The 131,154-nt window shown below is 41.7% G+C and overlaps 1 protein-coding gene and 1 pseudogene across 1 annotated transcript; one reads left to right on the forward strand and one right to left on the reverse strand.

The window, feature by feature from the left end:
• Positions 1 to 1,198: 1,198 nt before the first annotated feature.
• On the reverse strand, positions 1,199 to 79,387 carry htr7c (5-hydroxytryptamine (serotonin) receptor 7c). The gene is made up of 2 exons (XM_020488795.2): positions 78,516 to 79,387; positions 1,199 to 5,058 (listed from the first exon to the last, which is right to left on the reverse strand). The coding sequence occupies exons 1-2, from the start codon at positions 78,974 to 78,976 to the stop codon at positions 4,320 to 4,322; spliced, it is 1,200 nt and encodes a 399-aa protein (XP_020344384.1). The 5' UTR covers positions 78,977 to 79,387; the 3' UTR covers positions 1,199 to 4,319.
• Positions 79,388 to 87,013: 7,626 nt separating this feature from the next.
• On the forward strand, positions 87,014 to 121,373 carry LOC109894922 (piwi-like protein 2; annotated as a pseudogene).
• Positions 121,374 to 131,154: the final 9,781 nt, after the last annotated feature.

The raw sequence follows: 131,154 nt of genomic DNA on the forward strand, positions 1-131,154 counted from the left end.
CTGGAACACTAGTCACTGTTAATAATGTTTACATATTTTTGCTTTACTCATCTTATATGTATATACCATATTCTATTCTACCATATTTTAGTATATGCCACTCCGACATTCTTCATCCTAATATTTATATATTCCTTAATTCCATTCTATTACTTTTAGGTTTTGTGTGTATTGTTGTGAATTGTTAATATATTACTGCACTGTTGAAGCTAGAAACACAAGCATTTATCTACACCCACAATAATATCTGCTAAACATGTGTATATGAACAATACCATTTGATTTGATTTGAACAAAATGTGGAAAAAGTCAAGGGCTGTGAATACTTTCTGAAGGCACTGTACGTTCTGATTGACATTAAAGGGAATGTTCTCTTAACTTTAACACCAAAACATGCTAAAAAGGTTCTCAGTAGGTTTTTTGCTAACATAGATAGAATATTCCCCTTACTAATGGAAAACTGGACACTCAAACATTAGGGGAACATTACGAGTAACATTACAAAACCATTCTCTCTCTCTAGAATAGACTCCACTAGCACGTTGGATTAAATGCAGTAGACACATTTCAGTGGAATGCATTCAGTTGTACAACTGACTAGGTATTCCCCTTTCCCAAGTCGTTCATTATTTTCCATAGAACACATAGCCCCTTGTTGATTATCGCTTACATATGACTCTCGGGATATGAAGCAGACAGCTGCCATACTAATGCTGAATAAAATATTTCGCTGGGAGCAGGTTGATAATAATGAGGAGTTTTTGGGTCACTGTCCTCATTCACTCCTCCAGACACCTCGGTCATATTTCAGAAGCAAATCTTTTTGGATTATTTTGAGTTCATCTGAAAATGTATGAATGTTTCAGGACTAGACCTACAGTATACAAAGCCTTAAGGTCTATCATGATTCCCTCTATGAAAGGTCTATAAATCTAGCCAGCTTTGTTGATATATTTTGCATTATTTAGGTTTTGCTCTTTGGTGAGGAGATCTTTTATGTAACAATGAAGGAGCATTTTAAAGGCCTCTTGACGGTTTCTTGTTTCAAAGTGCAATATGACAGGGCATGTTTTCAGTGTGAAACAGCTGGCAGAGATATAACATCTGTGGGTATTAAATAGTTCATGACCATATGAATGTCTGAGTGACTGGGGAATATATGTGCATACTGGAAGAAACCACTGTGAGATTTTAAACCAAGTGCTGCTTTATTTACAAAGTGATGAAATAAATATGCTTCCATTTCTCCAGGTAAATTTGAGAGAATAATGTCGGCAAAGCAATTGTAGACGGTATGTGAATGAATTTTGTCGACACTAGACACTTTAAATAACATGGAATCATATGACAAAATATAGTGCAAGCCAGGAATAGATATCTGTTTGCAATAATAATGAACAAGTACTTTACAAAAATCGAGGTAGAGAAAGCACACGCTGCTTCAATGATTACATTTTACACAGATCAATACAGAGAATGTCAACAGAACAGAGCAGTTGTTGTGATCAACTGAAGTTGAGGCAGAGTTCCTAGAAGTTTTGACCACATCCTGCTATGAAGTAGAGACAGCAGAAGTAGCCATACCTGATGCTTCAGGTGTTAGAGATGAAGATGCTGATGGGTGGACTTATTCCTTGTTGGGTGAACCTCATCAGCATAATTAGTGTCTTTTCCATAATGGTCATGTTGAATAGTTTGATCAGCTTTTGTTACAACACAAACAAAACGGTAGGGAAAATCAGTCTGTTTCAAGCAGCCAACTCTAACTGTTTGTGTATGTGGTAAAAACTCAACTCAGCAAAAACATCCCCATAGAGCTCCATAGTTTAATAAGATCACTTCTACATGTTTTACCCTTATGTGCTTAAGTATGCTTGGGTGACGTAGTTTAAACCACTGTGCTGCTGAACTACAGATGTAGGATCTTAATTTCAGCCAGTTTGCTACAGCAAGAAAATAATCCAGCAACAGGCAATGTGAATTATTATGTTGATTATAATGAATTAAAAGATTTTAGGGGTTGATATGCTTTTCGTAAGGGGAAACCAAGTCTGGAAATTACAAACTCCAGAAGCCTATTAAACCTCAAATACACTGCAAGTTTTAAATGTCCTGGAAAGCTCTCATGCAACAGTGATCAAAGTAGCCCTTTCCTGCAGTCAAATGACCTAGTTGCCTCATGGGTGGAATGTTATTAATAGTTTTCAAAATATTTTTTTTTAAACAACGTGTGTTTCTATGTCAAAGCTTTTGTTATATTTCACTCTTCTGTGATGTTATAAAGTGTACATTTAAAACATGATCTATATCTGACATGGTACAGGTATCTTCTTTGTTAAGCCCATAACCATGTGTGTGAGGTGTATACTTTTGTTTCAAAGTAGATTTGTTTAAGACTACCAAGAAAAACTCTGTGTGACCCTGTTTTAGTCCACTGCAGTAAAAGGTTTTAAGATCCTACATATGTACTGTATGTCAGATTTACTATGCACAACATTCTGCTCCTCCATGGATAATGCATAGCATGTTAGACAGATGCAAGTTTCAATGCAGACTCCACTGAACAATGAATGCCAAATGAAGAGTTTTGTTTTCTGAAATAGTGAGGGTTCCTGTGGATTTTGTAAATGGGCATTTCTCAGAGATAATATGTTTCTAGTTACAGTACATTCTCAGAGATAATATGTTTCTAGTTACAGTACATTCTCAGGCGCTAACCATTAGGCCTACTTGTTGTACCATCTCTTTTTTCTCTTACCCATTAAATCACTTCAAATCACAGGCTTGTCATATTTCCTACCCTCAGGTGCTTTGTGGTAACATTGAAAGATTAACTTTGTTTGTTGGCTTTAATTTGCATTACGATTTATATTCAAAAGTAATATACTATCTTGGCCATGTACTGTGTGTGTGTCCCTTGGGTCTCTGTGTGTGTCCCTTGGGTCTGTGTGTGTGTCCCTTGGGTCTGTGTGTGTGTCCCTTGGGTCTGTGTGTGTGTCCCTTGGGTCTGTGTGTGTGTCCCTTGGGTCTGTGTGTGTGTGTGTCCCTTGGGTCTGTGTGTGTGTGTCCCTTGGGTCTGTGTGTGTGTGTCCCTTGGGTCTGTGTGTGTGTGTCCCTTGGGTCTGTGTGTGTGTGTCCCTTGGGTCTGTGTGTGTGTGTCCCTTGGGTCTGTGTGTGTCCCTTGCGTCTGTGTGTGTGTGTCCCTTGCATCTGTGTGTGTGTGTCCCTTGTATCTGTGTGTGTCACTTGGGTTGACTTTGTAGTTAACTCTTTAATAGCTAAGTGATGTTGGCCAGCATAGATCAATGTATTCTATTCAATGATTGAATAGAGAAACTGACAGTCAAAGGCATGTCTGGAAATAAAATGACAACGCAAAGGTGCCTTCTGAGGTGTATACTACAAAGCAGATTCAGTGAGTTAGCCAGCTAACTTTGATAAACAACTACAAATAACAGATGATTTTCTGGTTCATTAAAAAAGCTAAACATAGGTACATGTATGTGTTTTTGGTTGTTGAGTCAATGAGACAATGGCAATTTCAAAATAATCTTTCTGAAAACGTTCAACATTTTCAGAATATTCAGGCTCCTTGATGCTGCTTTGTTGTATACCCCTCTGTTCTGCAGTGTTTTTGTTGGTAAACAGAAAACACTTAACTGCCTCCACAAAGTAATAGATTCACATATACCTATACAGACCACTTTCAATTGTTCACCATCATCACCTACTGTACCACAGACAAGATGAACTGGAAACAGTTATGTAGATACCGATTCCGTGACCTTCATTGGTTTAAATCAATAGCCACTGGCACCCACTTGCTCAAGCATCAATTTGGCAAATATCCTCATGCAGAAATCTATTCGCAGCCCATGCTTTGAATGACCCAGAATTATCGCCTGGGTCCGCATGTCATTTCCCGTCAATGCACCATCCACCAGACATGAATATGAAGTCAGGACTGTGTAGCATATGCACAAAGCCAGTGTCAACTTGATTAGCCCGTCAAATACGGTCCATGGTTTTGGGTCCCAAAATAGAATGACTGAGCGAGTCACACAGACACAGACCTAAGGAATGGCCTTATCTCTGTGCCTCTGCAGTGGGTTAGAGAGGAAGTAACAGTCAGCCTCTGTCTTTATCTGTCTTTATGTACAATACTACTGCCAGGTCACAGGTCATCCCTCTAAGCTTCCATTATACAACCACAGAAACTGCACTTCCCAGTAGTTTTTGCAATAAGGACGGCATTTAAAATTCCTTGGACGCTTCTGGGGCCCCAAACTCTCCTCCTCCTCATCCTTGTCTTCTTCCTCCTACACCTTGAGGGCCTCATGCACACCCACGGCGGACAGGCGTCGGTTGATGTTGCGGTAGCGGCATCGTAGCAGGTCCTTGTATGTGGAGCGCAGATCCCGGTTGAAGAAGGCATAGATGAAGGGGTTCATGAGGGAGTTGGCATAACCCAGCCAGAGGAGGAACCTTTCCAGCCAGATGGGCACGCAGCTGCACTCCACCCCGCAGATGAAGGGCCTAGCTGTGGACAGGATGAAGAAGGGCAGCCAGCAGACAGAGAACACACCGACGATCACCCCCAGCGTAGTGGCTGCCTTCTGCTCCCTTTTGAAGATGGAGATGTTGCGGCGCTCACGGGACAGCAGACGGGATAGCGCCGCACACTCCTCGGCCACACCTTGCGGCTTCAGGCCCTGCATCCTCAGCGCCTCACTGGCCACTGTCTCCAGCCGCTCCCGCCGGGCAAAGTCGGTGAAGCGGTGCTTCAGACCGCTCTTGCGGGCGGCCCTGAAGATCTTGTAGTACATAAAGAGCATGACGAGCATGGGGATGTAGAAGGCCACTGCCGTGGAGTAGATGGTGTAGCCAAAGTCCTGGCTGATGAGGCACACGCCGCCCGTGTGGACATTCTTGGCCCAGCCACAGAAGGGGGGCAGGGTGATGGAGGCGGACACCAACCACACCCCCAGGATCATCTTGGCCATCAGCTGACCGTTCTGCCTGGCTGGGTATGTGAGGGGCCGGGTGATTCCCAGATACCTGAGAGAGAAGAAACAAAAATAATTTAGCAAGGAAAACTTTATTATCCCATATGGAAATGCAAGCAGGATAAACATACAAGGCTACATGCCCCCCTTCTGCGGCTGGGTCAAGAATGTCCAAACGGGCGGTGTGTGCCTCATCAGCCAGGACTTTGGCTACACCATCTACTCCAATGTAAAGATGGCGCTGGAGAACAAGGCTGATGTTTTACGTATTCCTAACCAATTGAGTTGTTTTGTTTGTTTCTCTGCTTTGTTTGTAACTTATTAACTTATTTTGTACATCATGTTGCTGCTACTGTCTCTTTTGACCGGAAATAACTTCTTCACATCAGAACTTCGATTACTCACCACGGACTGGCAGAATCCTTTTTTAATTTAACAAGTTCGACATGAATGATATATCACTTTCCCGGAAACAGGCCCAGATCCCCGTCATTTGCGTGAAGAGAAGGTGGAGAAAAAGGGGCCATAGGGTGGGCTGCCTTCTGAGAATTTGTAGTCAATCGAATAAACCCCCACTTCCTTCCATTCTGCTAGCACACAGCAATCTTTGGAAAATAAATTTGATGACCTACGCAGAAGATTAAATTACCAACGGGACATTAAAAACTGTAGTATCTTATGCTTCACGGGGTCGTGGCTGAACGACAACATTATCAACATTCAGCTGGCTGGTTAAATGCTGTATCAGCAGGATAGAACAGGGGCATCTGGTAAGGCAAGTGGTGGCGGACTATGTATTTTTGTAAATAACAGCTGGTGCACGATATCTAAGGAAGTCTCAAGGTTTTGCTCGCCTGAGGTAGAGTACAGTGCCTTGCGAAAGTATTCGGCCCCCTTGAACTTTGCGACCGTTTGCCACATTTCAGGCTTCAAACATAAAGATATAAAACTGTATTTTTTTGTGAAGAATCAACAACAAGTGGGACACAATCATGAAGTGGAACGACATTTATTGGATATTTCAAACTTTTTTAACAAATCAAAAACTGAAAAATTGGGGCGTGCAAAATTATTCAGCCCCTTTACTTTCAGTGCAGCAAACTCTCTCCAGAAGTTCAGTGAGGATCTCTGAATGATCCAATGTTGACCTAAATGACTAATGATGATAAATACAATCCACCTGTGTGTAATCAAGTCTCCGTATAAATGCACCTGCACTGTGATAGTCTCAGAGGTCTGTTAAAAGCGCAGAGAGCATCATGAAGAACTGGCACTAAGAAAGCACTGAATGAGCTGTATTCTGCCATAAGCAAACAGGGAAACGCTCACCCAGAGACGGCGCTCCTAGTAGCCGGGGACTTTAATGCAGGGAAACTTAAATCTGTCTTACCAAATTTCTAGCAGCATTTTAAATGTGCAACCAGAGGGAAAAAACTCTGGACCACCTTTACTCATTTTCTCTACTGTGTCATTGACTTGTTTATTGTTTACTCCATGTGTAACTCTGTGTTGTTGTCTGTGTCACACTGCTTTGCTTTATCTTGGCCAGGTCGCAGTTGCAAATGAGAACTTGTTCTCAACTAGCTGTCGTGTCTTTACTATCATTAAACTGAAGACTTATGGTTTTTATCAAAGATTCTCTGTAATTAGTATTACGCGAACTGATCGAACTGATTAATCATGTAACTGTAATTAACTAGGAAGTCGGGGTACCAAGGAAAATATTCAGATTACAAAGTTATAATTTCCTAATATAACCTTGCAGATATTTTCATATCTGATCAATAGTCTTCAGATTAATTAAATCATGGTGGCTTGTTAGACAAAAGGGGGAGTAGGGTTCACCTGAGAAGTCACTACAGATTTGATCATTGTAGCAATTGAAATACTAATCCTTTGCATATGAACGCTCACTCATTCGGGAACAATTGCAATCAATATATTTACGCTCAGTGTGTCGTCTTGATCACTGTTGAAAAGTTTGTTCCTTTTGTAGAATTGTCCGTCTCTCTCTCTCTCTCTCTGTCTGTCGTGGTTAGAGGGGATAGTTCTGAGCGACATTCATTCATGTTGTTGTAGAATGGATGTTTCGGCGGTTGTCGTTCTTCGCGTTCAATGATTCCCAGCTGCAGACTAGTAATTACTATCAAAGACTTGTTCTTATTCTGTCGGTATCGATAGTCTAAGAGTTTAACCACGTGTTATGGTTAAAAGATTCAGCAATGGTCTGCAACCTTTGTACACTCGTAATAGAGAAAAACATGGTCTACTGAGAATTTCTCAAAGTTGGGGTTTTATTCGGAATTGCAGAAAAGGGCTGTCCCGGGATGCATGGCCCTAACTGGGCTCATGGGCAGTCCTCTGATTTAGTTAAACTCAAAAGGGAATTGGAGTTTCCTTCATTAAACAGTCCAAAATCACATTACACAATTTTACAAACAGTATCATCCTCACTCATTCATCTTATACAACAATTAGATGTAAACCTCATATCTGAGGCTATTATACAGTATAAACAGTGTTATGGTAATGTGGCCGCACCGTCTCCCATGAGCCTCACCACAATGTAACAAACGGACCAGTTCGTAGCTGGATTCTTCACTGATCTTTTATACCTTCTCCGGAACATAAATGTTGTTCGGACCTCAAGTTCTGTGAGGTGGAAGAAATTCCTTTGTTCTCTGTGAAAATTCACTCTGTCGTACTGTGTGGCCATGAGGAGATCCTCTCTCTGAATTTACGACCTCAGCAGTCTGGTTGTAGGAGCAGAGAGCGGGGGATGGTGCTCGATGTACCCAAAGAGGGCAACATCATGACATAGCCTACCTGGTTAAATAAAGGTGAAATTTCAAAAAAATAAAACTCCACACAGAGACGTATACAAAGCTCACCCTCGCCTTCCATTTAGCAAATCTGACCATAATGCTATCCTCCTGATTCCTGCTTACAAGCAAAAATGAAAGCAGGAAGCACCAGTGACTCGATCAATTAAAAAAGTGGTCAGATGAAGCACATGCTAAGCTACAGGACTGTTTTGCTAGCATAGACTGGAATGTTCCAAGATTCCTCTGATGGAATTGAGGAGTACACCACATCAGTCATTGGCTTCATCAATAAGTGTGTCGATGATGTCGTCCCCACAGTGACCGTACATACATACCCCAACCAGAAGCCATGGATTACAGGCAACATCCGCACTGAGCAAAAGGCTAGAGCTGCCGGGACTCTAACCTGGACGCTTATAAGAAATCCCGCTATGCCCTCCGACAAACCATCAAACAGGCAAAGCATCAATACACGACTAAGATCGAATCGTACTACACCGGCTCTGACACCCGTCAGATGTGGCAGGGCTTGCAAACCATTACAGACTACAAAGGGAAGCACAGCCAAGATCTGCCCAGTGACACGAGCCTACCAGACGAGCTAAACTACTTCTATGCTCGCTTCGATGCAAATGACACTGAAACATGCATGTAAGACCTTTAAACAGGTCAACATTCACAAGGCCGCAGCGCCAGACGGATTACCAGGATGTGTACTGCGAGCATGCGTTGACAAACTGGAAAGTGACTTCACTGACATTTTCAACCTCTCCCTGTCCGCGTCTGCAATACCAATATGTTTTAAGCAGACCACCATAGTCCCTGTGTCCAATAACACTAAGGTAACCTGCCTAAAAGACTACCGACTCATAGCACTCACATATGTAGCCATGAAGTGCTTTGAAGGGCTGGTCATGGTTCACATCAACATCATTATCCCAGAAACCCTAGATCCACTCCAATTTGCATACCGCCCAAACAGATCCACAGATGATGCCATCTCTATTGTACTCTACACTGCCCTTTCCCACCTGGACAAAAGGAACACCTATGTGAGACTGCTATTCATTGACTACAGCTCAGCGTTCAACACCACAGTGCCCTCGAAGCTCATCAATAAGCTAAGGACCCTGGGACTAAACACATCCCTCTGCAACTGGATCCTGGACTTCCTGATGGGCCGCCCCCAGGTGGCAAGGGTAGGTAACAACACATCCGCCAAGTTAATTCTCAACACAGGGGCCCCTCAGGCGTGCGTGCTCAGTCCCCTCCTGTACTTCCTGTTCACGCATGACTGCACGGCCAGGCACGACTCCAACACCATTTAAGTTTGCCGATGACACAACAGTGGTAGGCCTGATCACCGACAACGACGAGACAGCCTATAGGGAGGAGGTCAGAGACCTGTCCGTGTGGTTCCAGGACAACAACCTCTCCCTCAACGTGATCAAGACAATGGAGATGATTGTGGACTACAGGAAAAAGAGGACTGAGCACGCCCCCATTCTCATCGAAGTGGCTGTAGCGGAGCAGGTTGAGAGCTTCAAGTTCCTTGGTGTCCACATCACCAACAAACTATCATGGTCCAAGCACACCAAGAGAGTCGTGACGAGGGCACGACAAAACTATTTCCCCTCAGGAGACTGAAAAGATTTGGCATGTGTCCTCAGATCCTCAAAAGGTTCTACAGCTGCACCATCGAGAGCCCAAACTGGTTGCCTCACTGCCTGGTATTGCAACTGTTCGACCTCCGACCGCAAGGTACTACAGAGGCTAGTGCGAACGGCCCAGTCCATCACTGGGGCCAAACTTTCTGCCATCCAGGACCACTATACCAGGCGTTGTCAGAGGAAGGCCCTAAAAATTGTCAAAGACTCTAGCCACCCTAGTCATAGACTGTTCTCTCTGCTTCCGCACAGCAAGCAGTAGTGGAGAGCCAAGTCTAGGTCCAAGAGGCTTCTAAACCGTTCCTACCCCCAAGCCATAAGAATCCTGAACATCTAATAAAATGGCCACCCAGACTATTTGCATTGCCACTCCCCCCTATTTTACATCACTGTTACTCTCTGTTGTTATCATCTATGTGTAGTCACTTTAATAACTTTACCTACATGTACGTATTACCTCAACTAACCGGTGCCCCCGCACATTGACGCTGTACCGGTACTCCCCGTATATTGTTTCGCTATTGTTATTTTACTGCTGCTCTTTAAATGACTTGTTACTTTTATTTCTTAGGACCACTTTAAGCCGTAAACTCCACAGAGCTGGGCTTTACGGAAGAGTGGCCAGTAAAAAGCCATTGCTTAAAGAAAAAAATAAGCAAACAGGTTTGATGTTCGCCAAAAGGCATGTGAGAGATTCCCCAAATGTATGAAAGAAGGTACTCTGGTCAGATGAGACTAAAATGTAGCTTTTTGGCCATCAAGGAAAACGTTATGTCTGGCACAAACCCAACACCTCTCATTACCCCGAGAACACAATCCCCACAGTGAAGCATGGTGGTGACAGCATCATGCTGTGGGGATGTTTTTCATCGGCAGGGACTGGGAAACTGGTCAGAATTGAATATAGGGAAATTCTTGAGGGAAACCTATATCAGTCTTCCAGAGATTTGAGACTGGGACGGAGGTTCGCCTTCCAACAGGACAATGGCCTTAAGCATACTGCTAAAGCAACACTCAAGTGGTTTAAGGGGAAACATTTAAATGTATTGTAATGGCCTAGTCAAAGCCCAGACCTCAATCCAACTGAGAATATGTGGTATGACTTAAAGATTGCTGTACACCAGCAGAACCGATCCAACTTGAAGGAGCTGGAGCAGTTTTGCCTTGAAGAATGGGCAAAAATCCCAGTGGCTAGATGTGCCAAGCTTATAGATTCATACCCCAACAGACTTGCAGCTGTAAGTGCTGGTGGCTCTACAAAGTATTGACTTTAGGGGGGGGGGACTTAAATAGTTATGAACGTTCAAGTCTTCTGTTTTTTTGTCTTATTTCTTGTTTGTTTCACAAGAAAAAATGTTTTGCATCTTCAAAGTGGTAAGCATGTTGTATAAAAAAAATGATACAAATCCCCCCAAAATCTATTTTAATTCCAGGTTGTAATGAAAACAAAATAGGACAAATGCAAAGGGGGTGAATCCTTTCGCCAGCCACTATCTTGCATCTAATCAAATATGTAAGCATTTCACTGTAATGTTCACCTGTTGTATTCCGCGCATGTGACTAATAACATTTGATTTGATTTGACAATACAAAACATAGAGACACTGGGGCAGCAGGATCAGGAAAACACGACAGCACTCCGAGCTAGAACATAACGTTCTGAGAACCATATGTTGTATAGAGCTTGAGAACGTTCAGTAGATGTCCTATGGTTATTTTGCATACAACGTTCCCACAACTTTCTGGGAATGGTGCAAGATAGGTATTAAAGAAACTTGACAAAGCATTTGTATTTTCTTTATTTTTATTACTTTATCTGAATGTTTTCTAAAAGTTCTAACATGGTTACATTTAATATTTTTTGGGCAATAGACATTTCAACTGGTTTGACATTGGGAACAACATTGGGAAAAACGTTCTTCTGTGGAAATTTCAGTACTTCAGCATAACATTTCCCACAGGTTTCCTCATGGTTCTATTGAAAGTAATGTTCTCAAATAGTTCAGAGAACGTTAAGAAATAACATTCTTCTACAGAATATTCCACACGTGTTCCCATGTGATAATATTTAATGTCATATTTTTATAACATTCTGGGAGCATTAAAAAATGGTATGACTTAAGAGATGTTCTCAGAACATTCAAAGAATGTATGTATCTGTTATGTCAGTCCTTGGCAATATTCCGGGAATGTAAAAAATAACCTACACATTAACATCAATTAGCTCTAAATTCCATTCTCAGAACATGAACTTTAAATACAAAAATAGAAGAAAATGTAAGTAACTTTCACAGAATGTTCTAAGAATGTTTTTAAAAAACATATACATTCCGTTCTCTTATCAACTGGGTGATAGCAATCTGAGAGTTTTTCCAGGATCAGACTGGTAGGTTGGTGTATGTGTCTTGCCTTGGTTACACAACAACAGAGTCATGCCACCACTCCACTCCACTCACTCCCCCATCCCAACTCTTACTAATGCATTAATAAGCATCTCAGTCTCAAACACTCTTTCTCTGTCAGTCCCAGTGCACTTACATCACGGTGTAAGACTGTGAATGGGTAATTAAATACAGTGCATTCGGAAAGTATTCAGTCCTTGACTTTCTCCACATTTTATTCTAAAATTCATTGAATTTTTCTCTCTCTCATCAATCTACACACAATACCCCATAATGACAAAGCGAAAAAGGTTGTTTATTTTTTTGATGAAAATGTATTAAAAATTAAAAACAAAAAAAACTATTTACATAAGTATTCAGACCCTTTGCTATGAGACTCGAAATTGAACATATTTCCATTGATCATCATTGAGATGTTTCTTCAACTTGATTAGAGTCCACCTGCGGCAAATTGAATTGATTGGACATGACTTGGAAAGGCACACACCGGTCTATATAAGGTCCAACAGTTGATAGTGCATGTCAGAGCAAAAACTAAGCCATGAAGTCGAAAGAATTGTCCGTAGAGCTCTGAGACAGGATTGTGTCGAGGCACAGATCTGGGCAAGGGTACCAAAAAATGTCTGCAGCATTGAAGGTCCCCAAGAACACAGTGGCCTCCATCATTCCTACTTACTGGTGCTCTTTCATGCCCCCCCCCCCCCCCCCCCCCCCCCCCCCCCCCCCCCTTGGGTTGGGCCGTGGTGTCTTTGTGGGCTATACTCGGCCTTGTCTCAGGATGGTGGTTGAAGATATCCCTCTAGTGGTGTGGGGGCTGTGCTTTGGCAACGTGGGTGGGGTTATATCCTTCCTGTTTGGCCCTGTCCGGGGGGTATCATCGGATGGGGCTACAGTGTCTTCTGACCCCTCCTGTCTCAGCCTCCAGTATTCATGCTGCAGTAGTTTATGTGTCGGGGGGCTAGGGTCAGTTTGTTATATCTGGAGTACTTCTCCTGTCTTATCCGGTGTCCTGTGTGAATTTAAGTATGCTTTCTCTAATTCTCTCTTTCTTTCTCTCTCGGAGGACCTGAGCCCTAGGACCATGCCTCAGGACTACCTGGCATGATGACTCCTTGCTGTCCCCAGTCCACCTGGCCGTGCTGCTGCTCCAGTTTCAACTGTTCTGCCTGCGGCTATGGAATCCTGACCTGTTCACCGGACGTGCTACCTTTCCCAGAACTCCTGTTTTCAACTCTCCAGAGACAACAGGAGTGGTCGAGATACTCTTAATGATCGGCTATAAAAGGCCAACTGACAATTATTCCTGAGGTGCGGACTTGCTGAACCCTCGACAACTACTGTGATTATTATTATTTGACCATGCTGGTCATTTATGAACATTTGAACATCTTGGCCATGTTCTGTTATAATCTCCACCCGGCACAGCCAGAAGAGGACTGGCCACCCCTCATAGCCTGGTTCCTCTCTAGGTTTCTTACTAGATTTTGGCCTTTCTAGGGAGTTTTTCCTAGCCACCGTGCTTCTACACCTCCATTGCTTGCTGTTTGGGGTTTTAGGCTGGGTTTCTGTACAGCATTTTGAGATATCAGCTGATGTACGAAGGGCTATATAAATACATTTGATTTGATTTGATTCTTAAATGGAAGTAGTAGGAACCACCAATACTCTTCCTAGAGCTGGCTGCCCAGTCAAACTGAAGAATCGGGGGATAAGAGCCTTGGTCAAGGAGGTGACCAAGAACCTTCCAGAAGGACAACCATCTCTGCAGCACTCCACCAATCACTCCACGGAAGCTACTCCTCAGTAAAAGGCACAACAGCCCGCCAGCTTGGTGTTTGCCAAAAGGCATCTGGTCTGAAACATCTGTGCTAGCTGGGTAGTATATCTATCCAGTAATACTCTGGCCTTCAACATGTATCCATTTGACATGGCCTACCCACACATGTACAGTGCATTCAAAAAGTATTCAGACCCCTTGACTTCTTCAACATTTTATTACAGGACAGCCTTAGTCTAAAGTGGATTCAATGTTTTTCCCCTCATCAATCTACATACAATACCTCATGATGACAGAGCAAAAACTAGTTTTTACACATTTTTTAAAATGTATTCAAAGTCACAAATGGAAAAATCACATTTACCAACCTAGAATTCAGTACTTTGTTGAAGCAACATTGGCAGCAATTACAGCCTCGAGTCTTCTTGGGTATGACGCTACAAGCTTGGAACACCTGTATTTGAGGAGTTTCTCCCATTCTTCTCTGCAGATCCTCTCAAGCTCTGTCAGCTTGGATGGGAGTGCCGCTGCAAAACTTATTTTCAGGTCTCTTCAAAGATGTTAGATCAGGTTCAAGTCCAGGCTCTGACTTGGACACTCAAGGACATTGAGACTTGTCCTGAAGCCACTCCTGCGTTGTCTTGGTTTTGCGCATAGGGTCATTGTCCTGTTGGAAGGTCCTGAGCGCTCCGGAGCAGGTTTTCATCAAGAATCTCTCTGACATTTGCTCCGTTAATCCATCCTTCAATCCTGACTTGTCTCCCAGTCCCTGCTGTTGAAAAATATCCTCAAAGCATGATGCTGCCTCTACCATGCTTCACCATAGGGAAGGTGCAAGGTTTGCTCCAGACATGATGCTTGGCATTCAGGCCAAAAAGTTATCTTGGTTTCATCACACCAGATAATCTTGTTTCTCATGGTCTGAGAGTCTTTAGGTGTCTTTTGGGAGACTCCAAGAAGGCTGTCATGTGCCTTTTACTGAGGATTGGCTTCCGTCTGGCCACTCTACCATAAAGGCCTGATTGGTGGAGTGCTGCAGAGATGGTTATCTTTCTGGAAGGTTCTCCCATCTCCATGGAGGCCACTGAGTCTCAATTCCTTCAACCTCGTGGCTTGGTTTTTGCTCTGTGGGACCTTATATAGAGGGGCATGTGGCTTTCCAAAACATGTCCAATCAATTGATTTTACCGCAGGTGCATTCCAATTCCAATCAAGTTGTAGAAACAACTTTATTTTACTAGGCAAGTCAGTTAAGAACAAATTCTTATTTTCAATGACAGTGGGTTAACTGCCTGTTCAGGGGCAGAACAACAGATTTGTACCTTGTCAGCTTGGGGATTTGAACTTGCAACCTTTCGGTTACTAGTCCAACGCTCTAACCACTAGGCTACCATGCCGCCTTCTATCTGTAGTGCCACCTTCTGTCTGTAGTGTTCGAACAGTTTGGGCCACCCCATTGTGGAAGGGTGAGACTGTCACGTACATGTTGTTTTGCTCTAGGACGCCCACAGGCTTCTAAAGACATGATGGTTCCTGGTACCAGTTGAAAAACATGGGGCTTCACAAGCAAGGATATTGATGCCAGTAAGATTGCACCGAAATCAACCATTTATCGGATCATCAAATACTTCCAGGAGAGTGGTTCAATTGTTGTGAAGAAGGCTTCAGGGCGCACAAGAAAGTCCAGCAAGCTCCAGGACCATCTCCGAAAGTTGATTCAGCTGTGGGATCGGGGCAGCACAAGTACAGAGCTTGCTCAGGAATGGCAGCAGGCAGGTGTGAGTGAATCTGCATGCACAGTGAGGCGAATACTTTCGAGGATGGCCTGATGTCAAGAAGCGCAGAAAAGCAACCACTTCTCTCCAGGAAAAACATCAGGGACAGACTGATATTTTGTAAAAGGTACAGGAATTGGACTGCTGAGGACTGGGGTAAAATCATTTTCTCTGATGAATCCCCTTTCCGAATGTTTGGGGCATCCGGAAAAAAGCTTGTCCAGAGAAGACAAAGTAAGCGCTACCATCAGTCCTGTGTCACGCCAACTGTAAAGCATCCTGAGACCATTCATGTGTGGTGTTGCTTCTCAGCCAAGGGAGTGGGCTCACTCACAATTTTGCCTAAGAACACAGCCATGAATAAAGAATGGTACCAACACATCCTCCGAGAGCAACTTCTCCCAACCATCCAGGAACAGTTTGGTGATGAACAATGCCTTTTCCAGCATGATGGAGCACCTTGCCATAAGGCAAAAGAGATAACTAAGTGGCTCAGGGAACAAAACATCGATATTTTGGGTCCATGGCCAGGAAACTCCCCAGACCTTAATTCCATTGAGAACTTGGGGTCAACCCTCAAGAGGCGGGTGGACAAACAAAAACCCACAAATTCTGACAAACTCCAAGCATTGACTATGCAAGAATGGGCTGCCATCAGTCAGGATGTGGCCCAGAAGTTAATTAACAGCAATGCAGGGGCAGATTGCAGAGGTCTTGAAAAAGAAGGGTCAACACTGCAAATATTGACTCTTTGGATCAACTTCATGTAATTGTCAATAAAAGCCTTTGACATTTATGAAATTATTGTAATTATACTTCAGTATTCCATAGTAACATCTGACAAAAAATACCTAAAGACACTGAAGCAGCAAACTTTGAAAATGTATATTTGTGTCATTCTCAAAACTTTTGGCCACGACGGTACACTACATGTCAAACGTTTTAGAACACCTACTCATTCAAGGGTTTTTCTTTATTTTCACTATTTTCTACATTGTAGAAAATAGTGATGACATCAAAACTATGAAATAACTCATGTAAGTAACCAAAAAAGTGTGAAACAAATGAAAATATATTTTATATTTGAGATTCTTCAAATAGCCTCCCTTTGCCTTGATGACAGACAGCTTTGCACACTCTTGGCATTCTCTCAACCAGCTTCGTGAGGTAGTCACCTAAAAGATAATACATTTTTTGTGTACCATCATCTTTGAAATGCAAGTGAAAGGCCACTAGATGATTTAGAAAGATTTTGGCCACTAGATGGCAGCAGTGTATGGGCAAAGTTTTAGACTGATCCAATGAACCATTGCATGTCTGTTTAAAATGTTGTATCAAGACTGCCCAAATATGCCTAATTGATTTTTTAAAATACATTTTCAAGTTCATATCTGTGCAATCTCCTCAAACAATAGCATGGTATTCTTTCACTGTAGTAGATAGTGTAAATTGGACAGTGCAGTTAGATTAACAAGAAATTAAGCTTTCGGTTCATATCAGATAAACTCAGCAAAAAAAGATACGTCCTCTCACTCTCAAGTGCATTTATTTTCAGCAAACTTAACGTGTAAATTTTTGTATGAACATAACAAGATGCAACAACTGAGATATAAACTGAACAATGAAGATCTGTGAAGTTATTTGGATTTTTTCTAATTATCTTTGAAAGACGGTCCTGAAAAAGGGATGTTTCTTTTTTTGCTGGGTTTATGTCTATATACTGGGAATTTTTCGTGTTATTTACAACCTCATACTAATCACATTAGCCTACGTTAGCTCAACAGTCCAGCGGGGGTGACACCGATCCTGTAGACGTTTTAAGACATGAATGTCAGTCAATATTGAACATTTTAAGAACTTTGAAAGTCTCTTCAAGTGCAGTTGCAAAAACCATCAAGCACTATGATGAAACTGGCTCTCACGAGGACCGCTACAGGAATGGAAGACCCAGAGTTACCTCTGCTGCAGAGGATATGTTCATTAGCGTTACCAGCCTCAGAAATTGCAGCCCAAATAAATGCTTCAAAGGGTTCAAGTAACAGACACATCTCAACATCAACTGTTCGGAGGAGACTGTGTGAATCAGACCTTCATGGTCGAATTGCTGCAAAGAAACCATTACTAAAGCACTCCAATAATAAGAAGAGACTTGATTGGGCCAAGAAACACGAGCAATGGACATTAGACCGGTGGAAATGTGTCCTTTGGTCTGGAGTCCAAATTTGAGATTTTTGGTTCAAATCGGTGTGTCTTTGAGAGACACGGTGTGGGTGAACGGATGATCTCCGCATGTGCATTTCCCACCGTAAAGCATGGAGGAGGTGGTGTTATGGTGTGGGGGTGCTTTGCTGGTGACATTGTATGTGGTTTATTTAGAATTAACTTAACTGTGGTAACCAGTATGGCTACCACAGCTTTCTGCAGCGATACGCCATCCCATCTGGTGTGGGCATAGAGTGGCACTATCATTTGTTTTTCAACAGGACAATGACCCAAAACACCTCCAGGCTGTTGGAATGCCATGAGTGTGCAAAGCTGTCATCAAGGCAAAGGGTGGCTATTTGAAGAATATCAAATATCAAATATATTTTCATTTGTTTAACACTTTTTTGGTTACTTCATGATGTCTTCACTATTATTCTACAATGTAGAAAATAGTAAAAATAAAGAAAAACCCTTGAATGAGTAGCTGTTCTAAAACTTTTGACCTGTAGTGTATATATGGAGATTGTTTAGTGCCACAAAGAAGGGGTTAAATACATGTAAAAAATTATAATGTTTCCTGATCTTTCTTATGTCTCTCAGATATAGGACAGACACTTCAGAACAAACTTCCTTTACATATTTTGTTGTTGTTGGGGGGATATCTGTTGTTCCATGTAGTGAATATGTTATTCAGTGTGTTTGTATGGGCAAATAGCAGTGAGGAAAAATAAAAATTTTCTGCAAATAATTAGAAAATAATTTGGGGGGATACTTCAATGGGTCTTAAAATTCTAAATCAAATAGCAAAACGATCCTTGGTAAGACCCTCTTAAAACAATTCCACTTAGCTTAGTAGAACACCCCCCCCCCCTGGCTTAGACTCGTATGGCCCCTTTAAACATCCTGTGGTCAACATCCCTAGTGTTCACATTTCTCTCAAGTAAATGTTGTATTTGTATAAAATATTAAATATCCTGTCTTTGCGCTTTGTTTCATTTCCATGCTGATGATTTCAACTTGTATTGGATTTACCTGCATTTGTTGAGACATTGAATACATGTAGTTTAGTATATTTAGTACATTTATTATGTTTAGTTTGTTTTCTCTGTGAGAAGCAAGTTCATTTAAAGTTATATGTGATTTGGTTTATGTAGATAAACACACAGTAACCAACAACCTGATCTAATTTGCATATTCATACTCCGTTTGCAAATTGCCTTGAGAAAGTATTCATACCCCTTGACTTCAGTGGCGGTCGGTGCCGTTTAAGATGCTCATTTTTTTTAATGAGCATGGCCTTATTTCTATTACAGGATATTGGATGACTGTCATTCATATTCCATTCACCCAGCTCAATGTAACATTGATAGGTTTAGGCTACTACATGATACTAAAAATGTTTCCTATACCCACCATGAGGGTGCTACAACCTAGATCTATGAATTAATGTTTAAAACATAGGTTGAGAGAAAAAAAATCTTGTAATCAAGGTGACAGACAGTGACACATTCAATACCACCTAGCACACTCTTGGCTGCATCTAACTGATCTAGGGTGTAATCATTAGTCCAACAGTTGCAAATGAGAGTTTCTTTTGGACAAATTCATGTATGTTTATCTTTGTTTCGTTCCTTTTAAGAAACTTTGCCAACAGAATTTACTAAATGAATACACCCCTGATCACACGCACAGTTCACTTTCATAGCAGCCACATACAGACAGCATGATCACTTTGCTCATTTTATAATATCTCCTTCTCGCATCTACGCACTCTCCTTCTCTCACCTTTCACTTCACTTGTGAACACAACAGAAAGCTGTCTGTGAACAGGCGAAAAAAAAAATCCAAGCCAGACCTTCATACCATAACTGCTAACCGTTACACACAGCCTACATCATTGTCACCATATTAGCTAACGTCATAGTCAACATAGCTACTAGAACTAGCTCGTTAGAAAATCTGCTACAATCATGCAGTACAGAGTACAGCAAGCAGTTTAGCAGTTACACCGGTGGGCCCTGGTGACAATACATTTATAAAACCAAAAGCTTACCTTGACTTGGAAGGGTTCCAGTGTTGGATAGTCATGGCCAGCTAGCTAACATAGCATTCCTCTCAGTTTGAGCAGGGTGTTTGAGTAGGCTAAACTAGCTACCTGCATTTGCTAGCTAAGTAAGTGAAAGTGAAAAAAAATCCTACAGAATATAATGTTAGCTAGCTCTCTCACTCTCTCTCTCTTACCTATCCTTCATTTTTGAATAAATGTATTTGTTCAAAACTGTTACACTATTATCTTTCTCTTTGAGCCAACTACTCATGACATGTCATGCACTGCAGCGCTAACCAGCTGAAGCTTTTGCTTTCAGTAGTAGATTCATTCTCTGATCCTTTGATTGGGTGGACAACATGTCAGTTCATGCTGCAAGAGCTCTGATACGTTGGAGAACGGCATAATTACTGTGTAAGTCTATGGAAGGGCATAATCATGAGCCTCCTGGGTTTTGTATTGAAATCAATGTACCCAGAGGAGGACGGAAACTAGCTGTCCTCCGGCTATACCATGGCGCTACTTCAGAGAGTGCTGACTTCAAAATTGATTTGAAAACAAAAATGTCTCACCCATCTACACACAATACCGCCAAAAGGACAACTTTAAAAAAACATTTTTTGTCAATACATGTTAGAATCATCTTTGGCAGCAATTACAGCCATGAGTCTTTTTGAAGTAAGTATCTAAAAGCTTGGAGACACCTGGATTGTACAATATTTGCATTTTAATTTTTATTCTTCAAGCTCTGTCAAGTTGGTTGTTGATCATTGCTAGACAGCCATTTTCAAGTCTTGCCATAGATGTTCAAGCAACTCCAGTGTATATCTAGCCTTGTGTTTTAGTTTATTGTCCTGCTGAAAGGTGGCTTTGTCTCGCAGTGACTGTTGGAAAGCTGACTGAACCATATTTCCTCTAGAATTTTGCTTGTGCTTAGCTCTACACCATTTATTTTTTATCCCCCCCAAAACACTCCCTAGTCCTTGCCGATGACACGCATACCCATAGCATGATGCAGTCACCACCATGCTTGAAAATATAAAGAGTGGTACTCAGTGATGTGTTGGATTTGCCCCAATCATAACACTTTGTAATCAGGACATGAAGTTCATTTCTTTGCCACATTTTAGTGCCTTATTTATTCCGTACGGGCTTCCTGCTTTTCACTCTGTAATTTAGGTTAGTTTTGTAAAGTAACTACAATGTTGTTGATCCATCCTCAGTTTTCTCCAATCACAGCCATTAAACTCTGTAACTGTTTGAAAGTCACCATTGGCCTCATGGTGAAATCCCTGAGTGGTTTCCTTCTTCTCCAGCAACTGAGTTAGGAAGGATGCCTGTATCTTGGTAGTGACTGGGTGCATTGATAAATCATCCAAAGTGTAATTAATAACTTCACCATGCTCAATGCGATATTTAATGTCTGCTTTTGTTTTTACCCATCTACCAATAGGGGCCCTTCTTTGAATCTGTGTTTGAAATTCAGTGCTCAACTGAAGGACCTTACAGATAATTGTATGTGTGGGGTACAGAGATGAGGCATCAACAACCATTGTAACCACTACTATTGCACACAGAGTGAGTCAATGCAACGTATTGTGACTTAAGAAAATGTTTACTCCTGAACTTATTTAGGCTTACCATAAAAAAGGGGTTGAATATTTATTGACTCAAGATATTTCAGCTTTACATTTTTTATTAATTTGTAAAAATGTCTCAAAACAGAATTCCAATTGACATTACGGAGTATTGTGTGTATTGAGACCAATTACACCCAATCTCAATTTAATCAATTTTAAATTCAGGCTGTAACACAACAAAATGTTAAAAAGGTCAAGGGTTGTGAATACTTTCTGAAGACACTGTAGCTAGCTCCCAAAGACTGAAATAAGATAAATATCTGTTTTCAAGTGCACTTTAAATATGCAGCATGCAATATGAATTGTTTTGATCGTATGAATAGGGAACACTGTTGACCATTTAGCCAATTTATTGAAAGCTAGCCAATGTTACAGTTTGAGTAGCCTAAGCCAGCTACTGTAAATGTCAGTTTGTGTTTCATTAGCTATCTCTGTCAGTGAATTACATTTTGTAATCATGCTTATGCATGATTATATGCCTCATTTCAAGTAACTAGCTGCAGGCTTAAAGAAACATTCAATCATAAACGTTGCACTGAAACTGAAACAAAAGCATGTTGATCGAAGGTGTGTGTGTTTGAGTGTGTCATGTATGCTAGAATGGAGGTTTAAAAACAACAGCTGCATATCCATATTAGCCAATATATATGGCATAGCCTACACATATAGCATACGTTGCAATAAAATCTTCTCTAAAAAAAACTGTTGTATAATGTGCTCTGCAATAAGATAAACAAAGTTGGATTTCAAAACCAGATGAGTTTTCAAATAGCAGCTTCCCAATATCATGATAGGCGTGCATAATGTTGGATGCATTGGAATATAAGGTATGGAGAATGGTAGAGAGGCTGTAGGATTATAGAAAAAGTTGGGAAATTAATGTTTGAGTTTAAAATGCTAAATGTTCAGTGAATGTGAGTATTTGTGGTGGTTTAAATGATTCGCTTTCCTACTAACCTTCTAAAAGTTGACGGTACCAAAATCTTGCCAATCCATTCATTAATCTACTAACTGTGACAGAGTGTGAGACATGTTACCCATAATGTACGTTTCATGCATATACATTTGAACAAAGAACACCATCACAAATAGTGTTTCACAATTATTGAGTATGGAGACAAAAGGCAAAGGTGTCTCAGGCAGTATTTGAAGTATCTAAATATAGTGTAACCTACTAATCAATGTATATCAAGTGCTGTGGAGGGCACAATCTTACAATGTTGCAGTCCAGAAATGAGAGCTTTACCATCTATGCCAAAAGCCTGGGCCTCTGATGGACACTGTAGAACTGTCAGTATTCCCCCTTTCTCTCTCGGAGCATTTGTGTGCCCAGGCCCCATAGGCATATCAAAAGGATCCCACCATGGTCACCAAAGTAGCTGACCGATGTAGAGAGAGAAGTGCCTTAGCAAAATGAAATCTAAAACTAGTGTGGTCCAGAGACGAGAAATGTACCATCTATGGCAAAAGCCTGGGCTCCTGAAGCGGTAGAAGTCTCCCCACTGAATGTTACAATAGTAAAATAATCTGTTTGTCACCTGTTAAACTGATTCTACATTGAATTTAGATTTGAGTTGCTCAAACAAGTACGTGTCTCTGTAGTTGCCGTTCTTCAACCCAAAAAAATGCACTTGACTGTGTATGACAAAATCCCCAAAGAAAAGACCACGGGTGAATGCATACATATGTGGTCCCAAAGTCTAAATAGTGAATGCTTTTCCAACAGTCTTGAAGAAGTTCCCACATATTCTGAGCACTTGTTGGCTGCTTTTCCTTCACTCTGCGGTCCAACTCATCCCAAACCATCTCGATTGGCTTGAGATAGGGTGATTGTGGAGGCCAGGTCATCTGATGCAGCACTCCATCACACTCCTTCTTTGTTAAAAAGCCCTTTGGTTAAAAAGCCCTTACACAGCCTGGAGGTGTGTTGGGTCATTGTACTGTTGAAAAATGAATTATAGTCCCACTAAGTGCAAACCAGATGGGATGGTGTATTGCTGCAGAATGATGTGGTAACCATGCTGGTTAACTGTGCTTTGAATTCTAAATAAATCACTGACAGTGTTGCCAGCAAAGCACGCCCACACCATCACACCTCCTCCATGCTTCACGGTGGCAACCACACATGCAGAGATCATCCGTTCATCTACTCCACGTCTCACAAAGACACAGCAGTTGGAACCAAAAATCTCAAATTTGGACTCATCAAACCAAAGGAGAGATTTCCACCAGCCTAATGTCCATTGCTTGTGTTTCTTGGTGCTTCTTTGGTGTCCTTTAGTAGTGGTTTCTTTCCAGCAATTTGACCATGAAGGCCTGATTCACACAGTCTCCTCTGAACAGTTGATGTTGAGATGTGTCTGTTACTTGAACTCTGTGAAGCATTTATTTGGGCTGCAGTCTGAGGTGCAGTTAACTCTAATGAACTTATCCTCTGCAGCAGAGGTAACTCTGGGTCTTCCTTTTCTCTGGCGGTCCTTATGAGCGCCAGTTTCATCATAGCGCTTGATGATTTTTGCTACTGCATTTGAAGATACTTTCAAAGTTCTTGAAATGTTCAGGGTTGACTAAGCTTCATGTCTTAAAGAAATTATATACTGTCATTTCTCTTTGCTTATTTGAGCTGTTCTTTCCATGATATAGCCAAGTCGATCTTCACTCCGAACTTGTCACAACACAACTGTTTGGCTCAAACGCATTAAGGAAAGAAATTCCACAGAATAACTTTTTACAAGGCACATCTGTTAATTGAAACGCATTCCAGGTGACTATCTCATGAAGCTCCCTTGAGAGAATGCCAAGAGTGTGCAAAGCTGTCATAAAGCCAAGGGGTGGCTATTTGAAGAATCTCAAATATAAAATATATTTAGATTTGTTTAACATGTTTTTGGTGACTACACGATTCCAGATGTGTCATTTCATAGTTTTGATGTCTTCACTATTATTCTACAATGTAGAACATTGTAAAAATAAAGAAAGCCCCTGGAATGAGTAGGTGAGTCCAAACTTTGAATCGGTACTATATACAGTGGGGAGAACAAGTATTTGATACACTGCCGATTTTACAGGTTTTCCTACTTACAAAGCATGTAGAGGTCTGTCATTTTTTTTTCATAGGATACACTTCAACTGTGAGAGACGGAATCTAAAACAAAAATCCCAAAAATCCCATTGTATGATTTTTAAGTAATTCATTTGCATTATATTGCATGACATAAGTATTTGACCACCTACCAACCAGTAAGAATTCCGGCTCTCACAGACCTGCTAGTTTCTCTTTAAGAAGCCCTCCTGTCCTCCACTCATTACCTGTATTAACTGCACCTGTTTAAACTCGTTACCTGTATAAAAGACACCTGTCCACACACTCAATCAAACAGACTCCAACCTCTCCACAATGGCCAAGACCAGAGAGCTGTGTAAGGACATCAGCGATAAAATTGTAGACCTGCACAAGGCTGGGATGGGCTACATGACAATAGGCAAGCAGCTTGGTGAGAAGGCAACAACTGTTGGCGCATTATTAGAAAATGGAAGAAGTTCAAGATGACGGTCAATCACCCTCCGTCTGGGGCTCCATGCAAGATCTCACCTCGTGGGGCATCAATGATCATGAGGAAGGTGAGGGATCAGCCCAGAACTACACGGCAGGACCTGGTCAATGACCTGAAGAGAGCTGGGACCACAGTCTCAAAGAAAACCATTAGTAACACACTACGCCGTCATGGAATAAAATCCTGCAGCGCACGCAAGGTCCCCCTGCTCAAGCCAGGGCATGTCCAGGCCCGTCTGAAGTTTGCCAATGACCATCTGGATGATCCAGAGGAGGAATGGGAGAAGGTCATGTGGCCTGATGAGACAAAAATAGAGCTTTTTGGTCTAAACTCCACTCGCCGTGTTTGGAGGAAGAAGAAGGATGAGTACAACCCCAAGAACACTATCCCAACCGTGAAGCATGGAGGTGGAAACATCATTCTTTGGGGATGCTTTTCTGCAAAGGGGACAGGATGACTGCACCGTATTGAGGGGAGGATGGATGGGGCCATGTATCGCGAGACCTTGGCCAACAACCTCCTTCCCTCAGTAAGAGCATTGAAGATGGGTCGTGGCTGGGTCTTCCAGCATGACAACGACCCGAAACACACAGCCAGGGCAACTAAGGAGTGGCTCCGTAAGAAGCATCTCAAGGTCCTGGAGTGGCCTAGCCAGTCTCCAGACCTGAACCCAATAGAAAATCTTTGGAGGGAGCTGAAAGTCCGTATTGTCCAGCGACAGCCCTGAAACCTGAAGGATCTGGAGAAGGTCTGTATGGAGGAGTGGGCTAAAATTCCTGCTGCAGTGTGTGCAAACCTGGTCAAGAACTACAGGAAACGTATGATCTCTGTAATTGCAAACAAAGGTTTCTGTACCAAATATTAAGTTATTCTTTTCTGATGTATCAAATACTTATTTTATTTTATTTATTTTTTATTTTACCTTTATTTAACCAGGTAGGCAAGTTGAGAACAAGTTCTCATTTACAATTGCGACCTGGCTAAGATAAAGCAAAGCAGTTCGACAGATACAACGACACAGGGTTACACATGGAGTAAAACAAACATACAGTCAATAATACAGTATAAACAAGTCTATATACAATGTGAGCAAATGAGGTGAGAAGGGAGGTAAAGGCAAAAAAGGCCATGGTGGCAAAGTAAATACAATATAGCAAGTAAAACACTGGAATGGTAGTTTTGCAATGGAAGAATGTGCAAAGTAGAAATAAAAATAATGGGGTGCAAAGGAGCAAAATAAATAAATAAATAAAATACAGTTGGGAAAGAGGTAGTTGTTTGGGCTAAATTATAGGTGGGCTATGTACAGGTGCAGTAATCTGTGAGCTGCTCTGACAGTTGGTGCTTAAAGCTAGTGAGGGAGATAAGTGTTTCCAATTTCAGAGATTTTTGTAGTTCGTTCCAGTCATTGGCAGCAGAGAACTGGAAGGAGAGGCGGCCAAAGAAAGAATTGGTTTTGGGGGTGACTAGAGAGATATACCTGCTGGAGCGTGTGCTACAAGTGGGAGATGCTATGGTGACCAGCGAGCTGAGATAAGGGGGGACTTTACCTAGCAGGGTCTTGTAGATGACATGGAGCCAGTGGGTTTGGCGACGAGTATGAAGCGAGGGCCAGCCAACGAGAGCGTACAGGTCGCAATGGTGGGTAGTATATGGGGCTTTGGTGACAAAACGGATTGCACCACGATAGACTGCATCCAATTTGTTGAGTAGGGTATTGGAGGCTATTTTGTAAATGACATCGCAGAAGTCGAGGATTGGTAGGATGGTCAGTTTTACAAGGGTATGTTTGGCAGCATGAGTGAAGGATGCTTTGTTGCGAAATAGGAAGCCAATTCTAGATTTAACTATGTCATGCAATAAAATGTAAATTAATTACTTAAAAATCATACAATGTGATTTTCTGGATTTTTGTTTTAGATTCCGTCTCTCACAGTTGAAGTGTACCTATGATATTGTAAGTAGGAAAACCTGCAAAATCGGCAGTGTATCAAATACTTGTTCTCCCCACTGTATATACAGTTGAAGTCGGAAGTTTACATACACTTAGGTTGGAATCATTAAAACTTTCCACAAATTTCTTGTTAACAAACTATAGTTTTGGCAAGACGGTTAGGACATCTACTTTGTGCATGACACAAGTCATTTTTCCAACAATTGTTTACAGACAGATTATTTAACTTACAATTCACTGTATCACAATTCCAGTGGGTCAGAAGTTTACATACACTAAGTTAAGTAACTTTAAACAGCTTGGAAAATTCCAGAAAATGATGTCATGGCTTTAGAAGTGCCTGTCACCAAGGCTCGATCCTAGGCCCCACGCTCTTTCCAATTTACATCAACAACATAGCTCAGGCAGTAGGAAGCTCTTTCATCAATTTATATGCAGCTAATTGTCTTATACTCAGCAAGCCCCTCCCTGGATCTGGTGTTAAATTCTCTACAACAAAGCTTTCTTAGTGTCCAACAAGCTTTCTCTACCCTTAACCTTGATCTGAACACCTCCAAAACAAAGGTCATGTGGTTTGGTAAGAATAATGACCCTCCTCCCACCGGTGTTATTATCTCTGAGAGTTTAGAACTTGAGGTAGTCACCTCATACAACTACTTGGGAGTATGGCTAGACGGTGCACTGTCGTTCTCTCAGCACAGCTGAGGCTAAAGTTAAAGCTGTAGGCTAAAGTTAAATCTAGACTTGGTTTCCTCTATTGTAATTGCTCCTCTTTCACCCCAGCTGCCAAACTAACCCTGATTCGGATGACCATCCTACCCATGCTAGATTACGGAGACATAATTTATAGATTGGCAGGTAAGGGTGCTCTCGAGCGGCTAGATGTTCTTTACCATTTGGCCATCAGATTTGCCACCAATGCTCCTTATAGGTCACATCACTGCACTCTATATTCTTCTGTAAACTGGTCATCTCTGAATACCCGTCGCAAGACCCACTGGCTGATGCTTATTTATAAAACTCTCTTAGGCCTCACTCCCCCCTATCTGAGATATATACTGCAGCCCTCATCCTCCACATACAACACCCGTTCTGCCAGTCACATTTGGTTAAAGGTCCCCAAGGCACACACATCGCTGGGTCGCTCGTCTTTTCAGTTCGCTGCAGCTAGCGACTGGAATGAGCTGCAACAAACACTCAAACTGGACAGTTTTATCTCAATCTCAAAGACTCTATCATGGACACTCTTACTGACAATTGTGGCTGCTTTATGTGATGTATTGTTGTCTCTACCTTCTTGCGCTTTGTGCTGTTTTCTGTGCCCAATCATGTTTGTACCATGTTTTGTGCTGCTACCATGTTGTGTTACTACCATGTTGTTGTTATGTTGTGTTACTACCATGTTGTGTTGTCATGGTAGCTTTGCTATGTTGTTGTCTTAGGTCTTTCTTTATGTAGTGTTGTCTCTCTTGTTGTGATGTGTGTTTTGTCATATATTTATATTGTATTTACTTTTTATTTCTAATCGCAGGCCCCCGTCCCCGCAGGAGGCCTTCTGCCTTTTGGTAGGCTGTCATTGTAAATATAATTTGTTCTTAACTGACTTGCCTAGTTAAATAAAGGTTAAATAAATACAAATTTAAAAAAGAACACATTGGCCTCCATCATTCTTAAATGGAATTAGTTTGGAACCACCAAGACATTACCTAGAGCTGGCCGCCCAGCCAAACTGAGCAATCACCGGAGAAGGGCCTTTGTCAGAGAGGTGACCAAGACCCGATGGTCACTCTGACAGAGCTCTAGAGTTCCTCTGTGGAGATGGGAGAAAAGGCACCTGACAGCCCGCTTGGAGTTTGCCAAAAGGCACTTAAAGTACTCTCAGACCATGAGAAACAAGATTCTCTGGTCTGATGAAACCAAGATTGAACTCCTTGGCCTGACGTCACGTCTGGAGGAAACCAGGCCGCGCTCATTACCTGGCCAATACCATCCCTATGGGGAAATCTGGTGGTGGCAGAATCATGCTGTGGGGATGTTTTTCAGCGGCAATGATTGGAAGACTAGTCAGGATCGAGAGAAAGATGAACAGAGCAAAGTACAGAGAGATCCTTGTTGAAAACCTGCTCCAGACCACTCAGGACCTCAGACTGAGGTGAAGGTTCACATTCTAACAGGACAACAACCATAAGCACACAGCCAAGACAATACAGGAGTGGCTTCGGGACAAGTCCCTGAATGTCCTTGAGTGGCCCAGCCAGAGCCCGGACTTGAACCTGATCAAACATCTCTGCAGAGACCTGAAAATAGCTGTGCAGCGACACTTCCCATCCAACCTGACAGAGCTTGAGAGGATTTGCAGAGAAGAATGGGAGAAACTCCCCAAATACAAGTGTGCCAAGCTTATAGTGTCATAGAAGACTCAATGCTGTAATCGCTGCCAAAGGTGCTTCAACAAAGTATTGAGTATAGGATCTGAATACTTATGTAAATGTGAATATATTGGGGCCCCTTAGAGTTGTTTTATGACATATTTTCAAGGTATTAAGGTATTAATTAACAGAAAACACATACCTTGTACACTAAGGACCTGGGGAATAGCTGCAGGATAGAGAAGAGGAGAAGAGAAGAATGTGCCTATTTGAAAGCTATAAAATAAATGAATAGCTCCTGACATGTTTAATTTTTAAAAAGTAGCTTTCCTGCTGGAAAAGGTTGGAAACCCCTGCCCTAGTCAAACAGTGTGGCTGAGTTAATGGAGACTTCTGTTACTTCCACTAGGCTGGCGAAGCACAGTAAAGTGGAACTATTTTCTGCACACATGCATAATGGAAGGACCTGGATCCGCATCATGGTTGCAGTGGCTGTTATTCACCTTCAGGAGCAGGAGCACCACTCAAGCGTTCTATGTCTGAGATGGGAAACATGGTGAAATATTTAACTGGGCTGGAGCTGCTAATTTGGAATGGCTTCCAGCAACAACATAAAAAGCAACACACTAAAAAAGGAAAACAGTCTGCTGGGTAGCTTTTAGGCCAAGTGTCTCTAAGAATAAGAGTACAATTCTGTCATTTTCAAACAAATTGTGTTTATTATCTTAAAGGGAGATTTTCTATGTCAACAAAACAATCGGATTGAGTTTTACAAATGTAGATCGCTCTCTGCTTTAGTAAAAATATCAGAGGTTCTGTGCATGTCATGTGCATTTGCAATAACGCTGTACAATGTATTTGCACAGATGAGAGAACAGTGGATTTGAATGAGATGCACAGGGCTGATGCTAATCTGAAATGAAGTTGACTTTTTTCAGAACGTGAGAACTGTCAAGTTGCTGTTTTTCCTTAAACGTTCAGTACATTTGCTGCTCGCTTCATGGTTCATTTCCTTAATATAAAGAAAATGTTAGTGCCATGGAGAAACTTGAATGCACAGAAAGACAGCAACTTCAGCACATCTTCAAACTGAATAGCTCTGTATTACTGAAGTATGCTGCAGTTGCCTTACCAGTCCTCCTGCTGATAATGGACTAACACAAATGTGTCTGTATAATGATGTCATTATACAATGATGTCTAGCCCATCTGTGGCCAGGTCAAGGTTAAAACGAATGAGCGTAGAGGTCAGTTAGGAGCTGGAAGTGCCAATATAAAATGGCATTGTCTCTTACATAAACCCTGGCTGAGTCATCCCTGGGCGGTTTAATCTGTGCACTGGGGTTTGTCTTCCCACCAGCCCACCAGCCCTTCCCCACATGCCATCCCTCTGTGCTGCCCGCTCCCCTTTCTCTGCAGCTCAAAATACCTGGGTTTAAATAGTATTACATTTGAGAGTTTGATTAAGCGTGCCAGTCCAGATCGAAAGCCTGATTGAGTGCCAGATGGGTGGGTTTGGGGCCCTTCTCGGTCGATTCCATTAGTTCCATTTGGAAATGCTCAAATCAAGCACAGCTGAAGTATTTGGAAAAAAAATATACAATGTGCTTGCATAAAATTGCTCCCTAGCCTGTGACACTATTTGAATCTTTGAAAAACTCCCTAATGGAACATTAATATGGATGTCTGTAATGTGCTCTGTCTGGCCCCACCCTTGACAACCATGATTTGTAAACGGTGACCAGGCCCACATTTATTTTTGGTTGCCGACGTGAGTAAAACATTTAAATGTGTTAACCCTCGCAAGGCTGCAGGCCCAGATGGCATCCCCAGCCATGTCCTTAGAGCATGCGGAGACCAGCTGGCTGGTGTGTTTACGGACATATTCAATCAATCCTTATCCCAGTCTGCTGTTCCCACATGCTTCAAGAGGGCCACCATTGTTCCTGTTCCCAAGAAAGCTAAGGTAACTGAGCTAAACGACTACCGCCCCGTAGCACTCACTTCCATCATCATGAAGTGCTTTGAGAGACTAGTGAAGGACCATATCACCTCCACCCTACCTGACACCCTAGATCCACTCCAATTTGCTTACCGCCCAAATAGGTCCACAGACGACGCAATCTCAACCACACTGCCCTAACCCATCTGGACAAGAGGAATACCTACAGTGGGGAGAACAAGAATTTGATACACTGCCAATTTTGCAGTTTTTTTTATCATAGGTACACTTCAACTGTGAGAGACGGAATCTAAAACAAAAATCCAGAAAATCACATCGAATGATTTTTAAGTAATTCATTTGCAAAATCGGCAGTGTATCAAATACTTGTTCTCCCCACTGTATGTGAGAATGGTGTTCATCGACTACAGCTCACCATTTAACACCATAGTACCCTCCAAACACGTCATCAAGCTCGAGACCCTGGATCTCGACCCCGCCCTGTGTAACTGGGTACTGGACTTCCTGACGGGCCGCCCCCAGGTGGTGAGGGTAGGTAACAACATCTCCACCCCGCTGATCCTCAACACTGGGGCCCCACAAGGGTGCGTTCTGAGAACCTCTCCTGTACTCCCTGTTCACCCAAGACTGCGTGGCCATGCACGCCTCCAACTCAATCATCAAGTTTGCGGATGACACTACAGTGGTAGGCTTGATTACCAACAACAACGAGACGGCCTACAGGTAGGAGGTGAGGGCCCTCGGAGTGTGGTGTCAGGAAAATAACCTCACACTCAACGTCAACAAAACAAAGGAGATTATTGTGGACTTCAGGAAACAGCAGAGGGAGCACCCCCCTATCCACATCAGTTTTAAGTTCCTCGGCGTACACATCACGGACAAACTGAATTGGTCCACCCACACAGACAGCATCGTGAAGAAGTAACCTCAGGAGGCTGAAGAAATTAGGCTTGTCACCAAAAGCACTCACAAACTTCTACAGATGCACAATCGAGAGCATCCTGTCGGGCTGTATCACCGCCTGGTACGGCAACTGCTCCACCCACAACCGTAAGGCTCTCCAGAGGGTAGTGAGGTCTGCACAACACATCACCGGGGGCAAACTACCTGCCCTCCAGGACACCTACACCACCCGATCTCACAGGAAGGCCATAAAGATCATCAAGGACAACAACCACCCGAACCACTGCCTGTTCATCCCGCTATCATCCAGAAGGCGAGGTCAGTACAGGTGCATCAAAGCAGGGACCGAGAGACTGAAAAACAGCTTCTATCTCAAGGCCATCAGACTGTTAAACAGCCACCACTAACATTGAGTGGCTGCTGCCAACACACTGACTCAACTCCAGCCACTTTAATAATGGAAATTGATGTAAAATATCTCACTAGCCACTTTAAACAATGCTACTTAATATAATGTTTACATACCCTACATGACTCATCTCATATGTATATACTGTACTCTATATCATCTACTGCATCTTTATGTAATACATGTATCACTAGCTACTTTAAACTATGCCACTTTGTTTACATACCCTACATTACTCATCTCATATGTATATACTGTACTCGATACCATCTACTGCATCTTGCCTATGCCGTTCTGTACCATCACTCATTCATATATCTTTATGTACATATTCTTTATCCCTTTACACTTGTGTGTATAAGGTAGTAGTTTTGGAATTGTTAGGTTAGATTACTCGTTGGTTATTACTGCATTGTCGGAACTAGAAGCACAAGCATTTCGCTACACTCGCATTAACATCTGCTAACCATGTGTATGTGACAAATAAATTGGATTTGACTTGATTTGATTTGGATAGCACTGCATTGATGACAGCCTATTTACCATTGAAGCTCATAAAGCTTACCGTATGCTTCCCAGTTGAAACAGTTCGCACATATATTATGACATTTTTTGAGCGCAAACATTTTTTTCTTGAGGCTTGTTTTAATTAGGTAACCGAAGTCTACGCCCTTTCGTCTGTGATTGGCCAACAGTAGGGATTTTTCACCTCTAGTGTTTGTTGTCATTCAACAACAGGCGACTAGTTTTCATGCTAATTACTTTACCAAACATCTTAGATGTCAAATTACGAAACTTAAGGCCTCCTCTGCAAAAAACATCAATTAATTACAAATTTCTTGTTAACAAACTATAGTTTTGGCACATCAGTTAGGACTTCTACTTTGTGCATGACACAAGTATTTTTTACAGACGTATTATTTTGCTTCTTTTTTATTTTATTTAACCTTTATTTGACGAGACAAGTCAGTTAAGAACAAATTCTTATTTTCAATGACGGCCTAGAAACAGTGGTATACCTGCCTTGTTCAGGGGCAGAACGACAGATTTTTACCTAGTCAGCTCGGGGATTCGATCTTGCAACCTTCCGGTTACTAGTCCAGCGCTCCAACCACTAGGCTACCTGCCGCCCCATATAATTCACTGTATCACAATTCCAGAGGGTCAGAAGTTTACATACACTAAGTTGACTGTGCCTTTAAACAGCTTGGAAAATTCCAGAAAATGTCATGGCTTTAGAAGCTTCTGATAGGCTAATTGACATCATTTGAGTAAATTGGAGGTGTACCTGTGGATGTATGTCAAGGTATACCTTCAAATTTAGTGCCTCTTTGCTTGACATCATATGAAAATCAAAAGAAATCAGCCAAGACCTAAAAAGAAAATTTAGACCTCCAGAAGTCTGGTTAATCCTTGGAAGCAATTTCCAAACGCCTGAAGGTACCACGTTCATCTGTACAAACAGTAGTACGCAAGTATAAACACCATGGGACCACGCAGCCGTCATACCGCTCAGGAAGAAGACGCATTCATTCTGTCTCTTAGAGATGAAAGTACTTTGGTGCGAAAAGTGCAAATCAATCCCAGAACAACAGCAAAGGACCTTGTGAAGATGCTGGAGGAAACAGCTACAAAAATATCTATATCCACAGTGAACGAGTCTTATATCAACATAACCTGAAAGGCTGCTCAGCCAGGAAGAAGCCACTGCTCCAAAACCGCCATAAAAAAAAGCCAGACTACGGTTTGTAACTGCACATGGGGACAAAGAACGTTCTTTTTGGAGAAATGTCCTCTGGTCTGAGGAAAAAAAATAGAACTGTTTGGCCATAATGACCATCATTATGTTTGTAGGAAAAAGCGGGAGGCTTGCAAGCTGAAAAACACCATCCCAACCGTGAAGCATGGTGGTGGCAGCATCATGTTGTGGGGGTGCTTTGCTGCAGGAGAGACTGGTGCACTTCACAAAATAGATGGCTCATGAGGAAGGACAATTGAAAAAACATCTCAAGACATCAGTCAGGAAGTTAAAGCTTGGTCGCAAATGGGTCTTCCAAATGGACAATTACCCCAAGCATACTTCCAAAGTTGTGGCAAAATGGCTTAAGGACAACAAATTCAAGGTATTGGAGTGGCCATCACAAAGCCCTGACCTCAATCCTATAGAACATTTGTTTGCAGAACTGAAAAAGCATGTATGAGCAACGAGGCCTAAATTCACCCAACTTATTGTGGGAAGCTTGTGGAAGGCTACCCAAAATGTTTGACCCAAGTTAAACAAGTTAAAGGCAATGCTACCAAGTACCAATTGAGTGTATGTAAACTTCTGACCCACTTGGAATGTGATGAAAGAAATAAAAGCGGAAATAAATCATTCTCTCTACTATTATTCTGATATTTCACATTCTTAAAATAAAGTGGTGATCCTGACTTACCTAAGACAGGGAATTTTTACTAGGATTAAATGTCAGGAATTGTGAAACTGAGATTAAATGTATTTGGCTAAGGTGTATGTAAATTTCCGACTTCAACTGACTTCAACTGTATATATACAGCCATGTATCGTGAGATTTTGAGTGAAAACCTCCTTCCATCAGCAAGGGCATTGAAGATGAAACGTGGCTGAGTCTTTCAGCATGACAATGATCCCAAACACACCGCCCGGGCAATGAAGGAGTGGCTTCGTAAGAAGCATTTCAAGGTCCTGGAGTGGCCTAGCCAGTCTCCAGATCTCAACCCCATAGAAAATCTTTGGAGCGAGTTGAAAGTCCGTGTTGCCCAGCAACAGCCCCAAAACATCACTGCTCTAGAGGAGATCTGCATGGAGGAATGGGCCAAAATACCAGCAACAGTGTGTGAAAACCTTGTGAAGACCTACAGAAAACGTTTGACCTCTGTCATTGCCCTTGCTGATGGAAGGAGATTTTCACTCAAAATCTCACGATACATGGCCCCATTCATTCTTTCCTCTACACGGATCAGTCGTCCTGGTCCCTTTGCAGAAAAACAGCCCCAAAGCATGATGTTTCCACCCCCATGCTTCACAGTAGGTATGGTGTTCTTTGGATGCAACTCAGCATTCTTTGTCCTCCAAACACGACGAGTTGAGTTTTTACCAAAAAGTTATATTTTGGTTTAATCTGACCATATGACATTCTCTCAATCTTCTTCTGGATCATCCAAATGCTCTCTAGCCAACTTCAGACGGGCCTGGACATAGTGTGTTACTGATGGTAGGCTTTGTTACTTTGGTCCCAGCTCTCTGCAGGACATTCACTAGGTCCCCCCGTGTGGTTCTGGGATTTTTGCTCACCATTCTTGTGATCATTTTGACCCCACAGGGTGAGATCTTGCATGGAGCCCCAGATCGAGGGAGATTATCAGTGGTCTTGTATGACTTCCATTTCCTAATAATTGCTCCCACAGTTGATTTCTTCAGACCAAGCTGCTTACCTATTGCAGATTCAGTCTTCCAAGCCTGCTGCAGGTCTACAATTTTGTTTCTGGTGTCCTTTGACAGCTCGTTGGTCTTGGCCATAGTGGAGTTTGGAGTGTGACTGTTTGAGGTTGTGGACAGGTGTCTTTTATACTGATAACAAGTTCAAACAGGTGCCGTTAATACAGGTAACGAGTGGAGGACAGAGGAGCCTCTTAAAGAAGAAGTTACAGGTCTGTGAGAGACAGAAATCTTGCTTGTTTGTAGGTGACCAAATACTTATTTTCCACCATAATTTGCAAATAAATTCATAAAAAATCCTACAATGTGATTTTCTGGATTTTTTTTCTGATTTTGTCTGTCATAATTGAAGTGTACCTATGATGAAAATTACAGGCCTCTCATCTTTTTAAGTGGGAGAACTTGCACAATTGGTGGCTGACTAAATACTTTTTTGCCCCACTGTATATATTGTGGCAGACCAGGTGGTTTAGTCAAGACGTTTACACAGATCAGACACGGACAGAGTAGGATTAGCTCGGTTTCAAGGGTGTTTATTTAAATAATAGATCTAAATAAAAGGATACTCTCCGGGATACCGTCTTCTGGGCTTCGGGTCTTGCTGTATCTTGTCGGGCACAAAAACTGAACTCCCTCCTTTTAGCTCGGGCACCGTCTTCAACTATACGGAAGTCACCTTTCTTCCCCCAGTCCCTCCCCTTGTGTGCTGCCCTTCTGGCAGCTTTATGGGATTCGTACAGCTGGTGAGCTTGATTACCCACCAACCACAATCAGCCCCAATTAGTCCTGGCCGGAGAGCCCGTCAAGACCTGGCACGTCCAGCAGAGGGAGCCATCGCCTCGTGATGTAGACCCGTGTGCCACCAGGCCTTGACAAGTCTCCCCCTGGTGGCTGACCTGCTGTACGCCACAATACATATATGTGTACACACACACACACACATATATATATACACATATATATACATACACATATATACATATATACATACATACATATACACACAAATGTATCTATCTATATACTAGAGGTCCACCGTTTAATCGGAATGGATAATCAATTAGGGCCGTTTTCAAGTTTTCATAACAATCGGAAATCTGTATTTTTGGACACCGATTTTGCCGATTTTGTTTTTTTACACCTTTATTTAATCTTTATTTAACTAGGCAAGTCAGTTAAGTTAAATTAAGTGTTCATTCAGTAATGTTGTAATTGTCATTATTACAAATAATACAATGAAAAAAATTGGCAGATTAATCGGTATCAGCTTTTTTGGTCCTCCAATAATCCGTATCGGTATCAGCGTTGAAAAATCATAATCGGTTGACCTCTAATATATACACACACGTATGTATGTATATGTACGTACACACACACACACACATCAGGACATGTACATAGTGAACTCGTATACATTGTAAAATTGAATACAATGTTTCAAAACGTGATCTACCGCTTGCATGTCTATATCAGACTGGGAAGAATTTGCATTTGCGATCTCCCCCTATCTGCAAGCATGACCAACGACATAACACATTATTGACATCTGACTTGAACCAAACAATTAGAATACATACAAATCAAATACATATTTCTGCAGTGTCAGTGGAAACATAACCATATCTGTTACACTGTTACACTGAAACGTGAGAATCCCACCAAAAGCAAGCATAGACCAAGCATAGACCTATTTGTCTGGCCTGTGCCTCATCGACTGGAAACCATAACTCTTTCCACTTTAGAAGAAAGAGGAGGATGTTTGAGCAGTAACCCTGTGATAAAGTTTGCAAGTTCGTGAGCACATAATATCCCAAAGTTAGATTCTCTCTCTTCTGTTAAGTCTCTTCATTCCTCTCTCCAACCAGCCTGTTCAGCGGCTGGTACTGTGTGTTAGTCAATAAAACATTCATGTTTTATAGCCTTATTTACAGTGGATCATTGCAGGCCTCAGAAACCACCTGCACCACGAGTTTATAGAGTTTCCCACAGATAAAGATAATAGCCGGCTATTAGAGTCAAAACAATAAACGGTTAATGGGAACACTAATATAGTGCACAGCTGGTCTGTCACTTTATATATAAGAGTGGGTGTGTATGTCAAGTTTAATTTGAGTGTGTATGAGTCTGTGATTAGATAATAAGCTCTATCATTTCCTCTGGATATTGTGGGTAATTATACCTAAAAACAAATTATAGATAAATATGTTGAAGTTTTAAGAGTGAAGAGAGGATATAAATTGAGATAAGATTGTGATGAACCAGCATACACACACAGTTGTGCTATACAACATGTAATATTACCATGTAGAGTATATTTATGAGCCAGCCAGTCCCAGAACCAAACTCATTTACTAGGGGTCCTAAAATGGTCACAAAAATATTTATTTAAAACTATTTTCTCATTATTATGCAACGACAAATATATTGGTAGATGCTGAATATGTATGTCTATTGGTAGAAGCTGAATATTTATGCTTTACCTAGTCCATTGTTTCTATCCAAATCATGGTGATCCATGTTTACTTACCCATCATTCTGTGTAATCTATATCAAACTGGTAGCCCTTTCCTGCAGTCAAATGACTTAGTGGCCTCATGAGTGGAATGTTATTCATATTTTTCATAATTAATAAACATAACTTTTTTTAAATTCCGAAAGTCCGGTTTTGTTATATTTCAGTCTTCTGTGATTTACATAAAGTATAATATTGGGACGCAAACTCAAAATTTAATCAATTTAAACTCTATATCTGATATGGTACAGGTTTAAATAATTTTGTATGTTAAATATGTTTTTTTGCTCTTGACCTCTGGGACCAAGGTAACCAATACCATAATGAGCAGGTTTTATTTTATCCGTCTCACCTACATTTCACAATCTAAGTTCCCTAGTTGAAGCCTCCGCTTGTAACCTAAACATCTCTAGATGTAGACAACTGGATAGAACAGGAATGTGGGGGAAAGGTCAATATATATAATATAATATTATAATATGATGCAACCTTAATAGCACTTTGCAGGTCAACATTGTAAAAAAAACACCCTGAGACGGAGAGAGCGTGTGAGCGAGAGAGAAAGAGAGACCATCTTCCTTCGAAGATCTTCAAGATGGGGGAGCTCCATCAGCTTTTCAAAAGAGCACACGGGATAATATGTTTTATATAACAGCATATATCTCATGTTACAGTGAAAAGTCATGCTTTTCTCCTCCATGTGTCCTTCACACAGCATTGTAAATATCTGTTCAGATATGAGCTAACGCTACAGAGTAGAGCAAACATTAGGAACACCTAAAAGCAATGTTCCCTCTAAGCTGCACACCTGCGCGGGCCCGCAGTAGCCCCGAGACTGCAGCAGCAGAAATATAGTATCAGCCCACGTAGAGAAGCACAAGATTGAACTTCACTCAACTTTCTAGAGTTTTTTCTGTTAGTTAACACTATCAACGTTTCCCTTTACTGTGACAATTGTGATCGAATCAATGCAATATCAGCCACTCTCAACGCAACATAACCAAACAAAGGAACTATGCAAGACTTAGTATGCAAATTTAACTACAATAGATTTTGTTGTAGGCAGAACTCATTGGAGTAGGACTCTATTGCATTATTAAGCACGACTCAGCCCGTACTCTAGGCAGACCAGTGCGGAATAAGCATTCAGAGCTGCAATAGGCCTATATCTGTGGAGGCTGCTGAGGGGAGGTTGGCTCATAATAATGGCTGGAACAGAGCAAATGGAATGGCATCAAACACATGGAACCATGTGTTTGATGTATTTGATACCATTCCACCTCTTCTGCTCGAGCCATGACCACGAGCCCGTCCTCCCCAATTAAGGTGCCACCAACCTCCTGTGGCCTGCAGTGCATTCGCAAAGTATTCAGCCCCTTCCACTTTTGCAAATTTTGTAACATTATAGTCTTATTCTAAAATTGATCAAATTATATTTTTTCCTCACCAATCTACACACAATACTAGAAATACCTTATTTGCATAAGTATTCAGACCCTTTGTTATGAGACTCGAAATTGAGCTTAGGTGCATGCGGTTTCCATTGATCATCCTTGAGATGTTTCTCCAACTTCATTGGAGTCCACCTGTGGTAAATTCTATTGATTGTACATGATTTTTGGAAAGGCACACACCTGTCTACAGTATATAAGGTCCCACAGTTGACAGTGATGTCAGAGCAAAAACCAAGCCATGAGGTCGAAGGAATTGTCCGTAGAGCTCCGAGACAGATCTGGGAAAGGGTACCAAGAAATGTCTGCAGCATTGAAGGTTCCCAAGAACATAGTGGAGATTCTTGATGAAAACCTGCTCCAGAGCGCTCAAGAGCTCTGACTGGGGCGAAGGTTCACCTTCCAACAGGACAACGACCCTAAGCACACAGCCAAGACAACGCAGGAGTGTATTCGGGAGAAGTCTCTGAATGTCCTTGAGTGGCCCAGCCTGAGCCCAGACTTGAACCCGATCGAACATCTCTGGAGAGACTTGAAAATAGCTGTGTAGCAACGCTCCCCATCCAACCTCACAGAGGTTGAGAGGATCTGCAGAGAAGATCTATCATCGCCTGAAGTAGAGTATATTATGATAAATTGCAGGCCACACTACTTGCCTAGAGAGTTCTCAGAAATACTTTTCGTGGCTGTTTATTTACCACCACAGACAGATGCCGGCACTAAGACCGCACTCAGCCAGCTGTATAAGGAAATAAGCAAACAGGAAACAACTCACCCAGAGGCGGCGCTCCTAGTGGTCGGAGACTTTAAAAACTCTATCCTCCTGATTCCTGCTTACAAGCAAAAATTAAAGCAGGAAGAACCAGTGAATCGGTCTATAAAGAAAATGGTCAGATGAGGCAGATGCTAAACGACAGTTTTGCTATCACAGACTGGAACATGTTCCGGGATTCCTCCGATGACATTGAGGAATACACCACATCAGTCACTGGCTTTATCAATAAGTGCATTGAGGACGTCGTCCCCACAGTGACTGTACGTACATACCCCAACCAGAAGCCATGGATTACAGGCAACATTCGCACTGAGCTAAAGGATAGAGCTGCCGCTTTCAAGGTGCGGGACTCTAACCCGGAAGCTTACAAGAAATCCGGAACCATCAAACAGGCAAAGCGTCAATACAGGGCTAAGATTGAATCATACTACACCGGCTCCGACGCTCGTCGGATGTGGCAGGGCTTGCAAACTATTACAGACTACAAAGGGAAGCATAGCCGCGAGCTGCCCAGTGACACGAGCCTACCAGACGAGCTAAATCACTTATATGCTCGCTTCAAGGCAAGCAACACTGAGGCATGCATGAGAGCATCAGCTGTTCCGGATGACTGTATGATCACGCTCACCGTAGCCGACGTGAGTAAGACATTTAAACAGGTCAACATACACAAGGCTGCGGGGCCAGATGGATTACCAGGACGTGTGCTCCGGGCATGTGCTGACCAACTGGCAGGTGTCTTCACTGACATTTTCAACATGTCTCTGATTGAGTCTGTAATACCAACATGCTTCAAGCAGACCACCATAGTCCCTGTGCCCAAGAACACAAAGGCAACCTGCTTAAATGACTACAGACCTGTGGCACTCATGTCCGTAGCCATGAAGTGCTTTGAAAGGCTGGTAATGGCTCACATCAACATCATTATCCCAGAAACCCGAGACACACTCCAATTTGCATACCGCCCAAACAGATCCACAGATGATGCAATCTCTATTGCACTCCACACTGCCCTTTCCCACCTGGACAAAAGGAACACCTATGTGTGAATGCTATTCATTGACTACAGCTCAGCGTTCAACACCATAGTACCCTCAAAGCTCATCACTAAGCTAAGGAACCTGGGACTAAACACCTCCCTCTGCAACTGGATCCTGGATTTCCTGACGGTCCGCCCCCAGGTGGTGAGGGTAGGTAGCAACACATCTGCCACGCTGATCCTCAACACTGGAGCTCCCAAGGGGTGCGTGCTCAGTCCCCTCCGGTACTCCCTGTTCACCCACGACTGCATGGCCAGGCATGACTCCAACACCATCATTAAGTTTGCTGATGACACAACAGTGGTATGCCTGATCACTGACAACGACGAGACAGCCTAGGAGGTCAGAGACCTGGCCAGGTGGTGCCAGAATAACAACCTATCCTTCAACGTAACCAAGACTAAGGCGATGATTGTGGACTACAGGAAAAGGAGCACCGAACACGTCCCCATTCTCATCGACGGGGCTGTAGTGGAGCAGGTTGAGCGCTTCAAATTCCTTGGTGTCCACATCAACAACAAACTAGAATGGTCCAAACACACCAAGACAGTCGTGAAGAGGGCACGACAAAGCCTATTCCCCCCAGGAAACAAAAAGATTTGGCAGGGGTCCTGAGATCCTCAAAAGGTTCGACAGCTACAACATCGAGAGCATCCTGATCGGTTGCATCACTGCCTGGTACGGCAATTGCTCGGACTCCGACCGCAAGGCACTTCAGAGGGTAGTGCGTACAGTCCAGTACATCACTGGGGCAAAGCTGCCTGCCATCCAGGACTTCTACACCAGTCGGTGTCATAGGATGGCCCTGAAAATTGTCAAAGACTCCAGCCACCCCAGTCATAGACTGTTCTCTCTACTACCACATGGCAAGCGGTACCGGAGTGCCAAGTCTAGGACAAAAAGCTTCTCAACAGTTTTTACCCCCAAGCCATAAGACTCCTGAACGGTTACCCGGACTATTTGCATTGTGTGCCCCCCCAACCCCTCTTTTACGCTGCTGCTACTCTCTGTTTATCTTATATGCATAGTCACTTTAGCTATACATTCATGTACATACTACCTCAATTGGCCCGACCAACCAGTGCTCCCGCACATTGGCTAACCGTGCTATGTGCATTGTGTCCCACCACCCGCCAACCCCTCTTTTTACACTATTCCTACTCTCTGTTCATCATATATGCATAGTCACTTTAACCATACCCACATGTACATACTACCTCAATAAGCCTGACTAACCGGTGTCTGTATTTTGCCTTGCTGCTCTTATTTTCAAATGTCTTTTTACTGTTGTTTTATTTCTTTACTTACCTACACACACACACTTTTTTTCCTCCGCACTATTGGTTAGAGCCTGTAAGTAAGCATTTCACTGTAAGGTCTACACCTGATAAATTCGGTGCACGTGACAAATAAACTTTGATTTGATTTGATTTACACATACTAAGACTGAGGGTGTTGTTTGCCTAGCTCGGATGCTTTCTTCAGTGAGATTGCGTCTTGGTCAAAATTATCAATATATTCAGAGACAACCTTTCAGTTCTCAGAGTTTCTTGAGGGGCCACTGGTGTGGCCAATCAGATTTCAGGGTGGGGGGTGGACACGCCACTGCCTACAAGTAAATAAACCCTTACTGGCTTGTACAGTGTGTGTAGTTTGACCTTTGTTGCTGCAAACACCAAACATTACTGAGAGACTAGGGCAAAAAAGTACAGATAAAAGATGGTAATATCTTAACATGGAAATTCATGACTAATTCATTTTATCAAGAAGGAAAGGCAATGGTCTTACCCTATTGCTTACATCAGCAATGAATACACCTCCAAAAGAGAGAGCAAGGAAGCAACATGTAATGTAATCTAATTTGAATGCAAGCGCTAACCACATTTCCATCTACAGTTTTAATGCGAGTAAAGTCATACCATATATAAAAAATCATAACAGCTGTGATGAAAACAGTAAGTTTCGGTACAATTTATTGAAAGCCGACAGATCATTTGCTCGTTCGACATGGTGGGATCCTTTTGTGTCTGTAAAATGAATTATGCGAGAAATTACAGTGGAAACGCCTTTATGCACAAATATTGACGTAACAACCATATCTAAGTAAACTTAAGAGTCACGCGATGACATGGTGTGTAGTCCTCCCTCTACGACTCAGGAAAGCATGCAGTTTATTAGGCTACAGATTAAATAAGTTATGATGAACTACACAGCCTGCCCGCACTGTATCTACAAGCTGTTGGCTAGAGCACACGTGCCAAGATCATTTAACAGGAGGTTTGGTGTCAAAACTATTGGTAGAATTGAAAATGAGATGGCAACACATTGAACTTAAGATTTTTATTTGGTACATGAAACTTTAAGCAGATTAGTACATTTTGTGTGCACTACATCATCACGCTCTGATTTTTATCTGCTGTAAGTCCTTTAGGTGGAAACACACCGCTGGTGGGAAACATATTTTCTTTACGAATATTCACATGAAAATCTATCTCCAATTGGATGGAAACCTAGCTACTGACATGCATCAGAAATGACAGATTTTGGGGAGAGTATGTTTCTGTTTGTCTGTTCAATGCACATACAGAATAATATAGTAGGAAACTATAGCATAACTCTCCACTTTATCTCAATATATCCCATTACCAGGGAAACTTTACAGTGAAGCACAATATTGTTTATCTCTTTAAACACATTCAGTGCTATGAGCAAAAAAGTAAGCATGGAATAGCTTATGTTCATACCCTCTATCTATTTCATCATCTTCACTTACAAGTTTGAATATTGCTAGGACGTGTTATCTCTACGCTATATATATATATTATATATCTCCTCTTAGATACCTGAAGTGTACCTTTACAGGTGAGCAAACAAAGTGTACACTCACACAGTAAACATGGATTGTACCAGGCATCTACAGTATAAACAACAAATGACAGAAGTGTTATAGGAGAATCTAAAGTAGCATTGATGGACTTAAGAATTCCTAAAAAATAAACATAGCTAGGTTGTTCTACATTAAGTGAAAGGGTTTAAAAATGATATAAGTCTCCACTCTGCTATAACCTATTGTAAATTACTAAGTGGGTGTCAAAGTCATGACAGTTAATTCCAGCATGAAATAAGTAGGATATTTGTTCCCTGAGAGAAGATTACCTTTGAAAGATTGCTGACTTAGCTTTCTAATGTGAGTAAAGGCCAAAAGAAAAAACGAATCTGTGATTCACAGATAATCGTACTTCGTGTTCTCTCCCTGTGTCAGTTGTGGTGTTATAGGAAGCAGGAAAATGCCGGCCATATTGCCACAGCATCATAATTCTAAATGATGAATTTTGGAATTGAGAGTGAAAACTCTTCCCGGATATGTAGATGCATGCCTACACACATGCACACACATGCACACACCAGCACACACACACACACAAAATTCACTACCAATCATCATTTGAGTGGAAGACTTTACCAACATGATATATCTTCATATCGACAGGGATGTACAGTATATCTGTGTCTCATTAGTACCCTTGGTTGGAGAGCATTATAACAACGCGCGTGCATGCACACACAGCACACAATCTACAGTATATAATCTGTTCCATCAATGGGATTCCCATTATCCTGCTCTGTGTAAAACGTTCAGTTTTTGTCTATCCCAGATGAATAATGCAACCTGTAACATTATTTATGCAATGTGATTTATGCCAAACTCCCTGCGCCATTTAAAAGCTTGCAAACAGTTGGCCTTTCCCCCCCAGCATGCTCTCTCCCTTGCTCTGAGATTATACATGCAAGTCACTGCCACATTATATGCATATTAAAAGAAGCAGGTCTCAATCTCCTGGAGGTTTATAGCTAATCCATCATACTTTAACCTCTTTTTTTTCTTACTTGCGTTGCTCTGTATTGAACCCACAGTGCAAAATGTGCAAATTATTCACAACCCAATTATCCCTGATCCTTACATTAACACCTTGCCTGAGGAAGTTTATTCTGGGAAGTTTTCAAGGTCCCTGTTCCATCACTGTGCCTACTCTCTCTAAGTATGATGCATACGAGTCTTATTCCAAAATGCTTTATATCCATTTTCAGAATTGTTGGTAAATGAGCTTTCATTGTTTAAAGAAATTATGAAAGCGATTGGTGTGTTCTTTCACTTTCTATTCATGGCATGGGTTTGTTCAATGACAGGCATGTACAGTATTTGTTTAAAGTCCATCACTTGATAGGTGGGAGGTGGGGGGTGGGGTAGTAAAGTTCCTTGCTCAAGGATAGGATTTAGGATTTGATACCTACAGCCCTCCGGTTGCCAGCTCACTTCCCACCAAATGTTCCCATCGGAACAAGGATTCGAACTGGCAACTCTCAGGTTGGCGGCTCACCTCTCTAACTGCTTGGCTACATGCTGCACAATGAGAGTTGGCCAGACAGCTTATCAGAGTTCTGTGACAGCTGAGAACCAAGTAAACGACCAAGACACTTTCTAACTTCACAGAGTCAATATACATTTATAAAGTAAGACCACAAACAATGTAGCCTAGCCACCAAGGCGGTGTTATTATCCTTCCTGCCATCCTCTCCTCCCAGTCCCAGGGACCTCTTCTCTCACAGATCATTATGAAGCGTTGGTACTGTAGCTCTATAACAATGTGCTTTGGTAATTAATGCTTATGGAATTCAAAGAGCCAGTACTTTGCCCTCAATGGTGACATTATAGGCCTATCACATTGATCAGACATTTTTTTGTCTTTTCTATTTTAGTCAAATGCCAAACAAGGGGGAGGGCAGTTCTGAGGCAAAACTAGTATTGTGAATGCATGCTTTTCACAAATAAAGTTCCAAGCAAACATACATTTTAAATTTATGTTTTCACAAATTCCAGTATGTCGGACGAACTCCAACTTCCCATTGTTTAGAAAACACTGTTTGCAGCTTGCATTGCATAACTTCCAACTGGGAAACGGGTATAGAGACGACTGAATACATCACTGCTATTATATGGACAGTGCATTGGAAAAATATTCAGACCCCTTGACATTTTCCACATTTTGTTACGTTACAGCCTTATTCTAAAATTGATTAAATCGTTTTTTCCCCCTAATCAATCTATACACCATCATCACAAAGAAAATTATTTTTGCTAATCTTTAAAAATAAAAAAAACTCTAATATCACATTTACATAAGTATTCAGACCCTTTACTCAGCACTTTGTTGAATCACCTGTATTTGGGGAGTTTCTCCCATTCTTCTCTGCAGATCTTCTCAAGCTCTATCAGGTTGGTACCATCCTGGTGCCAGAGGAGGAAACATGGCACCATCCCTACGGTGAAGCATGGTGGTGGCAGCATCATGCTGTGGGAGCTTGGCATTCATTCCAAAGACTTCAGTTTTGGTTTCATCAGACCAGAGAATCTTGTTTCTGGTCTGTGCCTTTTTTTAAAGCGGGCTGTCATGTGCCTTTTTCCTGAGGAGTGGCTTCCGTCTTGCCACTCTACCATAAAGACCTGATTGGTGGAGTACTGCAGAGACTGTTGTCCTTCTGAATGTTCTCCCATCTCCACAGAAGAACTCAGGAGCTCTATCAGAGTGGCCATCGGGTTCTTCACTTCCCTGACCAAGGCCGTTCTCTCCAGATTGCTAGGAAGAGTCTTGCTGGTTCCAAACTCCTTCCATTTAAGAATGATGGAAGCCACGTGTTCTTGGGGACCAGAAATGTTTTGATACCCTTGCCCAGATCTGTACCTCGACACAATCCTGTCTCTGAGCTCTACGGACAATTCCTTCGACCTCATGGCTTGGTTTTTGCTCTGACATGCACTGTCAACTGTGGGACCTTATATAGACAAGTGTGTGCCTTTCCAAATCATGTCCAATCAATTGAATTTACCACAGTTGGACTCCAATCAAGTTGGAGAAACATCTCAAGGATGATCAATGGAAACAGGATGCACCTAAGCTAAATTTCTAGTCTCATAGCAAAGGGTCTGAATACTTGTGTAAATAAGGTATTTATTTATTTTAATACATTCGCTAAAATTACAAAAAAAACTGTTTTCACTTCATCATTATGGGGTATTGTGTGTAGATTGATGAGGAAAAAAATATTTTATCCTTTTTAGAATAAGGCTGTAACGTAAGAAAAAGTGGACAAAGTCAAGGGGTCTGAATACTTTCCAAAGGCACTGTATATCATTGGATAATATACTGATGGACTTCTGCAGAAAATCTATACATTTTGGGGGGTGTATATTAAAGGATTACATGAGAAGAAGCATGCCTCTCCAAGCACGCATTCCCTTTGATATGACTGCACTACTATTGCTTACAGGAGACCTCCTCTGTCCTCTCTCCTCAGCCACATTCCTCCTCTCCTACATATTTGAGATTAGGCAGGGGACTGCATCTTTGGAGATGTGGAGGAGGGAGGGAAAATGCCACTGAGTGTGTATCATCCTCTGTGTCACTCTGTATTACCTGTGCAACCGTCATCCAGGTCGTGTGCTGTTGTGCTGTGCTGTGGTGGGTGGATGTTCATTTTGCACCAAACAACTACACACACACAGGCCTACCCTTGTTTGAACTTATTCACTGGCTCACAAACAACAATACATGGTAGAGGAAGACTATATACTGTATCTGTAAGGTCCCTCAGTCGGGCAGTGAATTTTAAGCACAGATTCCATCACAAAGACCAGGGAGGGTTTTCCAGTGGTTCGCAAAGAAGGGCACCTATTGGTAGATGGGTAAAAAATTGAAAATCCCTTTGAGCATGGTGCAGTTATTAATGACACTTTAGAAGGTGTATCAATACAAAGCTTATGTTTGGGGCAAATTCACCCCAGTGATGTGACTGAGTACCACTCTTCATATTTAATGCAGGCAAGAACTAGAGCTAAGCACAGGCATAATCCTAAAGAAAAAAACAGACCCAGGGAGACAAATTCACCTTTCAGCAGGGCAATAACCTAAAACACAAGGCGGAATATACACTGGAGTTGCTTACCAAGATTCCTGAGTGGCCTAGTTACAGTTTTGACTTAAATAGGGCTAGAAAATACACTGCTCAAAAAAATAAAGGGAACACTAAAATAACATGTTGAAATATTCTTATTAAATACTGTTTTCTTTACATAGTTGAATGTGCTGACAACAAAATCACACAAAAATTATCAATGGAAATCAAATGTATCAACCCATAGAGGTCTGGATTTGGAGTCACACTCAAAATTAAAGTGGAAAACCACACTACAGGCTGATCCAACTTTGATGTAATGTCCTTAAAACAAGTCAAAATGAGGCTCAGTAGTATGTGTGGCCTCCACGTGCCTGTATGACCTCCCTACAACGCCTGGGCATGCTCCTGATGAGGTGGCGGATGGTCTCCTGAGGGATCTCCTCCCAGACCTGGACTAAAGCATCCGCCAACTCCTGGACAGTCTGTGGTGCATGGGGCGAGACATGATGTCCCAGATGTGCTCAATTGGATTCAGGTCTGGGGAACGGGCGGGCCAATCCACAGCATCAATGCCTTCCTCTTGCAGGAACTGCTGACACACTCCAGCCACATGAGGTCTAGCATTGTCTTGCATTAGGAGGAACCCAGGGCCAACCGCACCAGCATATGGTCTCACAATGGGAACTATATAAAGTATTGTAGCGAACGGCTCGGCAGGGAAGTGAACCAGGGTCACAGGTGTGAAAGGCAAACACCCTTCACTTCACGCCAATAGGGTTATCCCATTTGGTGGGAATTGTAACGTAGCTCATCAAATTAAATATGATTTGTCACATGCTTCATAAACAACAGGTAACAGTGAAATACTTACTTATGGACCCTTCCCAACAATGCAGAGAGAAAGAAAATAGAGAAATAACAGAAAAGTAATAACGTAATAATAAATACACAATGAGTAACCATAACTTGGCTATATACACAGGGTACCAGTACCAAGTCAATGTGCAGGGGTACGAGGTAATTGCAGAAGATATGTATATATAACTAGGAAGTAGCAGCAGTAGCAGCAGCATATGTGATGAGTCAAAAATGTTAGTGCAAAAAGGGCCAATTGTCTGGGTACCTATTTAACTAACAATATAGCAGTCTTATGGTTTGGGGGTAGAAGATGTTCAGTGTCCTGTTGGTTCCAGACTTGGTGCATCGGTACTGCTTGCCGGTCGGGAGCAGAGAGAACAGTCTATGACTTGGGTGGCTGGAGTCGTTCACATTTTTAGGGTCTTCCTCTGACACCGCCTGGTATAGAGGTCCTGGATGTCAGGCACCACACTGCCAGGTCTGACCTCCTCCCTATAGGCTGTCTCAACATCGTCGGTGGTCAGGAAAACCACCGTTGTGTCGCCCGCAAACTTAATGATGGTGTTGGAGTCGTGCGTGGCCACGCAGTCGTGGGTGAACAAGGAGTAAAGGAGGGGACTAAAAACGCACCCCTGAATGGCCCCTGTGTTGAGGGTCAGCGTGGCGGATGTGCTGTTGCCTATCCTCACCACGTGGGGACGGCCCGTCAGAATGTACAGGATCCAGTTGCAAAGGGAGGTGTTCAGTCCCAGGGTCCTAAGCTTAGTGATGAGCTTGGAGGGCACTATGGTGTCCTAATAAATCAAATCTCTTTGCTGTAGTCAATAAACAGCATTCTCACATACGTGTTCCTCTTGTCCAGGAAGGAAGAGGGTAGTGTGGAGAGTAATAGAGATTGCGTCATCTGTGGATCTGTTGGGGTGGTATGCTAATTGGAGTGGGTCCAGGGTGTCTGGGATGATAGTGTTGATGTGAGCAATGACCAGCCTTTCAAAGCATTTCATAATGCTTTGAAAGGCTACAGATGTGAGTGCTACAGGGAGATAGTAATTTAGACAGGTTACCTTGCTGTTCTTTGGTAGAGGGACTATGGAGGTCTGCTTGAAACATGTAGGTATTGGTGACTGGGTCAGGGAGAGGTTGAAATTGTCAGTGAAGACAATTGCCAGCTGGTCAGCGCATGCCTTGAGTATGCGTCCTGGTAATCCATCTGCCCCTGCGGCCTTGTGAATGTTAACCTGTTTAAAGGTCTTACTCACGTCGGCTATAAAGACCTTGATCACACAGTTGTCCGGAACAGCTAGTGCTCTCATGCATGGGTCAGTGTTGCTTGTCACGAAGCGAGCATAGAAGACATTTAGCTTGTCTGGTAGGCTCATGTGACAGGTTAAAGGAAATATTCATAGCCTGTTATACATTGAAAAGTATTAGTAAATTCACAGTATGTGAGGATCTTAAAACATCTAAGGTTAAAAAGATGCATTCAGTATTAGTTGATAGAGATTGATAACATTCATATAATTGTGTTAAAGTTTAAATCTGTCAAAGGGTACGAATTGTGAGAGTAATGTGTAAAACGTTAGATTGATTACTTTATTTTGTGGTGCCTAAAAGTGTTAATCTGTGATCTACGAAATGCTCTTAATCTATGAGCCGGAGATCGATTGCTCTGGTCTCCACCCATATTCCTGGGGAAAATCGCGGTCTTTTCTCATTGAACTAAACGTTGAATTGAGAATACAACACCGTATCACTGTCGTGATTATTTCTCCCCTGTTTTCAGGGGCGTAACACTCACATCACTGGGCAACTTGCGGCTGGGTTTCCCTTTGTAATCCGTAATAGTTTGCAAGCCCTGCCACATCCGACGAGCGTCAGAGCCAGTGTAGTAGGATTCAAATTATGTCCTGTAGTGATGCTTTGGAGGTCATAGCGGGATTTCTGGTAAGTGTCTGGATTGTGAAGCGGTAGCTCTAGCATTTAGCTCTGTATGGATTTTGCCTGTAATCCATGGCTTCTGGTTGGGATATGTACATACGGTCACTGTGGGGATGACATTGTCAATGCACTTATTAATGAAGCTGGTGACTGATGTGGTAAACTCCTCAATGCCATCGGATGAATCCCAGAACATATTCCAGCCTGTGCTAGCATAACAGTCCTGTAACTTAGAATCCGCTTCATCGGACCACTTCACTGGTACTTCCTGTTTTAGTTTTTGCTTGTAAGCAGGAATCAGGACGATAGAGCTATGGTCAGATTTGCCAAATGGAGGGCTAGGAAGAGCTTTGATATGCATTTCTGCATGTGGAGTAAAGGTGATCTGGTTTTGTCTCCTCTAGTTGCACAGGTGACAAAGTGGTAGAAATGAGGTAAGATGGATTTCAGTTTCCCTGCATTAAAATCACCGGCCACTAGGAGTGCCGCCTATGGATGAGCATTTTCTTGTTTGCTTTTGGCCCAATAAAGCTTGTTGTATGCAGTCTTATTGCCAGCATTGGTTAGTGGTGGTAAATTGACAGCTACAAAAAATATGGATTAAAACTCTTAAAATAGTATAGTCTACAGTTTATCATGATGTATTCTAACTCAGGTGAGCAGAACTCCGAGACTTCCTTAATATTAGAGATTGCACACAAGCTGTTGTTAACAAAGATACACACACCTCCCACCTGGAGCGTACCTGATGCTGCTGTTCTGTCCTGCTGATGGATAGAAAAACCAGCTAGATGTATATTATCCATGTCCTTGTTCAGCCATGACTCCGAAAAACATAGTATAATACAGTTCTTCAAGTCTCTTTGATAGGATAGTCTCGACCAGAGCTCGTCCAGTTTGTCCTGCAGTGATTGTACGTTCACCAATAGAATGGGGGTAGAGGCGGATAATTTATTTTAAAAAAATTTAAAGTTTCAAAGATCACTACAGTATGTTAGAATCTACAGGAATGTCAAGTCAGCTTGGGCTTATCCAGGTGCTTTAAGGGCCAAAGCAGGCTGTTCCAAAGGAGGGGAATCACATCACACATAGAGAAGGGACATCCTTAGTCTAGCAGCCTGCCTGACCCTGTAAGAGGGACACCTCACCATTTAAGACAGACGATATCATTCCCTCCATCCAAAAAATGCATTGAGTGCAAGACTGTTTTTCATTCGTTTGCAATTTTAATGAGGATATGTGTTTTTGCAATAACTAACTATTCCATTCCCTTTAGTACCATCTAGATTTTTTCAACAGCTGGGTGACTCTAGACAGTGAATATCCTCTCTCTACCCTCTGTTGCCAATGAATAATTAATATCTGGCTTTTGAAAAAATGTATATACAATATACTGCATTACTCTCAGAGGGCTGAGAACTAGAACTGGCCATAAGAGAAAGCACCTTTTTAGGAGTGGACAAGGGCAGCTCTAGTGCTATCACACTAGGTAAGACTATTTCCAAATGATGATGCATTTGTTTGTTTGGAGAGTGTGGAGGGACAGAAAAGCAATAACAAAGGATGGATAAAAGTCCTGATCATATTTCTGAAAACTCTTTTCATTATTCACACTTTCCAGAGTAAGATTTATGCAGTGATCATGTACTTAGTAAGAGCTGTTCGGGTATATTGTTTGGCACAGCTGAGTAGAACCCAATTGAGAAGATCCTCATCCAGGGATGATAGTTGAGCCAGAATTCATTTACCTGCATGGTTTTCATAACCACAAATGATGCAGAAACAACCCATAGAGAAAATCCATCCCAAGACAACAAAAACATAATCCTCAATCACTGTGAAGTGGGGCCACACTCTCCAATGTGCAGTCAGTGTGTGTGTGTGTATATATATATATATATATATATATATATATATATATATATATATATATATATATATATATATATATATACACACATATATACAGTTGAAGTCAGAAGATTACATACACTTAGGTTGGAGTCATTAAAACTCATTTTTCAACCACTCCACAAATTTCTTGCCAAAACTATAGTTTCTTAACAAGTTGGTTAACTCTACTTTGTGCATGACACAAGTCATGACACAATTATTTCACTTATAATTCACTGTATCACAATTCCGGTGGGTCAGAAGTTTACATTAACTAAGTTGACTGTGCCTTTCTAAGCTGTTTAATTAAAAGTCCAGAAAATGATGTCATGGCATTAGAAGCTTCTGATAGGCTAATTGACATCATTTGAGTCAATTGGAGGTGTATCTCTGGATGTATTTCAAGGCCTACCTTCAAACTCAGTGCCTCTTTTCTTAACATCATGGGATAATCCAAAAAAAATCAGCCAAGACCTCCACAAGTCGTTGATCCTTGGGAGCAATTTCCAAATGCCTGAAGGTACCACGTTCATCGGTATAAACAATAGTACGCAAGTATAAACACCATGGGACCACGCAGCCGTCATACCGCTCAGGAAGGAGACGTGTTCTGTCTCGTTGAGATGAACGTACTTTGGTGCGAAAAGTGCAAATCATTCCCAGAACAACAGCAAAGGACCTTGTGAAGATGCTGTAGGAAACGGGTACACAAGTATCTATATCCACAGTAAAACGAGCCCTATATCAACACAACTTGACAGGCTGCTCAGCAAGGAAGAAGCCACTGCTCCAAAACCGTCATAAAAAAGCCAGACTACAGTTTGTAACTGCACATGGGGACAAAGATCATACTTTTTGGAGAAATGCCCTCTGGTCTGATGAACTGTTTGGCCATAATGACCATCGTTATGTTTGGAGGAAAATGGGGATGCTTGCAAGCCGAAGAACACCATCCCAACCGAGAAGCACGTGGGTGGCAGCATCATGTTGTGGGGGTGCTTTGCTGCAGGAGGGACTGGTGCACTTCAAAAAATAGATGGCATCATGAGGACGGAATATTATGTGGATATATTGAAGCAACATCTCAAGACATCGTCAGGAAGTTAAAGCTTGGTCGCAAATCCCTGGATGAGGAGGTCTGTCATAGTTGAAGTGTACCTATGATGCAAATTACAGGCCTCTCTCATCTTTTTAAGTGGGAGAACTTGCACAATTGGTGGCTGACTAAATAATTTTTTGCCCCACTGTATAGGTATGTGTGTGTGTTTGTGTGTGTGTGTGAGCAAGCATGCTTGGGTGCGTGCAAGCCTGCGTGTGTCCAAGACGGGGCAGCTAGGGACCAACCGACCTGACAGACGGGGAAAGGTCAGAGAAACACCGGTATTAGTTCCAGCAGAGTGGTCCATGTTTTTCGATGGGCTCCTGAGTGGCGCAGTGGTCTAAGGCACTGCATCTCAGTGCTAGAGGCGTCCTTACAGACCCTGGTTTGATTCCAGGCTGTATCACAACAGGCCGTGATTGGGAGTCCGATAGGGCGGCACACAATTGGCCCAGCGTTGTCCGGGTTAGGGTTTGGCCGGGGTAGGCCGTCATTGCGAATAGGAATTCGTTCTTAACTGACTTGTCTCGTTAAATAAAAATAAATCCTTTAGCCCTGCCAAAAATGCTGACAGGATCATGCCAATCTAGCAGGCATCATTTATAGTACACTTCTTTTGACCAGTAGCAATATATGGTGAAAAACCACTGCTTGTATACATGTTTGAGATTCACTAAATCACTACATTGCGATGCATGCTGTTCGGCTGCGAAGAATCACTGTTCTACAAATCACCACCTTGAATCCAAAATAAATCCACATTATGTCATTAATATGACAGATTCTGCACCTCACCTTACTTAAACTGGTCCCCTGAAACACACTGACACTATGATCCACAATCAAAGTTTTAGTTATTTTTTATTTTTTGTTATCAACTGACAAATTCATCAATCTATAGATATTTTTTTACACAGATATCAATAGTGTATAGGCCAATAAAATGTTTCTACAACTGCACAGTCATTTTCTAAACGCTACACTGAAGAGCAAAACCTTTCCGGCTTTCCAGGATATGACTGAATATAGCCTAGTGTGCAGGTACAGTCAATCATTCTAAATACCCAATCTGACAATAATACTGACATCCCAGAAGATGATCTCCTCATAATCTCAAGCATTTATCTCAAGATGATTTACATCTTTATAAAATGGCATTATTGATCTAGGGTGCTACCGTGCTAGATCAGTTTAGACTTAATTTCCCAATAGAGAAGTGAGTTGCAGCATGAAACTAAACTCTGGAATGGTCTTCCCTTTCTCGGCGACTATTTTGTGTATACGCACGTGTCTTATTTGTCTCAAGTAGTTGACGGATCCAATTGTCCATCTAATCATTTTAGACATGCTTTCCCTCATACAAGGTCTTTTTCTCCCTGGGTCCGCTGAGCACAAGATCCCTAATTACTAGGACATTTTATCTCACACGATGGTCCCTGATACACAGCAGTCACAATGACGCTTTTCTTTTGTTTAGGGCGAGACTGAGACAACCTCCTTTTAAAGATTGGGGCCAATTGTCTGTCAACAATGCCCAACAAGGGGTGAGGTCATGTTGACTTTGTTCTCCGTGCTGCGGTCCTCAAAAGCGTGGTTATATTTAACACATTAGCTTTGTTTATTTCTCCTTTTAAAGGTTAGCTTGATGGAATATATTTGTGAGGAAGGATGAAATCGATGGCTTAAATGGTTAGATGAATGGATCTTGCTCTCTTTGCGCAAAGAAAATGTTGGAGTCATTCTGTATAAGCAGGAAAGGCAGTTAGGTTTAAGGATATATATATTTTTTTAATTTACCTTTATTTTCCAATCTTATTGACAACAGCCTGTCATTGATTGTTATGAAAATGTAGGCCTTTAGAACCACCTGCATGTGGGACAGCTGAAGTATTTGTTGAGAGAGGATCCATGAGTGACATATGCTATAGAAAGGCAGATGCTGAGTTCACTGAAGGGTGAACAACCACTGGCCATACTGCATACCATAGTTATTGTCACTTTGAGCCATCAATTTTCCTCACCTGTAAGTGTCTATCACACTGACCTGGCTGAATATTTAAAATACGGTCATTCTCAAACCATCTTTTCCCCAACGAATGCTTCTGTCACACTTGTTGATTCATAATAGGACCATGTCATCATATGTCATACTTATCCTCCCTACCATATAGGCATCATGAAGGAAGGGCCCCAACGATACTAACCCCTAAAAGTCTAAGCCTTTTAGGGGTATTTTTTTTAATGCAGGACAAACATATGCACACACAAACACGCAGATACATGCATACACACACTGCACACATGCATACACAAACTGTCACTTGTAAACTTGCATACATGCAACCATTCACACACACACACATCCACCCACACTCGTCCGTTTAAAACATGTACATTTCATCTCCTGTTAGGGCCTATAAATATTTCATACTATAAGTCTCAAATAGTCATTTTGTTTCTTATTCTATGAGTTATCGTTTCCATACTAAACTCAGCAAAAAAATACGATGTTCATTCACTGTCAACTGCATTTTTTTCAGTAAACTTAAGGTGTAAATATTTGTATGAACACAAGATTCAGCAACTGAGACATAAAATGATCAAATTCCACAGATATGTGACTAACAGAAATTGAATAATGTGTCCCTGAACAAAGAGGGGGTCAAAATCAAAAGTAACAGTCAGTATCTGGTGTTGCCACCAGCTGCATTAAGTACTGCAAGTATCTCCTCCTCATGGACTGCACCAGATTTGCCAGTTCTTGCTGTGAGATGTTACCCCGCTCTTCCACTAAGGCACCTGCAAGTTCCCAGACGTGCTCAATGGGATTGAAATCCGGGCTCTTCGCTGGCCATGGCAGAACAATGACATTCCTGTCTTGCAGGAAATCACACACAGAACGAGCAGTATGGCTGGTGACATTGTCATGTTGGAGGGTCATGTCAGGAAGAGCCTGCAGGAAGGGTACCACATGAGGGAGGAGGATGTCTTCCCTGTAACGCACAGCGTTGAGATTGCCTGCAATGACAACAAGCTCTGTCCGATGATGCTGTGACATACCGCCCCAGACCATGATGGACCCTCCACCTCCAAATCGATCCTGCTCCAGAGTACAGACCTCGTTGTAACGCTCATTCCTTCGACGATAAACGCGAATCCAACCATCACCCCTGGTGAGACAACCGCGACTCGTCAGTGAAGAGAACTTTTTGCCAGTCCTGTCTGTTCCAGCGACGGTGGGTTTGTGCCCACCTTGGGCACAACCTTGTTGCCGGTGATGTCTGGTGAGGACCTGCCTTACAACAGGTCTACAAGCCCTCAGTCCAGCCTCTCTCAGCCTATTGCGGACAGTCTGAGCACTGATGGAGGGATTGTGCATTCCTGGTGTAACTCGGGAAGCTGTTGTTGCCATCCTGTACCTGTCCCGCAGGTGTGATGTTCGGATGTACCAATCCTGTGCAGGTGTTGTTACACATGGTCTGCCACTGCGAGGACGATCAGCTGTCCGTCCTGTCTCCCTGTAGCGCTGTCTTAGGCGTCTCACAGTACAGACATGGCAATTTATTGCCCTGGCCACATCTGCAGTCCTCATGCCTCCTTGTAGCATGCCTAAGGCACGTTCACGCAGATGAGCAGGGACCCTGGGCATCTTTTTTTTTTTTTTTTCAGAGTCAGTAGAAAGGCCTCTACACGGAACCCAAACCGGCTGCGCGTGTGCGCCATCATGCATAGATTTATTTGCAGCTTGGCTTCCCAAATCATTTAAATGTATCACCGATCATATTTGGCATAAAGTCGCTGTCCATTACAATTTCTCGCAGGTAGTAGGTCTGTTTGGATGCATTTTGTTTGAGGGATCTTTGTCCAGACCTTTATGGTGTTATTTATACAGGTATCATCTTCCTATAGTATTGATTTTCTTCTTAAATATAGCTGGATTTCCATCTGTCCATTTATCTGTTGATGCCGGGTTCATCCATACAATAATAGATTTTTATGGGCGGCTATCAATATTCCCTCTAAACTGCGAACGCGCACTTCCTCCAGGACTGCCGTTCAGAAGAAGAGAATGAACTTCACCCCATTAGTTTGCACTATATAGATCAAGTTTTTTTCTGTGATCGAATCAACATTATATCAGACCCTTTTCAATGCAACAAAACAATTCTAACTTTCCAAGACTGAGTCTGTGTTTATGTAGTCAGAGCTAGAGCGCAACAGAGTAGAATTCTATTGGCGGATGTAATCCATGAGCGGTTTTTCAATCGCCCTCGAGTGAATTGGTTTTTCAGATCAGAGCGCAAAGCTGCGTGTGTGCACATTTGTTAATATTCTTTGCTAGTTAGCGAGTTATTAGCCCAGTTTTAGATAAGTATAGGTCAGCAATAGGGAGTTACTGCGTGTAGGCTACATTTCAAGCTGTAGTTGAAAAGCCTGTCAGGTAAAAAGCTTACGTCGTAATTAAAGGGGCAGTGTTGTATTTTGAGACATGCTCGAATATGCAAATACACCAATAGGCAGAGGGGTAGCCTACATTGTCTAATTCTCTGTATGGTAATAATTATTTTATTTTATTTTGTAAACCGGTACAACACAATACAATGCAATTTACAGTCACTTATTTGGTCCATGGTGTTACAGACCAAGAAAAAACAAATTAATTCATGTCAAGCCCTTCATAATGTAAAAATGTAAAAGAATGTTTTAAACCTCATGTAATGTAGGGCGACATTGAACACCACATATAGGATTTGCTCCTTTGGTTTTGTTGGTAGGCCTACATTATTCTCAAATAGGCATAAAACTGTAAGGGTACAGCCTCTGTTTTCAATGTCAACACGGAAGTTGCACAAAATTCTCACAATGTTCAAATTTCCAATCACAAGACCGAAAATGTGTTTACTGCCCCAAACAATTAGAGTGAACATTGGCAGCTATGTAATAATTCATTAGGTTTGGTCATGCTAGCCCGCCTGCATGTTTACATTGTTTTAAGTTTGACACTGGCATTTCTTCCTCCCCAAATGAATGTGCTCAGTAGCTTGTCCCACTGATTAAAAATATAACTGATAGTTACTGGTCGATTCTTGGACAGGAATTCAAATCTTGGGAGGACATTCGTTTTAATAATTAAATATTCCATCTTTGTACGTCCAGTATAAGCTGGTTTTCCAATGTTCCAAAGTTGTAGTTTCGTCAGATCTTAGGGGATAGTAATACATAAGTAATTCAGTTTATTTTGATCCCATTTAAGTTGTTATGGCGTTAGAAGCTTCTGATAGGCTAATTGACTATTTGAGTCAATTGGAGGTGTACCTGTGGATGTATTTCAAGGCCTACCTTCAAACTCAGTGCCTCTTTACTTGACATCATGGGAAATCTAAAGAAATCAGCCAAGACCTCAGAATTGTTTTTTGTAGACCTCCACAAGTCTGGTTCATCCTTTGGAGCAATTTCCAAATGCCTGAAGGTACCACGTTCATTTGTACAAACAATAGTACGCAAGTATAAACACCATGGGACCACGCCGCCATCATGCCGCTCAGGAAGGAGAAGCGTTCTGTCTCCTGGAAATGAACGTACTTTGGTGCGAAAAGTGCAAATCAATCCCAGAACAACAGGACCTTGTGAAGATGCTGGACGAAACAGGTACAAAAGTAACTATATCCAGAGTAAAATGAGATCTATATCGACATCACTTGAAAGGCTGCTCAGCAAGGAAGAAGCCACTGCTCCAAAACTGCCATAAAAAAGAAAGACTATGGTTTACAACTGCAAATAGGGACAAAGATTATACTTTTTGGAGAAATGTCCTCCGGTCTGATAAAACAAAAATAGAACTGTTTGGCCATAATGACCATTGTTATGTTTGGAGGGAAAAGGGGAGGCTTGCAAGCCAAAGAACACCATCCCAACTGTGAAGCACGGGGGTGGCAGCATCATGTTGTGGGGGTGTTTTGCTGCAGGAGGGACTGGTGCACTTCATAACATATATGGCATGATGAGGCAGAAACATTATATGGATATATTGAAGCAACATCTTAAGACATCGTCAGGAAGTTAAAGCTTGGTCGCAAATAGGTCTTCCAAATGGACAATTACCCCAAGCATACTTCCAAAGTTGTGGCAAAATGGCTTAAGGACAACAAAGTCAAGGTATTGGAGTGGCCATCACAAAGCCCTGACCTTAATCCTGTAGAACATTTGTCGGCAGAACTGAAAAAGCATGTGCGAGCAAGGAGGCCTACCAACCTGACTCCGTTACACCAGCTCTGTCTGGAGGAATGGACCAAAATTCACCCACCTTATTGTGGGAAGCTTGTGGAAGGCTATCTGAGACGTTTGACCCAAGTTAAACAATTTAAAGGCAATGCTACCAAATACACTCAATTTGTATGTAAACTTCTGACCCACTGGGAATGTGATGAAAGAAATAAAAGCTGAAATAAATCACTCTCTACTATTATTCTGACATTTCACATTCTTAAAATAAAGTAGTGATCCTTACTGACCTAAGACGGAATTTTTACTAGGATTAAATTGTGAAAACCTGAGTTTAAATGTTTTTGGCTAAGGTGTATGTAAACTTCTGACTTCAATTGTATGTCTTGTTTGACTTTCTTATAGAATTGCAATAAAATGCTAATTAATTAGTTAAAAATCATACAATGTGATTTTCTGCATTTTTGTTTTAGATTCCGTCTCTCACAGTTGATGTGTACCTATGATAAAAATTACAGACCTCTACATGCTTTGTAAGTATGAAAACCTGCAAAATCGGCAGTGTATCAAATACTTGTTCTCCCCACTGTATATACTGTACTCGATACCATCTACTGCATCTTGCCTATGCCGTTCTATACCATCACCTATTCATATATCTTTATGTACATATACTTTATCCCTTTACACTTGTGTGTATAAGGTAGTAGTTGTGGAATTGTTAGGTTAGATTACTCGTTGGTTATTACTGCATTGGCGGAACTAGAAGCACAAGCATTTCTCTACACTCGCATTAACATCTGCTAACCATGAGTATGTGACAAATAAAATTGGATTTGATCTTAAATAAGCATGCCTCTTTCAAAAAATGTAATACTAAGAACACATATAGCCCTTGGTTCACTCCAAACCTGACTGAACTCGACCAGCACAAAATACATCCTGTGGCAGACTGCACTAGCTTTGAATAGTCCCCGCGACATGCAACTATTCAGGGAAGTCAGGAACCAACACATGCAGTCAGTTAGGAAAGCAAATGCTAGCTTTTCAAACAGAAATGTGCATCCTGTAGTTCTAACACTAAAGTCAATTGAGAATGAGAGCACCTCCTCCCAGCTGCCCACTGCACTGAGGCTAGGAAACACTGTCAACACCGATAAATTCACAATAATCGAGAATTTCAACAAGCATTTCTCTACGGCTGGCCATACTTTCCTCCTGGCTACTCCTACCCCGGCCAACAGCTCTGCACCCCCCGCAGCTACATGCCAAAGCCTCCCCAGCTTCTCTTTCACCCAAAACCCAGATAGCGGATGTTCTGAAAGCGCTGCAAAACCTGGACCCGTACTAATCAGCTGGGCTAGACAATCTGAACTCTCTCTTTCTAAAATTATCCGCCGCTATTGTTGCAACCCCTATTACCAGTCTGTTCAACCTCTCTTTCATATTATCCGCGATCCCTAAAGATTGGAAAGCTGCCGCGGTCATCCCCCTCTTCAAACGGGGATGACACCCTAGACCCAAACTGTTATAGACCTATATCCATCCTGCCCTGCCTCTCTAAAGTCTTCAAAAGTCAAGTTAACAAACAGATCACTGACCATTTCGAATCCCACTGTACCTTCTCCACTGTGCAATCCGGTTTCCGAGCTGGTCACGGGTGCACCTCAGCCACACTCAAGGTACTAAACGATATCATAACCACCATCGATAAAAGACAGTACTGTGCAGCCATCTTCATCGCCCGACTCTCAAGCCGACTCTTTTCTCTGTATATATCAACGATGTCGCTTTTGCTGCGGGTGATTCCTTGATCCACCTCCACGCAGACGACACCATTCTGTATACATCTGGCCCTTCTTTGGACACCGTGTTAACAAACCTCCAAATGAGCTTCAATGCCATACATCAGTCCTTCTGTGGCCACCAACTGTTCTTAAACACCAGTTAAACTAAATGCTTGCTTTTCAACCGAATGCTGTCCGCACCCGCCCAACATCACTACTCTGGACGGTTCTGACTTAGAATATGTGGGCAACTACAAATACCTAGGTTTCTGGCTAGACTGTAAACTCTCCTTCTAGACTCATATTAAACATCTCCAATCCAAAATTAAATCTAGAATCGGCTTCCTATTTCGCAACAAAGCCTCCTTCACTCACACTGACAAACATATCCTCGTAAAACTGACTATCCTACCAATCCTCGGCGATCTAATTTACAAAATAGCCTCCTACACTCTACCTAGCAAACTGCATGCAGTCTATCACAGTACCATCCGTTTTGTCACCAAAGCCCCATATACCACCCACCACTGTGACCTGTATGCTCTCGTTGGCTGGCCCTCGCTACATATTCGTCGCCAGACCCACTGGCTCCAGGTCATCTATAAGTCTTTGCTAGGTAAAGCTCCGCCTTATCTCAGCTCACTGGTCACCATAACAACACTCACCCGTAGCATGCGCTCCAGCAGGTATATCTCACAGATCATCCCCAAAGCAAATACCTCCTTTGGCCACCTAACCATCCAGTTCTCTGCTGCCAATAACTGGAACAAATTGCAAAAATCGCTGAAGTTGGAGACTAATATCTCCCTCACTAACTTTAAGCATCAACTATCTGAGCAGCTTACCGATCGCTGCAGCTGTACACGGCCCATCTGTAAATAGCCCATCCAATCTACCTACCTCATCCCCATATTTGTTTTTGTTTACTTTTTGGCACACCAGTATTTCTACTTGCACATCATCATCTGCACATCTATCACTAGTGTTAATTTGCTAAATTGTCATTACTTCGCTACTATGGCCTAATTATTGCCTTATCTCCTCACGCCATTTGCACACACTGTATATAGACTTTTTCTATTGTGTTATTGACTGCACGTTTGTTTATTCCTTGTGTAACTCTGTTGTTGTTTGTGTTGCACTGCTTTGCTTATCTTGGCCAGGTCGCAGTTGTAAATGAGAACTCGTTCTCAACTGGCCTACCTGGTTAAATAAAGGTTAAAATAAGTCAGTAAAAAATGTTTTGTAAATGTGAATATGAATTATGCCCCCATTTCAGATTACTCTGACGTTTTTCTTGCCCTGTATCCAATGACATATGAAAACTTGCTTGGTAGATCGATGTCCTCATTGTGGTTTTACAGACGTGTTTAATACGTTTAATGTACACTTTATTCTAATATTTATGAAATGCGCAGTTATATTTAGTTGCACTTATTTGTTTTCCCTCAACTCCAATTCCATTCGATGCGTGGAACTAATGTGAGAGGGGCTGTCTACATAAGAGTGCCAATTTAAACAAAAGCTTTGACGAAGGCTGTGAGGCCGATACGTAAAGCTTATTAAAGAGCAGTGTTACTGTCAAGAGCAGTGTGCAGGTTTCTTCTTTTTTCTCATATTTGAGATTCAAATAGCCACCCTTTACCTTGATGACAGCTTTGCACACTATTGGCATTCTCTCAACCAGCTTCACGAGGTAGTCACCTGGAATGCATTTAAATTAACAGGTGTGTCTTCTTAAAAAGTTCATTTGTGGATTTTCTTTCCTTCTTAATGCATTTGAGCCAATCAGCTGTGTTGTGTCAAGGTGGGGGGAGGGTATACAGAAGATATCCCTAATTTGGTAAAATACCAATTTTCAAGACCTTTGAAAGTTTCTTCAAGTGCAGTCGCAAAAAAACATTAAGCGTTATGATGAAACTGGCTCTCATGAGGATCACCACAGAAATGGAAGACCCAGAGTTACCTCTGCTGTAGGGGATAAGTTCATTAGAGTTACCAGCCTCAGAAATTGCAGCCCAAATAAATGCTTCAGAGTTCAAGTAACAGAAACATCAACATCAACTGTTCAGAGGAGACTGTGTGAATCAGACCTTCATGGTCGAATTGCTGCAAAGAAACCCCTTCTAAAAAGGACACCAATAAGAAGAAGAGGCTTACTTGGGCCAAGAAACACGAGCAATGGACATTAGACCGGTGGAAATCTCTCCTTTGGTCTGATGATTCCAAATTTTATGGTTCCAACCACCGTGTCATTGTGAGACACAGATTAGGTAAACGGATGATCTCCACGTGTGTGGTTCCCACTGTGAAGCATGGAGGAGGAGGAGGTGTGATGGTGTAGGGATGCTTTTCTGGTGACACTGTCAGTGATTTATTTAAGACTCACTTAACCAGCATGGCTACCACAGAATTCTGCAGCGATACACCATCCCATCTGGTTTGCGCTTAGTGGGACTATCGTTTGTTTTTCAACAGGACAATGACCCAACACACCTCCAGACTGTGTAAGGAATATCTGACCAAGAAGGAGAGTTCTGCATCAGATGGCCTGGCCTCCACAGTCACCCGACCTCAACCCAATTGAGATGGTTTGGGATGAGTTGGACCGCAGCGTGAAGGAAAAGCAGCCAACAAGTGCTCAGCATATGTGGGAACTCCTTCAAGACTGTTGGAAAAGTATTCCAGGTGAAGCTGGTTGAGATATTGCCAAGAATGTGCAAAGATGCCATCAAGGCAAAGGGTGGCTACTTTGAAGAATCTCAAATATTTGTTTACACTTTTTGGTAACTACATGATTCTATATGTGTTATTTTATAGTTTTGATGTGTTATCTATTATTCTACAATGTAGAAAATTGTAAAAAAAAAAAAAAAGAAACACCCCTGAATGAGTAGGTGTGTCCAAATTGGTTGTTGATCATTGCTCGACAACCATTTTCAAGCCTTGCCATAGATTTTCAAGCTGATTTAAGTCAAAACTGTAACTCGGCCACTCGGGAACATTTACGGTCTTCTTGGTAAACAACACCATCTCCCAGTGTCTGTTAGAAAGCAGACTGATCCAAGTTTTCCTCAAGGATTTTGCCTGTGCTTAGCTCCATTCCGTTTATTTCTTATCCTGAAAAAAGTCCCAGTCTTTAACGATTACAAGCATACCCATAACATGATGCAGCCACCACTATGCTTGACAATATGGAGAGTGGTACTCAGTAGTGTCTTTTGTTGGATTTGCCACAAACATAACATAATATTCATTACAAAAAGTAAATTGCTTTGCCACATCTTTTGCAGTATTACTTTAGTGCCTCGTTGCATGATGAAATAAAGGTAAATAAATAATTATGATGTATGTTTTGGAATCTTCTGTACAGGCTTCCTTCTTTTCCCTCTGTCAATTAGATTAATATTGTTCAGTAACTACAATGTCGTTGATCCATCCTCAGTTTTCTCCTATCACAGCCATTAAACTCTGTAACTGTTTTAAAGTCACCATTGGCCTCATGGTGAAATACCTGCGCAGTTTCCTTCCTCTCTAGCAACTGAGCTAGGAAGGACGGTATCTTTGTAGTGACTGGGTGTATTGATACACCATCCAAAGTGTAATTTTGTAACTTCACCAGGCTCAAAAAAGATATTCAATGTCTGCTTTATTTTTATCCAACTACCAATAGGTTCACTTCTTTATGAGGCAATGGAAAACCTCCCTGGTCTTTGTGGTTGAATCTCACTGCTCGACTTGAGGGACCTTACAGAATTGTATTTGAATGGCGTAGTCATTCCAAAATAATGTTAACACCATTTTTGCACACAGAGTCCATGCAATATAGGGCTCCTGAGTGGTACAGCAGTCTAAGGCACTGCATCTCAGTGCTAGAGGCACGTCACTACAGACCCTGGTTTGATTCCAGGCTGTATCACAACTGGCCGTGATTGGGAGTCCAATACTTTTTAATATATTTATACAAATGTCTAAAAACATCATTCCACTTTGACAATATGGGGTATATTGTGTAGGCCAGCGACAAAAAAAAACCTCTATAATCAATTTTCAATTCAAGATGTAACAACAAAATGTGGAAAAAGTCCAGGGGTGTGAATACTTTCTGAAGGCATTGTAGCTTATGTGGACAATTAATACACAAACACTGTACATAATCCATAGAATACACAATGCATTAACCAACATGTGTAATTATGCATGCTTGTATCCATGTTCTGGTATGAATGGATAACCAAATAAAATGACTATACATTCATTTTAAAAAGTTAAATAAATGTTTTGTCTGCTCATTTATTTTCTAATGGGAAGATCACTTGACAGGACGGAAGTACATCCTTTTCTTGCTGCAGCTTTCTGCTCCCCTGATTCCGGAGACATTGACAAATGTTTTTAATCTTATGATTATCTCAGGTGCTATCCCCAGGGATTGGAAGGCGGCCCATGTACTCCGTCTCCACAAAGGTGGTGACCACTCCAACCCCCCAAAAATATGCCTTGTCAAAATTGTCTTGCCTAGCAACATTTTTAGAGTCATTAATCAACTGTCAGCTTAGATCCTTCTTGTATATGAGATGTATTCTAAGCGTTCACCAATCTGGTTTCAAGCCTGGTCATAGCACCATCTCTGCTGCAACCTTGGTGTTAAATGATGTGGTAATCGGTATGGATAGGAGAAAACACTCTGCGACCCTCTTTATTGACTTATCAAAGGCTTTCGATACTGTTTATTGGTAAAGAATATTGTCTGCAATTGGTATGGACCAGGAACTTTTAATATATTCCCAGGATTTCCCAAATTCCCAGTTGAAGGATTCTCGGAATTAGGAGAGAATAAGCAGGAAATCCTTCAACCAGGATTTCTGGAAAAAAACGGGAATTTATTGAACATTCCTGGAATTTTGCAACCCTAAGTACTGTATATATTATTCTCCAAATCACATAAATGATGATTAATGCATAAGTACATTGGATGGTGCCCTCATTGGGGCAGCAGGGTAGCCTAGTGGTAGCCTAGTGGTTAGAGCGTTGGACTAGATGCAAGGTTGCAAGTTCAAACCCCCGAGCTGACATGGTACAAATCTGTCGTTCTGCCCATGAACAGGCAGTTAACCCAGTGTTCCTAGGCCATCATTGAAAATAAGAATTTGTTCTTAACTGACTTGCCTAGTTAAATAAAGGTAAAATAAAAAATGTATCGTGTACATGCTTATAAATATCTGGGCATCTGGATTGACGAAAAGCTATCTTTTACAAAGACATTAATAATTCAAATGACTTTAATTATAGTAATAGTTCATGCCTTTCATTAAATAGCAGAAAACAAAATAATTCAGTCGACATTTGTACAGGTTATAGACTATGGTGATATTGTCTGTATGAAAGCAGCTGCCACTGTATTGAAGCCACTGGACACAGTTTATCACAGCCCATTACGTTAGGTGGTTCCATACACATCACTGTGTTTTGTATCAGACAATAGGCTGGCCCTCTTTGAAGTATTGTAGATCGATGTATTGCACTCTTTTTGTTAAGAAAGCCCGCCTGCATAAACTTCTGCCGTACCTTACTTCATTCTTAACATATGAGAGAACAGTTCGTACCTCCGCACCTTACTTGTGGAATAATCTCCAGGCTCTCTAAAATGGAATGAATTGGTGCCTCTAGGGCAATTCAAAAGGCAGATTTTTACTGAAGAATGTGTTGGTTTTCTATGAGTATTATTAGCTTTTTGTGTATTGATGTGAACCTTGATGAGTATATTGATGTTTATAGTGTATATTGATGTGTGAAAATGGCGGATCTGTAAAAGAGACCTTGGTCTCGGCCTGACTCCCTGTTTTTGCTTGTTTTTCCTAAAACCACTGGCATGTAATCGTGTCATTTGCGCGACTTGCAGAATCATAATAATTTATGCATTCATACCCAGCTAACAACAAACATTCCCACAACTTCAGAGAACATTCCCTTAAGCGTTTAAGAGTCTCATTAGGTCACCTAATGTTTTCATATGAATGTTCCAGTGATGTGCAATGACTGTTTCCAAGATATCATTCCCTTAATGTCAAAAAGACTTAACCAGAATGTGGTTACCCTGTTCTCAGATTATTCAATATTAATGTTATAGACACATTTCATGGGAATGTTGCAAGAACATTCATGTGTCCAGTTTTCTGAGGGTTAGATGAATATTCCATCAACGTCACGCCAAACATACACAGAACATGGTTGCCATGTTCTCAGAATATAAGACGTTAATGTTCTAGACAAGTTGTTCTATCATGGTATCCTGGAGGTTTTTGTCTAGTTCTCAGCTTGATCCGGGATCACGCATATTTAGGACGTTGCCTGATGGTCCCACATTTTTTTATGAAATGGCCTGAATGGAATATCAGCCGTTTTATGGGCTCATGAACAATTGTGCAATTTTGTGTGATGTTCTGGCACAGATAAAAAAAAAAAAAATAATGTTTACATGTTTATCCCATCATTTCCTATGACCGAAAAGAGCGCCTGAAAATCAGAACAGTGACCACTAACCTCGATTTGGATGAGCATTTCTAAATCAATGAGTCGGAGATGAATGACATACTACTCATCCAGGAGAAGGTCCAAATCCCCAACACTCTAAGAAGAAAGAGGAGGCATTACAGAGGCCAGCATGCAGGATATCTGACAAGACAACCTCGGTGAGTGGATGAACCACCTTGAACCCCTGTTCTATTGGCGAACGTCCTTTCACTGGAGAATAAACTGAACAAGCTCACTGAGACTATCCTGTCAATGTGATCTGAAGAACAGTAATATTCTGTTTCTCTGAGTCGTGGCTGAACAAAGACATTGAACATATCAATCTAGCTGTTTCTTTCTATACAGAATGGCAGCTGATCCATTCATAGCTAATCCATTCATTATGTGTCTGTTGGCAAGATCAGGGACACCCATACTTCCATCACAGCTGTCGTGATTTTTTTCTCTCCATACGGTACGACTTTACTCGCATAAAATAGTGGTGACAGATATACATGGTAACATTGTTAATTTATACAGGATTTATTATTAAACCTGGTTTACGGCATTCCGATCTTCCTGCTACGCCAGCTAATCTCACATCATTGATTTTATTTACTTATTTCAGCAAGTTTCTGGTTTTTCTGTATAGTTGTCTAATGTTTGTGGGGCATATTAATCTATTTTAATATTACTCCTTAATCACTATGATAAATACCAATTGTTTTTCTTGAGTGTGCATTTAACAGAGCTGAGATTTACTTAGATGTGCAAAGTGTAGCAATACAGGTGAAATCCGTCATTGACACAGACATGGTGGGGTACCAGGAAGATTGGAATGTTGTGAACCAAGACGTTGGGAGTTCAAATCCCAAATCTCCTAACCCTCAGAAAACTGGACACATGAACGTTCTTACAACATTCCAAGATTATTATAGTTTTGTGTTTAAATATTAGTTGTTTTTTTTCGATTGTCATTTGAAATTCAGTTTAGTTTCAGTTAGATTTCAGACTTGATTTACTCGTTTTATTCAAATTTAGTTTGACAAAAACATTTCTAGTTAATTTTCATATTATTTAGTTTCAGTTTTAGTGTTAGGGACAGAAAGCAGCATATGCGAGGTAGGGCTAGAGGTCTTCACGGGTCGAACAGACCCGAAATTCCGAGATCCAACCCGGGACTCAAGCGGGAACTTGTTATCTGTGTTAGCCAATTGCAGCACAATAAAAGGTACAGCTTATGTACAGCTGAAACTGGTACTGGCTGTTCATGCCAAGTGTGCCTGCTGCTGAGAAGAAAGACAGAGCGAGTGAAAGGAGACTTGGCCTAGGCTACTGTTGATTGGGAACATGTAAGCCTTTTTAATTGAAGTAAAAATTTAAGTTAGAGGAGAAATAGTATAGTGAAAAGAGGCCTACAAAAAGGTCCTCGGGGACAAGTTTTAATGGACAAGATGAGAAGAACGTTGACGCGGCCAAATAGACTGTGTGTCGGAGGTTAGGAGATAGTTATGTGTTGTAGGCCTATAGTTGTGTTTCTGGGGATGTCACTTATTGCCACTGTTGGGCAGTAATACATACATTTATGGGTCAGGTCATAGATTAGGGTAGGTTTAAATGCCCAGTGCTGTCAAAATTCTGTTTTTTTATGTGTTTTGTATCATATTGTAGAACAGCTGATGAAACTAACACTGTAAAAGTTTGAAAAATGTGATCAGTGTTATTTCCTGATAGTTGCTGGATGAGAATACAACATACACAGGACCTACTAATCAGCAGGTTTGCATGGGCATTTCGGCTGTCCATGGTGACATCAACATGCGGCAAATTTGGTCAATAGACCAATAAAAAAAAAAAAGAGTTCCAAACCTCTCTGCCAATAACAGCTAGTTTTCAGTTTCCCCCTCCTCACTATGACCACCCCAAGACAATCCTAGAAAGATTCTTGCCTGTGAATTTTTGGGGGGCAAAAAATGTATGGATATCGGTTTTTCATTGTATTTATTTAACTAGGCAAGTCAGTTAAGAATAAATTCTTATTTACAATGGATGGCCTACACCAGCTAAACCCGGACGACGTTGAGCCAATTGTGTGCTGCCATATAGGACTCCCAATCACGGCCGGTTGTGATACAGCCTGGAATCGAACCAGGATGTCTGTAGTGACGCCTCAAGCACTGAGATTCAGTGCCTTAGACCGCTGCGCCACTCAGAAGCCCAACTAAGCTCCTGAGGCATTTATAAGTTGTATTTTTCAAGAATCAATCCAGTATATATCCCTCAAACTTAACTCTGGACCTCGAATCCAGTTCCACTGCACTCTTTCATTGTTCCCCTCTAATCAGAGACTGATTTAGACCCTTGTGCAATTAATTATCAGGTAGAACCAAAAACCAGCAGGCTCCGGACCTGTTAGGACAAAAGTATTCATATAATTGATTTATATGTCCAAAAATGAATGTAGCAACTAAGGATTCTAGCTTTAAAGTCCCAATGCAGATGTTTTTATCAATATCAAATCATTTCTGCATAGCAATTAAGTACCGTAGTGTAAATAAGAATTTGTTCTTAACTGACTTGCCTAGTTAAATAAAGGTTCAATAAAAATCTGTTCAACATCAGAACTCCAAATAATATTATCTTGTTTTACTCCAATGTTTCTAAACAATGTAATATAAACACACACTATAGCCTCAATACAATACAAATTATACGTTTGATATCATGGATGCCTGGTCAGCCCTTTCAGACATAGCTCTGTATATGAATTTGAGAGTGGTTACATTTCTCCAGGCCCATGCATCCCTCAGCTTTTTACCAAAACAGAGACTGGGTGTTCCATGTGTTATTGTTTCAATGAAGGACTCTAGCTTTAAAATGATAAAGTCAATCTCAATGTGACTTGGATTTAAAAGGATTAGTACCTAGACTGGTGCCAGAAACATGACGGAAGGAAACTCTTTCCCCATGTTTAAATTAATGACATGCTCTTTCAACTTTAGTAATACATGTAAGAAGAATCAACCAGACAGAAACAGAGAGGAAAAAACAACAAATGAAGTCATAGCACATTTGTTAGTTAATGATCGTGATGCACTAGTCCCATAAATCCCAAACCTAGGCAACAGCAGCATTAGGTCTGAGGAGGATGTCGGATTCTCTTGGACAATTCCGGGGAGGATCCGCTTCAGACAGACAACTCTTTATTTATTTCACCTTTATTTAACCAGGTAGGTTAGTTGAGAACAAGTTCTCATTTGCAACTGCGACCTGGCCAAGATAAAGCATAGCAATTCGACACATACAACAACACAGTTACACATGGAATAAACAAAACATACAGTCAATAATACAGTAGAAAAAAGAAAACAAAGTCTATATACAGTGAGTGCAAATCAGGTAAGATAAGGGAGTTAAGGCAATAAATAGGCCATGGTGGAGAAGTAATTACAATATAGCATTTAAACACTGGAATGGTAGATGTGCAGAAGATGAATGTGCAAGTAGAGATATTGGGGTACAAAGGAGCAAAATAAATAAATACAGTATGGGGATGAGGTAGATAGATGGGCTGTTTACAAATGGGCTATGTGCAGGTGCAGTGAGGAGAGGCAGCCAAAGGAGGAATTGGCTTTGGGGTGATCAGTGAGATATACCTGTTGGAGCGCGTGCTACAAGTGGGTGCTGCTATGGTGATCAGTGAGCTGAGATAAGGTGGGGCTTTACCTAGCAGAGACTTGTAGATAACCTGTAGCCAGTGGGTTTGGCGACGAGTATGAACCGAGGGCCAACCAATGAGAGCGTACAGGTCGCAGTGGTGGGTAGTATATGGGGCTTTGGTGACAAAACGGATGGCACTGTGATAGACTGCATCCAATTTTTTGAGTAGACTGTTGGATGCTATTTTATAGATGAAGTCGAGGATTGGTAGGATGGTCAGTTATACGAGGGTATGTTTGGCAGCATGAGTGAAGGATGCTTTGTTGCGAAATAGGAAGCCAATTCTAGATTTAATTTTGGATTGGAGATGCTTCATGTGAGTCTGGAAGGAGAGTTTACAGTCTAACCAGACACCTAGGTATTTGTAGTTGTCCACATATTCAGAGCCGTCCAGAGTAGTGATGCTGGACGGGCGGGCCGGTGCGGGCAATGATCGATCGCATGTATTTAGTTTTACTTTCATTTAAGAGCAATTGGAGGCCACGGAAGGAGAGTTGTATGGCATTGAAGCTCGTCTGGAGGTTAATTAACACAGTGTCCAAAGAGGGGCCAGAAGTATACAGAATGGTGTCGTCTGCGTAGAGGTGGATCAGAGACTCACCAGCAGCAAGAGCGACATCATTGATGTATACAGAGAAGAGAGTCGGCCTGAGAATTAAACCCTGTGGCACCCCCATAGAGACTGCCAGAGGTCCGGACAACAGGCCCTCCGATGTGACACACTGAACTCTATCAGAGAAGTAGTTGGTGAACCAGGCAAGGCAATCATTTGAGAAACCAAGGCTGTCGAGTCTTCCAATAAGAATGTGGTGATTGACAGTCGAAAGCCTTGGCCAGGTCGATGAATATGGCTGCACAGTAATGTCTCTTATCAATGGCGGTTATGATATCGTTTAGGACCTTGAGCGTGGCTGAGGTGCACCCATGACCAGCTCTGAATCCAGATTGCATAGTGGAGAAGGTACAGTGGGATTCGAAATGGTCGGTAATCTGTTTGTTAACTTGGCTTTCGAAGACCTTAGAAAGACAGGGTAGGATAGATATAGGTCTGTGGCAGTTTGGGTCTAGAGTGTCAACACCTTTTTACTCTACCAGGACATCATAATTTGAAACCAAAGTTTGCAGGCAAAACAGTGGTTTTAGTGAAGGTAGATGATGCAAACTAAACACTTACGAAAGGCATTCATTAAAAATAACCTCTGCATTCTCCATTACCTAGCTAGGTACTACTTTGTGTATTGCGGGTATGTTTACACTAGGAAAATAAGAAGATGTGACGTCATCGGTGACACGCGACCCTTTTCCGACACCTTCTCTCTGTCCCAACTGATGCAGGAACTTCTACAGACATGTATGCAGGAACATTGGTACATTGTAATCAGTCTGTCGACAGAGATTAGTGACGCACAAACTAGGCCTATTTAAAACATCGCCATCTCCTGGCAGCATTTACCTGCCAGATTCAGATGCCTGAAAACCCCGTTGGAAAGAACTGCTTGGAAACCCCATTTGATTTTTGCCCAAAGTTTTTTTTTAACTACCTAAAAACTGAACATAATTTATTATGTTTTAATTAGTTCGTTTGGGAGTCAAAGATAATAGTTTCACTAAGGTTCACATTTTTCAAATTGGTTTCTTAAATTAATATAGTTTTTTCATGATTAGTTTTTAGTTTATTTTCAGTTTTAGTTTACTATAATAACCTTCCAACATTGGTAACCATGTTCTGGGTATGTTCTGTTTGACATAAAGGGAGTGTTCTAACACTAACGCCAAAACATGCTAAATAGGTTCTTATGATGTTTTTGCTGACATACGTAGAATGTTCTCCTAACTTAGGAAAACTGGACACTCAAACGTCAGGGGAACATTACTGGTAACATAAAAACGGTCTATCTAGAATTGTTAACTGGTTATTCACAGTCAAATGCTCTTTGCAGTGACTAAACATAAATTTAACACTGGCATGTAAGAAACAAATCTAGCGACCAACCCTTGTAAATTGCTTGATCCACTCACAAAAGGGCTGTGAATCAATAATTTGATTATTGCTAACTGGAAAATTTAAACAACAAAAAACACTGGGCACAGATGTCAGTTCAATGTCTAGATTTGATTTACATTTGTTTGAGTTGTCAACTAACGTGAATTCAACAAAAAGATGTCACCCCGTCATTGGATTTAGCTTAAAAGTTGGGTGCAGAAAATACAAAATTCCCGTACTTTGATGACGAGATAACATCACATAGATTTTTTGTTGTTGAAATTATGTGGAAACAACGTTGATTCAACCAGTTTTTGCACAGTGGGAAGTGTTATTGTTGGCAAGCTCATGTTTTTTCTGCTGGACAACCTCAAGCGAACCAATTCACATCCGGCTTACTGTGTGTCATTTGGTGCTATAAATGTTTTGACTATGTAGGGTTATGTGATATTTGGCGAGACCTCTTCTATGATATGCTACTCTAAATATTTCGATATCCGATACAATCGTTTTGCTCTGTTAATGACTAAATCATTCCAGACTGTGCAATTTTTGTGCTTATTTACAATATCATAGTCACACTAACCAGGCTTCCATCCAAACTTTTCATGAGAGTAAAGTACATGTCGGGAAAAAAAAGCACATTTGTCATAAACGTTCCAAATGTCGACAAAACAAAATACGCTTGACAAGGTGGGCACTTTTTGTGTCAGTAAAATGGAGGTGGAAACGCCTTTATGCGCAAACCCCTTGGGCTGTGTTGTGGCGGAGATCTTTGTGGGCTTTACTCGGCCTTGTCTCAGGATGGTAAGTTGGTGGTTGAAGATATCCCTATAGTGGTGTGGGGGCTGTGCTTTGGCAAAGTGGGTGGGGTTACATCCTTCCTGTTTGGCCCTGTCCGGGGGTGTCATCGGATGGGGCCACAGTGTCTCCTGACCCCTCCTGTCTCAGACTCCAGTATTTATGCTGCAGGGTCAGTTTGTTATATCTGGAGTACTTCTCCTGTCTAATCTGGTGTCCTGTGTGAATTTATGTATGCTCTCTCTAATTCTCTCTTTCTTTCTTTCTCTCTCTCGGAGGACCTGATCCCTAGGATCATGCCTCAGGACTACCTGGCATGATGACTCCTTGCTGTCCCCAGTCCACCTGGCCGTGCTGCTGCTCCAATTTCAACTGTTCTGCCTGCAGCTATGGAATCCTGACCTGTTTACCGGACGTGCTACCTGTCCCAGACCTGCTGTTTTCAACTCTCTAGTGGTAGAGATACTCTTAAAGATCGCTATGAAAAGCCAACTGACATTTACTCCTGAGGTGCGGACTTGCTGCACCCTCGACAACTACTGTGATTATTATTATTTGACCATGCTGGTCATTTATGAACATTTGAACATCTTGGCCATGTTCTGTTATAATCTCCACCCGGCACAGCCAGAAGAGGACTGGCCACCCCTCATAGCCTGGTTCCGCTCTTGGTTTCTTCCTAGGTTTTTGCCTTTCTAGGGAGTTTTTCCTAGCAACCATGCTTCTACACCTGCATTGCTTGCTGTTTGGGGTTTTAGGTTGGGTTTCTGTACAGCACTTTGAGATATCAGCTGATGTACAAAGGGCTATATAAATACATTTGATTTGATTAATAACCATCAAATCAAAGTAAACTTGAAGTCACGCAATTCTATTTTGTGGTCCTCCCACTAGGACTCTGGAAAGCATAGGCTACAGTTTATTAGGCCACAGATCAAATAAATGATGATGAACTTCACAGGGTGGTGAAAGTCCATAGTGATGAGCTTGATTGTGCCTTTCCAATAAAAATGGGGTCTTATTCTGGTGACATGATGAGCGATACTTGGCTGCCAATTGACAAATAAAAATAATCTTGCTATTTTGTCCATAATAATCGAATTATGTATGTACTGTAGCCTAGCCACACTGTATCTGCAAGCTGTTGGTTAGAGAGCACGTGCCAAGACCAGAGTAGGCACATTTGCTAAATAGCGCAAAATTCTAAACCATCAGTAGAGTTGAACATGCTATGGAAACCCATTTAACTAGTTGTTGTTTTTTCGGTACATGGGAATTTAACCGCAAAAGTTTATGTGCACTATGTCATCACACACAGCATTTTATCCACAAGCCAATTTGATGGAAACACCTCTGGTGGGAAAATGCACATATTGTTTTTAGCAGATTTTAGAATATTGGCATGAAAATATGTTGGCAACTGGATGGATAACCTAGCTATTCTCATTAAATAATCATTTTTATTTTGGCTTAGTTTATAAATGTATACTTAATGTTTAACATGTTGATACAGTCTAACTGAAAAAAACTGTACGGTTTATTTGTAAAGTTCAAATAGAGTCTTGCACAGTCTTACCGGTATATCGTCTTACACTTCATGATACATCTTCAATGTCAAATATCGCAATATTCGATTTAATCATAAAAATCAGCCCAACCCCAGACTAATGTCACCTAATAGCCTATACATTAGATACTTCCTTCCTTGTTTTAAGGTGAGTATTGATAAAGTGGGACACTTTATGAAAATGTGCTTTCTGGAACACCTTACAGAATCATCCCATTGTCTCAACCCCCAACATGATACCATTCCAAATAGCTTAAAAACTCTACTAGAAAGTCTATGGATGACTCTTCTTCAAACAAATTGTCCTGAGACCACATTTATTGTCGATACTGGCAAATTGGGACACCTTGATTGTCAAAGTGGGACACTTTATTCTTTATTGTAAAGAAGTATGAGTTAGAGATTTCAATATTTTAATGATAAATTATTCATACGCATTCTTTAGATATTTTTGTGGAACATTAAGAATTATAATTTATTGTTATTATTATTACACTATTATTCATATTATTATCATCATCATCATACTTGATTATAATTATATGAAGTAGCCTATATGTAATTGTGAATCCTATAAATAACAAACTTCATCTAGGCCTATCAGCTCAACATTCTCAACAGTATACTCTAGTGGAAATTTTGTAGAATGAAACCAGAAAGACCTCACCCCTCAACAATTTCAATTCGTTTTATTGTCACCAGAGTCAAATACAGCAAAATAATAGTTTTTTTGTCATCATATAGTTATGAATATAGCTAGCTAGGATTTTTTATGTTGTTGAGGTAATATCTTTCTAAGTAAAATGCAGCTATGCTAGCTGATAACAGATTTGAGGAAAATTAAATCCAACATTTCATCTGATTTAGAAAATTTAGAGGATTTCTGTTAAGAAAACATGTATTTCATAATCCCCCAAAATATTTTATTGCATTAAAATGGCCTAGAGGAGTGTCCCAGTTTGACAGTAGTTAAATTGGCATACTGGGACACTGCCAAAATGTCTATATTCTAAAAAGATGAGAGAAGTAAATCAAATTAAATAGTATTGGTCACATACACATGGTTAGCAGATGTTATTGCTAGTGTAGCGAAATGCTTGTGAGTAAAAAGCACATCCCATTACAAAATATGTTTTACTGAGACACTGAATATCCTTTCCTAGGTCTAGATAACCATAACATTTTACCTCAGAACCCTATGTAATTTTACTTACCATTATGTCTCTAGTATAGAGACACGTGTCATTCCATGGGATGCCACGCCCACAACGATGACGTCTCTCCCATTGAACCCATTAGTTATCCTGACATACTTCCTCACTAACACACAGGCATTGATTGTTGGTTATGTTATTGTACACATTTAAAGATATCCATTACAAAGCTTGAGTGTTTCACTTTACCATTATTCACCCTACATTTTATTCCACTGTTAGAGTTTAACTAACTCACCTGTCAACGCTGATCACGCACAGGGTCATGATGGAGGCTGTGCAGCACATTACATCCATACCAATGAAGATGTTGCAAAACACCTCCCCAAAAAGCCACTTGCCTCCAGTTAGGTCGGTCACTATAACAAACGGCATTACAACTATTGCCACGGAGAGATCTGCCACGGCCAGAGACACAAGAAGATAGTTTGATGGCTGTCTTAGTTTTTTCACCACGCAAACCGCTATGACAACCAATGTGTTTCCCATCACAGTGACCGCTGTGATGATAGCCAACATCACTCCGATAATTATCTTCTCTCCACTGCCGAAATCAAGTAGTGTCTCCCCGCACGTATCGTTCCACATGACTGTAGGATCAGCGGTGACGTTGTAGACAAGCTCCAGAGTGCCATTGATAACTTCGGAAACATCCTCTCTCTTATTGAAAGTGTGATCGACGTCCGAAGTATTGAACATTACGACAACGTAATCCCGGCGGTGATCCAAGGGACACCTCGCCAGTGTAGGCTACTCCAGTTAAGCGCATACTTGATTAGTTTGTCTCTGGTCTTGGATCCAGTACCTATTTTCTTATATAAAAAGACAGCCAGTACTGAGAAACATAAGCCCGCTCATCAAATCCATGCACAGTCAGAGCTTTCACCTGCCCAAAATAGTGATTCGCACCTCTCCAAATATAAGAGGCGAAAAACAATAATGCATTCTATGGACAGCACCGCGTTTTCTTCAGAGAAAAATCCCTAAAACGTCACAAATCACTTGAAATGTTAAGCAATTCTTAAAAAGTTGTTTGAACGACGCGCTTGTTTCCCTGTGTGGTTTGTTTCGTTTCGCTGACAGATGTGAATTTCCTCACGAGTGGTTTAGCTCCGTCTGCGAACGCTCACACCAGAAAATGAGTTCACAAAAACAGGCTACGACGCAAGTTAATTGAATAGTATCAAAAAGGTGATTTCTCGTGTACTAAAAGCTATACGGCGATTATGGGGGGGTGGTGGGTGGTCAGGAGTGACAACAGGATTTAAACAATTAAGGAAACGGATCATTCTTCACATATTTACATAATCGGAACTCTAAATTAAGGACAGACAGTATAGTATACTGGTTCAAATTGAGGACATTGCTGTATTAGCCTAATACTATCCTCAATTTAGATTCATGGGCTATAAATGCCCAAAATTCTTAATTTCACATTATTAAACATAAACCAGGTAAAGTGACTGCTTTCTGTTATTTGTAATCACATTTTCTTTGAGATGTTTTACTTGGTATAGTAAATAAAGGGTAATCATTGGTGGGTCCTGAACCAGTGGTCCATGGAGAAATAAAGCAAGTCCATTACTGCCTGTGCCGTAAACACCAGACCTCTTGGCAGAGTCTGGTCATAGTATGATTGATTACATGGACGCTACAAAAACAAATATGTGTAATACTTTTTCGTTGTGTTGGTTTTGAAGTGTCAAGTACAGGGTTAACTGTACTTAATGATAAACCAAACAAATAGTTGACATCTTGCTTCCTATTCAATACATGGGAAAGTACCTGATTTTCCCATGCATATGCTCTGTGGACTGTGACCTTGCAGATCAGATAGGAAACAGTCCTTCTGGTGTCTTCCATGCCACCTCTGGGCCTGGCAGAGGGCAACTGTCTATAAATAAACGGAGGAGGAACATTCGGTCAAAACCACTGGAGTTGAAAACACGTTATTTTCAACATTGGAAAAATGCTGGGGGAGACAGACAGCATGGATAGGACATAAGGGATAGAGAGCTTCCTAGGCTGCTCACAACATCATCCAGGGAACAGCTGTGGTATGTTAACCACTCTGGGCCTTGGGAAGGCCAGCTCCTTCCCACATAGCACCACTGCCTGGGCTGTCTGTCTCTCCCCCGGATGTGATCACCAGCGCAGCCTAGGGCTTCGCTTGTCATTACCCACTGCTGGGCCTGATGGGCATGCCGGTAATAATGATTGTCGCATTAGATTACCGCCAGTGTCCAGTGACGCCAGTGCTTGGCCAGCCCTACTGTCATTGAAATTGCTCCACTTACAACGAGGCACATTATCACTGGAATGGACGCCAAGGAGACAGTGGTAGACATTGTTACACAGGAAAACCCGGAGGACCCAAGTGCAGAGAGCTTATGCAAAACAACCTGTCAGCATCCAGTCCGCACCTCAATCAGCCTCATGTAATGGAGAAGAGGGTAGAAGCAGAGGTGATTAATTGGGATAACAGCTGCTCTGGCAGACTGGAGGAACACTTCTGCTGTGCAAGAGCGAAAGTTTATGCAGTGAGTGACAACTGAAACTAACTGTAGATAGTAGCTGCTGATTGGGGTCACTTCCAGTCACTTCGGCTTTGTGAGATAGTCAGACTGCAAAACGAGTTCAAGAAAATCTTGATAACTAACCCTGTATGAGATTTACAAGTGTAGCACATCCTCTCCCCTCTTTGTGGGCAACCAGTCAGCCCAGCAATCTCTGTGCTCTCTGTGGCTCCAGGGAAGGAATCAATTCCCTAAAACTCTGCCTGTGATAGTAGAGTAGAGTGAATTATTTTGTCATCTGATGTGACTAAATTGGGAAAAATGGGGATAGGAGTCAATCTGCCCAAGTCCAAACTGCTGCGACTGACAGTGTAAAAATAGGTATAATTGTCCTGGTCAATCAAACACAGAGCTCCATTCTCTGCTGTCTTCTCTTTTAACAGCAGATATACTACAAATATAACAAATGTGGACACCTCTTCAAATTAGTTGATTCAGCTGTTTAAGCCACACACATTGCTGACAGGTGTATAAAATCGAGCACAAAGCCATGCAATCTGCAAACATTGGCAGTAGAATGGCCTTACGGAAGCGCTCAGTGACTTTCAACGTGGCCTAGTCATAAGATGCCACTTAACAAGTCAGTTCGTCAAATTTCTGCCATACTAGAGCTGCCCCGGTTAAATGTTAAGTGCTCTTATTTTGACTTGGAAATGTCTAGGAGCAACAACGGCTCAGTCACGAAGTGGTAGGCCACACAAGCTCACAGAACGGGACAACCGAGTGCTGAAGCACGTAGTGCGTAAAAATCATCTGTCCTCGGGTGCAACACTCACTACTGAGTTCCAAACTGCCTCTCGAAGCAATGTCAGCACAAGAACTGTTCATCGGGAGCTTTATGAAATGAGTTTCCATGGCCAAGCAGCCACGCACAAGCCTAATAACACCATGCACAATGCCAAGTGTCTGCTGGAGTGGTGTAAAGCTAGCCGCCATTGGACTATTGGACTCTGGAGCAGTGAAAGATAGTTCCCTGGAGTGATGAATCACGCTTCGTTCTCTGGCAGTCCGATGGACAAATCTGGGTTAGGCAGATGCCAGGAGAATGCTACATGCCCCAATGCATCGTGCCAACTGTAAAGTTTGGTGGAGGAGGTATAATGGTATAGGGCTGTTTTTAATGGTTCGTGTTAGGCCCCTTAGTTCCAGAGAAGGGAAATCTTAATGCTTCATCATACAATGACATTCTAGATGATTCTGTGCTTCCAACTTTGTGGTGTAGGGTGTGGGTCCCAAAGACCCTCCTCATTATTGATTAAGGGGACCTTAAGATTCATATGTTTTGCTGCAGGCTTTATGATAAGATACTGTTGCTATGTTTCTAAAAACTATGCCACTATACGTTGCATAAGCTATCTATATTAGTCTTTGTGGTTAAGCCCTGGCTGTTGCGAAAGTGTGCTTGCAGACTAGGTCTGAGTCAGACCGAAAATAGATAGAGAAGTAACCACTGTCTGGTTTTGGCATTTTGATCTTGTGTGACAGTAGACCATGCTAATACATTCAGAGAAGCTACTGTACTAGGTTGTCTTATAAGGTAACCTCAGCTTATTGATACATACATGCATTGACGTAGGTGATCATACCACTAGGTATCATACCACGAGTGTATAAAATCAGCTGTGCCCTTAGGTGGGGTGCAGAACCTACTCGGAAACATGCGTGGTATGTTCCCGTTGTCAACTTCTGTCTGCAATTGCATTAATAAATGAATGATGGATTTACTTAAATATATTTTCTGACTGCCTATTTCACCAATAAGCCAATGATTGACAAGGGACAAGGAACCTACCCAGACAGTGGCAACAGTTTGGAGAAAGTCCTTTCCTGTTTCAGCATGACAGTGCCCTCATACACAAAACTAGGTCCATACAGAAAGGGTTTGTTGAGATCGGTGTGGAAGAACTTGACAGGCCTGCAGAGAGCACTGACCTCAACCCCATCTAACACCTTTGAGATTATTGGAACGCAAGCCAGGCCTAATCGCCCAACCTCCCTAATGCTGTTGTGGCTGAATGGAAGCAAGTCTACACTGCAATGTTCCAACTAGAGATCGACTGATTCATCGGAATGGCCGATTAATCAGGGCCAATTTCAAGTTTTCATACCAATCTGTAATCTGCATTTTTGGACACCGATCATGGCCGATTACACTGCACTCCACGAGGAGACTGCGTGGCAAGCTGACTACCTGTTATGAGAGTGCAGCAAGGAGCCAAGGTACAGTAAGGTGCTAGCTAGCATTAAACGTATCTTATAAAAAACAATCAATCTTAACATAATCACTAGTTAACTACACATGGTTGATGACATTACTAGTTTATCTAGCTTGTCGTGCGTTGCATATAATTGATGCGGTGCCTGTTAATTTATCATTGAATCACAGCCTACTTCGCATTCGTGAAAAAGCACTGTCGTTGCACCAATGTGTACCTAACCATAAACATCAACGCCTTTCTTAAAATCAATATACAAGTATATATTTTTAAACCTGCATATTTAGTTAATATTGAATTTCTTTTAACTAGGGAAATTGTGTCACTTATCTTACGTTCTGTGCAACAGAGTCAGGGTATATGCAGCAGTTTGGGCCGCCTGGCTCATTGCAAACTAATTTGCCAGAATTTTACGTAATTATGACATAACATTGAAGGTTGTGCAATGTAACAGCAATATTTCGACTTATGAATGCCACCCGTTAGATAAAATACGGAACGGTTCCGTATTTCACTGAAATAATAAACGTTTTGTTTTCGAAATGATAGTTTCCGGATTTGACCATATTAATGACATAAGGCTCATATTTCCGTGTGTTATTATATTATAATTAAGTCTACGATTTGATAGAGCCGTCTGACTGAGCAGTGGTAGGCAGCAGAAGGCTCGTAAGCATTCCTTCAAACAGCACTTTACTGCGTTTGCCAGCAGCTCTTTGCAATGCTTTAAGCATTGCGCTGTTTATGACTTCAAGTCTATCAACTCCCGAGATTAGACTGGCAATACTAAAGTACTTATTAGAACATCCAATAGTCAAAGGCATATGAAATACAAATGGTATAGAGAGAAATAGTCCAATAATAACTACAACCTAAAACTTCTTACCTGGGATATTGAAGGCTCATGTTAAAAGGAGCCACCAGCTTTCATATGTTCTCATGTTCTGAGCAAGGAACTTAAGCGTTAGCTTTTTTACATGGCACATATTGCACTTTTACCTTCTTCTCCAACACTTTGTTTTTGCATTATTTAAACCAAATTGAACATGTTTCATTATTTGAGTCTAAATAGATTTTATTGATGTATTATATTAAGTTAAAATAAAAGTGTTCATTCAGTATGGTTGTAATTGTCATTATTACAAATATATATATACATTTCGGAAGATTAATCGGTATCGGCTTTTTGGGGTCCTCCAATAATCGGTATCGGTGCTGAAAAATCATAATCGGTTGATCTCTAGTTCCAACATCTAGTGGAAAGCCTTCCCAGAAGAGTGGAGGCTGTTATAGCAGAGAAGGGGGACCAACTCCATATAATTGCCCATGATTTTCAAATGAGAATATCTAGTAGCAGGTGTCCACATACAGTTGAAGCCAAATATATATTAATGCGTTAACAAGAAATTTGTGAAGTGGTTGAAAAATGAGTTTTACTGACTCCAACCTAAGTGTCTGTAAACTTCTGAATTCAACAGTACTTTTGGTCATGAAGTGTAGTACATTCTATGGGACAGTTTGTGATAATGCAGGCTTATTCTAGGAGAGATGAAGATAAACATTGTTTATCTCGTTTGGTTGGTGGTAAATTGCTGTGACCTTAATCCCGACATTATCTGGTCGAGGACTCGGTTCTGAGACATTAAATAATCAAAAGATTATGATGATTACTAATGCCAATAATCAGAGAAATTATAAAAGTTATATTCAGAGTTTGGCAGCTGTGCGACAGCCTCATCCTTTGAAGGTAGTAATTAACTGGACTAATGTCCAATAAACCAGTTGACATAACGAGGACTATAGCTAGGTTTCCATCCAATTGGCAACAGATTTACATGCGAATATTCTAAAATCCACATTTTCCCACCAGAGATGTTCCCATCTCATTTCCTTCTAGCAGATAAAAGGCTGTGTCTGATGATGTAGTGCACATAAAAATACATTTGTAGAATAGCATTATAAAGCTGCACATTTTTCACTATGCCCCATGGCAAAATGTGTTGAAATGCAAGACGTCAGTTGTTACTCAAGGGGTAATCGTACAGATTCCCATCTTTCAATGAAAAACTCAATTGAATTAGATAAATTAGGGGAATTTCAACTGTTGCCAAATAATGACATTAACATATATTGCTAAGAATGTGAGAGTAGTGTGACTCCTCTAGTGGATAACGAACACAGGCCACCAGCACCAATGACCAACTTGTTATCCTGACCAACTTGCCCTCCAAATACACCACTGCTGTTTTCAATCAGGATCTCAGCGATCACTGCCTCATTGCCTGCATCCGCAATGGGCCCGCTCAAACGACCACCCCTCGTCACTGTCAAACGCTCCCTAAAACACTTCTGCGAGCAGGCCTTTCTAATCGACCTGGCCCGGGTATCCTGGAAGGATATTGACCTCATCCCATCAGTCGAGGATGCCTGGTCGTTCTTTAACAGTAATTTCCTCACCATCTTAAATAAGCATGCCCCTTTCAAAAAATGTAGAACTAAGAACAGATATAGGACTAGTTAACTGTAAGGTTGCAAGATCCTGGAGCTGATAAGGTGAAAATCTGTCATTCTGCCCCTGAACAAGGCAGTTAACCCACCTTTCCTAGGCCGTCATTGAAAATAAGAATGTGTTCATAACTGACTTGCCTAGTTAAAAAAAGGTATGACATTTTTTTTAATCAAATAAAAATGGGAAAATCGGCACCCAAAAATACCAATTTCCGATTGTTATGAAAACTTGAAATCTGCCCTAATTAATCGGCCATTCCGATTAATCGGTCGACCTTTAATTCTTTGTATTAAGGACTGATTATTATTTTATAGTATACATTATGGCTTTATGTGTGATTGTGTGAGTGCGAGGAAACACAGAGAGAAAGAACAACTTGTCAGATGGTGCATTGGAGACTGATGTGTTCCTGTCCTGTCTTTTCACATACTATTGTATTAAGCACGGAAATCGACTCTGCCGCTGGAGCATGCTTTTGCGCCGGACCTCGGGCTAGAAGGTTGAGGGTTCGAGACCTGCACCCTGCTGTTTCATTACAATAGATTGCTAACATTTTTAAAGCGTAATTTGTGAAAATGTATGCTGTCGTAAAATATTACAATTTGAAATATTTTTTTGAATATTATTTACCCCAGATTGACAGCTATCGTGACCAATGCACTTTCGACAAATTTGTTCGATTTACCAGGGTGTTTCCAGACATTCCATAATTTTTGCTACAGTTGTCAAGTGGCAGACAGGTCAGTACACATTTCGAGATGCGAGTCCTGTAAATACAGCAAAAGTTGATGAAAATAAGGTTTGGCGTTCTGTTTGAATTGTAAAGAACGTATCACGCAACGAAATAGCGACGCATTTGATGATTATCTCTCGCGTTCCCACCGGTGCATGTTTTTGCAAGAAAAAGCATTTGCGCTTGCTGCTAGCATTCATTAGCTGTTGTTAAAACACTAGAAATTGCTATTGCAATATTGAGTTAACCTTTGATGTTGGTATAACATGTCTGAGTAGTTTACGTTACTAGTCTAATGAATGTTAGGGTGGAAAAACACATGCAACTAGTTAACCGGCTAACTATCCCCGACTGGCGGCAACCGGCTGCTTTTTCGGGAGTCGATATTGCAAATTTGACCCTGACATGAATTGGCTTGGCGGCTGAGGTTGCTGAGTGAACTCAAGTGTTGCACCCTCGGCGTTGAGCAAACCCAGCAAGTCGCCTCCTGTCTTTTTCCCCGTCATAATACATTTTCCATACGTGTTTTGATACTAGCAAAGTAGGTATTTTCATTATGAGAAAATACATGTGCATATTGCCATCTGGAGCATTCTCATGGTTTAGTGAGTTTCCATATGTCCTTTTCCATCTCACAAGCATTGAATGGGAGAGAAGCTAGTTTGAATTGATCCAAACACGCCTCGTTCCCAAGCCTCCATCATGGCTTGCCTGCAGCAGCAGGAGGGAGGACTTCTGTCAGATAAGCCAGCAACAGGAAGAGCCAGGATTTTCATCAACCCTGGTGATACACTGCTAATGCAGTATGGGAGAGGAGTGCCCTTCGCCAAGGGGATACTCATGCCCACATCAGAAGATGGTGGGCTTGGCCGCACAAGAGGACTGCTTCTTTCGTCAGCTGAGTCGGTGGTAGGGGTGGCAAGAGGGGTTTCAGGTCAGCCTATCACACAAGTCTGGCCTGAAGTAGAAGTAGTAATCAAGCAGGTTTGTGTTGTGTTACTTAGGGTTTGTAAAGTCTTTCTCCTAACTCCAATTCAGACTAAGGTTCAAGGTGGATGGCGCTTATGGGACTATTCAGTTAGTTCCATTTCACTCATTGCAAGCTCAATCAAGGACAGATTACATACTTACATTTTGCAGACGCTCTTATCCAGAGCGACTTACAGGAGCAATTAGGGTTAAGTGCTTTGCTCAAGGGCACACCAACATAATTTTCACCTAGTCCGTTCGGGGATTCGAATCAGTGACCTTTTCGGTTACTGGCCCAACGCTCTAGGATACCTGCCGCCCGCTCAAAATTGTTCAAATACCATTTGAGCCCAGGTTTGGCTCTCGCATAGCTCTTGTAACGATATTGTAATTGGCAGGTGGACATGCCCATCCAAGACCAGGGGTCCTCTCTGGTGTCCATGTTCAGAGGCATTGGAATCGAACCCTCAAAAACCTCCTGGGGTAAGGGAGCTCTGCCAGTGGGTGAGTTATAATAACTTTATGAAAGACTAGGTTTATGTCCCAAATGGCACCCCATTCCCAATGTAGTACACTACTTATTTTCAGGGCCCAAAGGTAGTGCCCTACATAGCTAATAGGGTGCCATTTGGGACACTTGGCTAGAGATGAAGGCACACTGGATCAAACTAACTGGGAAGATCATGTTTTCCACTGAGTTTGAGTTCAAATTAGTGCTGAATGATTAACCAAAATGTTGGCTATTTTTTGTTTTTTAAACAACTAATTGACCTACATCGGTTCAATTATTTGAATTCCATTTCATTCAGTTTTTTTCTGTGGAGCTCAATGTGCGCAATTTCAGAGCCAGCCTGAACTGTGCAATGTAGTAGGGAGTTGTAGTTTCCAACAGACCAATATACTACATAATTTAGTGCATACAATGAGTTAATTAACTACAATGACCATAATCCATTGCACATTTACTTGTCCGGTCTGTGTTTCTTTAACACCTGCTACAGAAGAGACAAGAATGCATGATTGTGAGGGAGAATAGAGCAGCTGTTGCTTCTCTACCTGAAAATACACGATCAAAGGGATTGATAATTGGTATTCAGCAGTCAAAGAAGTATGCCTTATTTACGTTGAAGAACTACAAAATAGTTACAGCATAGGCAGCAGCTCTATTGAGATGACTTGGAATTAAATAATAGTCATCAAATAAAACCAATGTAATATACACAACTGAAATATTTTTGTAAAGTTTTTGTGAATAAATTGTGGTTAGTAAGTGATAAGCAGTAATGGGCAGTCATTACCATCATGGGGATTTTATTCATGGTTTTATTCTGTGTTAGAGCATCAACACAAATAATCAAAACCAAAATTGAAAACTTTTATTTTTTAATAATCAAAACCGAACCGACCTCCAAAATCCATTAATATTAGAAATCTGTCAAATATTGATGCACTAAAGTTAAGCCATCTTTTGTACGCAATAAGTAGAAATACTGAAGACTCCTGTAAAAATGTAACATAGTCAAATCGTAATTAGAGCTTTAAAAGATTTAGGAAACTGGTATGCTTGGTTGATTTCCTTATGCACCAAATGAGGCCCCAGGAATTAGGAGAGGTATGAATCCACTGAATCCCCTGGTGTTTTTCTCTGGTGTTCTTTTTGGCACAGAAAGGGGTGCTGTCGGAGATTTTGGAGCAGAGCTCAAACCACAGACAACCCCTACTGGTGCAGTGGCAGTTGCTGGCCTGGGGAGAGATGGGTTCCCTGAGGACATGATAGGCTGAGGCAGCAGGCAGGAAGGAGAATGACATGGTAAACTCAAACCCTTCTATTTAGCCTGGGGAAAAAGGTATTTTGGGGCCTGGCAGTAAATGCTTCTAGAATTCATAATTCATGCTGTGCATATACAGGAATCCCACTCACATATCCTTATCATAACATGCCCATCTCCTTATTAATTCATTATCCATTGTCTATGTGAAGTTAAATCAGACTTCCCACTCTTCCGTGTGTATGTGACTTAGGGCTGCAAGATACAGTCCCTTAGGAAAGTATTCAGATCCCTTGACTTTTTCCACATTTTGTTACGTTACAGCCTTATTCTAAAATTAATTAAATCATCGTTTCCCCTTCATCAATCTACAGAAAATACCCCATAATGTCAAAGCAAAAAAAGTATTCAGACCCTTTTACTCATTTGAATCAAATCAAATGTATTTATATAGCCCTTCGTACATCAGCTGATATCTCAAAGTGCTGTACAGAAACCCAGCCTAAAACCCCAAACAGCAAGCAATGCAGGTGTAGAAACACGGTGGATAGGAAAAACTCCCTAGAAAGGCCAAAACCTAGGAAGAAACCTAGAGAGGAACCAGGCTATGTGGGGTGGCCAGTCCTCTTCTGGCTGTGCCAGGTGGAGATTATAACAGAACATGGCCAAAATGTTAAAATGTTCAAAAATGACCAGCATGGTCAAATAATAATAAATCACAGGCAGAACAGTTGAAACTGGAGGTGGACTGGGGACAGCAAGGAGTCATCATGTCAGGTAGTCCTGAGGCATGGTCTTAGGGCTAAGGTCCTCCGAGAGAGAAAGCGAGAAGTAGAGAGATTATACTTAAATTCACACAGGACACCGGATAGGACAGGAGAAGTAATCCAGATATAATAAACTGACCCTAGCTCCCCGACACATAAACTGCTGCAGCATAAATACTGGAGGCTGAGACCGGATGGGTCAGGAGACACTGTGGTCCCATCCGATGACACCCCCGGACAGGGCCAAACAGGAAGGATATAACCCCACCCACTTTGCCAAAGCACAGCCCCCACACCACTGAACGCCACGTGAAGTGGCTTTGGCAGCGATTACAGTCTCAAGTCTTCTTGGGTATGACGGTACAAGCTTGGCACACCTGTATTTGGGGAGTTTCTCCTATTCTCTGCAGATCCCCTCATGCACTGTCAGGTCTGTTACGTTTTGCATCAAAGCCATATTCTAAAATTGATTAAATAAAATCCTCATCAATCTACACACATTTTTGCAGATTTATACAAAAACTAAAAAAATACATATTTTCGAAGGTATTCAGACCCTATGCTACCCTATCCTGTTTCCATTGATCATCCTTGAGATGTTTCTCTACAACTTGATTGGAGTCCACCTATGGTCAATTCAATTGATTGGACATGATTTGGAAAGGCACACACCTGTCTGTCTATATAAAAGGTACCACAGTTGACAGTGCATGTCAGAGCAAAAACCAAGCCATCAGGTCGAAGGAATTGTCCGAAGAGCTCCGAGATAGAAATGTCAAGGCACAGATCTAGGGAAGATTTCAGCAACATTGAATGTCCCCAAGGACACAGTGGCTTCCATCATTCTTAAATGGTAGAAGTTTGTAACCACTAAAACTCTTCCTAGAGCTGGCCGATGGTCACTCTTGACAGAGCTCCATAGTTCCTCTGTGGAGATGGGAGAACCTTCCAGAAGGACAACCATCTCTGCAGATACCACCTTTATGGTAGAGTGGCCAGACGGAAGTCACTGCTCGGTAAAAGGCACATGACAGCCTGCTTGGAGTTTGCCAAAAGGCACCTAAAGGACTCTCAGACCATGAGAAACAAGATTCTCTGGTCTGATGAAACCAAGATTGAACTCTTTGGTCTGAATGCCAAGCAACAAATCTGGAGAAAACCTTGCACCATCACTATGGTGAAGCATGGTGGTGGCATCATCATGCTGTGGAGATGTTTTTCAGCGGCAGCGAAAGGGAGATTAGCCAGGATCAAAAGATGAACGGCGCAAAGTACAGAGAGATCCTTGATGAAAACCTGCTCCAGAGTGCTCAGGACCTCAGACTGGGGCAAAGGTTCACCTTCCAACAGAACAACAACCCTAAGCACACAGCCAAGACAACGCAGGAGTGGCTTCGAGGCAAGTCTTTGAATGTCCTTGAGTGGCACAGCCAGAGCCCGGACTTGAACCCGATCGAACATCTCTGGAGAGACCTGAAATAGCTGTACAGTGACGCTCCCCATCCAACCTGACAGAGCTTGAGAGGATCTGCAGAGAAGAATGGGAGAAACTCCCCAAATACAGGTGTGCCAAGTTTGTAGCATCATACCCAATAAGACTCGAGGCTGTAATCGCTGCAAAAGGTGCTTCAACAAAGTACTGAGTAACGGATCGGAATACTTATCACATTTACATACGTTTTTTGTTTTTGCTTTGTCATCATGGGGTATTATGTGTAGATTGAGGGGTAAAACGATTTAATCAATTTAGAATAAGGCTGTAACGTAACACAAAATGTGGAAAAAGTCATGAGCTGTGTTCAAGTACTCTTACTAACCATAGTATTTGCAACATAAATTGAGTATGTGGTATGCTTATTGGTCATAGTAAGGATATAGTTAGTATGCCAAAACTTCAGATGTGGTACTAAATTTGCCAAAATACAAGCAGTGGACACTATTTACATGGTTTTAGGGACCATAATACAATTCTTCAAAAAATGGGCATGCCTTCACAACTTTTTCAGATTTCAAGAAAATGGCAGATAATATGCAGCCAAAGTTCGATGAGAGCGGAGACAATTTAATAGCTTTAACTAATTATGACAGATGGTGAGCAATGTAATAAAGTAATGACTTTTCAAATAAGTTACTTTGGCTGACAATTTGTTCGCTACACTGCTCTTACAAACTGCAGCATAACATTACAGCAGTATGTACTAAGGGTGTGTTCGTAAATTCGCTCTGGCTATCTACTCCGATTTCAGAGCACTCTCGTCTGAGTGTGCCAGAGTGCAGAATAACTGATGAATTTACGAACGCTCAACACCCGTTGAATATGGCCGGAGTAATTAATTAAAGTAATTAAATTGTTGCTAGCAGCACATACAGTAACCAATGCTCTGGATAACATGAAAACAGCCTAGCCAGCTCTGCAAGGGCAAGTAAAATGGTCAGTGAGGTGTTCTCTCATTTGTATCTGAAAATAGCTAGCCAAAGTTAGCCAGTTAGCTTGGGTGCTTCACTGCTGTTGTGAGGTCAAAACGCTCAAATCAACCTTACTCCTCGGGCCAGAGCGTCCAGTGTGCGCTCTGAACGCTCCGAGAGTGAAACGCTCTGAATTTACGAACGCCCAGAGCGCACTCCAGATTGAATTTACAAACATACTTGAAGTCGTAAAATGTCTAGCTAGTAACTTCTTATGCTAAATAGCTAGCAAGAGGTTGCATAGCAAAAGCATCAACTTCCGGGAGACAGGCGAAGTGCTAGTACGCTCAACTGAAAGGATACCGTTAGTTTACAGTATACTAAAATGAACTAATACTATATAGTATGTAAACCCAGCAAAAACAGAAATGTCCGTTTTTCAGGACCCTGTATTTTAAAGATAATTCGTAAAAATACAAAACTTCACAGATCTACATTGTCAAATCAAATCAAATCAAATCAAATTTATTTATATAGCCCTTCGTACATCAGCTGATATCTCAAAGTGCTGTACAGAAACCCAGCCTAAAACCCCAAACAGCAAGCAATGCAGGTGGAGAAGCACGGTGGCTAGGAAAAACTCCCTAGAAAGGCCAATACCTAGGAAGAAACCTAGAGAGGAACCAGGCTATGTGGGGTGGCCAGTCCTCTTCTGGCTGTGCCGGGTGGAGATTATAACAGAACATGGTCAAGATGTTCAATGTTCATAAATGACCAGCATGGTCGAATAATAATAAGGCAGAACAGTTGAAACTAGAGCAGCAGCACAGTCAGGTGGAAGTTGAAACTGGAGCAGCAGCATGGCCAGGTAGACTGGGGACAGCAAGGAGTCATCATGTCAGGTAGTCCTGGGGCATGGTCCTAGGGCTCAGGTCAGTTGAAACTGGAACAGCAGCATGGCCAGGTGGACTGGGGACAGCAAGGAGTCATCATGTCAGGTAGTCCTGGGGCATGGTCCTAGGGCTCAGGTCCTCCGAGAGAGAGAAAGAAAGAGAGAAGGAGAGAATTAGAGAACGCACACTTGGATTCACACAGGACACCGAATAGGACAGGAGAAGTACTCCAGATATAACAAACTGACCCCAGCCCCCCGACACATAAACTACTGCAGCATAAATACTGGAGGCTGAGACAGGAGGGGTCAGGAGACACTGTGGCCCCATCCGAGGACACCCCCGGACAGGGCCAAACAGGAAGGATATAACCCCACCCACTTTGCCAAAGCACAGCCCCCACACCACTAGAGGGATATCTTCAACCACCAACTTACCATCCTGAGACAAGGCTGAGTATAGCCCACAAAGATCTCCGCCACGGCACAACCCAAGGGGGGGGGGGGGGCGCCAACCCAGACAGGATGACCACAACAGTGAATCAACCCACTCAGGTGACGCACCCCCTCCAGGGACAGCATGAGAGAGCCCCAGCAAGCCAGTGACTCAGCCCCTGTAATAGGGTTAGAGGCAGAGAATCCCAGTGGAAAGAGGGGAACCGGCCAGGCAGAGACAGCAAGGGCGGTTCGTTGCTCCAGAGCCTTTCCGTTCACCTTCCCACTCCTGGGCCAGACTACACTCAATCATATGACCCACTGAAGAGATGAGTCTTCAGTAAAGACTTAAAGGTTGAGACCGAGTTTGCGTCTCTGACATGGGTAGGCAGACCGTTCCATAAAAATGGAGCTCTATAGGAGAAAGCCCTGCCTCCAGCTGTTTGCTTAGAAATTCTAGGGACAATTAGGAGGCCTGCGTCTTGTGACCGTAGCGTACGTATAGGTATGTACGGCAGGACCAAATCAGAGAGATAGGTAGGAGCAAGCCCATGTAATGCTTTGTAGGTTAGCAGTAAAACCTTGAAATCAGCCCTTGCTTTGACAGGAAGCCAGTGTAGAGAGGCTAGCACTGGAGTAATATGATCAAATTTTTTGGTTCTAGTCAGGATTCTAGCAGCCGTATTTAGCACTAACTGAAGTTTATTTAGTGCTTTATCCGGGTAGCCGGAAAATAGAGCATTGCAGTAGTCTAACCTAGAAGTGACAAAAGCATGGATTAATTTTTCTGCATCATTTTTGGACAGAAAGTTTCTGATTTTTGCAATGTTACGTAGATGGAAAAAAGCTGTCCTCGAAATGGTCTTGATATGTTCTTCAAAAGAGAGATCAGGGTCCAGAGTAACGCCGAGGTCCTTCACAGTTTTATTTGAGACGACTGTACAACCATTAAGATTAATTGTCAGATTCAACAGAAGATCTCTTTGTTTCTTGGGACCTAGAACAAGCATCTCTGTTTTGTCCGAGTTTAATAGTAGAAAGTTTGCAGCCATCCACTTCCTTATGTCTGAAACACATGCTTCTAGCGAGGGCAATTTTGGGGCTTCACCATGTTTCATTGAAATGTACAGCTGTGTGTCATCCGCATAGCAGTGAAAGTTTACATTATGTTTTCGAATAACATCCCCAAGAGGTAAAATATATAGTGAAAACAATAGTGGTCCTAAAACGGAACCTTGAGGAACACCGAAATTTACAGTTGATTTGTCAGAGGACAAACCATTCACAGAGACAAACTGATATCTTTCCGACAGATAAGATCTAAACCAGGCCAGAACATGTCCGTGTAGACCAATTGTACAGGATTTAAACACTGTTTCCCACGCTTGTTCAATGAACCATAAACAATGAATGAACATGCACCTGTGGAACGGTCGTTAAGACAGTAACAGCTTACAGATGGTAGGCAATTAAGGTCACAGTTATGAAAACTTAGGATGCTAAAGAGGCCTTTCTACTGACTGAAAAACACCAAAACACAAACCTACCGTTGCTGGACCAGACAGGACTGGCAAAAAGTGCTCTTCACTGACAAGTCGTGGTTTTGTCTTGTTGGATTCGACATTTTGAACATTGAGATATTAAATAAATGATAGAGAAGAAGCATAGAATATTAAGGAGTGAAAGAGACTGGGTCTCTGTAGAAAGACAGATTATGTTGGAATGTGTTGGGGGACGGGAGCTGAGCAACGTGTTGAGACAGATGGACATCTGTGGATTAGATGAAGGAGTGGTTGAGGTCAGGAGGGGAGCACAGATTCCCTTAAGGGAGTAATAAGGGTTTGGTATCCTGTTACCCTCCTTTCTGTTGAACCATAAGATGTAAGGATTGGAGAGAAGGTGTGTCTTAAGTAGGATGTATATAACTGTGATGGAGAGAAATGTTTTGTTGTCTGAATACAGCTGTACAGAACCTTTGGGAAGAATTAAACTTGGTTAACTTCTTGGCGCACCCATCCCGTTAGCATTTTCGTCAACATCTGCTGAATTGCAGAGCGCCAAATTCAAATTAAATTACTAAAAATATTTATTTTTCATGAAATCACAAGGGCAATATAGCGAAACACAGCTTAGCTTGTTGTTAATCCACCTGGCGTGTCAGATTTCAAAAAAGCTTTTCGGTCGAAAGCTATCGAAGAGTTTATGTTAGGACATCTCTCTCAGCAGACAAAACATTACAAACAGCTAGCAGCAAAGTAGATTGGTCACGAAAGTCAGAAAAGCAACAAAATGAATTGCTTACCTTTGATGATCTTCGGATGTTTGCACTCACGAGACTCCCAGTTACACAATAAATGTTCCTTTTGTTCGATGAAGATTATTTTTATATCCAAAATACCTCCATTTGGTTAGCGCGTTTTGTCCAGAAATCCACAAGCTCAAGCGGTCACGACGGGGCAGACAAATTCCAACTAGTATCCGTAAAGTTCGTAGAAACATGTCAAATGTTTTTATAATCAATCCTCAGGTTGTTTTTACAATAAATAATCAATGAAATTTCAACCGGACTGTAGCTTTTTCAATAGAAGTGAGAGAGAAAATGTCTGCTCCAAGCTGTTGCGCATGCAAAACTCTGCTGGCACCCAGCCATCCAAGGACGCGATGTGATCTTTCTCGCTCATTTTTCAGAATAAAAGCCTGAAACTATGTCTAAAGACTGTTCACACCATGTGGAAGCCATAGGAAAAGGAATCTGGTTGATATCCCTTTAAATGGAGGGAAGGCATGCAATGAACAGAGGTTTCAGGAAAAACAGCACTTCCTGGTTGGATTTTCCTTAGGTTTTCGCCTGCAATATCAGTTCTGTTATACTCACAGACAATATTTTGACAGTTTTGGAAACTTTAGTGTTCTCTATCCTAATCTGACAATTATATGCAATTCTAGATTCTGGACCTGAGAAATAGGCAGTTTCATTTGGGTACATTTTTCATCCAAACCAAATACTGCCCCCTACACTCAAGAGGTTAAAGGTTCTCTAGTGTCCTTGGGTTATTTACTTTGAAAAATAAGAACCTAACAGTCTCACCAGGGGTGATGGTCGGATTTGCGTTTATCGTCAAAGGAATGAGCGTTACACCGAGGCCTGTAGTCTGGAGCGGGATCGAGGTGGAGGGTCCGTCATGGTCTGGGGCGGTGTGTCACAGCATCATCAGACTGAGCTTGTTGTCATTGCAGGCAATCTCAACGCTGTGCGTTATAGGGAAGACATCCTCCTCCCTCATGTGGTACCCTTCCTGCAGGCTCATCCTGACATGACCCTCCAGCATGACAATGCCACCAGCCATAGTGCTTGTTCTGTTTGTGATTTCCTGCAAGACAGGAATGTCATTGTTCTGCCATGGCCAGCGAAGAGCCCGGATTTCAATCCCATTGAGCACCTGGGATCTGTTGGATCCAAAGGTGAGGGCTAGGGCCATTCCCACCAGAAATGTCTGGGAACTTGCATGTGCCTTGGTGGAAGAGTGGGGTGACATCGCACAGCAAGAAGTGGCAAATTATGGTGCAGTCCATGAGGAAGAGATGCACTGCAGTTCTTAATGCAGCTGGTGGCCACACCAGATACTGACTGTTACTTTTGATTTTGACCCCCCTTTGTTCAGGGACACACATTCCATTTCTGTTGGTCACATGTCTGTGGAATTTGTTCAATTTGTCTCAGTTGAATCTTGTGTTCATACAAACATTTACACATTAAGTTTACTGAAAATTAACGTAGTTGACAGTGAGAGGACGTTTCTTTTACTGAGTTTATTATACAGTATGTTAGTATGGGTATTCAAACAGCTATGGTCTGAAAACTTTACGAATGCACTGTAAATAATGTATCAGATAATGGATATGGTCGAAAGAGTATGTGGCCTTTTCTGTAGCCTACAGACTAGAGATAAAGTGTATGACAATGTAATAAGAAATACACTTTTTACATCATGCACGTTTCTCAGATCATTTAGCCTAACCTAAATGGCAACCAATCAAATAAAAAAATGTTAACAAACACCTAGGGCTGACCCCAAGTGAAACAATTAGATAGGCTGTTTGTCGACAGATTTCTTAAACAACTTCTTAGGGCTGCAATCCCGTTAACGGGATCGATATGACAAAAGCCAGTGAAAGTGCAGGGCGCCAAATTCAAAACAACAGAAATCTCATATTTAGAATTCCTCAAACATACATGTATCTTATACCGTTTTAAAGGTAATCTTGTTGTTAATCCCACCATAGTGTCAAATTTCAAATAGGCTTCACAGCAAAGGCATCACAACCGATTATGTTAGTTCACCACCAACTCACAGAAAAACACAGCCATTTTTCCAGCCAAAGAGAGGAGTCCCAAAAAGCACAAATAGAGAGAAAATTAATCACTAACCTTTGATGATCTTCATCAGATGACACTCATAGGACTCATAGGACATGTTACACAATACATGTATGTTTTGTTTGATAAAGTTCATATTTATATAAAAAAAAACTAGTTCACTAGTTCCAAAAATATTTGGTGATATTGCAGAGAGCCACAACATTTGTGAAATACTAATTATAAATGTCGATGAAAATACAATTGTTAGACATGGAAATATAGATATACCTCTCCTTAATGCAACCGCTGGGTCAGATTTTTTTTTTAACTATGGAAAAAGTAAACCATGCAATAATCTGAGAACGGCGCTCAGAATTGTTTTTAAAATTATCCGCCATGTTGGAGTCAACAGAAATCAGAAATAACATTATAAATATTCACTTACCTTTGTTGATCTTCATCAGAATGCACTCCCAGGAATCCTAGTTCCACAATAAATGTTTGATTTGTTCGATAATGTCCATTATTTATGTTCAAGTAGCTACTTTTGTTAGGGCGTTTAGTACACAAATCCTAACGCTCGTGCAGGTCCAGCCGAACGTCGGACAAAAACTTAAAAAAGTTATATTACATGTCGTAGAAACATTTCAAACTAAGTATATAATCAATTTTTATGATGTTTTTATCATAAATCTTCAATAACGTTCCAACCAGAGAATTCCATTGTCTGTAGAAAAGCCATGGAACGCAGGTCGCTATCATGTGAAATGCAAAGACCAGGACCTGGCTCTTTGCCAGACCACTGACTCAAAGAGCTCTCATCTGGCCCCACAATACAGTAGAAGCCTCATTCACGTTTCCAAAGATGGTTGACATCTAGTGGAAGCCTTAGGAAGTGCAACATAACCAATATCCCACTGTGTATTCAATAGTGTCTGGGTTGAAAATCGACCAACCTCAGATTTCCAACTTCCTGTTTGGATTTCTTCTCAGGTTTTTGCCTGCCATATGAGTTCTGTTATACAAACATCATTCAAACAGTTTTAGAAACTTCCGAGTGTTTTCTATCCGATACTATTAATAATATGCATATATTTGCAACTGGGACTGAGGAGCAGACTGTTTACTCTGGGCACCTTTCATCCAAGCTACTCAATACTGCTCCTGCAGCCATAAGAAGTTACGTCGGGCAGTAGCAAAACATTTAAATAATAATATGGCATACAAGACACCTGTCTGATTCACGCCTGTCTGAGTGGACTGGTCCATTGTGGGGGCCGTGGGGATGACACAGTCCATCATTCTAAGATAAGTGCTACTGAAATTGTATATGGTTATATTACATTAGAACAATGCTGCAACACTATTAAAAATTATATTTTATAACAGATGCGCTTTCTCCCTCGTTGGATAGTGGTCGCTGTCCCCGGCTCTGAAACACATCAGTGTGCTGTTGAATTGGCGCCTTTTCCTAGACAATGTTGCAATGTGCATAATGGCGGAGGCAGCAGCAGAATGAGGAGATGAGAAACCAGCTCTTGCCTTATTGTCTAAGAAACTTAATTAGGTCTATAATCAATAGCCTAACTGTTAAATGTGCCTGGCTTTATACATCATCAATACATCTACAGGCATAAGACAGATCCTGCATCAGTTGCCTGTCTGAGTGTTTGTTAGCCTACTGATTCCGTGAGCACCAAGCCTCACACAACGACATATCAAGTAAACAATTTCACAAATTTGGCTCTTCTTAACCTTTGCTTTTCTGTAATAAAGGCTTTACACGTTTTTTGTTAACAGCCTCTCTGTTATTAGATATATTTTATTTAGTGTTTATATTGCTCCAAATTGTCTGAAATTATAATTAGCTTAAACAAATAAACCATTAAATTTCGGAAATTGCTTTCACAAAGGAATGTGACTGTTGTAATAAAGGCCTTAACAAAAAAAAGTTAGACTCTCGTACGCTTATACTTTATTTAGTGTTGTTTACATTGTTCCAAACGTTCATAAAAATTATATTGTAATCTATACAGCACCTGTTTGGCACTCATAATATACCTGCAGCACTTGCTCCTTACCTTTTCTTGATCTCCAGGATTTATTCCACACATCTGACTTTCCCTTTGCCTCCTGAGCAACCTTTAAATATCCCCCCATTTCAATTTTTTTTGTCTGTCATCTGTCATCTTTCGCTGTCATGCGTTACATGTTCAGAGTTTGTTTATAACCAATTTATTGATTTGATTAAGATCTGACATAGGTCAGGCCCTATTCGGACAGGATTAGCTTTACTTGGAGAGTCAGGTAATGTAATTATGTGCACGACCACAAAACACCACATCTGTAATTTTAGCCCCGTCCGAATCTGCCATGTCAGTAGTTTTTAAATGGCAGGAGAGTAACAATTCTAGACAAAATAACCTACTGTTTTTTTGGCCAACTTCAAGGTCCTCTGATAACACTAGTCCCGTATGAATCAGCATCCCTGTGTTTTGAGAGAAATGTCTTGAGTTTTGACAGGTGTTGCTCGCTTTTTGCGCAAAAAAACAATAACTGATTCGATAAATTGAACTAAGCGCTGCGCATAAGTTATAAATGAATGGCCTACGTGTTGCCTATCAACTTTCGCAGTGAATGCTTTTGTTTATATTTTTTGTAAGTATGAATTGAATATTGCCAAATGCACCAGTAATTTTTTGGGGGCCTATTTAATGCAACATTTGCTGTTAATAGATCACAAAGCAGTAGCATACATCTGACCTAAATGTTTGGAAATTATATGTTAACTTTCTCATCCATAGCCTTAAAATGCATTTCAAGTGCAATTGCACTGTTTAGCTCACAACTTAATGCTGGGGGGCATTTGCTAAAATATATCCTAATGACACTTCCTCAATCAAATATAATGAGGACTCTATAGGAAAAATGGTATAGTTTAGAAACTTGAGTTATCAGTGTGGCCCCATCACCTGGACATGTTGCAATGCTGTATCTTCGCGCCTAGAACTAAAACCTTCATAACTGTCAATTTATTGGAAAAATTACGTGGGTTTGGAAAAAACTAATTCCTTCCGAATCATCATAATAATTACATAACTAACGTTCTCTAGTAATACTAGTCCCGTGTGAATAGGTCTTTGGTCACATGCATGCGATGCATACATGTCACGTTAAGAGAGCAAGGGTTGAGGGAATAGGGAATGTTTTTCCTAAACAAATGAGGGATTTCGGTAACAGAACTTTTCAGTCAGAAATGGCTGTAATTACATTGCAGCATCAGCAACATGGACAGTGCGATAAATACTGTTCTGTGGTGGTCACTGCAGCAGGGAGGAGAGAGAGACAACGGGTGCTAGTCACAGTCACTCAGTCCGGCAAGTCTGAGCCCAGCCTGGCACAATCAAATCAATTGCTGGTCAGACTCCTAGTAATTTGTGTGTCTTAATTATTTAATCAAACTGTGTGCTTTAAAGCATCAGATAAGCTCAGTGAATATAATTGAGTTGTTTAAAACACATAGGATGTGTCAATATATTGAAAGAACAGACAACTTTTTTTGTCGGACAGCCCTACGAACACCATATCCTAAAAACAGGACAGGTCAAAGTAGAATAGGCAATATGGAATGGACAGTCCGGCTACTCACAACTGCCGTACTAGAGTTTCACCCCATGGGCTAAATTGTCATGATCAGTGGTTTCAAGTTTGTAGCCGTACAAACGAGCTGATCATAGTGAAAGGAGAATACTTCTGCATTTCCCGCTGTGTAAACACATTGATTCTCATTGAACAAATAGGCTCATAACTCCTTATAAAGTTGGATAGCTGATATTCAGAGCTTAAAGGGATACTTCAGCATTTTGCCAATGAAGCCCTTCATCTACCTCCCCAGAGTCAGATTAACTCGTGGATACCATTTTTATGTCTGCGTGTAGTTTGAAGGGAGTTGCTAGCATGCTAGGAGATACCATAGACTCCCAGTCATTGCGCTAACTCTAGTTAGCATTGGCTTGTGAAATGACCTCAACTTCCTTCATACTGGATGCAGAGACACAAAATGTTTACCATTGCCAAAATCCCAAAGTATCCCTTTAACACTAGAACCGCCATAGGCCAACTGCCAGCCATTTGATTTGGTAAATAAATTAAAAAGCAGCCCAAAAAAATAAATCCTGCTCCATCCCTGACATTTCCAAAATGTCTGCTCATTTTTAAATCACAAACAGAAAAGTATTTAGTCTTTTTACCAGTTTTTTCTTCACCCCCACACTTATTGCTATCTTAATCCGCCAAGACATTGTGCTGTAGGACATTGGTACCCAGCCAGGTGCTAATGCGTCTCTCTCTCCTCACTGAATTAATGACAAATGTATGATAATTGTGCACCTTACTTCACAGTTGAATTTAAATTAGGCCTAACAATGATAAATGTTGATTTTAATTTAGAAAGACAATAGTGTAATGATGAGTGTGTTATGCCCATTTACCAGCAGCAAATCATTTGACCGTATGCCTTACGGGTTGATACGGTTGGGTTCTGAGAATATTAAATATACTTATTAATGTCACTGAGGGGGAGAGGTTAATGTATAACGTTTACATTGTCAGGATATATTGTTGTTGTTAGCCATCAGGGATCCTCTGGGAGAAGAGACCGTCTGGTACCAGTCACCATGACAGCCGTGAGTTGGGGAGTAGTGAGCACTTTGGGGCAGAGGACAGGTCAGATGAAGTGAGGAAGAACATATCACTAAGGTTCTGTCTAGCAACAGAGATGCATTGGCTGTTCAGATATGTAGGAGGAGACTCAGCATAGGAGAAAGGGTTCAATGTGAGTGCTTGTGTGAAGAATGTGTTGTCTGTTCAGCTGTTCGATCCTGAAATAAGTTAGGCACAGTTCCTACACCTGTTATCACTAATTCTGGCACCTTGGGGAGATGAGAGTCGTAGGCTGAACCAATTACAAGATACGGACCTAGAAAGCCTGAGCTTATTCTCATGACCACTCGTGCGGCAGCATTGCTCTGGCTACTAAGAAAAAACCGAGAAACATAATAAATAAAGGCGAAACATAATACATTTAAAATGACTATGTTATTCTGTCGCCAGATAGAAACTGGTAGAAACAGATAGAAACAGATAGAAACTGTCGCCGATGTCGAAACCAAGTACTTGCTCAATGTTTTTCTGTATCAGGGGAAAGATGAAACCAGGCCAGTGGGTGAGCACCTTTCTGAGACTGGTTTTGAGACTCGTGGAGCCTTACATGGGCAAAGGCAGAAATGTGACCATGGACAACTTCTTCACATCAATTCCCCTGGCAGACAAGTTGGTTGCAAAGAAGACTAGCCTGCTCGGAACAATGGACAGAGGCAGGAGCTGCCCCCCTCTGCGCAAAACAACATACCAGCAATGCTGTACTCCACATCAGTGATGGAGAGTGTTAAAGCAACACTGTGTACAGATGTTAAATAAGAGTGTTTGCATCCTCAGCACCATGCATCCCACTGGATCTGGCATGTGAGCTTTGTGAGAACCACATGAACGCCAAGAAAGAAGCTACAGCCGCCAAGCCGGCCGCCAAGGCAGCAGGTCTTGCCCTCCTCCTTCCCCAACCACCACAGCTCACACTTGGGACAAATAAGACACGATGTTAAGTCGGCAGGTGCACACAAAACAAGGCCCATGAAAAGTGTGCAGTGCAAGCCATTTTGTTTGTGGGGCTCCATAGTCAGCTGTGTGCTGACTGTGGACCCGAAGCATAAAGAGAAGACGCAATTGATTAATGTGTAAAGGCATGGGTATATGGGCACAATACAGTGTCAGACACAATCAACAAATGACTGTTTTAATATCTTGCCATTTAATATATTCCCATTAATATTTATTTATGCAATTCATCCTTTACAATTGGTAATGCTTTTGTTCAGGAATACTGCAAATAATTTCACCTATGCATCTGGCTGGTTATATTATTATTATGGTTATCATCGTCATCATTTCAGTTTCTACTTTGTCAAAAGAAGCTGTAACTGGACTTTTTAGAATTATTATAATTCTATTACTAATCAAATCTACAAATAAAGTTGATCAAATGGATGACACTAATATTTTTGTCTATAGGCCTACATTTTTGTAGGACTTTGTAGAATTATACAAAACATATTCTTGACTCTATCGAAACAAAACTATTGTTGTAATTTTTTATTGATATATCTCCATGAATATTTTTTCAAGCTATTTATCCTTTACAATAGTTTATGCATTTATTTATCAAGCATGTTTGCGCACCTTGCAGGTTGATATGTAGCTGAAGCATATGCTAAAGAGGATTGCCTGGCAATGTCCTCTAGCGGGTGCATTCAGAAAGTATTCAGACCCCTTGACTTTTGCCACATTTTGTTACAACATTATTCTAAAACTGATTGAATAGTTCCCCCCCCATCTATCTACACACAATACCCCATAATGACGAAGCAAAAACAGGTTTTTAGAAATGTTTGTAAATGTATTTAATAGGAAAAAAATGGCATTGACATACAGTTGAAGTCGAAAGTTTACATACACCATAGCCAAATACATTTAAACTCAGTTTCACAATTCCTGACAATTAATCCTAGTACAAATTCCCTGTTTTAGTTAATTTAGGATTACCACTTTATTTTAAGAATGTGAAATGTCAGAATAATAGTAGAGAGAATTATTTTTTTCAGCTTTTATTAGCTTTAAATTTTATTTCACATTCCCAGATGGTCAGATGTTTACATACACTCAATTAGTATTTGGTAGCATTGCCTTTAAATTGTTTAACTTGGGTCAAACTTCTCAGGTAGCCTTCCACAAGCTTCCCACAATAAGTTGGGTGAATTTTGTCCCATTCCTCCTGAGAGCTGGTGTAACTGAGTCAGGTTTGTAGGCCTCCTTGCTCGCACACGCTTTTCCAGTTCTGCCCACAAATGTTCTATAGGGTTGAGGTCAGGGCTTTGTGATGGCCATTCCAATAACTTGACTTTGTTGTCCTTAAGCCATTTGGCCACAACTTTGGAAGAATGCTTGGTGTAATTTTCCATTTGGAAGACCCATTTGCGACCAAGCTTTAACTTCCTGACTGATGTCGTGAGAAGTTGCTTCAATATATCCACATAATTTTCCGGCCTCATGATGCCATCTATTTTGTGAAGTGCACCCGTCCCTCCTTCAGCAAAGCACCCCCACAACATGATGCTGCCACCCCTATGTTTCACGGTTGGGATGGCTTGCAAGCCTCCCCCTTTTTCCTCCAAACATAACAATGGTCATTAAGGCCAAACAATTCTATATTTGTTTCATCAGACCAGAGGACATTTCTCCAAAAAGTATGATCTTTGTCCCCATGTGCAGTTGCAAACCGTAGTCTGGCTTTTTTTATGGCAGTTTTGGAGCAGTGGCTTCCTCCTTGTGGAGTGGCCTTTAAGGTTATGTCGATATAGGACTCATTTTACTGTGGATATAGATACTTTTGTACCTGTTTCCTCCAGCATCTTCACAAGGTCCTTTGCTGTTGTTCTGGGATTGATTTGCACTTTCCGCACCAAAGTACGTTCATCTCTAGGAAACAGAAAGAGGAAGGCGTCTCCTTCCTGAGCGGTATGACGGATGGGTGATCCCAAGGTGTTTATACTTACGTACAATTTTTTTCTGAGCTCTTGGCTAATTTATTTTGATTTTCCCATGATGTCAAGCAAAGCAGCACTGAGTTTGAAGGTAGGCCATGAAATAGATTTTTAATTTATTTTTATTTCACCTTTATTTAACCAGGTTAAAGTTGAGAACAAGTTCTCATTTAAAATTGCGACCTGGCCAAGATAAAGCAAAGCAGTTTGACACGTACAGTTACACATGGAGTAAAACAAACATACAGTCAATAATACAGTAGAAAAATAAGTCTATATACGATGTGAACAAATGAGGTGAGATAAGGAAGGTAAAGGCAAAAAAAAGGCCATGGTGGCGAAGTAAATACAATATAGCAAGTAAAACACTGGACTGGTAGATTTGCAGTGGAAGAATGTGCAGAGGAGAAATAAAAATAATGGGGTGCAAAGGAGCAAAATAACTAAATCCAGTAGGGGAAGAGGTAGTTGTTTGGGCTAAATTATAGATGGGCTATGTACAGGTGCAGTAATCTGTGAGCTGTTCTGACAGCTGGTGCTTAAAGCTAGTGAGGGAGATGTGTTTGACAGCTCTGACAGCTGGCAGCAGAGAACTGGAAGGAGAGGCGGCTAAAGGAAGAATTGGTTTTGGGGGTGACCAGAGAGATATACCTGCTGGAGCGCGTACTACAGGTGGGTGCTGCTATGGTGACCAGCGAGCTGAGATAAGGGGGGACTTTACCTAGCAGGATCTTGTAGATGACCTGGAGGTGACGAGTATGAAGCGAAGGCCAGCCAACGAGAGCGTACAGGTCACAGTGGTGGGTAGTATATGGGGCTTTGGTGACAAAACGGATGGCAATGTGATAGACTGCATCCAATTTATTGAGTAGGGTATTGGAGGCTATTTTGTAAATGACATCGATGAAGTCGAGGATCGGTAGGATGGTCAGTTTTACGAGGGTATGTTTGGCAGCATGAGTGAAGGATGCTTTTTTGCGAAATAGGAAGCCAATTCTAGATTTAACTTTGGATTGGAGATGTTTGATGTGAGTCTGGAAGGAGAGTTTACAGTCTAACCAGACACCTAGGTATTTGTAGTTGTCCACATATTCTAAGTCAGAACCGTCCAGAGTAGTGATGCTGGACGGGCGGGCATGTGCAGGCAGTGATCGGTTGATGAGCATGCATTTTGTTTTACTTGCATTTAAGAGCAGTTGGAGGCCACGGAAGGAGAATTGTATGGCATTGAAGCTCATCTGGAGGTTAGTTAACAGAGTCCAAAGAAGGGCCAGAGGTATACAGAATGGTGTTGTCTGCGTAGAGGTGGATCAAAGAATCACCAGCAGCAAGAGCGACATCATTGATGTATACAGAGAAGAGAGTCAGCCCGAGAATTGAACCCTGTGGCACCCCCATAGAGACTGCCAGAGGTCCAGACAACAGGGCCTCCGTTTTGACACACTGAACTCTATCAGAGAAGTAGTTGGTGAACCAGGCAAGGCAATCATTTGAGAAACCAAGGCTGTTGAGTCTGCCAATAAGAATGTTGTGATTGACAGAGTCGAAAGCCTTAGCCAGGTCGATGAATACAGCTGCACAGTAAATGTCTCTTATCGATGGCGGTTATGATGTCGTTTAGGACCTTGAGCGTGGCTGAGGTGCACCCATGATCAGCTCTGCGACCAGATTTCATAGCGGAGAAGGTACGGTGGGAATCGAAATGGTCGGTAAACTGTTTGTTAACTTGCCGTTCAAATACCTTAGAAAGGCAGGGCGGGATATATATAGGTCTGTAGCAGTTTGGGTCTAGATGGTCTCCCCCTTTGAAGAGGGGGATGACCGTGGCAGCTTTCCAATCTATGGGAATCTCAGACGATACGAAAGAGAGGTTGAACAGGCTAGTGATAAGGGTTGCAACAATTTCGGCAGATCAATTTAGAAAGAGAGGGTGCAGATTGTCTAGCCCGGCTGATTTGTAGCGGTCCAGATTTTGCCGCTCTTTCAGAACATCAGCTATCTGTATTTGGGTGAAGGAGAAATGGGGAGGCTTGGGCGAGTTGCTCGGGGTAGGGGTAGCCAGGGGGAAAGCATGGTCAGCCGTAGAAAAATGCTTATTGAAATTCTCAATTGTAGTGGATTTATCGGTGGTGAAAGTGTTTCCTAGCCTCAGTGCAGTGGGCAGCTGGTAGGAGGTGGTCTTATTCTCCATGGACTTTACAGTATCCCAAAACTTTTTGGAGTCTGTGCTACAGGATGAAAAATTCAGCTTGAAAAACCTGGCCTTAGCTTTCCTAACTGCTTGTATATATTGGTTCCTAACTTCCCTGAAAAGTTGCATATCACTGTGGCTAAGGGCAGTCAGGTCTGGAGAGAACCACGGGCTATATCTGTTCCTGGATCTAAATTTCTTGAATGGGGCATGCTTATTTAAGATGGTGAGGAAGGCATTTAAAAAAATATTATCCAGGCATCCTCTACTGACGGGATGAGGTCAATATCCTTCCAGGATACCTGGGTCAGGTCGATTAGAAAGGCCTGCTCGCTGAAGTGTTTCAGGGAGCGTTTGACAGTGATTAGTGGAGGTCGCTTAACCGCAAACAGCAGAGGTGTATTTAGAGGGCAAGTTGGTTAGGATGATATCTGAGGGTGCCCGTGTTAACGGTTTTGGGGTGATACCTGGTAGGTTCATTGATAATTTGTGTGAGATTGAGGGCATCAAGCTTAGATTGCAGGATGGTTGGGGTGTTAAGCATGTTCCAGTTTAGGTCACCTAGCAGCACGAGCTCTGAAGATAGATGGGGGGCAATCAGTTCACATATGGTGTCCAGAGCACAGCTGGGGGCAGAGGGTGGTCTATAGCAGGCGGCAACGGTGAGAGACTTGTTTTTAGAGAGTTGGATTGTTAAAAGTAGAAGATCAAATTGTTTGGGTACAGACCTGGATAGTAGGACAGAACTCTGCAGGCTATCTCTGCAGTAGATTGCTACACCGCCCCCTTTGGCCGTTCTATCTTGTCTGAAAATGTCGTAGTTAGTGATGGAGATTTCAGAGTTTTTGGTGGTCTTCCTAAGCCAGGATTCAGACACGGCTAGAACATCCGGGTTGGCAGAGTGTGCTAAAGCAGTGAATTAAAAAAAACTTAGGAAGGAGGCTACTAATGTTAACATGCATGAAACCAAGACTATTACGGTTACAGATGTCATCAAAAGTGAGCGCCTGTGACACGGACAAGGAGTAATTAAAGTTAATGAACACCATTCCAACTAGGAAGAAAGGAATGGTTTGTGGATTAAGTAAACAGATAAGGTAGTTAACCTATGGTTGAACCGACGAAACTGAGCTCTGGGGTGTTTTAGATAAGGCAGTGAGTGCATTCCTAGGTTTTCTGTTAATTAGAACTGTCAGCTAAGTGGTGATCGATAATGGTGAGGAGTCAAAAGTTAATTCAGTTGTGTTGTGTGTCTTGTGTTAGTGAGTTGGAATGAACTTTGAATGAACTTTTAAAGTTCCCTTTGTCCCGGTCAGGAGGAGGAGATTCATTTTAGAAGCAATGAAATGACGTCATGTTATTGTATATAAACCGTTGCTCGTGGTAACGTGGCAGCGCACTCCGAGAATAAATTCTGTAACCTATTATTGAAAAGACTGGTCTCCGTCTATTTTATGCAAACAAGAATCTTACCAATTCTCATAAAATAGATGAAGGAAATTCAATTAATGAAAACATATTGGAATAATTAAATTACAGTAACAGGTAGGATGTGAATAGAGTGGAGGTAAACCTAGGCATTGAGTGATGACGAGAGAGATATTGTCTCTAGAAACATGATTGAAACCAGGTGATGTCATCACATGTGTGGGTGGTGGAACTGAAAGGTTGGATAAAGTATAATGAGCAGGGTTAGAGGCTCTACAGTGAAATAAGCCAATAAACACTAACCAGAACAGCACTGGACAAGGCATATTGACATTATGGAGAGGCATGCTTAGTCGAGTGATCATAAGGGTCCAGTGAGTAGTGAGGTTGGTTGGAGTCACGGTGATTCAGACAGCTAGCCGGGCCATGGGTAGCAAGCTAGCAGAGGATGGAGGTCTGTTTTTAGCCACCTCGTGCATTTCCGTCAGTAGATTAGTGGGGTTCCGTGTGGTAGAGGGGACCAATCCAATTGGCAAAATTGATATAGTTATAGTGACCCAAGAAAATTGTTGCATAGACCTATTCAGATAACAGCCGATAAGACAGCTAACGATTAGCGGGCCGCAGATGGGCGTTCAGGTTACGTCGCGACAGAGGGGCCAGTTGGATAACTCCCTTGGGCAGATAACGTCGGTAGTCCAGTCGTGAAGGCCCTGTGGGGCTCCGCATCAGTAGTAAAACAGGTCCGAATAGGTGATTGTAGCCCAGGAGTGGCTGATGGAACTCTTCAGCTGGCTAGCTCCGGAATAATTGATGTTTGCTCCTGGACCGACGTACGCAATAGTCACTCGCATAGCAGCTAGCTAGCTGCAAGATCCAGGTGTAAATGTCCAGAGCTTGCGGTAGAAGTCCGGGGATATGGAGAGAAAATAGGTTGTACTAGAAACTGGTATTTGGCAAGTTTCACCCATTCTTCTTTGCAGATCCTCTCATGCTCGGTCAGGTTGGATGGGGAGCGTTGCTGCACAGCTATTTTCAGCTATATAAGGCTGTAACGTTACAAAATATGGAAAAAGTCAGCAGGTCTGAATCCTTTCTGAATGCACTGTATGCTGAAAGGCCAGGTGGTTCTATTGTTAAATAGCCAAATCCAGTAGTCACAAGAATCAGGACTAATAAAGCCAACGCAACTGCCTGTTTTACAAACAGTAGGCCTACCACATGAATGGGCATTCATACAATTTCATTGCAGGCTGACATTGTAGGTTATACCCCAGTGATCAATGATGTCTTTTTTTATCCTGTCCAGACCACCCCTCTTTTTTTGTGTCGTTCAGACTGGTCGACATTTTTGGGGTTGTAGTCTGGACCGGCTTTCAACCAAGTTATAAACGTCTATGATTGGTTCTGATTTTTTTCATTTATCTTACTGGGACTATTCTAGATTTGCAGGGGTATGGGAGGGCAATTTTTTTGCCTTGCTTAGAGCCGCAGAACGGCCAGGACCAGGCTTGGCTGTTTCAAAATATTGCGATAAAGATATCTTACAATATGGGTATTGCATATGTCAATATTGCAATTAATTGTGCAGCCCTAATGTGATTTGTCATTGTCATGGTTCATTCCCTATAATAATTCAAGGAACTGTCTAGGCCAGACAATACAAATAGAGCCATTCTCTTCAGACAAATTGATAAGCAGTAATATTGAATTAGATAATGGATCTTATTAGTTATATAAAAACAAATATTTAAATATTTTCCGTTTTTTTTTCTCCTACATATTATGTCACACTTATGTTGTGGATGGTGTTTTTGATCAACTAAGTGTAATGTGTCTGTCTCTGTCTGCAGCTTCCTTGGCCAAGGTCTGCCATCTCAGATGATGGGAATGGGACGAGCATCAATGCCCCCTTGGGTACTGGGAGGGGGCCCACTGTGGCCCCTGCTCTTCCTCCTGGCCCCATCCTGTCTTCGCTGATTCCCCTCTTCCCCACCCAAAGAGGCCCACATGGCTCCAGGTAGATGTCCAACTGAGGGAGAACTTAAAATGGAGGCCACCTGGTAAGTACCATCCATATAGTAACTAAATACCAGTATTGGTCAAACCATGTTCTGAAAACATATATTGTTATGAAGTAAATTATGTTGTTATTGTTGCTATAAATGACTTTACTGTTGTTGAAGGCAATCAAATGATGAGGCAGAAATGTATTTGTATACAGTGAGCTCCAAAACTATTGGGACAGTGACCATTCTTGTTGTTTTGGCTCTTTACTCCAGCACTTTGGACTTGAAATGTTCCAAGGACTATAAGGTAGGCTTGGGCGGTATCCAGATTTCTATATTGTCATACCGTCCTTCTCTTATCCCGGAATTTACGGTATTAACAGCATAGCAGACAAGGGGGACTAAAAGTGCAAGAAAAGCCTATCTTACCAGAATGCTATTACCAGAATGCTATTACCAGAATGCTATTACCAGAATGCTATTACCAGAATGCAAACTAAAAGCTCAATTCTAATGAGTGAAAACGAACAAACTAATTGCTTTTTTGTTGTCCCAATACTTTTGGTCCCCTAAAATGGGGGTACTATGTACAAGCTGTGCTGTCATTTCTAAAACAGTCCACCCGATAAGGATGAAAATACCCTCAATTCCAAAGTGCTGGAGTACAGAGCCAAAACAACAACAAATGTGTCACTGTCCCAATACTGTTGGAGCTCATTATATTATGAATTGTGTGTTTTATGACTGTTAGACCTAGTCATTGAACTGTTATTTTCTCCTTTTTCAGTAAACCATTGCAAAAGATTGGTACTAAAAGAGTAACATTGCACATAGGCTCAAACCATATCACCATTGGCTGCAGAAACGAAGCAGTCTATCAGTACCATGTCACTTTCACGTAAGTACATGTGTTAGGGAAAAAAAGAGCAACAATCCTGTGAAAAATATCTGCTGTAGAAATAACAATGCAGCCTTCATTAGGGCACATCATAGCAAAACATTTTACAACAGAAAACAATGGTTCTTATTGGACAGGTTCAGGTAGTCCCTCCCTGTTTACAGTATGTTGTCTTCCATTTGGTCTCAAAAAAATACACCCCAGTGCTGCAATATGAGCTGCTAATGGTCCACCACCAATTTACCTTTTTACATTTTGAGAAATTGGAGGTGTTTTTATTAAAGGCCTGTGGTCTACCTATGAGAGACGTTCTCTGGGGGAAAACCTGCCCTAAGTGCAGCCATGTCGTCTGAATTTTGCTAATCTCCCCTTGTTCTCTTCATGGAGTCATCTATTATACTTGGGAACATCGGGAAGGAATTCAAATTGTCCACAGACTGAGAAATTATACTCCAACTGAAATCTCTAGGATAATAGCAGCTGACTCAAGCCACTTGGTTTCCATCTTCATATTCTAGGCTGCAGGTGTGGCCAGGTTACTCAATGTGCAGAATGCACACTGGCAGAAGCCTGTACCTCCAGGTGGATGTGTCCCACAAAGTGCTATGAAACGACTCCGTCCTTGACTGCATGTGAGTTCAACCTAACCATTTAGAAGAATGGTTACATGACGTCACTGACTAACTTGTTTAATACTCTAAAATATGCATGATAAATCTGTTCTCTGGACAGATATTTTGAGGTGTACACTGAGTGTACAAAACATGAAGGACACCTGCTCTTTCCATGACAGACTGACTAGGTAAATCCAGGTGAAAACTATGATCCTTATTGATGTCACCTTACTTGTCCCATTGAGGGTGAATCGGTAAGACAAAGATTTAAGTGCCTTTGAACGTGGTATGGTAGTAGGTTCCAGGCGCACCGGTTTGTGCCAAGAACTGCAATGCTGCTGGGTTTTTCCACACTCAACAGTTTTCCATGTGTATCGAGAATGGTCCACGACCCAATGGACATCCAGCCAACTTGACACAACTGTGGGGTGCAAGTCAATATTAAGGTGTTCTTAATGTTTGGTATACTCAGTGTAGATACATACACATGGTGTTTATACCCACGTGGTGCACTGTCTACTATAGTTCATACCAATTTAAAACACTTTTTTGCCAAAGATATTTACAAATAGCATTTTCACTGATACACTCATATTTCAACAAATATTGACAAGTTCTCACAGAAAGTGCATCAGCCTGCTCATAGAGATTTGGACACCGAGTATGCCTCAACCACTTCAAAACAACCTCAGGGACTTGTGAGACTGAGGGGTTGTCTAGTCTTGGTCACTAAAGGGACATATGCTGGGAAACAATTGGGCTGACTTACAGGGCCTTTAGTGGTAACCTTTGTCTTTTTGACCCCTCTGCATCCCAGGAAAGTGATCTACCAGAAGAGCAGGGAGAGCTTCTGGGATGAGTGCACCAAAGAGCTGATTGGCAGCATTGTCATCGCCCGCTAGAACAACCACACCTACCGCATCCCTCAAAGATTCCTTCAACATGGCCGACTACAGGTAAGGCCGGGTCTAAAGTTGCCCATTCATTCAATCTCAAGCAGGCAACTAATCTATGTTTTTGAACAGAGCCGTGTGTGTTATTCAAGTGCATTTCCTATGTGTGTATTACAACCTTTTTCCTGTAATATGAACAGCAAAAACTACGGCATCACCATAAAAGATATGGCCCAACCCATTCTTATCCATCCACCCAAAAAGAGGTCCAAGCAAGGGGGAAAGATACAAATATTCCGCAGGACACGTTTGCTGACACTAACACACCCAACAACCCTGAAACAGAAGGCCACCTTATGGGGCGAGTCAGTGTTGGGATTAATCTCAACATACTCTGTTTTCATAGCTCTTACTGATGTTCTACTATCACACATGCTTTATAAATAGTCGTTTTGAGTTTCTATTGAGGAGTTGGAGACATTCTTCTCCATATAGATACAATGCGTTCTATTTAATTTAGTGTTTTTATCTTACAGCAAGTCATAACCGGCATGATCCTGCTTCTGCCTGAGCTCTCCTTCATGACTGGAATCCCTGACAAAATGAGAACGGACTTCCGAGCCATGACGGTAAAATCATTGTGTCAGCAATGCATTCTATTCCCTGGGGGGTTTTCTGTGACATTTACATTCTGTGACATCCACAGTCCATAAAGGCAGCACAGTGATTTTGATAACGCAGCATTTGATAACACATTAGCTGGTTACTATTGTTTTCTTTCAAATGTTGTGCTTACTTGAGTTTTCCTGCCTCAATTAAATAAATTGAATAATCCAAAAATGGTACACCATAAACCCAGCTGGCAATCCAGACAGGCTGAATGTAGTGCTCCAAGTATTGGGGATGGGGAAACAAATACTATTTGAACCCAGACACGTCAGAGATTAAATGGGAAGGGAAAAGTCAGAGTAATTATATTGTTATAAAATGAAAGTGACGGTTTAACCGTCCCAGGACCTGACAATGCACATCAATGTGAGTGAGTAGTGAGCAGCACACCCACTCCCGGAAGCAGCTCCTGAAGAACACCAACCCAGAGGCCCAGATGGAGTTGGCACACTGGGGGCTGGAGATCAGCCAAGACATCCTGGGGGTGAGGATACACACAGCACAGTTAAAGAATCAACATTTGACGGAAATGTGTTGTGTAGCTGAAGTCGCACATAAAATTAACAGTCATTTATCTGGTGGTGAGGCTCCACACAGATCATTAGACATGCTCACTCACACATTACTCTTAAAAAATGTTTGGATGCTGGATCGTCATTTGTGAAATCTATCAAGTGAAATGGACAGCAATAGGTCAGTCGCGTGTTAAATTAAATGCACAATTAATTAGAGCCCGACTGATATTATCTGCAGATGTTAGCCTTTCACAGAAACATTTGTATCAGTCTTTATTCCACCATTTAAAGCACCGATATTGTGTACATAGAATTAACAAATACGTGTGCTCATTTGCAGTTATTTTTTAGAATGTTTCAATGGTTGCCTGAAGAGGGGGCTCTGAGCTGCTCATTGAACATCATTCAGCCTTTCACTCAATCTGTCCAATTTAGTACCTTTTCGCCTCTAAAATGTATATAAAACACTATAAAGAGTTTATATAATGTGTCATTACATACATATTTGACGGTTTGTGTCGAATTTGAATCGGGTTGTTAGGGCGTTGCATAAGTGATCTTCAGAAGTAAACAGAGGCTTTGAGAGTCATGATCGCATGCAGTGATGATGGTATCCCCCCTTACCCCGTCACTGTCTATTTATTGTTTTTAACGATGAGAAGTGCTACACCTGGTGGAGAGATTGTAAGACAGAAATAGTTGCTTTATGCGTGCTGTATGTTACGGCATGACACGTCACGATGTAACGGAGGGTCAATTTATTCAACGTTTCTCCAAAACTATAGAGCCATTACCATGTCGATCAACGCTTGAATAGAAACGTAGTTCACACCCCAGATTTTGAAGTCAACACAGTCCCATTAATTTTCTTTGCAGCCTCGTTTGAATGTCGCGGTTGTGCACATTTGTACAGAATGGGGTGAGTTTACGTTAGCTAACCAGCAATGTAATTAAGCTCTATCTTGCCAGAAAGGTAGTTAGCCTAGCTAGCTAGCAAGCAATCTGTGCTACATATGTGCAAACACTGGACTGGCGCCAAAGTCAACACTGACTCATCCTTCATACAAAAACAACACTGTTACTGTCTAGGGCTATTATGTTAGTGGGCTTAGTTAGTTGGCGCAGTGTTCATGTTGCCATGCTGAGTCACGTGGTTGCTAAGCTTATCGTCAAGCAATCCCTCAAAATCAGGATATGAATCGAGAAACCAGCCTATTTTCCATGAAAGTACGTAATGTAACAATTTCAAAGCTATGCGATATTACAGAGAACAAGTTAATTGTCTCAAATCTCTGAAAATATTTACGTTTTACTTGTTGACGAAATTCATGCTAATGTTGTTTTTTTGAGCTGGCGCACAATTGACTCCCATACATTCCTGTGAAGGACAGCGCTTCTTGTCCTAGAATTGCCCAGAATGCACCATGCGGTCCATTGACAATGCATGGGAACATACACAATGGGAATGATTCCAATGGAGTTTACAATCTCCTGAAAATTATCTCTGAACAAGCTCTCATTGCACGGTTGTCATAAATTGTTTCTTTACATGACATTTGACTGTTGTAAAGCACTGTAGTGTAGTCTTAAAATCCGTGGAGGGGCCAGCTGAGTGTTAAACGCTCTACAACAAAGCTTTCTTAGTGTCCAATAAGCTTTCTCTGCCCTTAACCTTGAACACCAAAACAAAGGTCATATGGTTTGGTAAGAAGAATCTCCCCACAGGTGTGATTACTACCACTGAGGGTATAGAGCTTGAGGTAGTCACCTCATACAAGTACTTGGGAGTATGGCTAGACAGTTTCCTCTATCGTAATCGCTCCTCTTTCACCCCAGCTGCCAAACTAACACTGATTCAGATGACCATCCTACCCATGCTAGATTACAGAGAAGTAATTTATAGATCAGCGGGTAAGAGTGCTCTCGAGCGGCTAGATGTTCTTTACCATTCGGCCATCACTGCACTCTACAATCGTCTGTAAATTGGTAATCTCTGTATACCCGTCGCAAGACCCACTGGTGGATGCTTATTTATTAAACCCTATTATACCCTATTATTTTTATTTCTACTTTGCACATTCTTCCATTGCAAAACTACCATTCCAGTGTTTTACTTGCTATATTGTATTTACTTTGCCACCATGGCCTTTTTTGCCTTTACCTCCCTTCTCACCTCATTTGCTCACATTGTATATAGACTTGTTTATACTGTATTATTGACTGTATGTTTGTTTTACTCCATGTGTAACTCTGTGTCGTTGTATCTGTCGAACTGCTTTGCTTTATCTTGGACAGGTCGCAATTCTAAATGAGAACTTGTTCTCAACTTGCCTACCTGGTTAAATAAAGGTAAAATATATATATATATTTTTTAAACCTCTTAGGCCTCATTCCCCCTTATCTGAGATATCTACTGCAGCCCTTATCCTCCACACACAACACCTGTTCTGCCAGTCATATTCTGTGAAAGTTCCCCAAGGCACACACATCCCTGACAGTTGTGGTTACTTCATGTGATGTATTGTTGTCTCTACCTTCTTACCCTTTGATGTTGTCTGTGCCCAATAATGTTTTGACCATGTTTTGTGCTGCGGCCATGCTGTCATGTGTTGCTGCCATGCTGTCATGTGTTGCGGCCATGCTGTCATCAAATCAAATTTATTTATATAGCCCTTCGTACCTCAGCTGATATCTCAAAGTGTTGTACAGAAACCCAGCCTAAAACCCCAAACAGCAAGCAATGCAGGTGTAGAAGCACGGTGGCTAGGAAAAACTCCCTAGAAAGGCCAAAACATAGGAAGAAACCTAGAGAGGAACCAGGTTATGTGGGGTGGCCAGTCCTCTTCTGGCTGTGCCGGGTGGAGATTATAACAGAACGTGGCCAAGATGTTCAAATGTTCATAAATGACCAGCATGGTCAAATAATAATAGTCACAGGCAGAACAGTTGAAACTGTAGCAGCAGCACGGCCAGGTGGACTGGCGACAGCAAGGAGTCATCATGTCAAGTAGTCCTGAGGCATGGCCCTAGGGCTCAGGTCCTCCGAGAGAGAGAAAGAAAGAGAGAATTAGAGAGAGCATACTTAAATTCACATAGGACACCGGAAAGGACAGGAGAAGTACTCCAGATATAACAAACTGACCCTAGCCCCCCGACACATAAACTACTGCAGCATAAATACTGGAGGCTGAGACAGGAGGGGTCAGGAGACACTGTGGCCCCATCCGATGGCCAAACAGGAAGGATATAACTCCACCCACTTTGCCAAAGCACAGCCCCCACACCACTCGAGGGATATCTTCAACCACCAACTTACCATCCTGAGACAAGGCCGAGTATAGCCCACAAAGATCTCCGCCGCGGCACAACCCAGGGGGGGGCGCCAACCCAGACAGGAAGATCACATCAGTGACTCAACCCACTCAAGTGACGCACCCCTCCTAGGGACGGTATGAAGAGCCCCAGTAAGCCAGTGACTCAGCCCCTGTATTAGGGTTAGAGGCAGACAATCCCAGTGGAAAGAGGGGAACCGGCCAGGCAGAGACAGCAAGGGCGGTTCATTGCTCCAGAGCCTTTCCGTTCACCTTCACACTCCTGGGCCAGACTACACTCAATCATATGACCCCCTGAAGAGATGAGCATTCAGTAAAGACTTAAAGGTTGAGACCGAGTTTGCGTCTCTCACATGGGTAGGCAGACCATTCCATAAAAATGGAGCTCTATAGAAGAAAGCCCTGCCTCCAGCTGTTTGCTTAGAAATTCTAGGGACAATTAGGAGGCCTGCGTCTTGTGACCGTAGTGTAGGTATGTACGGCAGGACCAAATCAGAGAGATCGGTAGGAGCAAGCCCATGTAATGCTTTGTAGGTTAGCAGTAAAACCTTGAAATCAGCCGCCCTTGCCTTGACAGGAAGTCAGTGTAGGGAGACTAGCACTCGAGTAATATGATCAAATTTTTTGGTTCTAGTCAGGATTCTAGCAGCCGTATTTAGCACTAACTGAAGTTTATTTCGTGCTTTATCCGGGTAGCCGGAAAGTAGAGCATTGCAGTAGTCTAACCTAGAAGTGACAAAAGCATGGATTCATTTTTCTACATCGTCTTTGGACAGAAAGTTTCAGATTTTTGCAATGTTACGTAGATGGAAAAAAGCTTTGAAACAGTCTTGATATGTTCTTCATGTGTTGCGGCCATGCCGTCATGTGTTGCGGCCATGCCGTCATGTGTTGCGGCCATGCCGTCATGTGTTGCTGCCATGCTGTCATGTGTTGCGGCCATGCTGTCATGTGTTGCGGCCATGCCGTCATGTGTTGCTGCCATGCCGTCATGTGTTGCGGCCATGCTGTCATGTGTTGCGGCCATGCTGTCATGTGTTGCGGCCATGCTGTCATGTGTTGCTGCCATGCTGTCATGTGTTGTGGCCATGCTGTCATGTGTTGCGGCCATGCTGTCATGTGTTGCGGCCATGCCGTCATGTGTTGCTGCCATGCTGTCATCTGTTGCGGCCATGCTGTCATGTGTTGCGGCCATGCTGTCATGTGTTGCGGCCATGCCGTCATGTGTTGCTGCCATGCTGTCATGTGTTGCGGCCATGCTGTCATGTGTTGCTGTCATGCTGTCATGTGTTGCTGTCATGTGTTGCGGCCATGCTGTCATGTGTTGCTGCCATGCTGTCATGTGTTGCTGCCATGCTGTCATGTGTTGCTGCCATGCTGTCATGTGTTGCTGCCATGCTGTCATGTGTTGCGGCCATGCTGTCATGTGTTGCGGCCATGCTGTCATGTGTTGCTGCCATGCTGTCATGTGTTGTGGCCATGCTGTCATGTGTTGCGGCCATGCTGTCATGTGTTGCGGCCATGCCGTCATGTGTTGCTGCCATGCTGTCATCTGTTGCGGCCATGCTGCCATGTGTTGCGGCCATGCTGTCATGTGTTGCGGCCATGCCGTCATGTGTTGCTGCCATGCTGTCATGTGTTGCGGCCATGCTGTCATGTGTTGCTGTCATGCTGTCATGTGTTGCTGTCATGTGTTGCGGCCATGCTGTCATGTGTTGCTGTCATGCTGTCATGTGTTGCTGTCATGTGTTGCTGTCATGTGTTGCTGTCATGCTGTCATGTGTTGCTGTCATGCTGTCATGTGTTGCTGTCATGTGTTGCTGTCATGCTGTCATGTGTTGCTGTCATGCTGTCATGTGTTGCTGTCATGTGTTGCGGCCATGCTGTCATGTGTTGCGGCCATGCTGTCATGTGTTGCTGTCATGCTGTCATGTGTTGCTGTCATGTGTGGCTGCCATGCTGTCATGTGTTGCTGCCATGCTGTCATGTGTTGCTGCCATGCTGTCATGTGTGGCTGCCATGCTATGTTGTCGTTTTAGGTATCTCGTTATGTAGTGTTGTGCTGATGTTTTAATAAAGTGCAGTTTCAGATTTACTTTGAGACTAAGTTAAATTCATTCAGCCCTTCAGCACAAACACTTCTGCATTCTTATCTACTGCCATAGACAAATCTGTATGTTTTACCTAAGGTATTTAAAAATAAATTTGTATATGTTTTGTATTTGTAGAGGATATAGTTGCTTTTTGGTGGTGATCATGTAATCCACAAATAAAATGTTCTTAAATTGTAATATTTAGTTAAGAAATCATCATTTGGAGTATCAGTTAATCCTTTTGAGGCACAATGTGAAAAAAATGTATGATTTTTTTATTCCACCTCTAAAAAAACATATTGGTAATAGGTAACTTTTGCCTCCCTAAAATCACTAATCGGACCCAAAAATCCTATATCGGTCGGGCTCTACAATCGCTATGTTTAGGTTTATTAGGCTCGTCCTGTGTGCAGAAAGCCTACCAACACAGCTCCCAGGGGCCACGTTGAAGCTGAGTTTAGCTTTCGAAAAATAACTTAGAACAAATGGCTTTTCCTTCAAAGTTTAACCACAAGAGGATGTCATAAATTGTCTCAAAGCTGCTTTTAAAAGTTGAGTAATAAAATACATTCCCAAGAGTAAATCTCAGTTGATAAACATTTGGCAGTGACCTGCTGGCAGCTCCTAATGGGTTAGAATAGTTCAAGTCTTCTAAAATTCCTGCCGAGTTAAATGGACTCAAGGGTAAAGAATATTTAACGTGATCTTACTACTTTGATTGAGGACAGAGTATGTATCCAGTACTCTCTGGTTTTACAAGCACTTGTAAAAGGACTTTTTCTTCTTTTTTTCTCCCCCCCTTGAGATGTTCCATGCATACAGGCTCACAAGCCTTTCTTTGTGTAACTATAAAAAGTACTATGAACTATTCTGTTGGTTCATCTAGGTTACAGGAAGAATTCTTCCCCTGGAGACCGTCTGTCTACAGTCAGCGTCCTTTGTCACCGGAGCTGATGTCAGCTGGTCCAGGGAGGTTGTCAGGGATGCTTTAATCAGCTATGTGAGTCACCGGGTCAAAGGTTCAAGTACAGCCCACTAATGTCAGGGGAATGACTAGCTTACTATTGCTTGGGCGACATTATGATTGCATCCTATAGCTGTCACGTTCTGACCTTAGTTCCTTTGTCTTGTCTTTGTTTTAGTATGGTCAGGGCGTGAGTTGGGTGGGCAGTCTTATGTACGTTTTTCTATGTTGGGGTTTTGAGTTCGGCCTAGTATGGTTCTCAATCAGCTGTCAATCGTTGTCCCTGATTGAGAATCATACCTAGTTAGCCTGGGTTTCACTTTTGAGTTGTAGGTGTTTGGTCCACACAGTACTGTTTCGGTTTTCGTTCATTCACTTTATTGTTTTGTATTTCAGTGTTCAGTTCGTTTCATTAAATATTACATCATGAACACTTACCACGCTGCGCTTTGGTCCGATCCTTCTTCCACCTCTGAATACCGTTACAATAGCGACGATAATTGACAGCCATCATCAATCTTGATGCCACAAAAGATGGTCATAGCCTATATTTTCAGTAAATGTGTCAGCAGGGTTTCTGTTTGGCCTATTACCTGGAGAAAGTTTAGTTTCAATAATAATATTTAAATTTCTCAATCATTATCATAAAAATCTGAATTCAAATTATAATCTTAAAGTTAAATGTCCACTAGTGTGAGATCACCAGCCTCTGCCATATGGACACATTGATACACTGTGATCCATTGGTGGCTAAAGAAATGGACGCATAGAACTCATGGCCTATTTAAGCAAAAAGGCACGAGGGGGTGTGGTGTATGGCCAATATACCATGGCTAAGGGCTGTTCTTATGCACGACGCATTGCGGAGTGCCTGGACACAATCCTTAGCCGTGGTATATTGGCCATATACCACAAGCCCCAGAGGTGCCTTATTGCTATTATAAACGGGTTACCAATGTAATTAGAACAGTAAAAAAAAGTAATACCTGTAGTATATGGTGTGATATACCACAGCTGTCAGCCAATCAGCTTTCAGGGCTCGAACCACCCAGTTTATAAAAGGCCAATCACTTCCATTGTTCTTTCACACCTAAGATTGGTGATTATTGGAAAGGTTTTTCAAATAGCTTACTATGAGGAACTATAGTTTAACTCTATTCACAATGGATATAAAAACACTTTCCTACATTTTCATGCGCCAGGCCAGGTAGGCGGTCAATTGGGTCTAGTTATTGTTGTTGTCTTAGACCTACCTAAAGGTTTATTGCAAGAAACAACAGCATGTTCACCTTTTTTGGTTTAAGTTTTTGGGGTGGAGTGACAATATTGCCTGCTTTACAGGTAACATGTTCAGACTGAGTGCTTGTTGCACAGATACACAGGTCTTTTTTGGGCGAAGTTGGCCATGACTGGTAAGTGACAATATCCGCTCCACCTTGCCAGTAGGTTATAGTCTCCTCCGATGGCATCTTCATTGAGGTAGGCTGTGAGCTCTGCGCTGGACCGCTGCAGTCTGTTTTGGGGTTGATTGCGGATATTTACGCCCCACTCGGGACTAAGTAAGGACATTTAATGTCCTATGCAGCCACTTAAAAAAATATATTGAAGAAAAATAAACTGAAATCAGTCTGGCTTTGGACAAAAATAGTTCACTACATAGAGTGAATCTGACTGCTATATTCTCCTCTGGCCTGTTATGTTTGTCTATCAGATCCACATGAACTGCTGGGCCAAATTCTACCTGCTTTGCTGAGCAGGCAGAGGAACTAGTGTCCTGTAAATGTTTTTGTGAAAAAAAGTTCAGCCCAATGTGCAGTTGGTGGTGTGCATCATGACAGGCAACAGAGACGACCTCTACTGCGCCATCAATAAGCTCTACTGCATCCAGAGTCCAGTGCCCTCTCAGGTTGATACGGCCACATCTCCAGACAATTCAGTATTCATCTTCATTTAGTCAGGATAGTCTACTCGGCAACACACAACATACAATAAGCAAAAGTAAATAACATGGATGGGTGCCAGCACTATTTTGCATAGCCTTCATCTCAGGTCCTATCAGAATACTGAAGGGTTCAGGGGAAAAGGCAAGGAACCAGATGTTCACAAAATAACCAGGTTTTCATGAGCACACAAAAAGGATTCAATTGCTTGTTTAGCCTAACGCCAAGGTTAATCTAAAATACATTTAAAAGTTGAATTAAAAAATAAATGTTAATCTCTTCGGCTTTGTAGGCCATCAACATCCGGGCTATACCAACCACAAAAGCTGAGAAGCGATGCCCAGAAAATCCTGCTACAGATGAACTGCAAACTGGGGGGAGAACTGTGGACTGTGAACATCCCTCTGTTTAGTATTATAATCTTTACTGGTAAAGTAGGACTCCCGAGTGGTGCAGCCGTCTAAGGCACTGTATCACAACCGGCCGTGATTAGGAGTCACATAGGACGGCGCACAATTTGCCCAGCATCGTCCGGGTCGTCATTGTAAATAGAATTAGTTCTTAACTGACTTGCCTAGTTAAATAAAGTTTGGCAGATGTTGACCATTCCAAATTTGGGTGTAGATATGTATTGTGTCCACCAGATGGAGACAGTGGGTTGATGAATCCAGAGAGACATGCAAGTCAGAATTAAAGCTTTGTATGAGAGAAAGGGGATATCTAGTTAGTTGCTGAATGCATTCAACCAAAATATTTATTTCGCACAAAACCTTACTTTGTAGTGGGGGACAACAAACATTTACCTAAGGTGACATGCGAATAGGATGATATAAAAACAAGTATAGTTTAATACAGCATAATTACATTTTGAGTATGCAGTCTGAATATGTAAGGTGATTTGTTTAGTTGTTTTTCTGAAGTCAGCTATTTTAAAATGTACCTGCCACTTAACAGTTCTGGTGAAGGTGGGGCGCCTCATGTTACCCTTTGGGAGGCTGGAGTAGAGGAGTGATGTGACCAGAATGACACTTGATTTTGGTTGGAGATACATGGTTACCTGAGAGAAGAGGGATTTATTATTAGGATGAAACATTTTTAAAATACCAGGAAATTATTCCACCCTAGTCCAAATAGGGCTATTGACTTATATGTTACTCCAATATATATATCATTCTAAAGCATATTAATGTCTGGATTAAAGGGATACTATATTAAAGGGATACTTCGGGACTAGCATGCTTCTAGATAACACAATGACTGGAAGTTTATGGGTAACACTAGTTTGCATTGGCTTGCAAAAGTACCTATAACTTATAACATACTGGACACAGAGACATAAACAGAGGGTAATGCGTACGGCCCAGTACATCACTGGGGCTAAGCTGCCTGCCATCCAGGACCTCTACACCAGGCGGTGTCTGAGGAAGGCCCTAAAAATGATAAAAGACCCCAGCCACCCCAGTCATAGACTGTTCTCTCTACTACCACATGGCAAGTGGTACCGGAGTGCCAAGTCTAGGACAAAAAGGCTTCTCAACAGTTTTTACCCCAAAGCCATATGACTCCTGAACAGGTAATCAAATGGCTACCCGGACTATTTGCATTGTGTAACACAACCCCCCCACCACAAACACACTTTTGACACTGCTGCTACTCTCTGTTTATCTTATATGCATAGTCACTTTAACTATACATTCATGTACATACTACCTCAATTGGGCCGACCAACCAGTGCTCCCGCACATTGGCTAACCGGGCTATCTGCATTGTGTCCCACTCACCACCCGCCAACCCCTCTTTTATGCTACTGCTACTCTTTGTTCATCATATATACATAGTCACTTTAACCATATCTACATGTACATAGTACCTCAATCAGCCTGACTATCCGGTGTTTGTATGTAACCTCGCTACTGTATATAGCCTGTCTTTTTACTGTTGTTTTATTTCTTTACTTACCTATTGTTCACCTAACACCTTTTTCCACTATTGCTTACAGCCTGTAAATAAGCATTTCACTGTAAGGTTTTCAAATTGATTAATTAGCCTTTTAAAATGATAAACTTGGATTAGCTAACACAACGTGTCATTGGAACACAGGAGTGATGGTTACTGATAATGGGCCTCTGTACGCCTATGTGGATATTCCATAAAAAATATATTTTTTAAATCAGCCTTTTCCAGCTACAATAGTAATTTACAACATTAACAATGTCTACACTGTATTTCTGATCGATTTTAATAGACAAAGAATGAGCTTTTCTGTCAAAAAGGACATTTCTATGTGACCCCAAACATTTGAACGGTAGTGCGAGTTATTTTTGTGCAATTCTACACATTTTGGTATGGTGCGTATTTCACACTCATATTTCAAATCATTAAGATTATTTTGGCTGCTGTATTTAACATTCAACCGACAAGAGCAAGTTTGCATCCCTCTTCGTATAGTCTATTAGTATAATAAATGCAAAAAAAGTTATTCTAATCTAGCTTTTCCTGGGACGCCACAACAGCTAAAAGGGGTGGCCAGGGGAGAGCAGCTGCGTTTTGTGCAAGAGAACAATGCAGAGGCTATAGGTTAGAAGCGTATGCATATTATCCCGTCATTCATTAGCTAAATATAAAGGCTAATACTGCATTGAATGTATTACCTGAAAGAGGTAGGCTAGGACATCTATGTACACTCAGTGTTCGGTTTATTAGGTTCGCAAAAATGGTTAGGTCCAACAGACTGAGTCATGTGGCTGTGGCTTGCTGTACAGTATAAAGCAGGCATCCAGTTACTGTTTGATGGAACATTAGAATGGGCTCAAAATTAGTGACCTTAGTGACTGAGTGTGGTATGATCGTTGGTGGGAGGCAAGCAGGTTCCAGTAACTCAAACGGCCGGCTTCCTGAGCTTTTCACGCACAACGTCAAGGGTTTACCGAGAATCCTGGTTCCTGTTGCGTCATGCTGAAAGCAGAGTTCGGGTTTGGCGTAAGCAGCATGAGCCCATGCCCCCATTCTGTCTGGTGTCAATGGAACAGGCTGGTAGTAGTGTAATGGGGTGGGGAATATTTTCCTGGCACATGTTAGGTCCCTTGATACTAATTGAGCAATGTTTTCATGCCCTGAAGTAGTCAGGCTGTTCTGTAGGCAAAGGGGGCCTGACCCGGTGCTAGATTGGAGTACCTAATAAACTGGCCAGTGAATTAGATACAGTGCCTAAAGAAAGTATTCACACCAACTTTTTCCACATTGTTGTTACAGCCTGAATTTAAAATGGATTACATTTAGATTTGTTTTGTCACTGGCTTACACAAATGGAATTGTTTTATATATATATATATATATATACACAATTAGTCTGTCTTCTCTCATTGATCGAAACAGGTGTCATTCAAAGCAACGCTTAATTTCTGAGACACGCACATGACATGGACACATTTACATTTTAGTCATTCAGCAGAAGTTCTTAACCCTAATTGCTCCTCTATGTCCCTTTGGATAAGTGCCTTTATCAGGGGCACGTCGACAACTTTTTCACCTAGTCTGCCATTAGGCTACCTACTGCCCTGACCCATCTGATCAATGAGATAAGAAATAAGATGGCGGAGTATACTTTGTTGGATTACTTAATGGAGCAAAAATTGATTTGATTTAACTGAGCAAATTCTAAATGCCAACGTTCCCCCTGCAACTATCCATGGGAGTTAAGAAGAGAATGAAGAAAGTATCGCTTTAGCTCTGCCGCTGAGGTTCGTGTTTACATGGCTGACATTTTGTAAGAGTTAAATATACACTATATATAGAAAAGTATGTGGACACCCCTTCAAATTAGTGGATTTGGCCATTTCAGCCACACCCATTGCTGACTGGTGTATAAAATCCAGCACACAAACATGCAATCTCCATAGACAAACATTGGCAATAGAATGGCCTTACTGAAGAGCACAGTGACTTTCAATGTGGCACAGTCATATGATGCCACCTGTCAAAGAGGTCAGTCAAATGTCTGCCCTGCTAGAGCTGCCCCAGTCAACTGTAAGTGATGTTATTGTGAAGTGGAAACGTTTAGGAGCAACAAGCTCAGTGCGAAGTGGTAGGCCACACAAGCGCACAGAATGGGACCGCTGAAGTGCATAAAAACTTGTCTGTCCTCTGTTGCAACACTCACTACCAAGTACCAAACTGCCTCTGGAAGCAACGACAGCACAAGAACTGTTCATCGGGAGCTTCATGAAATGGGTTTCCATGAACGAACAGCCACAGGTAGGTAGCCTAGTGGTTAGAGTGTTGGGCCAGTAACCAAAAGGTTGCTAGATTGAATCCCCGAGCTGACAAGGTAAACATCTGTTGTTCTGCCCCTGAACAAGGCTGTTCCTAGGCCATCATTGTAAATAAGAATTTGTTCTTAACTGACTTGCCCAGTTAAAGGTGTAAAAAAAACAACAACACAAGCCTAAGATCACCATGCGCAATGCCAAGAGTCAGCTGGTGGTGTGAAGCTCATCACCATTGGACTCTGGAGCAGTGGAGACGCGTTCTCTGGAGTGATGAATCATGCTTCACCATCTGGCAGTCCGCCGGACGAATGTTGTTTGGCGGACGCCAGGAGAACGCTATCTTCCCTAATGCATTGTGCCAACTGTAAAGTTTGGTGGCGGAGGATTAATGGTCTGGGGCTGTTTTTCACGGTTCGGGCTAGGCAATGCAATGATAACCAGTGGTGGAAAAAGTACCCAATCGTCATCTTTTAAAAGTAAATATACCTTAATAGAAAATGACAAGTAAAAGTCCTCCAGTAAAACACTACTTGAGTAAAAGTCTAAAAGTAATTTGTTAAATATACTTAAGTATCAAATATAAATGTAATTGCTCAAATATACTTTATCAAAAGGTTAAAGTATAAATAATTTCCTTATATTAAGCAATTCAGACGGCACCATTTTCTTGTTATTTTAATGTATGAATAGCCAGGGGCACACTCCAACACTCAGAAAATAATTTACAAACGAAGCATGTGTGTTTAGTGAGTCTGCCAGATCAGCGGCAGTAGGGATGACCAGGGATGTTCTCTTGATAAGTGTGTGATTTGGATCATTTTCCTGTCCTGTTAAGCATTCAAAATGTAAACGAGTACTTTTGGGTGTCAGGGAACACGTATGGATTAAAAAGTACATTATTTTCTTTAGGAATGTAGTGAAGTAAAAGTTGTCAAAAATATAAATAGTAAAGTACTACTTAAGTAGTTTCAGGGTATTTTTACTTAAGTACTTTACACCACTGACATTCTAGACGATTCTGTGCTTCCAACTGTGGCAACAGTTTGGGAAAGGCCTTTCCTGTTTCAGCATGACAATGCCCCCATGCACAAAGCGAGATTCATAAAGAAATGGTTAATTGTTGCATTTATACATCTCTGACACACACCCCACCAGACATGCCACCTGGGGTCTTTTCACAGTCCCCAAATCCTGAGCAAATTCAAGAAAGCGTATAGTATTACATAGAGACATTATTGCATGGAACACCCATCTCATACTGCACAAATGAACACCAAACCTGGTTTCAAAAAACATAAAGCAACACCTCCCCCCTATGTGTCCTAGATCACAGGAGGTTGGTGGCACCTTAATTGGGCAGGATGGGCTCGTGGTAATGGCTGGAGTGGAATAAGATCAAACATATGGTTTCCATGTGTTTGATGCCATTCCATTTGCTCCATTCCAGCCATTATGAGCCAACCTCCCCTCAGCAGCCTCCACTGACCTAGATAGTTTCTGTTTGTATTGATGTGTAGGCTACGTGTGCCATTTTTAAATTGATGTAGTTCTGTCCTTGAGCTGTTCTTGTTTTAATATTTTGTCATGTTTTGTGTTGAACCCCAGGAAGAGTAGCTGCTGCTTTCGCGACAGCTAATGGGAATTCTAATAAAAGACCCAAATAGAATACAGTATATACATAAGAGATGAGAAAAGCAGTTTGTAAACATTTTAAAGGCGAGGTCAGTACAAGTGCATCAAAGCTGGGACCGAGAGACTGGATAACAGCTTCTATCTTAAGGCCATAAGACTTAAATAGCCATCACTATTCGGCTTCCACCCCGTTACGCAACCCTGCATCTTTAGAGGCTGCTGCCCCATATTCATAGACTTGGAATTACTGGCCACTTTACTAAAGTTACTAGTGTTCCATTATTAATGTTTAAATAATGTTTACATACTGCTTCACTCATCTCATATGTGTATACTGTATTCTATTGTATTTTAGTCAATGCCACGCCGACATTGCTCGATCTAATATGTATATATTTCTTCATTCCATTATTTTACTTTTAGATGTGTGTATTGTTTGATACCAATGCACTGTTGAAGCTAGAAACACAAGCAATTCGCTACACCCATAATAACATCTGCTAAATATGTGTGCGACCAATAAAATGTTGATTTGAAAAAATAAAAATCTGTATATTTTTGATCTAGGTGTGACAGAAGTATTTTAATTTAACACCAACCATAGTAGTTTTAGTGTTTTGGTTTTGTTGCTCCAGATACATTTGTGTGGATGGGAAAAGTTCTTAACCTGTTAATTTTTTTCCAGAATGTTTGTGGGGCCATCCCCAATGTACTGCATGTCAAAGTGATCAAAAAGCTTTCCACTTAAATGTATTGATAGTCCATTAGCTGTGATGTCCCTTCTCTGTAGGCACAGGCCTGGGGTATATTCATTACCTCTTGCAGCAGAAACCGTTTAAGAACGAAACGGAAAAGCACAGGGACCTACCTAAATTTGTCCAATAAACTACTGTTGTTGCAAAATGTTTTCCGTTTGGAGTAAACGGTTTGTTGCAACAGACAAATGTTTTGCAACAAATCGGCATGACGAGTACACAGTTGATTGTTTAAAGAAGCACTATGCAGAAATCGCGGCGGCATTTCCTGGTTGCTAAAATTCAAGTACCTGATCAGGCTGTTGATTGTGGAATGTTGTCCCACTCCTCTTCAAATGGCAGTGTGAAGTTTCTGGATATTGGCGGGAACTGGAACACGCTATCGTACACGTCGATCCAGAGCATCCCAAAAATGCTCAATGGGTGACACATCTGGTGAGTATACAGGCTATGGAAGAACTGGGACATGCTCAGCTTCCAGGAATTGTGTACAGATCCTTGCGTCGTGGGGACATGCATTATCAATTGCTGGATTTAACAAAATTTGTAAGAAGTTGGGTTGCAAAGCAGGAAGAGGTAAAGGTGAAATTTGGCGACCTTGCCTAATTCCTCTTTTCAAATCAAATCTAGGAGAAGTGCCATGCTTTAATTTAATTGAACTGTTCCCATTCATATAAAGAGTTTTAAAAGTACTACAAAATAATTCCCCAAAACCAAATTTCTCAAGGGAGAGAAATAAAAACTCATGTTCCACTGTATCGAAGGCTTTATAAAAGTCTAAGAAGACAAAACTATCTTCGAAGATTAGATCAGAATAGTCTATAAAGGTTTAATACCAGTTGGATATTATTAGATTTGTCTATTCCTCATGAAGCCAAATTGGGCGGCTCTATAATTGATTCCAATGCTGCCTTCAGTATTGGAGGCTAATATTGTTTGTTTGTTATTGAGCAGACAGATTGGATGCCAATTATCGAGCAGAAACAAGTCTTTCTTGGGCTTAGGGATTAATGTAATCAGACTGAGTCCAACTGGGAGGGAGAGCATTATTTGCAATGCTTTCAGAAAAGACCAACAGAAATGGGCCAACTGTTGAGAAAACGTTTTGTAAAACTCAGCAGATATACCATCAGTCCCAGGAGATGTATTATTTTTAAGGTGTTCAATAGAAGAAATGATCTCTTCAACTATAATAGGATCATCACACTGTTCCCTCTCAGCCTCCCCAATTGATTTCACAAAAAGAGAGGTGAGGAAACCTCACAATACTTAGAACTATATCAATTCCTGTAGAAGTTGCAACTAAAATTAAAGATTAATTTGGGATCATCTGTGATGAGACCATTAATATTTACTTGTGGTATTTTTCTAACATTGAAACTATGAATT

This window comes from Oncorhynchus kisutch, linkage group LG8 (genome assembly GCF_002021735.2).
Source record: "Oncorhynchus kisutch isolate 150728-3 linkage group LG8, Okis_V2, whole genome shotgun sequence".
Taxonomy (NCBI): Eukaryota; Metazoa; Chordata; class Actinopteri; order Salmoniformes; family Salmonidae; genus Oncorhynchus; species Oncorhynchus kisutch.

Coding starts and splice junctions, on each gene's coding strand:
- htr7c (XM_020488795.2), bottom strand. CDS start 78,976: ATGTTCAATACTTCGGACGTCGATCACACTTTCAATAAGAGAGAGGAT. Junction 5,059..78,515: donor TGCGTGATCAGCGTTGACAG/GTGAGTTAGTTA, acceptor CTTCTCTCTCAG/GTATCTGGGAATCACCCGGC.